At 42.2% G+C, this 130,815-nt stretch overlaps 3 protein-coding genes across 13 annotated transcripts; 1 reads left to right on the plus strand and 2 right to left on the minus strand.

Annotated features, from left to right (window-relative positions):
• Positions 1-8,272: 8,272 nt before the first annotated feature.
• CASP3 (caspase 3) lies at positions 8,273-30,079 on the minus strand. Of its 3 annotated transcripts, none has more exons than XM_063705674.1 (8): positions 29,954-30,036; positions 29,076-29,204; positions 18,952-19,019; positions 15,848-15,972; positions 12,825-12,953; positions 12,322-12,497; positions 11,598-11,718; positions 8,273-10,077 (listed from the first exon to the last, which is right to left on the minus strand). In XM_063705674.1, exons 3-8 carry the CDS (start codon positions 19,002-19,004, stop codon positions 9,848-9,850), a joined length of 834 nt encoding a protein of 277 aa, XP_063561744.1. In that variant the 5' UTR covers positions 19,005-19,019; positions 29,076-29,204; positions 29,954-30,036; the 3' UTR covers positions 8,273-9,847. The 3 variants fall into 3 exon arrangements, with proteins under 3 accessions (XP_063561744.1, XP_063561745.1, XP_004040734.2); XM_063705675.1 differs by having other exon boundaries at positions 29,037-29,204; XM_004040686.5 differs by lacking the exon at positions 29,076-29,204 and having other exon boundaries at positions 29,954-30,079.
• Positions 30,080-30,119: 40 nt separating this feature from the next.
• Positions 30,120-75,878, plus strand: PRIMPOL (primase and DNA directed polymerase). Of its 6 annotated transcripts, none has more exons than XM_004040690.4 (14): positions 30,120-30,467; positions 32,561-32,638; positions 37,516-37,754; positions 39,773-39,870; positions 42,206-42,335; positions 46,356-46,503; positions 52,619-52,906; positions 59,106-59,268; positions 63,128-63,216; positions 66,283-66,372; positions 66,450-66,558; positions 72,428-72,510; positions 72,595-72,641; positions 75,444-75,878. In XM_004040690.4, exons 3-14 carry the CDS (start codon positions 37,575-37,577, stop codon positions 75,699-75,701), a joined length of 1,683 nt encoding a protein of 560 aa, XP_004040738.4. In that variant the 5' UTR covers positions 30,120-30,467; positions 32,561-32,638; positions 37,516-37,574; the 3' UTR covers positions 75,702-75,878. The 6 variants fall into 6 exon arrangements, with proteins under 6 accessions (XP_004040738.4, XP_018881212.3, XP_063561743.1 ...); XM_019025667.3 differs by having other exon boundaries at positions 30,142-30,467; positions 37,519-37,754; XM_063705673.1 differs by having other exon boundaries at positions 30,216-30,467; positions 37,519-37,746.
• Positions 75,879-75,927: 49 nt separating this feature from the next.
• CENPU (centromere protein U) lies at positions 75,928-115,070 on the minus strand. Of its 4 annotated transcripts, none has more exons than XM_004040688.5 (13): positions 114,922-115,070; positions 111,821-111,869; positions 109,838-109,955; positions 105,882-105,987; positions 98,093-98,153; positions 97,354-97,590; positions 93,912-93,981; positions 91,025-91,133; positions 83,303-83,381; positions 83,028-83,075; positions 81,762-81,823; positions 78,578-78,734; positions 75,928-76,327 (listed from the first exon to the last, which is right to left on the minus strand). In XM_004040688.5, exons 1-13 carry the CDS (start codon positions 114,975-114,977, stop codon positions 76,214-76,216), a joined length of 1,266 nt encoding a protein of 421 aa, XP_004040736.3. In that variant the 5' UTR covers positions 114,978-115,070; the 3' UTR covers positions 75,928-76,213. The 4 variants fall into 4 exon arrangements, 2 of the variants coding, with proteins under 2 accessions (XP_004040736.3, XP_018881218.2); XM_019025673.4 differs by lacking the exon at positions 114,922-115,070 and adding an exon at positions 114,199-114,620; XR_002005687.4 differs by lacking the exon at positions 81,762-81,823 and having other exon boundaries at positions 76,118-76,327.
• Positions 115,071-130,815: the final 15,745 nt, after the last annotated feature.

Raw genomic sequence — 130,815 nt, forward strand, 5'->3', positions numbered from 1 at the left:
AAATTAAATTTCTGGGATGCTGGAGTTGGTGGATTGAGAAATGTATGCTCAACATGCAAAGAATGTATCACCTCCCGAAGAGCAGAGATAACCTATAAAGATCTTAGACGCTGCTTTTTGGGCCATTTGCTGCCAAGAATGGGCAAGTTTTGTAATGCAGGAAACCGTGCTGCTTCCCTTCAGGAATAATGCCGGGGACTGGCTGGGAGCTCCTTGCCTTTGATAATCTTTTCAAAACTATCCCATCATATTATGAGACTGAGTCTACCTTGATAGGCGAAGGAAGAAAATATGAGTTGCCAAGTCCAAGGCAAGATGCTCCTCTCGTTTGATCTGTGTAAGATAGGGGAAAATATCCCATTATACTTTTGAGAATAGTAGCAATAATAATAATAATAGCTTTCATTTATTAAGCACTTATAAGTCTACACTTTTTTTTTTTTTTTGAGACAGTTTCACTCTTGTTGCCCAGGCTGGAGTATAGTGGTGCGATCTCGGCTCACTGCAACTTCCGCCTACTGGGTTCAAGCGATTCTTTTGCCTTAGCCTCCCAAGTAGCTGGAATTACAGGTGCCCGCCACCATGCCCTGCTATTTTTTTGTATTTTTAGTAGGGACAGGGTTTTACCATGTTGGCCAGGCTAGTCTCAAACTCCTGACCTCAGGCAATCTGCCCACCTTGGCCTCCCAAAGTGCTGGGATTACAGGCATGAGCCACTGCGCCCAGCCACTGTCTACACTTTTTTTTTCTTGAGACGGAGTTTCACTGTTGTTGCCCAGGCTAGAGTGCAATGGTGTGATCTTGGCTCACTGCAACCTCTGCCTCCCGGGTTCAAGCAATTTTCCTGCCTCAGCCTCCTGAGTAGCTGAGATTACAGGAGCCCACCACCGTGGCTGGCTCATTTTTGTATCTTTTTAGTAGAGATGGGGTTTCACCATGTTGGCCAGGCTGGTCTTGAACTCCTGACCTCAGGTAATCCACCTGCCTCGGCCTCCCAAAGTGCTGGGATTACAGGTGTGAGCCACCGCGCCTGGCCGCCTTTTACTTTTATATACAATATTAGAGCTGAAAGGGCCTGAGTCTTCAAATGTAGACAACAGAAGTTGTAATTTGGCCAAGATCACTTGATCAGTGGCTTAACAGGCTGGAATCCAAATATCCTAGGCCACACACCCACATGCGTACTGCATTTGACTTGAACCTGTTATCTATTATTTTTTAATCGTCTATGCAATGGACGCACAGACTTTCACATGTGAACATTTACTTTTTCTTGCTCTGGATCAACTGAAATTCAGACAAATCTGAAAAGAAATGACTTAAATTGGAGTATTTATTTAATCTATGGAAAGTTCTGACATCTTACTGATAATGATGACATAATAAAGGGCACAACAAGCACGTTTTATTAAAAAGTTTCTAACAGTTCAGTGCCATTTCTAGTCACAGCTGCTTCTCACTGCCTGAGTCTCACCAAGGAGAGAAATTTTTTGAGTTCAAGTTTATTTCAAGTGTTAAGTGAAATTTTATTTTAGTGGATTGGAGTATTGCTTCCCGAATGCGGTTTCAACTTGCAAAATGTTAGATCCTGAGGAATGTGTGTGTGTGCATGTGTGACAAGCCTTTCCTTGGAAGTATTATCCTTTAATCTGGGATTATGTCCCTACTTATTTTGGGGTTGAGAGGGAAATGAGGAGGTGGGAGTTAAAATGTCTTTCTTGTTATGAATAATGGGTGATAGCTTTAAAAACTCTGGCAAAAATGAATGATGGATTTTTTTCAAATCCATAAAATCAAAAGTTTGTAAACACAACTAAGTTATGTCACATTATCTTTTTTTTTGAGACGGAGTCTCGCTCTGTCACCCAGGCTGGAGTGCAAAGGCATGGTCTTGGCTCACTGCAACCTCTATTTTCCGGGTTCAAGCAATTCTCCTGCCTCAGCCTCTCGAGTAGCTGTGATTACAGGTGCCCACCACCATGCCCAGCTAATTTTTGTATTTTTAGTGCAGATGTGTTTCACCATGTTGGCCAGGCTGGTCTCAAACTCTGACCTTGCTATCCGCCCGCCTCAGCCTCCCAAAGTGTTGGGATTACAGGTGTGAGCCACCACACCCAGCCACATTATTTTATTACTATGTTCCCACATAGTGAATCTCATTTTAGCATAAAGTCAATGTCCATACAGAAGAGCACACACCCAACATCCTCACCCTGAGTTCCACATCATTTCTATAATGGTCTCTTGCATGCCACTTCATTCTTCTTAGTCCCACCATTTTCATGACCAATTGCGTGCCCCTCCAATTCAACCTGTTCCTGACCACGGCCTCCATCACTGACCTGTTTCCGACCACAGCCTCCATCACTTACCTGTTTCCGACCACAGCCTCCATCACTGACCTGTTTCCGTCCACAGCCTCCATCACTGACCTGTTTCCGACCACAGCCTCCATCACTGACCTGTTTCCGTCCACAGCCTCCATCACTGACCTGTTTCCGTCCACAGCCCCCATCACTGACCTGTTTCCGACCACAGCCCCCATCACTGACCTGTTTCCGACCACAGCCCCCATCACTGACCTGTTTCCGACCACAGCCCCCATCACTGACCTGTTTCCGACCACAGCCCCCATCACTGACCTGTTTCCGACCACAGCCCCCATCACTGACCTGTTTCCGACCACAGCCCCCATCACTGACCTGTTTCCGACCACAGCCCCCATCACTGACCTGTTTCCGACCACAGCCCCCATCACTGACCTGTTTCCGACCACAGCCCCCATCACTGACCTGTTTCCGACCACAGCCCCCATCACTGACCTGTTTCCGACCACAGCCCCCATCACTGACCTGTTTCCGACCACAGCCCCCATCACTGACCTGTTTCCGACCACAGCCCCCATCACTGACCTGTTTCCGACCACAGCCCCCATCACTGACCTGTTTCCGACCACAGCCCCCATCACTGACCTGTTTCCGACCACAGCCCCCATCACTGACCTGTTTCCGACCACAGCCCCCATCACTGACCTGTTTCCGTCCACAGCCCCCATCACTGACCTGTTTCCGTCCACAGCCCCCATCACTGACCTGTTTCCGTCCACAGCCCCCATCACTGACCTGTTTCCGACCACAGCCCCCATCACTGACCTGTTTCCGACCACAGCCTCCATCACTGACCTGTTTCCGTCCACAGCCTCCATCACTGACCTGTTTCCGTCCACAGCCTCCATCACTGACCTGTTTCCGTCCACAGCCTCCATCACTGACCTGTTTCCGACCACAGCCTCCATCACTGACCTGTTTCCGACCACAGCCTCCATCACTGACCTGTTTCCGACCACAGCCTCCATCACTGACCTGTTTCCGTCCACAGCCTCCATCACTGACCTGTTTCCGACCACAGCCTCCATCACTGACCTGTTTCCGACCACAGCCTCCATCACTGACCTGTTTCCGACCACAGCCTCCATCACTGACCTGTTTCCGACCACAGCCTCCATCACTGACCTGTTTCCGTCCACAGCCTCCATCACTGACCTGTTTCCGACCACAGCCTCCATCACTGACCTGTTTCCGACCACAGCCTCCATCACTGACCTGTTTCCGACCACAGCCTCCATCACTGACCTGTTTCCGACCACAGCCTCCATCACTGACCTGTTTCCGACCACAGCCTCCATCACTGACCTGTTTCCGACCACAGCCTCCATCACTGACCTGTTTCCGTCCACAGCCTCCATCACTGACCTGTTTCCGTCCACAGCCTCCATCACTGACCTGTTTCCGACCACAGCCTCCATCACTGACCTGTTTCCGACCACAGCCTCCATCACTGACCTGTTTCCGACCACAGCCTCCATCACTTACCTGTTTCCGTCCACAGCCTCCATCACTGACCTGTTTCCGACCACAGCCTCCATCACTGACCTGTTTCCGACCACAGCCTCCATCACTGACCTGTTTCCGACCACAGCCCCCATCACTGACCTGTTTCCGACCACAGCCCCCATCACTGACCTGTTTCCGACCACAGCCTCCATCACTGACCTGTTTCCGACCACAGCCCCCATCACTGACCTGTTTCCGTCCACAGCCTCCATCACTGACCTGTTTCCGACCACAGCCCCCATCACTGACCTGTTTCCGACCACAGCCCCCATCACTGACCTGTTTCCGACCACAGCCTCCATCACTGACCTGTTTCCGACCACAGCCTCCATCACTGACCTGTTTCCGACCACAGCCCCCATCACTGACCTGTTTCCGACCACAGCCCCCATCACTGACCTGTTTCCGACCACAGCCCCCATCACTGACCTGTTTCCGTCCACAGCCTCCATCACTGACCTGTTTCCGACCACAGCCTCCATCACTGACCTGTTTCCGACCACAGCCTCCATCACTGACCTGTTTCCGACCACAGCCTCCATCACTGACCTGTTTCCGTCCACAGCCTCCATCACTGACCTGTTTCCGTCCACAGCCTCCATCACTGACCTGTTTCCGACCACAGCCTCCATCACTGACCTGTTTCCGACCACAGCCTCCATCACTGACCTGTTTCCGACCACAGCCTCCATCACTGACCTGTTTCCGTCCACAGCCTCCATCACTGACCTGTTTCCGACCACAGCCTCCATCACTGACCTGTTTCCGACCACAGCCTCCATCACTGACCTGTTTCCGACCACAGCCTCCATCACTGACCTGTTTCCGACCACAGCCTCCATCACTGACCTGTTTCCGACCACAGCCTCCATCACTGACCTGTTTCCGACCACAGCCTCCATCACTGACCTGTTTCCGTCCACAGCCCCCATCACTGACCTGTTTCCGTCCACAGCCTCCATCACTGACCTGTTTCCGACCACAGCCTCCATCACTGACCTGTTTCCGACCACAGCCTCCATCACTGACCTGTTTCCGACCACAGCCTCCATCACTGACCTGTTTCCGTCCACAGCCTCCATCACTGACCTGTTCCCGACCACAGCCTCCATCACTGACCTGTTTCCGACCACAGCCTCCATCACTGACCTGTTTCCGACCACAGCCTCCATCACTGACCTGTTTCCGACCACAGCCTCCATCACTGACCTGTTTCCGACCACAGCCTCCATCACTGACCTGTTTCCGACCACAGCCTCCATCACTGACCTGTTTCCGACCACAGCCTCCATCACTGACCTGTTTCCGACCACAGCCTCCATCACTGACCTGTTTCCGACCACAGCCTCCATCACTGACCTGTTTCCGACCACAGCCTCCATCACTGACCTGTTTCCGACCACAGCCTCCATCACTGACCTGTTTCCGACCACAGCCTCCATCATTTAGTGTTAGTGTTCCACTCCTCCCACAACAGTGGATCTTCACGTCCATCAGGGCCATCGGGCCATGGATCACACGTCTTATTCCCTATTAGTCCCTTCTTTTCATTTCTCTGTCTATCCAGCTTAGAGTCCATGGTTCATCAATTTGGAAAGTCATTTTGCAGTACTCCAAAATCTGTGGCTCCTCTGTCTTTATAAAATCAATGTGGGAAAAAGCCCAAAGCTGGACAAAGGCAACACATGCGCTATCCATGGCAGTACCCAAGCAGCCGAGGGTCATCAGGTAGATTCACACAGCCGCACGGCCTGGAACCACTGCACATTTGTAATCGCTGGTTTCAACTGGGCCCCTACACATGGCCCAGCAACCTTACTAATCTCTGGTCAACTCCCATTTGTGACAATGACTGTTTCAAGCCTGCCTTACTCTTCTAGCCCTCAATCTATCATCTCCCTAACTTTGAACAGAGTTCTTGTCTTCTGCTTCACAGAAAATATAGAAGTTACAGTAAGGGAACTTCCTGCCACAAAACTACAAATGTAGCTTCACACCCAGCCCATTAAAAAAAAAATAAAAAAGGTTCTTCGCTTCTTCACACCCCACCCCCAGCTAGGCTAGAATTTACTGCTTGGGTTCTTAGGAACTCTATACTGTCAGTTACCTTTCCCTCTAGTTAATTTTCAGTCTTTCTCTTAACTGGATCCCCACCATCAGCATTAAACCTATTCAAAGCTCTCTCACTTAAAAACAAAACCCCCAAATCTTCCAACTCACCTTCTTCTCCAGCTCCTTCCCTCTCTCCTGTGTGGAAGCTCCAGTGTATCTAACCTGTCTCCTTCACTATCAGGGGAAACCAGCCCCCGATATTTCACATAGGTTCTTTTCTATTTCTCTAAGTGTTGGCCGGTCTAGAAATAAAGGGAAAGAGTACAAGAGAGAAATTTTAAAGCTGGGTGTCCGGGGGAGACATCACATGTTGGCAGGTTCTGTGATGCCCCCTGAGCCGTAAAACCAGCAAGTTTTTATTAGCAATTTTCAAAGGGGAGGGAGTGTACAAATAAGGTGTGGGTCACAGAGATCACATGCTTCAAGGGTGACGAAAGATCACAAGGCAGAAGGTCAGGGTGAGATCACAAGGTCAGGGCAAAACTGGAATCACTAATGAACTTCTATGTCCCACTGTGCTCACATTGTCATTGATAAACATCTTAACAGGGTTCAAGAGCAGAGAACTGGTCCGACTAGAATTTGCCAGGCTGGAATTTCCTAATCCTAGCAAGCCTGGGGGCGTTGCAGGAGGCCAGGGTGTGTTTCATCCCTTATCTGCAACTGCATAAGGCAGACACCCCCAGAGCGGCCATTTCAGAGGCCCCCTCCCCTCCCCAGGAATGCATTCTTTTCCCAGGGCTGTTAATTATTAATATTCCTTACTGGGGAAAGAATTCAGCGATATTTCTCTTACCCATTTTTGGTAATAAGAGAAATATGGCTCTGTTCTGCCCGGCCCACAGGCAGCCAGACTTTAAGGCTATTTCCTTTGTTCCCTGAAAAATCGCTATTATCCTATTCTTAAGGTGCCCAGATTTCACACTGTTCAAACACACATGCCCTACGAACAATTTGTGCAGGTAACACAATCATCACAGGGTCCTGAGGCGACACACATCCTCAGCTTACGAAGATGACGGGACCAAGAGATCAAAGCAAAAACAGGCATAGGAAACCACAAGAGTATTGACTGGGGAAGTGATAAATGTTCATGAAATCTTCACAATTTATGTTCCTCTGTCAGAGCCTCAGCAGGTCCCTCCGTTCGGGGTCCCTGACTTCCCGGAACACTTCACAGCTGAGTTGCTGCCATTTTTTAACACCAAAACAACGTTGTGATGAAAAGCTCATATATAATTTTGTACACACACAGGTGTATGGGTAGGCTGGGTTCCAAGAAATGGGACTGCTACTTCAAAGAATAATTTGATAGGTATTGTCAGATTCCCCTCCACAGAGTATTTTACCATATCATACTCCCACCAACGGGAGAGTATACATTTCCCACATCTTGCCAACAGAATATGTTACCAAACTGGGGTTTTTGCTGGTCTGATAGATGACAGATACTTTAATGTGCATTTCTCTTATTATGATGCAGATCAAGCTGTTTATTGAATTTAAGGGACATTTGGGTTTTCTTTTTTCTGTGAACTGTTTGTCCATGTCCTTGGCTCATTTTCCTATTGGGTTGCTGGTCTTTTCCTTTGTATCTGAAACCTCTTTACTTAACAGGGAGACTAGAATAAGCCAGATTTTCCTCAACACTATAGAACCACCGCTTTCATATGGCCTTAAAGAACTCATTTATGCTACTCTCTACTCCTCAGAAACAGAAGTCTCCTTTTCCTAGTTAGGACAATTTATTTTGTTTCTGATTTAAAAGTAATATATTTTCATTATAGAAATATTGGAAGAAATTTAAAACCACCCACAACCCCACTTTCCTATATTCCTTTTCTAAGCATATGAAGTAAAAAGACAGCAAATCCCTCTGTCAAAATCCCAGCGCCCAGAGGAGGCCATCAGTAAACATCAACGGCTTGTTGTATATCCTCTTAGGTTGTTCTTCCCATTAGACACTTATCTTGTGGAAAAAGTTTCAAATTCACACATATGGTCATATTTAAGGCCTGAGATCTATGCAAACAAAGTATCTTCCTGGCATTGTGGTCATTTCAGGGTCAGGAACTTCTGCGAGGACTTGGGAAGCATAAGCGATCTGTCTGCCCTGATCTAACTGCCACCACCTCAAAAAACTAGGCTAGGGTTCTGGTGCTTCCTCTTTGACTCTTCCAAACCAAGCTTCTGATTAAAAACATTTTAACTTCCAATTAGTGGCACAACATCAAAAACAACAGCAACAAAAAACTCAAAGACATTGGTAATTTTAAGTTTGAATGTATATTTTGAAATAAAAATGGAAAATAACAAATTTGTACAAAATTGTCACATAGAAACACACTTTAAGATACCATTACATGCTATGTGTATTTACAAAAGTTACAGATCTAGTAAGAAAAAAGAAACTGTCATTGACAAATGCGAGCTCATTTTTTGAGCAACAAGAAATCTCCCGTGAAATGTCATACTGACAGCCAGTGAGACTTGGTGCAGTGACGGCTCCGCACCTGCTGAGGCCTGGAGCCTGCCTCCCGGGCTGGGTGCTCAGCTCTGGCCTCCGGCTGGATGCCATCTAGAGTCCTATGTGCTCATAGGTCTTTTTCTTTCAGTAAACAGTATAAAACATTACTATTTTCCTTTGATTGTAAACTTCAACAGAAAATAACATACTTAAGAATTTTGCTACAAAGAGTACTATGATTTTTATTGACTCACCACCTTTAGAACATTTCCACTTCACAAGTTTCTGATTTGCTTCACTTTCTTACTTGGCGATGGCGCCCTGGCAGCATCATCCACACACACCAGTGCGTATGGAGAAGCGGGCTGTAGGCCCTTCCTGCATGGTCCATGGCTCTGCCTTCACGGAACAGGCTGAGTCATGTCTCTGCTCAGGCTCAAACCATCTACTCTCAAGTTACAGGCAGCTCAGCCCATTCATTTATTGCTTTCCTTATATTCCACTGTTTATTATTTAAGTTGTATTTTCATATGTTCCTATAGAATTTATTCACATTACCTGGCTAATAATCAACAGTTTGGGGTTTTTATATAATAGCTCTTCAGATATATTGCTGGTATATGAAGCTCAACTGATATGCATAGGGACAAATCAGAAGATATTTATGCTGGTAGATCAGCTGCATTGTAGCACCTTACAGTTAAAACTCCACCCCTCTATGAATGTTAAGTTTTAGCCTTAAAAGTCAAGTTAGTTTGCTCACACTTTCTCTCACATAAAATATTAGTTTCTTTCTCAATATTAAACATTATTATTATTTTTTTACAACAAAAGTGTTCAAGACAAACATCACAAAACCATAATCCCAGATAAATGGTCTAAAAATGCAGTTAAGTCATCTGTGTATATCAATTCTAAAATAAAGGTTTGAGCCTTTGACCATGCCCACAGATGCCTAAGTTCTTCCACATCATCATTTCTATAGTTTGACAAAACTAGAATACACAGTCTTAAGTGGGGGGAATATCATAAAAATTCATTACTTCAATGTTTAACTTTTTCACAATTACTTGAAAATTCATAGCACAGCATCACTGTAACTTGCTAATCATGAAAGCTGTAAATTAACAATCATTGCCTCTCATAATGACTGCACCAGTATCCATTTTTATTTATTCCTAATTTAATTCAATTGCAACTACCTGACTGGAAGTTTGAGGTAGCTTCATAGTGGTTCTATTTGATGGAAGGAGTATGTCTTAAAGTACCCTCTGCAGCATGAGAGTAGGTCAAAATGAGAGGGAAATACAGTACCAAATATACCATCTTCTCACTTGGCATACAAACTAAAAAAAACCACCAACCCACCATTTCTTTAGTGATAAAAATAGAGTTCTTTTGTGAGCATGGAAACAATACATGGAATCTGTTTCTTTGCATGAAAAGTAGCGTCAAGGGAAAAGGACTCAAATTCTGTTGCCACCTTTCGGTTAACCCGGGTAAGAATGTGCATAAATTCAAGCTTGTCGGCATACTGTTTCAGCATGGCACAAAGCGACTGGATGAACCAGGAGCCATCCTTTGAATTTCGCCAAGAATAATAACCTAAAAGGCAAAATACAACCAAAATACCATGGATAGCTGATTTTAGTTGATTCTATAAATTATTATGTAGTCATAAAGGCAAAAATAAGCATAAACTTACATAAGTCTTATTAATCATACAAATAAAAAAAAAAAGACACCTTTGGTTTCAGAAGAAATGATGCTGAAGAAGGACGAATGTGTGCTATGCGTACACCCCTTGCTTTCAGCAAAGCTGGCCGGGGACCAGCTTCACGAACACTGAATTATTGAAAGTTTTACTTTCTGGACTCCCCTTTCAATAGGCAAGAACAGCAAACACACAGAAGGTAAGATGCAAAAGTAAAGATGTATAAAAAGGATCATTGTAAGTAGCCCAGTGTTCCAATCAGATTTCACCTTATTTTAATACTGACTTAGCCAAGAAACAAATTGCTTTGAGTGTCCTACCTGTCTACAGAGCATCTGAATAAAGTATAATAAACACACTACCAAGTATTGGTCCAAAAAGGGAAAATAGTATATTTATCATACTTTTTTTTCTAGGTTAACTATTAGACCCATTGCTTTTAACTTAGAGGTGCTTTGCTTGGAAAGATGCCTAGAGGATAAGATAAACCATATTGAGCATATTTTAAAATGCAACACTGCTTAAGAATACATTTACCTAAAGTTTCCAAACTCTCTGACACCCTTAGCTGTGTGAGTAAATGGTGGTATAATCCACAAATGTTTATTTAGATGATGACATGTGCAGCAGAACAGTAAAAACGTGGAGGTGAACGGCATATTCATGTATCGTTTTTTACCTTCTTTATTTTCTCCCACTCCACATCTATCCTCTGGTATACTAGTCACGTTTATCTTTTTTATTTACTACCTTTCAAATAACTCCTGAGAAACGTACCTCTCTTCTTCTCTAAGATGCAGGGGAAGCTCTGACTTGGCCTCTGTTGCCACGTAATATTCTACCTGATATTAAGTCCAATGAATGACATCGTGCTAGTCTACTCTACATATGCATATTTTCTTTTCTTTTTTTCCTCTGAGACGGAGTCTCACTCTGTCACCCAGGCTGAAGTGCAGTGGTGCGATCTTGGCTCACTGCAACCTTTGCTTCCCAGGTTCAAGCGATTCTCCTGCCTCAGCCTCCCCAGTAGCTGGGATTACAGGCGTGTGCCACCACGCCCAGCTAATTTTTCTGTATTTTTAGTAGAGACGAGGTTGGCCAGGCTGGTTTTGAACTCCTGACCTCAAGTGATCCACCTGCCTCGGCCTCCCAAAGCGCTAGGATTACAGGCGTGAGTCACCGTGCCTGGCTATATATGCATATTTTCTAGCCAAACTTTTGGCTAAAGACAACTTTTTGAGACTTCTCTTTGATGAAGGTTCCCTAAAATATAGACAAGTTTTGATATCTTTAGGGATATCAAAATCTTGACAGTCTCTGAAACACACTTTTCATTGTATAATTCTATAATCAGTCACAGTTAATTCATTTAAAATCCACGTGTAACATTCATTATGTGTAACATTCTCACCAGGTGCTGTGGAGTATGCATACAAGAAGTCGGCCTCCACTGGTATTTTATGACACGCCATGTCATCATCAACACCACTGTCTGTCTCAATGCCACAGTCCAGTTCTGTACCACGGCAGGCCTGGGTGTTAGAAAATAAATATTTATTTATAAAAATTTGTGTGTGAACATATAACTTATTTCTAAAAAATTGAAATGCTATGTAAAAATGGATGTTAATTGGCCGGGCGCGGTGGCTCACGCCTTTAATCCCAGCAATTTGGGAGGCCAAGGCGGGAAGATCACTTGAGGTCAGGAGATCGAGACCATCCTGGCTAACATGGTGAAACCCTGTCTCTATTAAAAAAAAATTTAAAAATTAGCTGGGCCTGGTGGCGGGCGCCTGTAGTCCCAGCTACTCAGGAGGCTGAGGCAGGAGAATGGCGTGAACCCAGGAGGCAGAGCTTGCAGTGAGCGGAGATCACGCCACTGTACTCCAGCCTGGGCGACAGAGCAAGGCTCTGCCTCAAAAAAAAAAAAAAAAAAAAAAGATGTTAATTATGCTGAGCTTTTTTGATATAAGTATAAAATTAAAATTTACTCTATATCTTTTAAGTGGTAAATAAATGAAAAGTAACAATAGTTCATTAGCTTCAGGAAAAAAATTATCCTTTGGATAATTTACAATTGAGAATAGTAACCCCTGCTTAATCGTCAATAACCAAATCACTCAGTCAGACATTACCTGAATAATGAAAAGTTTGGGTTTTCCAGTTAGACTTCTACAACGATCCCCTCTGAAAAAGTTTGTTATTTTTTTCAGGTCAACAGGTCCATTTGTTCCAAAAATTATTCCTTCTTCACCATGGCTCAGAAGCACACAAACAAAACTGCTCCTTTTGCTGTGATCTTCTTTAGAAACTGGAAAGACATTTGCAAATAAAAGGAAAAAACATCCATGACTTTATTCAACAACTTCAGATATACTGTATGGGAACATGATGAAGAAACTGAGACTAAAACTAAGAGATCATCTTAACCTAACCTGGGGCACGGCAACACATCTCAAACCATTTTAGGAAGTTGGCATAAATAACTTTTTTTAAACTTCTTACTAAAGTATGTAAGATTAGGGTTATGTACAGTATAATTCCACAATTCTCATATTTTATTATACATATAATTATTGCTAGACCATAGTATAAAATTAATTGTACAATGAAGTTCATTCTAATTGTTTCTTCTTACCATCACGCATCAATTGCACAATTTCTTCACGTGTAAGATCATTTTTATTCCTGACTTCATATTTCAAGTTTCTGAATGTTTCCCTGAGGTTTGCTGCATCGACATCTGTACCAGACCGAGATGTCATTCCTTGGAACAGAAAGAATTACTTTTAATTGTATGGAAAACAAAGAATAACTACTTTGAAATGAAATTAACTACTCAGCAATTCAGAAGTCCACAATAAATTCTTCCTTTTAAATGGTAAGAGAATTCTAACTGTTTTGAACATGGTGAACAAAATTTCTTCAATTTTGTAGCTTATAAGATACTTCATAATATAAGCTCATCAGTGTTATAGCCAAAATGATGTCTTTCACAGCTGTTTAGGTAGTGAAAAACACAAATGTCTAACAATAGGGGTTTGGTTAGACAAGCTATACTAACTTATATAATGGGATATACTATGTTGTCATTTTCACAGATAAAATGTTGCCATGGGAAAATCATCAGTTTAAAAAAATAAGACTAGAAAACAATACGATCCTATAATACATACACACATCTGTCACACTCAGAGGAAATGCGTTTCTCTGACTCTAACTTCCCAACAATTTTAAGATAGCATTACAACATTTATAGTGCCTTCAAGGAAAACCCCCAAACATTATTACTGTTCATCAGGTATTCTGCTATGGCTAATCTCTAATCCTTCCAATCACCATGAGAGTCATATTATTACTAGTTTCACTTGTGCAGATGTGGGACATGTAGCAGAGTTAACAAACCAGTCCAAAGTGACAAAGCTATGCTGGGCCTGTATCCAGGGCTCCTGGGCTTTCTACCACTCCTTTAGAGAACCTTCCACATTTAACGTACAGATTGACTGCATGATGCACTCAGATTTCAAAATGCTAAATCTTGGTGGGAAACATCCCTCAGAATTGAGTAAATTTGATGGGTATGAAGATTAAATACAGAAAGTCTACACATATCTCCAAAATGTTGTTGATTATCTCAGCTGTGTGCCAAGGTCACTGGCTTCTGGTGCTGATGTGTTGGCTGCCTTTTAATTTTTATTTATTTTTATTTTTTAGGCAGGATCTTGCTCTGTGGCCCAGGCTAGAGTACAGCAACCACAGCTCACTGCAGCCTCAACCTCCCAGATTCAAGCTATCTTCCCGCCTCAGCCTCCCGAGTAGCTGGGACTACAGGTGCGCACCACCACACCCTGCTACCTTTTTTCTGTTTTGTAGAGATGGGATTTCCCTGTGTTGCCCAGACTGATCTTGAACTTTGGTGCTCAAGGATCCTCCTGCCTTGGCCTCCCAAAGTGTTGGGATTACATGTGTGAGCCATGGCACCTGGCCCAACACCAGCCTGCCAGAGATCTCATGAGAACCTGACCTTTACATTGCAAAGTAGGAAAGGAGCTCACTGGGCAAAACCCAGACTGCTGGTCTAAATATGTGGGGGGAGGTGCTGGTGGTAGTGGAATGATATGCTTGTTTTTGGTTTTTGAAACAATAGAGCCAACAGTGCAAAATTCTATAGGAAGGAGGTATCCTAACTAGAAATGTGAGGCAGAATATCTAGAAGTAAATTTTCAAATATGCGTAAAGCAAAAGTAAACAAGGTGTTGTGTTTTTAAGTTAATGGTTGAAGGTGGCATCTCAACTTATAGCCAAAAGCAATAAAACTGATGCCATTTAGAGCTCCATTTTCAACTATTCTCTTCTCATTCCTTATAATTAATCTGACACAAACCCTGCTATCTTCCCAGTGTAATCTGGCTTCCTTCCATTTCCACCACCACTCTGATAGGTACTGGCCCACGTTAGATCTACTACAGCTTCTCTAATTAAAAATTAACTCTAATATGATTAATAGGCCAATTCAAAGAATTATCATAGCATCAATTTAAAACGGAAACAGCCATAATGTTCATTCATACAGTAAATTATTCAAATTAAGTGAATGGTAGTTTTGGGGATGCAGTATTATATAATCATTATAACAGATATGAAAATTATGCAGCAATATGAAAATGCTATTCCTTTAAGTGAAACAAGCAGAAGACAACATTGCTTATACATTATGAATAAAATCAAGCTTTAAAAAGAACTGCCAAGAAAAAATAACAATACACCAAATATTAATTAGCTTTTTTGGCACTGTGAAGGATTTTATTATCTATATTTCTAAAAAAAATTCTCAAATGTAGTACTACATTCAAGTTGTACATAGTACAGAAATCGAGGGGGATCTGGTGACAAGGCCATGGTAAATTTAAAGCAAGCAGTTTTAGTAGTAGAGACAGAAAATGGAAAAAGACTCAAGAAGGAATGGAAACAAATGAAGAGTACAAGCTTAAACTACATGTATTCAAAATTTAAGGAAGAAGGGAAGGAGACAAAATATCAAAGGAATGAAAAGGAACAGAGTAAAAGAAAGGTCTCTCTAAGATGGGGAGCTTCGTAGGGTAAGGGAAGACAGGCAACAGAGCACATGAAGATATAAGGAAGTGAAGCAGAACAGAAGATGGATTCAGAGCTTGGGCTTTGGAGCCACACAGACCTAGCTCTGCCGCCATACTGTGTGACTGTGCGAGGTCTTTAACCTTTCAGAATCTCATCGTTACTTTCCAGGTTGTCATAAATTAAAAAAGGCAATGCTTGTGATATGTCTTGCAGTTTCTGGGGAAAAAATAAATACTACCACTTAACTGTTTTTTTGAGAACCTTCCATTGGGATCAAAGAGGGAGCAGAAAGAAGAAAAAGAAGCAAGGGCTACAGGGAAGTCAGGGCAGAGGCAACCAAGCATACAGATAGGAGGCCAGCAAGAGGAGGCTGTGAAGTTGGGCAGAAGAGTGAAGCGTTCACAGTGTATCAGAGGACCTGTAGGTCCTGCCCAATCTCTACTTCACAGCTAGTCTGTGTCACAGTTTACTGTCTAATAGCTCAATAATACTGCTTTTAATATTATATCAAATGTAAATGGCACAAACATTTGAAAAGGATTAAAAATTATGTAAGACACATACCAGTGCTTTTATGAAAATTCTTATTATTAATTATTATACATAAACCCATCTCAGGATAATCCATTTTATAACTGTTGTCCAGGGATATTCCAGAGTCCATCGGTTCGCTTCCATGTATGATCTTTCTGTTTAGAAATCAAATAATAGCTTTACAAAGGTAGAAATGACCACGCCTTCTATTTATATTAGTGCAATTTTTATAACTCACAGTAACAGTTAACACTTGTTGAATGTTATAAACCAGGCTGTCTTCATTTCAATTTCACATCAACAGTTATACAGATGAGAAAATGACCTGACGTGAGGCTAAGTAATGTGCTAAAGGTTATGCAAATATTGTGTCACAGCCAAGAAGGAAGGAAAGCATCTGTTGGACTTCAGAGTTCAGGCTTTTAACTTCCATGTTTTACATTTTCCTCTAAATTCTTCAAAATTTCATCAAATACCTTTATAATTTAAAAATTACTTATTAACTTTGTGAAATATTTTATCCTTTGAGGTAAGAGTAAAAATCTTAAAAATTACCCTGAAATGATGGGAAATCAACAAAACGCAAATATAACTCAAAGCACAATATTTATCACAATTCATAAATTATTCTTTAAACCCCATGAGCTAAACAAATTAGTAATTTATTAATATATAAAAGCATTATTGTAAATAATTGAAAATATCTGTCTGGAAGTCACTTATCTAAAAAAACCTCTGCTATCTAGATTGGGGTCAGTAAACTTTTTTTTTAATGGGCTAAATATTAAGTGTTTTAGGCTTGTGGGCCATCTGGTTTCTGTTACAGCTACTCAATTCTATTCTTTTGAGACATGGTCTGGCTCTGTCACCCAAGCTGGAGTGCAGTGGTGCCATCATAGCTCACTGCAACTTTGAACTCTTGGGCTCCAGTGATACTCCTTCCTCAGCCTTCTGAGTAGCTAGGACTACAGACAGGCATGCCCCACCATGCCCAGCTAATTTCTGTATTTTCTTTTTTAGAGACAGGATCTCGCTATGTTGCCCAGGCTAGTCTTGAACTCCTGGCCTCAAGTGATCCTCCTGCCTTGGCCTCCAAAAGTGCTGGGATTACAGTTGTGAGCCACTGTGCCCAGCCATAGCTGCTCAATTATCCTGGTGAAACGGGCTTAGGACAATATGTAAGCGAATGGGTGTGCCTATATTCCAACGAAAGTTGATAAAAACAGGCCTTAAGCTTGATCCCTGATCTAGACCAAGAGTCAGGCAAAAACAGGTCTAGGAACTACCAAATACTAACACCTACAGTCCATATACTCATGCACTTAACCTTAAGAGCATCTCACATTATACACAATTCCAAAAATACTGTTGGAAAAAGATTAAATGTAGTAAATTAAAGGAGTCAAGGTGAGAAAACAGTTATGATTTTTAACCAGAGGTGAACAGCCTCACATTTACAGATTGAAGTTAAATCCTGAAAGCGTGACTTGACCTTTGAGTCCTACAGATGATGGATCATGGGACTTACGACTCCCAGCTCCCGACACCCCTTCCCCACGTGCTCTGGGTGCCTCCTAAGGAGGTAGGTACTTTGCAAGCATATGATAGCTAGTCCATGAGGGGATACTCCTAATAAAAGGCAGAGGCTGTGAAAGCCGGGACTGTGAGGGCAACTTACCAAAGGATCGAAACAACCCTAAACCTGTCTGGGGCTCCCGTGCAACTTGTTATTGAAGTGGTGTTCTGCATGACATGAAAAGGTAGGGCCAGGCAGGGTGGTTCACGCCTGTACTCCCAGCACTTTGGGAGGCCGAGGCAAGAGGATCCCTTGAGGCCAGGAATTGGACACCAGCCTGGGCAACACAGCAAGACCCCCATCTCTACAAAAATAAAAAACAAAAATAACCAGGCATGGTGGCACATGTCTGTAGTCCTAGCTACTCAGGAGGATTACTGGAGCCCAGGAGTGCAGTGAGCCATAATCACATCACTGCACTCCAGCCTGTCTCAAAAAAGAAAGAAAAAAAAAAGTAGTAGGAAAATGTGTAAATCACTTTCAAAGGATTTTTTTGAAGAGATGGGGTCTTACTTCACTGTAACCTCTGGCGTGTAGCTAGGACTGACTACAAGCACACAAGCACACACACCATGGTGGACTAATTGTTTTTTGTTTTTTTGTAGAGACAGGGTCTCGTTACGTTGCCCAGGCTGGTTTCAAACTCTCCACCTCAAGTGATCCTCCTGCCACAGCTCCCACGTAGCTGGTATTACAGGAGCAAGCCACTGCACTGGCTAAAATGATTTAAATGACAGCAACAACTCTCTAAAATGGGACTGCATTTTAAAAGTTTACTTTCTAGAAAAATCCCTTTGCTAAACAAAATTGTGAAATCTTTAGTGGTAACTTGTTAATAGTATTTCTGTAATCATATTGTTTAGTAATAAAATTAGTTTGTAATTTTCAGGGCAGCCGAGAATAACAATACTGAGTTTCAGAAATAAACTTTCAGAATTTAAAGTATTACGAGAGATCCCAAATAAATAATAACAGACAAGAATTAAAAAGTGAATTTGAGTTTTATCTTTTTCCTTTTTCCATCTGCTAGTTATTGGAAGCATTAATAAGCAGAATATTCCAAAAAGACACGGGGAAAAAAAGGGTAAAATTCATCCATAACTAGGCAGTTTGTCCCCGGACTGAAAACTGGCATTGCATTATAGTCGTAAAAACTCATAAACAAGAGGTCAAGAAACTCCTCCCAAACCTAAACCCTCTAATCCTATAGAGCGATTCGGGAGGGTAGAAAGCACCGGCGCTTGGGAGTCCTGCCTCTTCTGTGGTGTCCTTTTGGTTCCAGGACTAGGTTTCCAACTATGGGTCACACACCCTACTAGGCCTTTCCTTTCATCTTCCCTTCAGTTCTGTGAAAGTTTTAGCCCCATGTTAAAGACGAGGTTCAGAGAAGAAAAGTCAGTTTATGCAAAGCCACACAGCTGTCTGAGGTAGGAAGTCACTTGGTCTCTCTGGCCTGAAAGAGAGACCACTCTCTTTCCTCTTTCCCCACTCCTCGAGGTTTGCTTGTTACACATCCCCATCTTTCTCTGATTATAAAGAATTCAATTTAAATACTCACGGTTCCAAATTTTTAATGGATTTTGAATCCACTGAGTTTTCAGTGTTCTCCATGGATACCTTTATTAACTAGAATACAAAGAAAATAGAAGTTAATAAAAAATCAGCCATAAAACCACTGCATTATATTAATTATCCCAGTGATTATTTTTCCAAATTAATACCTTAGTTCCCCCTCTACTGTTAAAGCTGTATGTGAGTCAGTTCTGGGGATAATGATTTCTTTGCAATGGTACATACAATTTAGCCTCTCTCTCTCTTTTTAATTGAGCTATGAATTATATATAGTGAACTACATAAAGCATATAGAAAGTATACAGCTCGATTTTTTATATTTACATACCCTCATCAGATCAAGATACAGATTACAGTTTATTTCTTTTGTAAGACAACACGTCGGGTCATTTCTAAGAACTGCAACTCAACACAGTTAAAACAAAAATCAAAAACTTCCCACCACAATGGTATAACTCACATAACACAATTCTACAATGCTTAGATTCCCAAGATACAGTATCAAGATGTTCCAAATCTCCATTAATCTTTATTCTTTTTTTTTTTTCTTTGGAGGCAGGGTCTCACTCTGTCACCCAGGTTGGAGGGCAGCGGCGCAATCATGGCTCACTGCAGCTTCGATCTCCTGGACTCAAATTCTCCCGCCTCAGCCTCCCGAGTAGCTGGGATTACAGGCATGCACCACCATGTCTGGCTAATTTTTGTATTTTTTGTAGACATACGGTCTCGCTGTATTGCCCAGGCTGGTCTCAAACTCCTGAGTTCAAGTGATCTGCCCACCTAGGCCTCCTAAAGTGCTGGGATTACAGGCAAGAGCCACCGCACCCGGCCTAGTCTTTACTTTTAAACTGGGTTTTGGAAGCACAGCTTCTCATTTAGGGTAGTAAAATGGCCCAGGAAATGTAAAAGTAGAAACTAAAGTTTCTGCTTTCATTCTTCCATCACACGATTATATCTCACAAGGTGAACCAGTTCTTAGAATCAAAGCAACTATCACTTATTGAGCACTTAATATATACCAGGTACTTTGCAAGGCACTCATTTTTAATCTTTTCAAAATTCTAAAAGTCAGAAAACCCAACTTCTGGTGGTGAAGTGACTTTGTCGACAGTCACAAGCTAAGTGACAGGGCCCTCTTCCCACTCTGCTATGCTGCCTCTGAAGAAGCCAGCTCCTTACTACTTTTCTGGAGTTCTACCAGGCATTTTCTGGCTTTTCAAAGCAAAGGTACTTCCCATGGCAATCCACCTCCCTAAATAGAGGAAAACAAGAACAAAGGCAAAACAAAAAACAAAAACAAAAAATACTGAATGACCTTCTCCACACTCTAGAAACCCTGACAATGTCAAAAATTCCAGTCAAAATACAACTTTAACCTCACTCCTATGATACAATCAGAAATACCAAAATAATACACAAGCCTATAACAGAACTTGCTCACCCTCAAAAGTCCTTCTAGAAAGTCCTAGGTAACTTCCCCCACTTTTAAAAATTTTAATCTTTAAAACTGTGGTAAAATAGACATAAAATTTACCACTCTTAAGCGTCCAGCTCAGTGGCATTGAGTACAGTTACACTGTTGGAATCCGTCCCAGGACTTTTTTATCTTCCCAAACTGAAACCTTTACCAAGGTCCCCAATTTCAAGGTCTCTTGGAAAACATCATTTCTTCCCTTCTATTAAGACAAAGCTAAGCTCCTTCCTCCCCTCTCTCCCAGTTTTGTGTGCACCCCTGGTGAGGAAAGGTGCAGCAATAATATAGAAGACAGCCAGTGCCACCATCTCAACTTAACCACAGGAGAGGGTGATGTTTGACCTTCTCCAAGAGCCAGTCTATGCTCTGCATTTCTACGAAGACTTTGCTTTTCTACCATCTTACTTCCTGTAGGCTTTCTGGAAAACCAAGGGAAGATGTGAGTATAATTGGGATAAATCATCTTTTAGTTTGTCAGTAAACAAATACTTTGTGCCAGGTATCATCCTGGGAAATAGGACAGAGTGGAAGACAAGACAAAGTTCCTATCTTCCATTAGATCTTACTTTAGATAGAAGAATAATTATACAGTAGTATACCTGTGGGGCAGGGGCAGGGGGTACCTCCCAAGTCCCCCAGTAGATGCTTGAAACCAAATACAGTACTGAGCCTATATGCAGCATATTTTTTCCTATACGTACATACCTATGAAAAAGTTTAGTTTATAAATTGGGCGCAGAAAGGGATTAACAACAATAACTAATAAGGGTACCTGAACATAAGCACTGCCAAACCATGACAGTTGATCTGATAATCGAGACAGCTACTAAGTGACCTGCCATTAGTCACTCAGTACATATTACATATTAGTATGTCTTCACATATTAACATATTTATTAACAGTGGCTGTCTGGGTGATGGCATTACTGACAACTTATTTACTCCTTAACATTCCTCTATATCTTCTAATTTTTCTATAACATCTGCATTTTTTTAAAGTGAGAAAACAGTAACAAATATTATTCTATAAAACAATATCAACAAAGGTCAGGATTGTTCTAGCCAATTTCAACTCTTGGCCCTGTTTCAAGAGTGACAAAAATAGGGGTATTCTCCTATCACAGTAGCCACCCTTCCTTGCCTCTATCATGCTCAGTACCATGTTCCCGTCTATCTGCCTTTTTTTCTTTCATATGTACAATAAACATGTATTAGGTACCAGGAAATCTCGAACTTCCTTGAACCATGAATATCATAGAGACCAACTTGCCCCATGCACATCAATTCAAAGTGGACAGACCACAGACAAAATCATTAGCCACCTGTGGCTGAGAAACAAATTGTGGTTAACTTGATTAACTGAGAGAACAGTACAGGGTAGCTAACAAGTCTGGAAACGTAGGTGAACACATAATAGTTTACTGATATTGCATTATAATCCATGAGAAAATATCTTTGTTTCAAGACTTTATGGCCAATCTATAGAAAATCTAAAGTGAAAATCCAGTGGGCCTCCTCAAAGATACACAGACTGCAAATAATGGGAAATGCTAATTAAAGCAACAATGAGGTATCACTACACACCTAGCAGAATGGCCAAAATCCAGAACACCATCAACACCGAATGCTGGTGAGGATGTGGAGCAACAGGGATTCTCAATCACTGCTCGTGGAAATGCAAAATGGTACAGTCAACTCGAAAGACAGTTTGGCAGTTTCCTACAAAACTAAACATACTCTTACCATATGATCCAGCCATATGGTAAATACGCACTCTTTGGTATTTACCCAAAGGAGTTGAAAACTTATGTTCGCACAAAAGCCTGCACACAGATGTTTATAGCAGTTTTATTCATAACTGTCAAAACTAGAAGCAACTAAGATGTCCTTCAGTCGGTGAATGAATAAATAAACCGTGGTATATCCAGAGAACAGAATATTACTGAGCACTAAAAAGAAATGAGCTAGCAAGCCATGAACACTTTAAATGCATTATTACTAAGTGAAAGAAGCCAGTTTGAAAAGGCCATATATACCGCATGATTCCAACTATCTGACAATCTGGAAAAGGCAAAACTACGGAGACAGTAAAAAGATCAGTGGTTGCCAGTGGCTAGGAGGGAGGGAGACAGCACAGAATTTTTTTTTTTGTTCTTTTTTGTTTTGAGATGGAATTTCGCTCGTTGCTCAGGCTGGAGTGCAGTGGCGCGGTCTCGGCTCACTGCAACCTCCGCCTTTAGGTTTCAAGCGATTCTCCTGCCTCAGCCTCCTGAGTAGCTGGGATTACAGGCGCATGCCACCATGCCAGGCTAATTTTTGTATTTTTAGTAGAGACGGGGTTTCACCATGTTGGCCAGGCTGGTCTCGAACTCCTAACCTCGTGATCTGCCCGCCTTGGCCTCCCAAAGTGCTGGGATTACAGGCGTGAGACACCGCGCCCGGCCAGCACGGAGAATTTTTAAGGCAGTGAAACTACTCAGTGTGACAATATAATGGTGGATACAAGTCCTTGTAAATTTGTCCAAACCCATAGGATAAATAGCACCAAGAGTGAACTTGATGGTGAACGATGGCGTTTGGGTGATGATGACGTGTCAGTGTAGGTTCCTTTATAAGAATGTACCACTCTGGTGCAGGGTGTTGATAATGGGGGAGACTATGCACGTGTTGGGGGGCAGGTGGGATACAGGATGTCTCTGTACGTTCTTCTCAATTTTGGTTTGAACCTAAAACTGCTCTAAAAAATGAAGTCTAATTTAAAAACTGGGAAATAAGGCTTAATAACTTTGGAAGCTGAACCTGGAGCTCCTGGCAGTATCCTTTCTAGCCCCCAGTCTGCCTCAAATTGGCTCTCTGAATGCATGTGCCAAATGCAGGGTTCACAGTCTGTGCTCAGGAACCCCTAAATGCTGATCAGCTTCCACAGACAACCAAGGACCTAAAGATCTCTTTTGAACACTTCTGCAAACAGTCTAGTAACTCTTACACTGAAATACTGACTTTTAATAAACTTGTGTCTTTTGCCAGCAATAAAATTGTGGGATAAAATTATTCTCTCCTTGTGACTGGTAATGGAAACTTTAAATAGTGACCAGCTTTTCAGAGTACTATAATATACAAATACTATACAAATACTATAGTGGACTTCATTAACTTCATTATTAGTATCTGAACAACATACATTGCCTCAGTTATCAGTTTATTTTGATATACTTCTAAAAATTTATATGATGGCAGATGAAATCCTTACAGCATCAGACATGCGCACATTGGTTCTCTACTTGTCATCATCCGCTTTTTCCACATGAAAGCGCCAAATCCACACTCCTGGGAGCAGAGCTTTGGTTCCCGCAAAACTCACTGAAGTGCTGCTTAGCATGACATCACCTCCATTAGCTAGTGCCCAGCGGGGTACAAATTATTCTGAGGATGGTGATCTCATCTTAGAAGGATAAAAAAATCACATCCTAAGGGAAATAGTCACTGCCTTAAATGAAAACAGAAATTCTGCCTGTAATCCCAGCACTTTGGGAGGCCGAGGCGGGCGGATCACAAGTTCGGGAGATCAAGACCATCCTGGCTAACACGGTGAAACCCCGTCTCTACTAAAAATATAAAAAATTAGCCAGGCGTGGTGGCGGGTGCCTGTAGTCCCAGCTACTCAGGAGGCTGAGGCAGGAGAATGGCGTGAAGCTGGGAGGCGGAGCTTGCAGTGAGCCGAGACTGTGCCACTGCAATCCGGCCTGGGCTAAAGAGCGGGACTCCGTCTCAAAAACAAACAAACAAACAAAAAAAAAAAAACAGAAATTTTGGTTTTTAGAACATTCTTATTTGACAAAATATAAATAGGAAAAATAATTGGGATTTAAAAAATTTATCCTGGCATAGCAACGGACTTAACATGAATTGTTTCTTACTGGGCTGATGTGTGTGTAATTCTGTTCATCAATTCAGGATGCTGCTGCTAAGAAAGGAAATTTCTGAACACACATGTTTATGGCAAAGTTCTCAGTAGACCAACTGATATTACTTAGAAACCTGGAACTCAGGTCTCAGAATTACTTGTCTAGTTCCTGGATCCCTTAACACTTGCCACCAACGCTGTAACAGTCAGGTCTTCAAACACAAAAAAATATTGTCAGTATAAATTTACTTCACTCTAAAATAGATACTTAGACATTTCAAGCTGTGTTTTCCTACACAAGTAAAAAACTAGGATGTTCTCCCTGTTTACATGGTGGTTAGCCAACTACTCATTACAATACTGAAGTAAAGCAGACTATAACATCTATAGCATTAAGGCAGAGAAATAAAAATTAATTTCTAAAGTGAAATTTCTATATTAAGCTATAAAGTATTAACAATTTGAAACAACCTGTTATTGAAGAGTGAATGTGTGAAAGTGTGCCTGTGGTGGGGAATTCAAAAGGAGATGTTAAATTAGGATTGCCAGTCTCTAAAACTGAAAGAAAAAATAAATTATTTTACAATAGGATTTAAAATATTGTCTATTTGATAAAGATTTCTCAGGGACCAATACTACAGTGGACTTCATTAACTTCATTATTAGTATCTGAACAACATATATTTTCTCAGTTATCAGTTTATTTTGATATACTTTAAAAATTTATATGATGGTAAAGGAAATCCTTACAGCATCAGACATGCGCACATTTGCTCTCTACTTGTCATCATCTGCTTTTTCCACATGAAAGCACCAAATCCACAATCCTGGGAGCAGAGCTTTGGTTCCCGCAAAACTCACTGAAGTGCTGCTTAGCATGACATCACCTCCATTAGCTAGTGCCCAGCGGGGTACAAATTATTCTGAGGATGGTGATCTCATCTTAGAAGGATAAAAAATCATATCCTAAAGGAAACAGTCACTGCCTTAAATGAAAACATTTATGTGCCAGTCTCTAAAACTGGCAATCCTGATTTAAATTTTAAATCTCTAAAATTCTTAATCAGCTCATTAGGCTGTTGCTGGTTCCTGTCCTACAGGGAAACTCTGAGGTAAGAAATAAAATCTGGTCTCTGCCCTAAGGGTTTTTAAATCTCAAAGTGAGACCTAAAAAACAACTGTTAGCTTCTGAATCATGTCCATGAATGTAAATGCTTTTAAGAAACATTTACTAGTAAAGATTTACCAAAACAGTAGCCAAAGGAAGAACAGTGCTGCATGTGGCGTGAGAGCTGTGTGCAAAGCGCTGCGTGATGACTGTCCCTCTTAATGCTGGCTCATACAGGCCAGGTACTGAACTCAAAGTACAAGCGTATTTTTCGTGAGTCCTCCCAATGACACTCTGAGGCATAAGGATCCCCACTGCAGAGTTCAGGTGACTGAGGCTAAGAGAAGTTAATGAACTTTAAAGTGGCACAGCCAAGATTCAAACTAGGATCTTCCCAACTCAAGAGGGCAGACTCCCACTATTCTGTAGACAGCTTAGTACTATATAGGAGTGATAACACTTAACTTCAGGGAAGGAAACAAAAATCCATAATCTCAGAAGCTTTAAATAAGACAAAGAAAATAAATAACATGATAGAAAGTTACTGCAGAGATAACAAAATAACATAATGCACTGAATTCTAATGAATGAAAAAATGGCAAAAATGACTATGGCATTTCTGATGCGACTAGGTAGTTTACTTTTGTGTTTTCTTTCCTTTTTTAAAAAAATTTAACAAACTCCGCATGTGGCATTCAATTTACTTCTAAAGTGAAATAGGCCAGACACAGTGGCTCGCGCCTGTAATCCCAGCACTTTGGGAGGCCGAGGTGGGAGGACTGGTTGAGATCATGTGTTCAAGACCAGTCTGGGCAACACAGAGAGACCCCATCTCTATAACAAAGTAAAAACAAGTAGCCTGGCATGGTGGCACACACCTGTAGTCCCAGCTACTCAGGAGGCTGAGGCAAGAGGATTACTTGAGCATAGGAATTGGAGGCTGCAGTGAGCTATGATCGCACCACTGCACTTGAGCTTGGGTGACACAGCAAGGCTGTTTCTAAAAATAATAATAATAAAAATAAAATAACTGGTTTCATGTTCAGCGTTAGGTATATGTCATTAAAACATATTTCCTGTATCTCTGTGTTCCTCCAAAGGAAAAGTGAAGCCTGTCCAGCAGGACTTCTGGGGAGATTACGCTTCTGTCAAACAACTTGAAAAATATCAGGATTATATTTATTACCTGTCAGAGAGGACAAAGTCTCAAAAGCAGTCACGTTTCCAGGTTTAGCAAATGAAACAGAAAGAACATCTGTTTCACAATAGTTTGGACAAGAAAAGACTTCAGTTGTGATGCACCAGAGGTTTTATCAAAATCTTTTCCCATCTGGTCTCTGAATTCATTTGAGTACATATAAGAATTATCAAACTGGCTATTGTAACTGGGCCTGGTGAAGTCAATCTTTTAATATTTGTTATGTAATTAAGGTAAAAATATGAGAACAGGAATGTAAAATCAAATACAGAATACACTGAAATAAGTTCCATTGTACTATACAAACAAACCATCCTTTCCTTTCCTCTGGCAAGGGCCACGTGACCAGGAAGACAGTACAGAGCACTCCCCACTATTCAAAGCCTCTGAGTTTATGACACAAGTTAGAAAGAAGGGCACTTACTATGTGCAAACGATCTGTCTTCCCTGTGCCAGGTGAAGTCCTAGGATGGTGTTTTTGGAAGGACAAAAGGAGAAAATGGGAAAGCCTTCACAGATCTAAATGATTTGTATGATATAAGTGTAAAATGGAGGATCTCGATGCCTTTTTATAAAAATTACAGATGACTTTAAAGCCTCAGCACTCCCACCAAGGATGACTACTTTGCAGAATTAGATTCAAGTTTAAAACCGCTTGAAGAAATCCTGCTGTCAGGAAGACTGAAACTGCCAAAACTCAGATTCAGTAGCATTTATTCATTTGATATTTGCACCATAACAATTTACTGAACACCAACTGTGTGCAGAGTACTATACTAGACCCTGAGTGTATCAAGCAGTGGAAGAGACAAACCCTATCTCTATGCAGGGCTTATACCGATGCTCACTGGTATTCAAAAGTGGCTCAACAAGGCAGATGCCAGACGGTGTCCAATACATATCAGGTAGCTTGATTTCATTATTGTAATGCAAAGAAGCTCTACAGGCAACATGTGAAGGTAAGAACAAAACATGCAGAGAAAGAATATTATATAAATCTAAGAATTCTCCCATCTTTTTTTAGGCCCGAACACCAGTGCTTCCTATCTTTGGGGCAGAGCTTAACGATCTAATAGTAGGCACCAGAAGCAATGTAATATATCATTCATCAAAATAAAGACTGCTTTGTAGGGGGATGAAGCAGTAGGAGATTGTGTTAAACGAGGTTTGAAAACAAAACAGTAAAGAAGCATTATAATTGCCTATATCAGATGCCAGTCTCTTCAAATGGCAAGAGGCAAGGCCTTTATTCAGGATAGCAAAAGCAAATCTGATTTAACTAGGTACAATGTCTAATGTACTTTGAACAGGTTTTGTTGCCATACTCCAATAAACTGTTCGTCCATTCACTAAAATATTTTTCACTTTCAAAAACCTTCTTTTGCAAAAAGGCAAAGCAAAACCAAAGTCCAAGCATCGAGCTGTGATAGAGATGATTTAAGCTTTATATTTCATTTTTAGAGATCATGTAACCACAGCACGCACATTCACAGTGGCTGAGCCCATTTTGATACAGTCTGGTCTAACCACCTTGCCTGGCCCTCTTTCAGCTATCTTGCAGGTTTACATCGTTTCAGTGACTCCGTATGTCACCTCTACCATTTCTTTTCTAATTATTATTTCCTGAATAATCCTAAACCAGGTCTACTTTTTCTAGATAGGGCATAAAAGTAAAAATACAATGGATGGGCATTCACTGTGTTATGCCAGGCCCCGCATTTGGGGCAAGACACTAAGGATACCAAGATAAACCAAGTCCGTCCCTCCTGGAGTTCGCTTGCAAATCTAGCAGGGAAGATAGTAAACAAGCAACTGCAAAGGATATGACACATCTCTCTTAGGGAATGCTGGCTGCAGAAAGAACACAGCATAGGAAGATTTAACCTTAAACTGTTTAATGAAAACAGAAATTTAAGTAGCAGCTCTTCTAATCAAATGTGATGGCGGGAGAAAGGGAATGCAGAGGTGTTGCAGGCAGACACTAGGTATGAAGGTCAGCATTGCCGTGCAGAAATCGAATTGGTGCTAAAGATAAGGAGGGGTGGGGGCACTCAGGACCCAACACACGCAGGGGTTTGTTAGCCATATTAAGTGCTGGGTTTAACCTAAGGGCAAAGGACGAGCTTTCTAGACTTTCATTTCATAAAGATCCCTCTGCCTGTGCTGTAAAAAGTGGACTGCAAAGGAGCAGGCGGCTCTGGAAGTGGAGAGACCAGGGAAGAGGCTGCTGTGGTCAGACGGCTGAAATCAGAGATGGAGAGACGCGGACAGATCTGGCAGACATTTACAAGGTCGACAAGGCTTGGTGACTAAGCAGGAAAAGAAGTGGGTGGGCGAGAGGGGGCTGCGAACGATGTTTTCCGGTTTCCTGCTTGGGTGCCACTTACTGAGAATGGGGGAAAGAGGCAGGTGCAGGGCACACCCACCGAAAACCAGAGCGCCGAGTGTGAGCAGGGCTCGCTAACTCCTCACGGCCTGGGATTTCAAGGCGACGCCAACCAGCTGTGGCCACGGATACACAGCCACAGGTATGAGCTGCGAGCACTCACGAAACTCTGCAGGGCCGAAAAGGAATTGGAGTTTAAACCCTGCAACTACTCTCTGGAAGAGCTAAACCACATTGTCAACCCGGGATAATCCAGGCCCCAGGCATGGAAGGCAGCAGAGACGGAAGCCTCGTCCAAAATTGGAAAGATCAGCCCCCAGGGCGAGTATCTCACAGTGAGCACCCGGCCGCCCCAGCCCTCGCAGCACCGCTTCCCGGGGACACTCTTCCGCCGGCGGTAGCGCCGTCCGTTTCCCAGCTTGCCGCTGCCTTCCGCCGCCTGACCCGGCCTTCCGGCACTCGGCCGGCCGCCAGGTCCCCCGCCCTCGGAGCTCGGTGCCCCGTGCCCGACCTCCCGGCCCCGGGCTCGGTTCCCCTGGCCAGGCCTCCCGCTGCCTGGCCTCCCCGGCCCGGGGCTTGGTTCCCCCGGCCCGGCCTCCCCGGTCCCAGCCCAGCCTCCCGCCCCCGGGCCAGGTCTCCCCTCCGATGACCTGAGGCCTTTCCTTAGGTTACCCCCAGGTCCCTCTCCCTAAATCAAAAACCTTAACCCGCTGCCTGGCTTCCCCGGCCCCGGCCCAAGTCTCTCGCTCCGCGGGCTTCACTGCTCGCCCCCGCCCGGGTGAGGTGGCAAAACAAACACTCCGCCGCCCAGACCGGGCAGGTCCCCGGGCGGGCGCCGGGCCTGGGAGGACGCAGGGAGCGGGGGCAGGGCTGACGGCCCGGAGCGAGGGCGGCAGTCACAGCACAGCCTCCTCATACCTTCCACAACCGCCTCACAATAGCAGCCATCCGCTGGGACCCGCGTCTGCACTGCTTCCGCGGCCCGCCGCCGGGAGATGTGCTCCGGCGCCAGCCCCGCCTCCCGCCCGCCCCTGTCGGCCCCTCGCGCCCCCTCCGCTGGGGCCCGTCCCCTAGCTCCCGCCCGCCCGAGAACCCAGCCCCAGGCTGGGCCCCGGGAGGCGCCCGCCCACGGCAGCACGCCCCGCCCCCGCGCCCCGCGTCCTCACGCCCTGGTCCCGCCCTCGCGCCCCGCGCCCGTCCTCCCGCTTTGGTCCCGCCCTGAGGCTCGGCCCCCCTCCCGCGCCCCGGATTTGAAATCTAGCTCTTCCTGAGAGGCCGCGGGCTTCCGCTCCCAGCGCGGGATTCTGGAGGGAAATTGAGGGAGACTTGGAAACCGCGCCAGGCCCAGCGGGTACCTAGAAGGGAGACAGAGCCAGGCCTGCTGCCCAGTTTGAGCTCTGGGAAGAAGAGGAGCAGGCCGGGACGCCCACCGGTAATTTCTGTCTCCTCTGCGACGACCTGAGGCCTTTCTTTGGGTTACCCTCAGGTCTCTCTCCCTAAATCAAAAGCCTTAACCTCCCGTCACCAGGGTGCCAGGCTAGAAATAACCAGGTCCACGCATGCTGTGTTTTCCACCATGTCAGGCTGCTATGGACGCTCTTTCAATCACAAAAGCCACGAGCTGCGTGGAGTTCCCAAGGAGGCAATTCTCAGCACTTGCTGGTCACTGGGTAGTCAGAGCCTGGACACACAGGCTCAGGCCGCTCCACGCATCATAGTAGTGTACTTAATCCACATATAAATGTTACAAGTTAAGCATCCCACAACAAAGTAGCATTTAACATCATGAGGAAAAAGAGATGGGACAAAGAGATTAACGAACCAATCCAGAGGGAGTGAAGAAGAGGAAAAGAAGCCTGGTTTGGGCCGAGAGGTCCTTCTGCAAAGACGGCGTCAATTAAGCCGGCTGTTGGGAGCTGCCGAAGGCCTCATCTTTTATAGTCACAGAGTCCTGTGGTGAGAACTGGTAATGGAAGAGGGTGCTTGTTTGTGTCCTTACCTGGTTGGATGCGGACTATTTTTTTATTTGTTTATTAAAGTATAGTATCCTTGTTGGCAAATGCCTTATGAAATATAAAAATGGGGTCTTCTCCTAAGATGGAGTTATTAATGGTTACGTCAAGGCTGTGCTATACACTGCCCTACTGATCCCCTTCCTATTTTGGGTCATGAACTCATTTCAGACCCTGAAGCAAACTGCGAATCGTTTTCGCAGAAGAATTCACCAACACATGTGAGCACGACATTCTGCATCAGATTTCAAAAAGTTCTTGACATTCAGAAGTCAGATCAGGGATCCCATGGCAGAGCCTGTTTCTAACACTTGCGCCTATTCGACTATAGGGACTATATTCTGCACAGAAATATACTTAGTTTTATATATGGTTACCCCTTGCTGAGTTTATTGCATGCTTTTATATTTTCGTAATACATTTGTTTGTTTCATCCTTTCAACAATCCCTCGGGATAGGAATTCCAATTTAAAGAGGATAAGGTTTAAAGAGGTTAAGTCCCGGCGCGGTGGCTCATGCCTGTAATCCCAGGACTTTGGGAGGCCGAGGCAGGTGGATCACGAGGTCAGGAGTTCGAGACCAGCCTGGCCAAGATGGTGAAACCCTGTCTTTACTAAAAATACAAAAAAAAATTAGCCGGGTGCAGTGGTGGGCGCCTGTAATCCCAGCTACTTGAGAGGCTGAGGCAGGAGAATCGCTTGAACCCGGGAGGCAGAGGTTGCAGTGAGCCGAGATTGCGCCACTGCACTCTAGCCTGGGCAACAGAGCAAGACTCTGTCTCAAAAAAAAGAAAAAAAAGGGGTTAAGTAGTTTGCTCTTGCTAAAAAGACAGTCACAGGAGTTAAACTCAGATCCCACAAATAAGACTTAGGCCTTTCTTTATCCCTCCTGAATTGAGTGAACGCCAATGTTTGACAGTCCTTTTTCTGCCTCAATAAAACTGAGAAATAGGACCCACTCCCAACCTTAACAGTGGCTCTGCAGAGCAGTAATTTGCAAAGCGGGGACTAGTGTGGTTGAACTAGTCCTTATCCTATTGTGATGCCCAAACCCCTTCCTGTGCTAAACTTTCTTGCCAAATTAGCAAGCATTAGAAGCAGTTTTCTGGTTTCCTGTAAATCATACTAATTTACTTAGTCTATGAACTTTTTTTTTTGAGACGGAGTTTCACCCTTGTTGCCCAGGCTGGAGTGCAGTGGTGCAATCTCGGCTCACTGCAACCTCCGCCTCCCGGGTTCACATGATTCTCCTGCCTCAGCCTCCCAAGTAGCTGGGATTACAGGTGCCTACCACTAGGCTCAGCTAATTTTTGTATTTTTAGTAGAGATGGGGTTTCACCATGTTGGCCAGGCTGGTCTCGAACTCCTGACCTCAGGTGATCCACCCACCTCGGCCTCCCAAGTGCTGGGATTACAGGCGTGAGCCACCATGCCCAGCCAAACATTTTAATTATAGCCAAACAGTAGGCTGGAGGCAGTGTCTTCTGGCTGAAGCCAGTAATTTCTTTTTACAGAGGTATCCCAGAGGTGACAGAACTTGATCTGGGCCTGGAAGGGGAAGAATTTGGGAAAAGCAACGTGGGGCATTCCAGGTAAGAGAAATGTGTGCTGGGTGGGGGGGAGGTTTCTGGAGTGGCTCAGGAGAAAGGAGAGGTCATTATCAATTCATTTGGTGAGATGGTGGAAGAGTAAGAGATGAAATAGGTAAATGATTTAGGACCAGGTTCTGGAGGGGAGTTTAGACTTCGTGACGTTAGTTTACCTGTGTGAGTTGAATGTTGCTATGAATCATTATCCCTGTGAAAAGTGATGAAAATGGTTTTAAGGGTGATTGTTCTGGCAGAGTTATGCTGTTTGGATGGGAGATCCTGTGGGGAGGATAGAAAGGAGGAACTGGAAAAAAAAAAGCACAATATATCGCTGTGTGTTTTCTTACTCCTTAAAGAGGATTTGGGGAAATTTAAATATGAGTTACTTCTGCTCAAGCATAGAAAGGCAAAGTGACTGGAGTGGGAGAAAAAAAGAAAATCCAGTCACTTATACTTAATTTCTTAAGGTGTTATTCATCCAGAAAGTGAACTTATATAATAATTTTTTGTAAATGCTTTTGGATCACATACTTTATAATAAATACTTTAGCAGTGGGAGAAATAGTACGAATGCATTCCAAGAGGCTAGAAAAGGGATTATATTAAGAAAATATTGTCAAGTACCAGGATATTACCAAATCATAGAACTAGAGTGTTGGCAGAAAATGCAAAATACTGATGAATCTAATCTCAGGGTAGAGAGAGAATTTGGAGTTGGGGAATAGGAATTGACCAGTGATGAGAAAAAAAGAAAAAAGAAAAGGAGGGAGGAAGGAAGGAAAGAAGGGAAGGAAGGGAGGGAGGGAGGAAGGAAGGAAGGAAGAAGGGAAGGAAGGAGGGAAAGAAGGGAAAGAAGGGAAGGAAGGAGGGAAAGAAGGGAAGGAAGGAGGGAAAGAAGAAGGAAGGAAGGTAGGTAGGTGAGAAAGAAAGAAACTGAGAGAACTAGGCTAGGAAGAACCATGGTCAGGCTGGCTTCAGGTCCCCCCAGAAACTGGTAAATAGGAAGCATGTGCCCCCTCCTTCAGCTGCTCCTGGAATCCAGGCCATCAAGTGTCACAGCTGGGCAAGGCTGGGCATAAACGCAGGGAAGCTGGGGCTACTTAGGTCTGCGTCATCTCTCCCCTTCCATCCCTGCTGCCTCTTCTCCCACTATAGTTAATCGAAAAGAACTAACATAGCATTTTTTCTAGCTTGACCCCCTTTGGTTGAAAGATAAGTATCAACCATGCTTAAATAATCAAACATGGTTAAACAAACATTCTGTGCAATGTTAAGAATTAAATAATAGAAACTCTTTGAGCCCAATCTTTTATTTTATTTTTTAGTAGAGATGGGGTTTCACCATGTTGGCCAGGCTGGTCTCGAACTCCTGACCTTGTGATCCGCCCGCCTGGGCCTCCGAAAGTGCTGGGATTACAGGCGCGAGCCACCGCACCGGGCGGAGCCCAATCTTTTAAAATACAATAAAAGTTTTCCTTCGGAACTTGGAAACTATTACCAAGATAGTTATAGTCCCTAAGTGGAAAGGAGCTTTGATACACAATTATGTAAAAGAAAGACAACACTCTTTCACCACCGGGAATGAAAAGCATTTCTAATATGGTGACATATTCCCCCAGAGGGGAGGGATGAGGAATGTGATAGTCCCAAACCAGAATGCCAGATGCCTTACTGTTCTCCATTTCCTTTGCTTTTTGTAATTCAACCCTCCTGCTGGACTACACCAAGCCCCAGTTGTCTTCTGATGCTCACCCCAGCTGTTAAAATTTTCAAGCTGTGCAGATATGAAGGGGGCATGACATATACTGAACTTCTCTTTCTTCTTCTGTTGATGCTCATGGTTTCCCCAGTTCAGTGAGTCTTAAGCTGTGTTTTCATTGTGACTCCATGATGTTCCTGTATGACATACTCCCGTGGTCCTACCAAGATTTTTACAAAATCAAACAATTTTTCATGATAAAATTTCAGTGTCACGAAGTACAAATATCCACATAGTCATTTGTAGTCAGTTATTGGTAGATACTAGCTAGATTCAGATGTGATTGCATTCTGTATTTATTTTCTTCACTAATAATCAATGGACTTTGTCAAAAGTTAATAAACTTCATGATAGTCAGTTTCTCAATTAGGTTTATCTAAGTATAGCAGATTTTTAGCTGCATGTGAAGCAGATCAAAGTAACTGAATACTCAGAATCTAGCAATAAGGAGCCATATCACTTTGTATTGACAAGTTAAAGCAGTTTTTTTTTTTTTTTTTTTTTTTTTGGAGACAGAGTCTCGCTCCGTTGCCCAGGCTAGAGTGCAGTGGCACGATCTCGGCTCACTGCAAGCTCTGCCTCCCAGGTTCACGCCATTCTCCTGCCTCAGCCTCCTGAGTAGCTGGGACTACAGGCACCCGCCACCACGCCCAGCTAATTTGTTTTGTATTTTTAGTAGAGACAGGGTTTCACTGTGTTAGCCAGGATGGTCTCGATCTCCTGACCTTGTGATCCGCCTGCCTTGGCCTCCCAAAGTGCTGGGATTACAGGCGTGAGCCACCGCGCCCGGCTGAAGCAGTTTTTAAAAAAATTGCTTCATCTCCTCCATCCAGTGAATTGATATTTTCCCTAAGCATACCTGTTACGAAATTTATGTTAGTACCTTTAGAATTATATTTCTGTTTCCTAGTATATACTTTATATGTGGATTAGGTATAACTCTGAGAGAATAATCTTTCTTAGGTCTGTTACGATTGATGTCAAATTTGAAATCTGCGGATAATATGCCTTTGTTTTTTTTCTAACAAGGTCATGATGTACTACCCCCCTTTTTTTTTTCTTTTCTTTTGAGATGGAGTAGTCCCAGCTACTCAGGAGGCTAGAGTGCAGTGTCATAATTTCAGCTCACTGCAATCTCTGCCTCCTGGGTTCAAGCAATTTTCCTGTCTCGGCCTCCCAAGTATTTGGGACTACAGGTGCCCGCCACCACGCCTGGCTAATTTTTGTATTTTTAGTAGAGATGGGGTTTCACCATATTGGTCAGGCTGGTCTCGAACTCCTGACCTCAGGTAATCCGCCCTCCTCTGCCTCCCAAAGTGCTGGGATTACAGGCATGAGCCACGGCGCCTGGTCTACCCTCTCATAATCTTTTTTTTTTTTTTTTTTGAGATGGAGTCTTGCCCTGTCACCCAGGCTGGAGTGCAGTGGTGCGATCTCGGCTCACTGGCACCTCCACTCCTGGTTCAAACTATTCTCTTGCCTCAGCCTCCCGAGTAGCTGGGATTATAGGTGCCCACCACCATGCCCAGCTAATTTTTGTATTTTTAGTAGAGACGGGGTTTCGCCATCTTGGTCAGGCTGGTGTTGAACTCCTGACCTCATGATCCACCTGCCTCAGCCTCCCAAAGTGCTGGGAATACAGGCGGGAGCCACCACGCCTGGCCCCCTTTCTTAATCTTTTAGGGAGATTCTGGTTTTCCTTCCAGGAAATACTCATTTACCAATGAGTTTGTGTTGCTGCAAAGTTTTCTGCTAAAATTCAAGACAATGTTTATCAATTCAATAAGCACAAATGTGTTACCAAGGAAATAGGACTTTACTGTTAAATGATTTAGTACATATTATTTCACTTTTAAAAAGCCCCAATATATCTATTTTCCACATAGGTAAATTATGGCAGAGATGATATTAATGAAGAGAGGAACTCTATTAATTACCTATTTCTATGTCAAAGCCAGCCCCAAACTTACTGGCTTAAAAAAGACAAAACAACCAAATTTGTTTTTTTCTTATAGCTCTGTGGGTTGGCTGGGCAGTTTGGTAGGTCTCTCTGGGACTCAGGCTTACTAATGGGTTGAATTCAGATGACGGCTGGATGTCCGGAATGGCCCAACTCACATATCAGACTGCTTATGCTGGCTGTTGGCTGCAATTCCTTGGTTCTTTTCCATGTGGACTTTCATCCTCTATGAGGCTAGAGTTATGGCATAGCAATCTCAGGGCGGGACTCTAGGATAACCAAGTCTGCTGCAAAGGCACTTGTTAAACCTCTGCTTGCTTCGCTTTTGTCAATGTGATGTTGGCCCAAAACAAGTCATATGGCCAAGCTGAGAGTCAGTACGAGAGTGAGTTTAGGTGCCACCTCTTGATGGGAAAAATGGCAAGGGGTTTGTGGCTGATTTGGCTGTTTTTAATCTAGAGTGAAAGTTTTCCCACTGTTCTAAAAACCTATTCTTTTTCTTTTGTAAATGAATTATAATCCCAAATTGGAAAATTATTGCCTGGCCCCCTTACTCTGGCGTGGTTGACATGGAAGTATTATATAGAAAGAAAAATCATCCATTACTACAGACATCCAAAACTAGCCCAACTAAAAGTTGTGTTGAGAGAGAAGAGGAGACATGGACAGAAGCAGAGGAAAAGGGAACTAAGCTGTACATTGGTATCTAGAAATGAATTCTACACTGAGAAATAATAGCACAAGAATGGGTGGACAAGGTCATAGCACATGATACAATAAAATGGTTATAGTAAAAACCATAATGATACAAAAAGCACATATATTTACATGAGGCTTTGTAATTTAGAGATTGCTTATGTCTTATATTTATCTTCAAGCTAAGTATATAAAGTACTCAAGATGATATTGATTCCCATTTTTCAGTTGATTAAACTAAGATTCAGGGAGCTTCAGTAACCTGTCCAAGGTCATAATGCCATTAGATGAAGAACCAGGATCTAAGAATTTCTGATAACCAGCCTTGCTCTCCTTCTGTGGTAAAACTTCATGCAAAGAATAAACAAGAAAATAAGTGTCAGGAAGTGAGTTTTGAAACTTTATCAAACAAAATATATTCTAAACAAATAAATTAATGGCCTTTTTGTTTGTTGTTTGTTTCAGTAGTAATTGATAGAAATATTACGTGGGATAGGATTTATTCTCTCCACACTTCTGGACCAATGAATAGAAAATGGGAAGCAAAACTGAAGCAAATTGAAGAACGAGCATCTCATTATGAGAGGAAACCGTTGTCCTCAGTGTATAGACCAAGATTGTCCAAGCCAGAAGAACCACCCTCCATCTGGAGACTATTTCATCGACAAGCTCAAGCGTTTAATTTTGTTAAAAGCTGTAAAGAAGTAATTTCCTCCTCCTCCTCTTCTTCTTCCTCCTCTTCCACTTCCTCTTCTTCTTTCTTCTTCTTCTTCATTATAATTTCAGTTCTTTAAAAAAAAAAAAATCTATTATTTGTCTTCATTTCAGGCCATGTATTCTACCAAGAAAATTTAATGGCAATCTTAATGGCATGTGATTTAGGAAAAATATTCCTGTGAATCATTAACCATTTAATTTATATTAGTAATGAAAAAGAATGACACATCTAGTACCAATTAGTTTTTAAAAATTGTGATGATATTTAAATGAAGCTTTATGCTTAGAGGGAGGGGAACCATATTTATTTCAACACAGTAAGCAAGTAGGAGAAAGAAGTGTCAGCCTTTCAAAGAACACGGTGCTGAAAAATAAAAATCACTGGCCGGGCGAGGTGGCTCATGCCTGTAATCCCAGCACTTTGGGAGGCCGAGGCGGGTGGATCACCTGAGGTCCGGAGTTTGAGACCAGCCTCACCAACATGGAGAAACCCTGTCTCTACTATAAATACAAAATTAGCTGGGCGTGGTGGCGTATGCCTGTAATCCCAGCTACTCCCGAGGCTGAGGCAGGAGAATGGCTTGAACCCGGGAGGCGGAGTTTGCTGTGAGCTGAGATCGCGCCATTGCACTCCAGCCTGGGCAACAAGAGCGAAACTCCGTCTCAAAAAAAAAAAAAATTAAATAAATAAATAAATAAATAAAAATCACTAAATCAAGCGACAGATGTGTATTGCACATTCTTTTTTTTTTTGGGGGGCACTGTGGGGAATATAAAGAAATATGAAAGAAACGATAAGATGCTTATATGATAGCATAAGTGTGCTGTGAGTCTGATCACTGTTGCTGTATAAAATCTCCAAGTGCTGGAAGTTTTAGAAGGACCTCTCTTTCTCTAGTAAGGGTAGGCTTACTCAAATCTCGTGAGAATGGTTTAAGAAATACCTTTCTTAGGCATTTTGGGTAAACCTAATTCAAGCAGCAGAAATTAAAATACTGACAGATTCATTTGAACTTGAATTTTAAAAAGATATAGATGGGGTATGCTTGTTGGACTTGCTAATCACCAGTCTATAAAATTTATTTCAAAAAGATTTTTGTTAGGGTTAAGCAGCTGAGTCCTGTGATTTTTCACTCATGAAAAGAAAAATATGCTCACCAGCTACCTTTAGCTAAGAGGAAACAAAAGAACTTGTGGATGTTTTCCTCTATTAGAAGAACCCTTATGGCAGGAGGCATGAGCAATTATATTTAAACAACTACCGCAGTAATTAACCTTTAAAAAAATGGTTCCGGCTGGGTGTGGTGGCTTACGCCTGTAATCCCAGCACTTTAGGAGGCTGAGGCAGGCAGATCACTTTGAGGTCAGGAGTTCGAGACCAGTCTGGCCAGCATGGTGAAACCTCGTCTCTACTAAAAATACAAAAAATTAATCGGGCGTGGTGGTGGGCACCTGTAATCCCAGCTACTTGGGAGGCTGAGGCAGGAGAATCGCTTAAACCCGGGAGACAGAGGTTGCAGTGAGTCGAGATCACGCCACTGCACTCCAGCCTGGGCAACAGAGCAAGATTCTGTTTCAAAAAAAAAAAAAAATGGCTCCTACATACATTTTTATATGTACTAGGGAATTTACTAATCAATTTTAGCCCAAATCATTTATAATAATAAGTAGTTTTGAAAAATAAGTTTAATTTCATAAACTAAGAAATAAAACTATCATAGGAAGTCATACAAGTAATATTTTTAAGAGTGGTTTCCTTTTTTCTCTTTGGTCTGCATATTCTAATTGTTTTCACCTTTTGTATGAATGATTAAAAAATAGGTATAATTAGATTTTGAATGGCATAAACCTAGTGACTATTTGTCTTGTTTTTAATAATACAAATGTTCAAATTACAGTTTCTGAAAACTTGAATGAAAAATTCTTTATGAGCATTCAATAGCTACAGTTGAGTTTAGGTTTGCATTTTGTGAATTTTTCTGAATTCTTTTTTGATTTTATGCAGGACGTTCATGTATTTGCTTTGGAATGCAAAGTAGGAGATGGGCAACGTATTTACCTTGTGACAACCTATGCTGAATTTTGGTTTTACTATAAATCCAGGTAGGTAGCATGCAGCAGAACCACACATTAAGCTAGAGTTCCATTTCCTTTGCCTTGGAATTTTTGTGAAATTAGTTCAGGCTGAATTGGCTTCCACAGTTCGTGACCACACTATTAATTGCTCTTAGAATTGAATTCTGGAGTTTTCTTGTCATAGCAATGCTTAAGTATCTCACCAGGTGCTGGGAGAAAATAATCATGCACATACATGAATATGTGCATGTACTCAAAGGGAGTTTTGAAATTTCTCTTTTGCAAACAGGTATTAAATTATACTATTAATCACAAAGGAATATTTATGTTACTTACCTAGTAATGAAATATCTGCTTTATCTTGACTTTATTATTACTATTTTAAATTATTTGTTATTAGCTTTAGTTTTAATTTTTTAATTTTTTTGAGATGGAGTTTTACTCTTGTTGCCCAGACTGGTCTGCAGTGCCATGGTCTCGGCTCACTGCAGCCTCTGCCTCCCGAGTGCAAGTCGTTCTTCTGCCTCAAGCTCCCGAGTTGCTGGGATTACAGGTGCCCACCACCATGCCTGGCTCATTTTTATGTTTTTAGTAGAGACGGGGTTTCACCATGTTGACCAGGCTGATCTCAAACTCCTGACCTCAGGTAATCCACCCACCTTGGCCTCCCAAAGTGTTGGGATTACAGGTGTGAGCCACCGTACCTGGCTTATTAGCTTTATTTTGACTGAGTGATCTATTCAAGTATTTCTTTTTTTTTTCTTTCTTTTTTTTAATTTTTAAAATTTTTTTTGAGACAGTTTCACTCTTGTTGCCCAGGCTGGAGTGCAGTGGCACAATCTCAGCTCACTGCAACCTCCCTGAGTTCAAGCAATTCTCCTGTCTCAGTCTCCCAAGTAGCTGGGATTACAGGTGCCTGCCACCACGCCTGGCTAATTTTTGTATTTTTAGTAGAGACGGGATTTCATTATATTGGTCAGGCTGCTCTCGAGCTCCTGACCTCAGATGATCTGCCTGCCTCGGCCTCCCAAAGTGCTGGGATTACAGGCATGAGCCACCGCACCCAGCCGTATTCAAGTATTTCTCAGACTTGAGTAATGTGTGGAAAAGGAGAGTAAATTGTTAGCATGCCCTATATTGATTTAGAATACTTTTATTCAAATGTTGCTAAGTAGCTTCAAATATGAAACTGGATTTATTTATGTTTATATACATGCAACACCAGTTAGAGTTGAATGAAAATCATTAAGACAACGTGACAGATGTTTTGCTGAAACTCAGTCTCATCTTCCCATGTAAATATGGAACTGACTGCTACAGGGTGTGTATGTATGTATGTGTATGTGTGTGTTGAGTTCCTCCACTACCTGTACCACCTGATGATACAATTTTCACATAACTTTTCCCTCTTCAAATTACTAGAAGTCCTTAATTTGTATAGGATGCCATCTGAATATCACTTAGCCCAAATTATCATTTGCAAATTAAGTCAGCATCTCTCCCTATTTAACCCATGTCAAAGTCATTCCTCTTAATGCCAGAAAGAATGTAACTGCAAACATGAGCGTTGGGAGCTTATCAAAGTCAGGTGATTCAGAATTTTTTAAACAATTTTTAAAATATTATCTTCCAATGAAAATACAGAATTTAAAAATTCTCATGGAAAATTCATGGAATCCCAAGAATATGGAATCCTGAAAAGAAGATTTTTTTTCAAAGAAAATTTGTTTCATGGTGACACTAAAAACAAATATAGAGGTATTACACAATATCAAACTCATCTGTGAATAAATAACACTGTAAGATTGACTGTATTTTCTAGTTAAATAATGTTACAGGATATAATTGTTGCATTTTGCTTGATGGAAACCCTTGATAAGATGAGCCATAAACCTATGGTGAACAGTTCATTTTATCATGTTCTTATTTCATACTTGTATGTAGTGAAAGCACAGTTAACACAGTACTTGCAATGTAAGATAGACTGCCATGATTTAAAAGGTATAAGATAGAGGCTGGGCGTGGTGGCTCGTGTCTGTAATCCCAGCACTTTGGGAGGCTGAGGCGGGTGGATCACTTGAAGCCAGGAGTTCAAGATCAGCCTGGCCAACATGGCGTAAACCCTGTCTACTAAAAATGCAAAAATTAGCCAGGCGTGGTGGCGCGTGCCTGTAGTCCCAGCTACTCGGGAGGCTGAGGCAGGAGAATCGCTTGAACCCAGGAGGAGGAGGTTGCAGTGAACCGAGATCACACCACTGCAGTCCAGCCTGGGCAACAGAGCTGACTCAGTCTCAGTCAGTCAATCAATCAATCAATAAATGTATAATGTATCAATTTAACAACCTTGAATTATTCAATTTAGAAAAAATCTCTTACACTGCTATGAAGTTATTCCTGAAAATGCTGTGTGCAAGCTTTATTTTGATTTGGAATTTAACAAACCTGCCAACCCAGGAGCTGATGGGAAAAAGATGGTTGCGTTACTCATTGAGGTAAATGGCCAACTCAAGTTTTTCTTATTTCTATCTATTCATCTCTTCATTGGCTTACTCATTCAGTGAATTCAGCCTACATAATAGTAGGTTCTGTATCTCTTCTTTTTCTTGCTACTCTTCCTTTTGACTTTAGGATTTTTTAATATTACTTGTATGAGTAAACTGTGAAAAGGAAGGAAAGTTCAATTTGTGTTCATATAGTTTGCAATTTTACTGTCTGGTAAAAAAATGCTTTGAAAAATGTCAGTTTGAAAATTTTCTATATTTTAAAATTATATATTAATTCTCTGACTTCCATTACGAATAGCTGACTTTGGTAAAAGCCAGGCAAAATAATTTTTACTGTAAAAATTGGGTACTGAGATGAACCTCAAGAACACTGACTACAAATAGTATTAGAATTTTCGAGCTTGCAGGAATTTTGGAAATCATCTTATCTTGTCCCTTTCAAAATGAGGAAATTAAGGCCCAGACGAAACTAATTCCTATTCAAGGTCCTACAGCTAGTAATGGTAAAATCTTGTCTAAAAATATAGTTACTATTTTTAACTAAGAGAAAAAATATTGTAGTTCTTTATTTTTGATTTAGCTGTGTCAACCAGGAAGTTACTAATAAAAGGAATAGCATGGACTCGTGCAGCTAAGTTCTATTAGGATTATTTCAAAAAAAATTTTCAGATTGTATCACAGGAAGTTGTGTTAAAATTGTATTGACTATTATTCAGCCTAAGTGTAGGTACTGACACTTATTGACTAGCTATTTTTCTTTTAAATGTTAACTGAATAATAATGTTATAGATTACCCATTTTATAACTTTTAAAATATATCCAGATTAAAATGTTTTTGATAGAGAATATCTGCTAGTATTCTCTGTTGGACCTCTACATGCTTGATTTTAAATCTTTGTGAAAATGTATGTGAATGCTATTTAAAAAATACATAGAATGTTAGCTTTATCCTGGCTTTGAAGCAGAAGAAATATATATAAAGTCCCCCACCACCCCCCCAAAAAAACCCCAAATTATGTTTTTCTTCAAATAGCCATTGAACCCTTAAAAATAAATTTAGATGCTTATTTCATTGCAGCTGGTAAATTCTGTTTAATTTTAAACCTTTATTATTATTATTAGTAGTAGTAGTAGTATTATTATTATTATTGTTATTTCTGAGACAGAGTCTAGCTCTGTCGCCCAGACTGGAGTGCAGTGGTGTGATCTCAGCTCACTGCAATCTCCGCCTCCCAGGTTCAAGCAATTCTCCTGCCTCAGCCTCCCGAGTAGCTGGGATTACAGGTGTGTGCCACCATACCTGGCTAATTTTTGTATTTTTAGTAGAGATAGGGTTTTGCCATGTTGGCCAGGCTGGTCTTGAACTCCTGGCCTCAAGTGATATACCCATCTCCGCCTCCCAAAGTGCTGGGATTGTAGGCGTGAGCCATTGTGCCTGGCCTAATTATGTTTTTAGTAATTCATAAGTATTGACTTTCTTCTGCAGTCTAAAGTAAGATTTCTTGTGTAGTTTCTCCATGGGCTACAAGGAACCTCGATTCAGAGATTTTCACTGCCACTTAACACTGCATATTAGCAAAGAAGTACCACATTGCATTAGAAACTAGAAATATTTCTAATGAAATGAACACTGGAGCAAATTTCATTTGTAACACATATTAATAAACACTGGTATGGCAAAGACCATGTAGGTGTTTAGAATTTTTTTCTCCTTATTCTTTATACTACTTTATCCAAATGAGTCTTGAGCAGCTAATCTTCTGCATCAGCAAAACTGTTGGAAGAAACTGTAGAAATCGAAGTTCAAAATTATACAGCATTTTTATTTAACATGTTTACCATGTTGATAGAACAGTTCTCATTGGATTACTTTACTTAATTTAATGCTTTTTATAATGATTACATTGAAATTAATTTCATTTATTGGTTACTTTGTATGCAATAAGTTTATAATCCAGTAAGTACTTTTTCCTTTGAGTCTTACTGTGAGGAGGCATAATTAGGTTAGCTCTTATGTTAATTTAGCAGATGGTTAATGATAATTGGTGATAATGTAAAATACCCTTCGGTTCAGTGGCTAAACTGACACATTTCAATAAGCCCCTTCTCCCCAGTTAGAATGAATTCTGGTGCTAATGTATTTTATTAGGACCACGTTTCAGGGCAACATTATCCACTCATAGAAGTTTAACTTCTGGATTTTATAATTTAATTATTTAAGTAACTTAAAGTTTTAATTAAAGTTAATCTTGGGAAATAGAATTTAGGAGAATATGATTACTTGTCCTACCTAAAGCATCACTAAATTTATTCTCTGTAGCTCCGAAAGTACAGAAGTCGACTTCATTCATCAGTTTTTAGTCCCTACTAAGTGTCAGGCACTGTGCCCAGGCACTGGGATTACCAAGTGGTAAGCCAAAGAGACATAATTTCTGATGGCATACACTTTGTAGTCTAATGGAGGATAATACATTAGGATAGATTTAGCTGCCATAATAAAGACCCAAAATTAAACTGGCTTAAACAAGACAGAAACCTATTTCTCCCCCAAGTAATATCTAATGTGGCTCCGTACTATTAGGGACTAGGCTTGTTGCTTTGCTGTCCCTAAGATGTTGCCTTCTTCCATTGTCCAAGATGGCTCATACCACTGTGTCTGCATTCTAGTCAGTACAAATGGAGAAGGGGAGGGCATGCCCTTTGCCTGTTAGAGGATCACTTAGAAGTGGCATACTTTCCTTCTCACGTCCCATTGGCCAGACTTAGCAGCCACACCCTGCTGTAGAGGAGCCTGGGAAATGTAGTCTTTGTTCTGGATGGCCTCCAATCTAGCTAAAAAATTGGGATTCTGCTTCTACAGAGGCAGAGAACTAATATGGAGGAAGAGCCCCTGTAATACAGAGGAAACATGTCAAATTGATCACATAAATCAACCTAAAATTGTAAGTCTATAAAGAGAAAAAGAGTATATAGGGGGAATTTGATGTAGAGAGGGAAATCAAGGAAGCCCTCTCTGAGAAAGAATTTACAGAAGAGTAAAGCCAGAGGGCATGAGGGCAGTGTGGTGTTAGAAGAATGCCAAAATATCATTAAAAATACAATTTATTGCGTAACTTTTAGGTATCTAAACTGACGGCAGTTCATAAACATTTTTGCTCATGTCAAGATAATATTGCATGGTAGTTCTTAGTAGCTTCATTTTGCAAATGAGAAAATTGAAGCTTTAGGGACTTGTCCTAAGGCTGCACAACCAAGGCTTTTTTAAGCAGTTACATGTGCTAAAAATTTCATTTTCTTGTTTATTCCTTAAAGCAACTCCAAAAGGTAGCTGCTATTATTATTCCTGTTTAGCAGCTGGGAAATGTTAAGGTTTAGATTTGACCAAAGCCATAGAGCTGGCAGATGGCAAAGCCAAAACTGACACTGACCTGTCTCTGACTCCAGCCCCCGTGCTTGCTGCCTTTCTATTGTGCATGGCCTTCATGCCCAGCGCCTTGTAGTCTCAGAGGCTGTATTCTTAGAGCTGGAGTCAGGCTCAATATGAACTAGACACTTTCTGGTAATTAAAACCATTAAAAAAATGAATTAATGACTTTTTTTTTTTTTTTTTTTTGAGATGGAGTCTCACACTGTCACCCAGACTGGAGTGCAGTGGCACCATCTTGGCTGACTGCAACTTCCACCTCCTGGGTTCAGGTGATCTTCCTGCCTCAGCCTCCTGAGTAGCTGGGACTTATAGACACCTGCCACCACGCCTGGCTAATTTTTATGGTTTTAGTAGAGACTGGGTTTTACCATGTTGGCTAGGCTAGTCTCAAACTTCTGACTTCAAGTAATCTGCCCGCCTTGGCCTCCCAAAGTGCTGGGATTACAGGCATGAGCCACCGCGCCTGATCAGAAATTAATGACTTTTTAACTCATAGATGATATATAAAGAGATGCTTATTGCTTATAGAAAAATTTTAAAACAAAAAATATAAATTATTTGCATTTTACTTGTGTTTTTAGTATGTGTGTAAAGCACTTCAAGAGTTATACGGTGTTAATTGCTCAGCTGAAGATGTTTTGAACTTGGATTCTAGCACTGATGAAAAATTCAGCCGGCATTTAATATTTCAGCTCCATGATGTGGCATTTAAAGATAATATTCATGTTGGTAAGTACACGGCTTTTTAAAAATCATGGAGTTGTATTCAAAACTCATATGTTCTTATTCCTCTTAAAATTTTGTGTGTACTTATCAAGTTTTATGGTCATTAACTTATCCTAAAAAATGCGATGTAGGCTGAGTGCAGTGGCTCACACCTGCAATTCCAGCACTTGGGGAGGCCATGGTGGGCGACTTACTTGAGGCTAGGAGTTTGAGACCAGCCTGGCCAAGCTGGCGAAACCCTGTCTCTACTAATTAGCCGGGCATGGTGGTGCATGCCTGTAGTCCCAGCTACTCGGGATGCTGAGGCACAAGGATTGCTTGAACCCAGGAGGCAGAGGTTGCAGTAAGCCAAGATCACACCACTGCACTCCAGCCTAGGCAACAGAGTGAGACCCTGTCTCAAAAAAAAATAATGGCAATGTGTTTCTTCATGTTTTCAAGATGTTCCCTTAGCTTTGGACCTGTCTTTCTGTTCTAGACACATCAACCTATTCAGGACATCTTTGGCATTTGCATCTCTAATCCTAGATACTGTGATGGCCATCCATGTCCAGATAATGGTTTCTGCTCCAACATGATTTATTTCAGTTTCCTGGAAAGTGCATGAGAGGCCTTTCCATTTCAAGCCTTATCTGCAATCTCATTTCTGGATTTCTGACCTTTGCTTCGGCCTTGCTTTGGGGCTTCGGTCCCAGGTCGTATCAAAGATGGCTTGTTTATTGTTCCAGGCAGAGCTTCAGGGTTAGGATAATTCTAGATGTACGAGTCTGAAAGTGAAACCAGATTATTTATCTCAGGCCTGGGCCCAGGTGTAAAACAAAGTCAGTCCAAAGGAGAAACACATAGTTAGAATGGGAACACCATATGAAGGTCTGAATAAAAGCCAAATCCTGAGTGCTTATCAAAGCAGGGGTGGGGCAAGGGTCCAAACAGCAGATGATTGACTGAAGCTCAGGTAACAGGTAATTCAGTTCAGAGCTACTAGTGTCTTAGAGTTTCACGGCCACCTAGAGTAAAAGGCGTGGACATGGTCACTAAAGCACTGGCATGAAAGCCAGGAACCTGATTTCTGGATTAGGGGAAGGTGGCCACAGAGACCCAGCATGCTGTTTTCACAAGGCTCTCGTCACCTGCCTGTTTCCTGGTAGCTCAGCTGGACGTTCCTTCTCAGTCTGTCTCCCTCATCCTGTGAGAAACACAGTCACCCATCCAAATCCAAAGAATGGACTTAGAGGCATGGAGAACAGTGAAAGTGAGACTTTTTTTTTTGAGACAGAGTCTTGCTCTGTCGCCCAGGCTGGAGTGCAGTGGCACGTTCTTGGCTCACTGCAACCTCCGCCTCCCGGGTTCAAGCGATTCTCCTGCCTCAGCCTCCCGAGTAGCTGAGACTACAGGCGTGTGCCACCATGCCCGGCTAAGTTTTTGTATTTTTAGTAGAGGCGGAGTTTCACCAGGTTAGCCAGGATGGTCTTGATCCCCTGGCCTTGTGATCTGCCCACCTTGGCCTCCCAAAGTGCTGGGATTACAGGTGTGAGCCACCGTGCCTGGCCGAAAGTGAGACTTTTAATAACGGCCTTTCAAGATTGGGTGTCTGGTAGACAGGCACATTCAGGGCAGTTACAGCAGGTAATTTATCTCCTAGCACGCAAGTCCCTCCCCTAGTTCCTCATTGGCTGAGTACTATGGGGTTAACAATCTTTCCAGACATCGCCTAAGTTTCATTATCCCCCTTATAAGGTTATACCCCATCCCCTTCCCCACTTGAGTTTTGATTTTCCAATAACAAACTTTCTTCCTTTTTATGGGCTGACCCCTCCTCTACATTCTGTTCACTTATTAAGACTTTCTAGGTGCATGAGCCGTGTGGTTTGTTACATTTGCAGGCTGGCTGCCGGTACTTAGATTTATCATGGCTTGAAAATGAACCATTTAAAATGTTTTCTCACAATCCTTCAGATATTAGTAATGGTAGAGTCCATCTTTGACCCTCTTCCCACTCTATCCTCACCCTTGATGATCAGCCACCATCATGGCTTTGATATGCATCTATGTTGATGACTCTGAAATCTTTATCTTCAGCCCAGATTGTTCTAGACGTCAGACCCATCCAGCCAACTGCCTCTAAACACTCCCCACACAGATGGTTCCAACTTGGCATGTCCTGTGCTGAGCTCCTCATCCTTCCCCAGAGTCACATCTTCTCCGTGATGTGTGTATCAGTGAGTGGTGTCACCAGTTACCCAAGTAGACACGTTGGTATCATCCTTGCCCTCTCTGTGCCTCTCGCCCTACTTAGCCAGTCAGCTGGCTAGAGTGCGCTGATTCTGCCACCTGTGTGCCTCAAACCCTCCAGTGATTATTTGCTGCCTTCAGGCAAAAGCATGGATGCCTTAGCTTGCAAAGCGAGGCCCGCTGTGCTCCAGCCTCATCTTCTGCCACCCTGCCCTTTGCATTCAGCTCCTGTCCTGGGCCACATTTCCTCTAGTCCATGGGCCTTTGAACCTTTTGATGCTGCTGTCTAAACCGTTGTGCCTCCAGATTCACCTGGCCTGTTAGGATTCTGTAGACATCAAGCCATGTGAGAAGCTGTTTCTGTCATATCTCAAACCCTAAGCCTTACTTGGATTAGTGTTCCTCTGGGTTGCAGAGAACGTCCAGGGCTTATGGTGTCAAAGCATTTACCACTTCCTGAGGTCATTTCCTGTTTTCTTTGTCATGTTCTCTATTCTACTTAATGTTTCTCTAGGGCAGGGACTGTTTCTTACTTTTGTATTTCCAGAGCTTAGCCCATAATAAAAATATCATTATCAATAATATTACTAATAATATTATTAATTACTAATATTATTAATTATTAAAAGCGATTATAAATACAAGTCGGCAGCCTCATCTCCCGCCACCCTGCCCTTTTCATTCAGCTCCTATCATGGGCCACATTTTCTGTAGCGCTTGGGCCTTTGCACTTGCTGATGCTGCTGTCTGACACGATGTGGTCTGTTCACCTGGTCCTCCTTACCATTCGTGCATTCATTCAGAAGGCATTAATAAATACCTTTAGGGACTTGTCCTAAGGCTGCACAACAAAGGCTTTTTAAGCAGTTACACGTGCCAGGCACTGTGCTAAGTCCTTAGTTTCATTTTCTTGTTTACTCCTTACAGCAACTCCAAAAGGTAGGTGCTGTTGTTACTCCTGTTAAGCAGCTGGGGAATGTTAAGGTTTAGATTTGACCAAAGTCACAGAGCTGGCAGATGGCAAAGCCAAAACAGACACTGAGCTGTCTCTGACTCCAGCCCCTGTGCTCGCTGCCTTTCTGCAGTGTGTGGCCTTCATGCCCAGTGGTATCTGAATAAATCCCTTCCAAATGAATGCGTGAATAGTGAGGAGGGACTGCCGTCAGAGTGTGGAGGCAGAGTGCCAAACAGGCTGTTTCTTTGCTTGCCGTTTACTGGTCATCGTCTGCTCCATGGCTACTAGCCACAGGCCGAAAGCTGAGAATCTCTTGCTCAGGAAGAAGGAGAGAATAGAAATTTGTGAGGTACCAGCAGTTTCTGCTACAGGTATCTTCTGAAAGCAGATGGCATTCATCTGGGCTTTCAGTAAGATTTCATTGTATAGTCAAAGGTAAGAAAGCCTTTACAGTCAGAACAACATAAGCAAAACTATAGAGATAAGAGTGCCTGGCTAATTTGGGGACAGTGAATGGTCTAGTGTGGCTAGAGAGATGCGATCAGGCCTTGTCCTGGGCTGTCAGCTCAGCCCCTTTCCCCTAGAATTAGGAGCTGCCAGAGCCAGAGGTGCAGAGAATATGAAGTAATTCAGAATTTTTCCTTGTTTCTTCCCTTAATGTGTCTTTTGATGACATTTCTAGTTGCTGTTGTCAGCCTTTCAGAAAAGAGAATTCAGTTAAATGTAAGAGATCATAGATCTTGATCTGCCTAAAAATACTCTTCTGCCAGTTTGCTGTCATACCTGAAATTTCTATGACTGACTAGTCTTTTGAGTTATTTCCAGAAAATTAGATAGTTCCTGTCCTCATGAGGGTTGGGGGCAATAAGATCCTGGAAGGGAAGTAGACAGCAGTGTGGTTTGCTGGACCAGTGTGTTAGCGTTGATGCTGGTGACAGTCATCAGTCATGGTCCTGGCCATGGTCGCTCCATGCCAGGGTTCCAAGACCTGTGGCCTCCCCAGCACTGCCATTGCCACCATTTCTGCAACCATGCATTCTCTTCTCTTATTGTCTGGGGTCAAGTAGCTGCAATGTTAAGTTTTCAGGAAAATTAGCTTTATCAGTTTAGGTTTATATTGCTTTGTTGTCCTTTGATGTGTTGTGATTTCTTTTCACTTGGTGTTTACTTTCTCTCCCTCATTCCAGAAGTAATCCATCCTGTACCAGCATATCATTGCAAGGACCAAATGCTTTTGCTTTGACTTTGACATTTAGTGCTTTATAAGAAATTGGATTTGTTTCTTTGAGTAGGGAAGTAATTTTTTTTTTTTTGTGAGACAAGAGTCTCACTCTGTCACCTAGGCTGGAGTGCAGTGGCATGATCTTGGCTCACTGCAACCTCCACCTCCCAAGTTCAAGCAATTCTCTTGCCTCAGCCTCCAAGTAGCTGGGATTGCAGGTGCCCAGCACCACGCCTGGCTGATTTTTGTATTTTTAGTAGAGACGCGGTTTCACCATGTTGGCCAGGCTGGTCTCAAACTCCTGACCTCAAGTGATCTGCCCACCTCAGCCTCCCAAAATGCTTGGGATTACAGGCGTGAGCCACCACACCTGGCTGAGTAGGCAAGTAATTAAATCTAATGTGAAGAAATAAAAATTTGAATTTAGAGTATGCATTTGTTATAATGTAAGGGCCCAAGCCTTTCTGGTAAATAAAGTGAAGAATGAATCTAAACAATAACAGTTCTACAGATTAAAATTAAATTTTTCTTACAGTATTGCATTTCTTGAGTATTGTTACACATGAAGCAACTTAATAGCCAAATTATTTGATTTCGTGGTGTAAATAATATGTCTGAGTTTGAAGAAGTTCTGGATTTTCTTACCAACTTTTCATGGTACAGATAGTACTGCTGTTACTCCGAGTTCTTAGAATAAATGTTGAAGTGCAGTAAATGTATCGAATTTCTTTTGTTGTGGATGTTAGCTCCGAGGCCGTAGTCCATTGTGTGCCCCGTTTGAGGCAGAGGTAGGAGCAGCAGCCTAGGGGCTGACGGCTGTGAGAGCCAGGGTTTGCAGGGCGTGTCGTGGCAGGTAAAGGAGAGCAAATAAGCTCTTGAGAAATTTGCCAGCGCCCTAACTCCCCGAGATTTCCTCAGTGCTTCTGTCTGTTAGCTGAGAAGCAGTTTCTTCATATAAACCTTCATTCTTCGTTATTATTATTATTATTATTTTTATGATCTCTTAAGGGCACGAGAGCCCTTCATTCTGTAATCATTGAATGTGAAGATGAGTCCTCCCAGTATGTATTAATAAGCAGTGTTTTCTTGATGACAGCCTCTTAGGCTCAGGCCCTACCAGCAGCATTGACGCATCTTCTCAAATGAACTTTCCCTTCTAAGATAATTTGTTTACATCTCACACCAGGTTCCCAAGTCAATGGAATTGAAAAGGTAAAAGATTTCACAAAAGGAAGTCACAGGAGTGGCATATAACAATTTATAGCAAGTCGGTTTTTTTTTTTTTTTTTGGTAAGATGGAGTCTCGCTCTGTCACCCAGGCTGGAGTGCAGTGGCGTGATCTTGGCTCACTGCAAGCTCCGCTTCCTGGGTTCATGCCATTCGCCTGCCTCAGCCTCCCGAGTAGCTGGGACTACAGGCACCCACCACCGCTCCCGGCTAATTTTTTGTATTTTTAGTAGAGACGGGGTTTCACCGTGTTAGCCAGGATGGTCTCGATCTCCTGACCTTGTGATCCACCCGCCTCGGCCTCCCAAAGTGCTGGGATTACAGGCGTGAGCCACTGTGCCCAGCAGCAACTCAGTTTTGAAACCAGAAATCAAAAAATGGTTTTCTGTGTAAAACTGTCATATGCGGATTCCTGGGTAGGCCTTAAGATGCGATGTGTGGAGAAGAAGATCCAGGTGAATGATAATAGCTTTTCTCCTTAGGTAATTTTTTGAGAAAAATTTTGCAGCCTGCTCTTGACTTGCTTGGCAGTGAAGATGATGATAGCGCTCCAGAGACAACAGGCCACAGATTTCCCCATTTTTCAGAAGCACCTGCAAGACAAGGATTTTCTTTCAATAAAATGTTCACAGAAAAGGCTACAGAGGAAAGCTGGACATCGAATTCAAAGAAACTGGAGAGGCTGGGGTCAGCTGAGCAAAGCAGTCCTGACCTTTCATTTCTAGTTGTGAAGAATAACATGGGAGAGAAGCATCTTTTTGTAGATCTCGGTAAGTAAGATTGACAGCTTTCTCCATCAGACCGCCCTGGTGCTTTCGTGAGAGACGGGTTGGTGCCCGCTCGTCACCATGATCTGGATTCTCGCTTCCTCCACTGCCCAAGTCGCCAGCAGGATGCAACCAGCGAGTTCAGGTGCTAGGAATCTGTGAGGTTTTTCTCCAGAGATCTTAGAGGGGTCCCGGCCGGCCTGAGCTCCAGCAGAGGATGGCTGTGGCTGGCTTCTGCTCTGCATGTCCAGAGGATTCCTGCTGAGGGAGTTTTACAGGGGACAGTTGGACCAGCTTCCTCCAGGACTGCTGAGAGGTTAAGTCAGAGTACAGAAATTTAAAAAACAGACTCGGTATAAAAGCAGTATTCGTGTGGCGCGGTGAGCCTGGGTGTTCTCCTCACCAAAGATCTCAGTGGTAGTGGCAGGGCCCATTTCATCAGCTTTCTTGCTGTGTTCAAACCAGTGATTTCTTAACCCAGTGTGGTTTGCTAGGCCCTGGTCTCAGAGCCTGAGGATGTCAGAAGCCCTGGGCTGACAGGACTTGAGCATGATTCAACAACAGGCCAATCGAGACCCTAACACAACAGCTCCCATTGGTGAACTGCACCTCATTTTTGTACTGAGGCTCTAGCTTGTGATTTCAAAAGCCATGACAGCAGCAGGTTTTTTCTTTTCCTTTTTTTTGAGACGGAGTCCCGCTCTTTAGCCCAGGCCGGATTGCAGTGGCACAATCTCGGCTCACTGCAAGCTCCGCCTCCCGGGTTCACGCCATTCTCCTGCCTCAGCCTCCCGAGTAGCTGGGACTACAGGCGCCCGCCACCGCTCCCGGCTAATTTTTTTGTATTTTTAATAGAGACGGGGTTTCACCGTGTTAGCCAGGATGGTCTCGATCTCCTGACCTTGTGATCCGCCCGCCTCGGCCTCCCAAAGTGCTGGGATTACAGGCGTGAGCCACCGCGCCCGGCCTCTTTTTTTTTTTTTTTTAAGATGGAGTCTCGCTCTGTCACCAGGCTGGAGTGTAGTGGCACCATCTTGGCTCACTGCAACCTCCGCCTCCCGGGTTCAAACGATTCTCCTCCCTCAGCCTCCTGAGTAGCTGGGATTACAGGCGTGCACCACCACACCCGGCTAATTTTTGTATTTTTAGTACAGACGGGGTTTCACCATGTTGGCCAGGCTAGTCTCAAACTCCTGACCTCGTGATCCGCCCGCCTCAGCCTCCCAAAGTGCTGGGATTACAGGTGTGAGCCACTGCGCCCGCCAGACAGCAGCATTTTTGCTGTTGGCTGTGAACACCTTGGAGAGCTTCAGTGTGTAAAGGTTGAGGGAAAGTAGGTTTAAATTATAGGTCAGATTCCCAGGCCAACAGTGGTACTGAGATGAGGGACGTGTTTCTGCTGGATTGCATGTTTTTCTAGCACCTCTGGCAATCAAGCACCAGAACTTGGAAAGACAGAGGAGTGCGAGGTCGAGCAGCCACACGGGCAGAGGCACCTTCTTCCAAGCCTGACAGGTTTTGCTTTATTAGCAGAATATCATCTCCGGGTGGGACTAGCCTGCAGTCAGTGAGGGAGAGTGCGTAACAGGAAGTTGATCCAGGGAGAGCGGCAGTGGCCAGTACCTGTCTCTACTTCTATCCCAGTAGAACACAGTACCCCAGGTCACAGCACACCTAACCTTGAAAGTCAGGCTACCGGACTAGCAAGGAAACCTCCCTGGTACTCTTGATACATATGCCTGGATTTACTTACATATCCAGAGAGGATGGGGAAATCATTTCTTAAACCATCCTTGGAAAAGTTCAGAGATTTCATAATATATGCTGAAATAAGAAACTTTTTTTGTTGAAGTATGTAACATTTATACAGAAACATATATAATTAATTACAGAATGAACACCCCTTGTCACCACACCACCCAAGACAAGAAATAGATTACCATTACCCCCAACTTCCTCCATCCTCCTTCCAGTCAGGACCCCTCCCTCTGTCCCAGGGGTAACAACTGTTCTGTCCTCTAACACTGTGGGTTAGTTTTGCCTGTATTTTTACTGTGTAATTGGAATCATATACAGTTGACTCTTCAACAATGCAGGGCTTAGGGGAACCAACTTCTCTATGCAGATAAAAATCGGTGTATAACTTTTGACTTCCCAAAAACTTAATTACTGATAGCCTACTCTTCACCGGAAGCCTCATTGATAACATAAACAGTTGATTAACCATGTTTTGTATACGTATTATATACTGGATTCTTACAGTGAAGTAAGCTAAAGAAAAGAAAATGTTAAGAAAATCGTAAGGAAGAGGGAACATATTTACAGTACTGTACTGTATTTATCGATACTGTAATTTAGGTCATCTGTTTACACGATGAATCATTCATCTGAAACGGCGACAACAGCAGCTGAAACCTCAGTCTATGTACATGTCAAGCAATTCAGCCTTTTCCTGTAAGGTCATGACATTTCTCTGTGTGGGAGCACCTCCAGCATCACGAGTGACACTTCGTATGGTCCCATGGTGTTACTCGAGGTTTACAGTATCGCACTAAACACAATGAAAAATATGTGAGAACTGCAAGGATCACTTTTGACTGTGAAACGCAATTGATTGGTGCGATGACCTGCTCACGTGGGTGATTGGCATCACACTGTGTTGTAAGCAGATACCCGAGCTCACCGCAATAGCAAGAGGAGGCGGCTAAGAAATTATTATGGCAGTGTAGTATGTACTATGGTTAATCTTATGCAGTTATGATTTAATACTCTATCTTTAAAACATTTGTTTAGATTTTTCCCAACTGCAAATGGCATCATGTACAGTCAGCAAGGGTGTGTGTATGTTTGGATAAATTTTAACTTTTTATAATAGATTTATGTACATTTTATGACAGTAAATGATAACTTAGACTAGCCATCTCCATATATTTTATGCATTCATGACACACTTAACTTTTTCTAATTATTTTTAATTATTTTCTAACATTTTCCAATATTTTAGGCTATACGGTTCATCTGTGAGTTTTCTCAAATTGTTGTAAGTCCCCCCAAAATTTTCCAATATCCTTATTGAAAAAAATTTGGCTCACGCCTGTAATCCCAACACTTTAGGAGGCCAAGGCAGGTGGATAGCTTGAGGTCAGGAGTTCAAGACCAGCCTGACCAACGTGATGAAACCCCATCTCTACTAAAAAGACAAAAATTAGCCAGGCATGGTGGTGCATGCCTGTAATCCCAGCTACTCGGGAGGCTGAGACATGAGAATCACTTGAATCCGGGAGGCAGAGGTTGCAGTGAGCCGAGATCATACCACTGCACTCCAGCCTGGGCAACAGAGTAAGACTCAGTATCAAAAACAAACAAACAAACAAAGAAACAAAAAACTCACATATAAGTGGTGCCATTTAGCTCAAACCCTTGTTGTTCAAGGGTAAACTGTAGTGTGTGTTTATTGTTGCCTTTGCACCCTTAGTTGTGTGTTTGAGGAACATAAGTCATTAAATAATAGTAGTAGTCTGATTTTATCAGTATTTTCCTCTGTGGTCAGTGTTTCTTGCATCTTGTTAAAGAAACGTGGCCTATCCCAAAGTCATTCTTTTGCTTTTCTTCCTTATCTTCTAAAAACTTATTGTTTTGCCTTTTATGTTTATGTTTAATTTATTATTTTTTAGAGACAAGGTCTCATTCTGTTGCCCAGGCTGAAGTGCAGTGGTGCGATCCTGCCGCCTTAAACTCCTGGGCTCAAGCAATCCTCCTGCCTCAGCCTCCCCAGTAGCTAGAACTACAAGTGCATACGACCACACTTTTAAATCAATCTTTCTTCCCTCCCCTCCCCTCCCTTCCCCTCCCTTCCCCTCCCTTCCCTTTCCTTCCCTTCCCTTCCTTTCTCCTTTTCCTTCCCTTCTCCTTTCCCTTCCCTTCCCTTCCTTTCCCTTCCCTTCCCCCTTCCCTTCTCCCTTCCCTTCCCCCTTACCTTTCCTTATCCCTTCCCTTCTCCCTTCCCCCATCCCTTCCCTTCCCCCTTCCCTTTCCTCTCCCTTCCCTTCTCCCTTCCCTTCTCTTCTCCCTTCCCTTCTCCCTTCCCTACCCCCTTCCCTACCCCCTTCCCTTCCCTTCCCCCTTCCCTTCTCTTCTCCCTTCCCTTCCCCCTTCCCTTTCCTCTCCCTTCCCTTCTCCCTTCCCTTCCCCCTTCCCTTCTCTTCTCCCTTCCCTTCTCTTCTCCCTTCCCTTCTCCCTTCCCTACCCCCTTCCCTACCCCCTTCCCTTCCCTTCCCCCTTCCCTTCTCTTCTCCCTTCCCTTCCCCCTTCCCTTTCCTTCTCCCCTCCCTTCCCCTCTCCTTCCCCCTTCCCTTCTCCCTTCCCTTCCCCCTCTTTCCCTTCCCTTCCCCCTTCCCTTTCTCCTTCCTTCCCTTTCCTTCCCCCTTCCCTTCCCTTCCCTTTCCTTCCCCCTTCCCTTCCCTTTCCTTCCCCCTTCCCTTCCCTTTCTTTCCCCCTTCCCTTCCCCCTTCCCTTCCCTTTCTTTCCCCCTTCCCTTCCCTTTCCTTCCCCCTTTCCTTCCCTTCATTTTCCCCTTCCCTTCCCCCTTCCCTTCTCTTTCCTTCCCCCTTCCCTTCCCCTTCCTTCCCCCTTCCTTTCCCTTCCCCCTTCCCTTCCCTTTCCTTTCCTTCCCCCTTTCCTTCCCTTTCCTTCCCCCTTCCCTTCCCTTCCCCCTTCCCTTCCCTTCCCTCTTCCCTTCCCTTCCCCCTTCCCTTCCCTTCCTTTCCCCTTCCCTTCCCCCTTCCCTTTCCTTTTCCCTTCCCTTCCCCCTTTCCTACCCCATTCTTTTCCCTTCTCTTCCCCCTTCCCTTCCCTTCTCCTCCCCCTTCCCCTCTCTTCCCCCTTCCCCCTTCCCCCTTCTCCCTTCTCCCTTCTCCCTTCTCCCTTCCCCCTTCCCCCTCCCCCCTTCTCCCTTCTCCCTTCCCTTCCTCTTTCCCCCTTCCCTTCCCTTCTACCTTCCCCCTTCCCTTCCCTTCTCCCCTCCCCTTCCCCTTTCCCTTTCCTTTCTGTTTCCACCTCTCTCTCTGTCTCTTTCTCTCTCTTTCTTTCTAAGTATCATAGAGCAACACAATTTTCTTATTTGTTTATTTTTTGTAGAGACAGGATCTGCTATGTTGCCCAGGCCTCAAGTGATCCTCCTGTCGTGGCCTCCCATAATGCTGGGATTACAGGCACAAGCCACTGCACCTGGCATGGCTTTTATGTTTAGATCTACAGTCCACTTGGAAAGGATTTGCTTATTGGGTGAGGAGGAGTCAAGATTCACTTTTTCGTATGTGGATTTCCGGTTGGCTCAGCACTGTTTGTTGAAATGACTGTCCTTAACCTACTGCTCAGCAGTGCTACCTTTGCCATGAATCAGTGGCTATATATATTTTGATCTGTTTCTAGACCCTGTTCTGCTTCATTGTTCTATTGATCTATTCCTGTCTAATATAGTTTTATATATTAGATAGGCACCACACTGTCTAATATAGTTTTGTTATAAGTCTTTATATCTAGGAAAAACAATTCCTCCAAATTTGTTCTTTGAAATTTCTTGGTGGTTATTGACCTTTTGCACTTCCATTTAAATTTTAGAGTCAGTTTGCTGGTTTACACAAACAAATCCTGCTAGAATTTTTATTTGGATTGCCTTGAATCTATAGAGCAACTTGGGGAGAATTGACATTTTTATAATATTGAGTCTTCCAATCTATGCACATGGTAGGCCCATCTGTTTACTTACGTATTCTCTAATGTTTCTCTATAATGTTGTATAATGTACTGAATAGAAATCTTATCCATATTTGTTATATTTATTCTAGATATTTGTTGGTTTTGCTCCTTCCCTTTTCTCTGGAATTTAGCACTGCACAGCTTCACTGTCTTGGAAGCTCTCTGGTTGTCTCAAACTTTCTAGTACCTGCGTCCAGCTTTTCTATTTGTTTCAGTTGCAGAATTGCTGCAGAATAATTGAGTTTGCTGTTTCAGAATGTGGCATTCCTCCATGCTGACTGCAATTTGTTTTAATTTATATAGTGTTTTAATTTTATTTTGTTTACAGCTGTATTTAGAAAATAATTATTTTTTATTAATGCTATATAAAAATTTAATATTTGCTGACTATGAAACTAATAACAGAAAACATGCTTTCATATTGTTTTATCAATTTTTGACGTAGGAGTTTATACAAGAAATAGAAACTTTCGGCTATATAAATCATCAAAAATAGGAAAGCGTGTGGCTTTGGAGGTTACTGAAGATAACAAATTTTTTCCTATACAGTCAAAAGATGTTTCTGACGAATATCAATATTTTCTCTCTTCTTTGGTCAGCAATGTCAGGTATGTAGTAGCAACATCAAACCATTTTGTATTCATGAATATTTATTAAACAGTGAATGGCATTGTATATTACTAAAATGTAAATCATCTAAATTCATTCTACCTTAAGAAAATGTCAGTTCTTACAGCTCTTTTTTTTTTTTTTTTTTTTTTTTTTTTTGATAGAGTCTCCCTCTGTCACCCAGACTGGAGTGCAGTGGCGCTATCTCGGCTCAGTGCAAGCTCTGCCTCCCAGGTTCATGCCATTCTCCTGCCTCAGTCTCCCAAGTAGCTGGGACTACAGGCGCCTGCCACCACACCCGTCTAATTTTTGTATTTTTAGTAGAGATGGGGTTTCACCACGTTAGCCAGGCTTGTCTCGAACTCCTGACCTCAGGTGATCCCCCGACCTCAGCCTCCCAAAGTGCTGGGATTACAGGCGTGAGCCACCGCGCCCAGCCAGTTCTTACAGTTCTAAGTTAACTTTTCTCTTTTCTCCATTAACTAAAAGATAATAGTAAAACGTATATTTGGACACTTAATTTTCTCTATATATCTTTTTAGGATTATATTTAGTATATTTTCCAATTTTTCTAAAATGATTATCACTTCTGTAAAGAAGAAAACAATACTACTGGTATTGCATTTGGAAATATTTTACTATTAAAATGTCTCATTTTCTTTTCATGTATGCACATATAATTTGTATAGCTCCTTTAATCAAAAAATATTCTGAGATTATTATTTAAATGATTGTCATTTGTTTTCTCTACTTGATTTTATGAATATTTGTTAAGAATTTGCCAACAATTAATTGTAAATAAAACTTCTAATGCCTATGTAAATTTCCATTATATTGACACTCTGGAATTTATTGTGAGTTCTATTGTTGAGCCTTTAGGTTCCCATGTTTTGATCATTTTTTAAAAGTGTTAATGTTGGCTAGGCACAGTAGCACGTGCCTGTAGTCCCAGCTACCCAGGAGGCTGAGGTAGGAGGATCACTTGAGCCCAGGAGTTCAAAGCTGCAGTGAGCTATGAATGCACCACTGCACTCCAGCCTGGGTGACAGGGTGAGACCCCATTGCTAAAAACTAAAATAAATAAATAAATAAATAAAAATAAAATCTGTGAAAGTCATCTTTCAACAGAAATACTATAGTAAGTCTTCATTTGATGTTGATAAGTTATTGGAAACTGAACTTTAAACAAAGTAATGTATGATGAATCCAGTTGTTTTTCTCATCCATGTTAGAAGGCAGTGGTCCCTGAGTCACAGACCAGTGGTCTGTGGTGGGAACTGGACCCCACAGCAGGAGGTGAGCAGTAGGCGAGCGAGCGAGCAATACCACCTTCCCACCTCAGCTCTGCCTCCTGCCAGATCTGCAGTGGCATTAGATTCTTATAGAAGTGCAAACCCTGCTGTGAACGGCACATGGGAGGGATCTAGGTTGCACACTCCTTATGAGAATCTAATGCCTGATGATCTGAGGTGGAACAGTTTCAGCCTGAAATCAGCCCACCTTGCCCCTGTCCCACCCATGGAAAGATTGTCTTCCAGGAAACCGGTTCCTGGTGCCAGAAAGGTTGGGGACTGCCGTGATAAGGAAATGATGTTGAACAAAACAACATTATTCAAAGACCTGCTAGATGTCATTTCTCTTAGAGTTGCAGTTTCCAAGAATCTATCCATGGCCTTAAGTGAGGACTTACTGTATTTGCCTTCATTCCCCGTTTTTCTAGGCTGGCAACTTTTTCAGCCCAAAACATGGTTAAGGTTCAGACTAAATTACCATCAACTTGCCATAATTCTTTTCCTTTTGCCTTTCTAAATATAATTTTTTCTTTTGAGACAGTCTTGCTCTGTGGCCCAGGCTGGAGTGCAGTGGTGCAATCTCAGCTTACTGCAACCTCTGCCTCACAGGTTCAAGCGATTCTCCTGCCTCAGCCTCCCAAGTAGCTGGGACTACAGGTGTGTGCCACCACGCCCAGATAATTTTTGTATTTTTAGTAGAGACAGGGTTTCCCCATGTTGAGGAGGCTGGTCTCGAACTCCTGACCTCATGTGATCTGCCCACCTTGGCCTCCCAAAGTGCTGGGATTACAGGGTGAGCCACCGTGCCCGGCCACTTAAATATAATTTTAAGGAAAGATTCTCTAGAAATTAATTTTAGTAATTGTCTAAAATATATTGCTGTAGGTATCAGGTTATACAGTTAACAGCCGTTACCCAGGAGGGTGGAAGATGGATTGTTTTTCTTCATGTATATATATATATATATTTGTACTCTTTGAGTTCTTTAATAACATGTCTGAGAAGTGAGGTCTGAGTTTCCTACTTTTAAGTGGAAGTGATACTAACACCTATCTTACGGAGTTGTCGAGAGGATTTAAAAAGTTAAAACTGCACATAAAACATTTACAGCTGTGCCCAGCCCATGACATCTGCTCAGTGAATGTTGTTGGTAGCAGTAGTAGTATCCGAGATTCTGAAGTGCAAAGTGCCATAGCAGGAGTGTAAAAATTGTGTAATTCCTGCCACCCCCTGTTGGCACCAGAATAAGGTCACATTCTTACTGCCACGTATGGAGAAGTGCGAAAAGCAACATTGTTAGTTCTAGCTCATACGGGAAAAGCAACTACAGCCCGAAGTGCAGGTAATCTCCCGATTACCCAATCTCGTTTCTTTCGCAGTTTAAATATGAATCTTACAGAGGTGGAGGGTTCTTCTACGGAATACAGTTACCTTGTCTTTTGTGTATTCCAAGTAAATACCAGGTATTTTACTTCTTGAAATAAAGGCTAAATCCTTTATGGTTATGAATGTACCTTTTCTTTCCGTTAATTTTAATCTGTTTTTCCCCTTTGCTCTCACCCCTCCTTCTTTCTTCATTTCTTCCTGTAAGTCACACCTCTAAAACTGTTGTAACAAAAAATTCAAAGGCTCTTTATGTTTGGTGAATAGAGTTATATAGTCGTCTCCTGGTGTCTGTGGGTGATTATTATTCCAAGATCCCTGTGGATACAAAAATCTGCAGATATAAAAGGATGTACTATTTTCACATAACCCACACGCATCCTCCCTATATAATACTGTAAATCCTTCTAGATTACCTATACCTAATATAGTGCACATGCTATATAGTTGTTATACTATATTGTTTTTAATTTGTATTATTTTTATTGTTTTTTTATTTTTATTTTCACTTATTTACTTATTTTTTTGAGATGGAATCTCACTCTGTCTCCCAGGCTGGAGTGCAGTGGTGCAATCTCAGCTCACTGCAACCTCTGCCTTCTGGGTTCAAGCAGTTCTTCTGCCTTAGCCTCCCATGTAGCTGGAATTACAGGCGCTTGCCACCATGCCCAGCTAATTTTTGTACTTTTAGTAGACGGGGGTTTCACTATGTTGGCCAGGCTGGTCTCAAACTCCTGACCTCAAGTGATCGGCCCATCTCAGCCTCCCAAAGTCCTGGGATTATAGGCGTGAGCCACTGCATCTGGCCTATTTTTATTGTTTTTTTAAAAAACATACTTTTGATCTGCGGTTGGTTGAATCCGCAGATATGAAACCATGGACACAGGGCTTCAGCAGTCCTAGAGTCCCCTGATCCATTCTGTAATTAAGGATAGTATTATAAGTAATCACCAACCTACTCTTTTAAAAAAATTATTTTCTTTAATTGACAAATCATATTTTTTTATATGTGTAGGGTTTGTGGTTTTGTGGGCAAATGTGGCATAAATGTCCTAGAACAATTATCTGCTGAACAAAGGATTTTAATGAGGAACTATTAGGAATTCAGTGTCCTTTCTGTAGCCAGGGCCTTGTTAGTTCCAGTGTAATGGTGCTTTGTTTCTTTTACCTATTTCTTCTTCAGGTTCTCAGATACTTTACGAATTCTTACATGTGAGCCATCTCAGAATAAACAAAAAGGAGTTGGATATTTTAACAGTATCGGCACTTCAGGTAAATTTTTTGATGTTTGTTTTTCTTTTTGAGGCAGCATCTCTCATTGTCACCCAGGCTGGAGTGCAGTGGTGCGATCTCGGCTCACTGCAGCCTCCTCCTCCCAGGCTCAAGCCATCTCCTGCCTCAGCCTCCGGAGTAGTTGGGTTTACAGGTGTGCACCATCACGCCCAGATAATTTTTGCGTTTTTAGTAGAGATGAGATTTCACCATGTTGCCCAGGCTGGTCTCGAACTCCTGGGCTCAAATGATCTGTCTGCCTCAGCCTCCCAAAATGCTGGGGTTACAGGTGCAAGCCACTGCACCCAGCTACTTCAGGTAATTTTTAAAAAATAATTTCCTATCAAAATGTAAGGGTACAGAATCTGTGTTGCTTTTAAAATCTTCAGTGTTAAGTGTTCATAATCACTGACCTTTCAAAAACTACCTCTAGCCAAGCACAGGGGCTCACACCTGTAATTCCAGCACTTTGGGAGGCTGAGGCGGGAGGATCACTTGAGCCCAGGAGTTAGAGACAATCCTGAGCAACTTAGCAAAACCCTATCTCTACAAAAAATCCAAAAATTAGCCAGGAATTGTGGTGCATGCCTGTAGTCCCAGCCACTCAGGAGGCTAAGGCAGGAGGATCTCTTGAGGCCAGGAGGTTGAAGCTACAGTGAGTCTTGTTGGTGCCATTGCACTCCAGCCTGGACAGCAGAATCAGACCCTGTCTCAACCAATCAATTAATCAATTAATCAATCAGTAATCTACTTCAGGTTTTCTATCTCAAATAGGAAAAGTACGAGAAAGCTGTTTATTAAGAAGTATTATTCACTGGGCGTGGTGGCTCATACCTCTAATCCCAGCACTTTGGGAGGCCGAGTCGGGCAGATAACCTGAGTTCAGGAGTTTGAGAACAGCCTGGCCAACATGGTGAAACCACTAAAAATATAAAAATTAGCAGGGCATGGTTGCGGGTGCCTGTAATCCCAGCTACTCAGGAGACTGAGGAGGAGAATCACTTGAACCTGGGAGGCGGAGGTTGCAGTGAGCTGAGATTGTGCCATTGCACTCCAGCATGGGCAACAAGAGTGAGACTCCATCTCAAAAAAAAAAAAAAAAGTATTATTCACTAATTTTCATTTTATGGTGTTTTTCAAAAAACTACAAAAATAATGTAGGTTAACAAAATGAAAACGTAAAGTTCTTTTTCACTCTTCTGTCCATGATCAAAGGCGGGTAACCACTGCAATCATTTGCTATTTAACCTAGAAGAGCGTTTCCTATATTTCCTATATATAGAGAGAGATCTTCCTAAGTCTTTTAATGGTTGTATAGTTTTTCATGGTATAGCTCTGTCATAACTTACCCATTCCTCTACTGAAGAACATAGAGTGTTTTTTTCAAAGATTTCTTACATAAACCCTCCAGTAAACATTTTTATACACATATTTTCGTATATTGTTATTTATAGTAGCAAAAAACTGACAGCAATCTAAATGTACAACAAAATTGAATTGGTTATATACTATGAAATCCTCTAGCTGTTAAATTTAAATTTGTGAAGCCTGTATAATGTGGAAAACACCCATTTGTGATGTTAAAAGAAAAACTAGTCTCTAAAATTATGTGTATGGTATGATTACAAGCTTTAAAATATGGATAAATTTTCTTATGTTTATTTTCTTCTGTCTTATATGTATTCATAGACATTGATTTAGAGTCTGCTTCTCACATTTCCACATTAATATATTTTTCAATATTTCTCCAATTATATATATTATTTTAGTAAGTGAAACATAAACTTCATTTAAAGCAAACTAGATTCTTGTCCTTAAAAATTAAATGATACTGGCTGGGTACGGTGGCTCACGCCTGTAATCCCAGCACTTTGGGAGGCCAAGGCAGGCGGATCATGAGGTCAGGAGTTCAAGACCAGCCTGACCAACGCAGTGAAACCCCGTCTCTACTAAAAATACAAAAATTAGCAAGGTGTGGTGTTGCATCCCTGTAATCCCAGCTACTCAGGAGGCTGAGGCGGGAGAATCGCTTGAACCCAGAAGGCCGAGCTTGCAGTGAGCCGAGATCACGCCACTGCACTCCAGCCTGGGCGACAGAGCAAGACTCTGTCTCAAGAAAAAAAAAAAATTAAATGATATTTAAAATAGGTCATTCTAAATTACTACAGTAGCTTTTTAGATAGAAGATATAATTGGATTGTCAGTACCTTCCAGCTAAAGGTCTCAGGGCACACACCTGTAGCAGGTCAGCTGAGTGTATTGCCAGGAAAGCAATGGTGAGCACACACCATGGGAAACTTCAGTAAAGTGGGGCATCTTGGGAAGAGGGGGTTGGAAAGGACCGGGAGGATTGGATTTGGGCTTGGAATGGGTGGCTTGGGGGAGTATACCAGGAAGTTTGGGGTTTGTTCTGAGTTGGGTGTTGTCAGGGACAATTCTAGGACTGGTTTTCTTAGTAAAGCTTAACTGAAAGGAAATCAGAATAGAAATTAACACTGTAATTTGTTAAAAAAACAAACAAAAAAACCAGCAGTTGCTTCTGTTAGCTGGGATCGGGGGTGTTGGTCATGTTTGTGGTTTGGAAGATGTTCCTGTTTTGCCTGTGTTGGGACATGATTACAGAGTGGTTATCTTTGTGCCTTGAGTCCTCATGACCACAGGGGCCTTATCTGTTGTTGAAGTTCTGTGAGATTGCCTGTGTTCACAGGAGAATGCCCGGGCTGAGGTAGGCGTGCCAGGCTAGTGCATGGCAACACCAAGACCTGGCTGATGGAGCTAGGCCTGTTCTGGACGTGAGGGACTGCCTTTCTCTTTGCCAAAATGAAGACAGCAGTTGAAATTATTTCAAACGCTTTTTATGAAATTAGTTAACATTTGACCTAATTGAGAGGTTTGAATTTTACCTGCTTCCTTGTAGTGTCACAAACATGAATTGACTGAAATTGCAAAGAGTGAGGGAAGGCTGAGAGATTGCAAAACCTGTAATTGTGCTCAACAACGTTTAATCAAAATTTAACTTCTCAATTTTCAGCTATTGTAATTTATAAACCATTCTCTCTATTGCAGTAGATACCATTGAAGGTTTTCAGTGTTCTCCCTATCCTGAAGTTGATCATTTTGTTCTTTCTTTGGTGAATAAAGATGGCATTAACGGAGGTAAAGTTAATCTCATCCTTTGTTAACTGTTATATGATAGAGTGATAGTAGCTTTAGAAACATTATTTGCATTTTAGGAATTCGGCATTGGAACTACTTTTTCCCAGAAGAATTACTGGTTTATGATATTTGTAAATATCGGTGGTGTGAAAACATTGGAAGAGCCCATAAGAGTAATAATATAATGTAAGTAATATTAATGATTTGTGTGTATTTAACCAATATTATATTTTAAATATTTATAACTTTTAAATAAAGTTGCGAATATGAAAACTATTTTGTTTTAAAAATAAATTTAGTTGTATTAAATTTCTTTTTTTTTTTCCAAGATGAAATCTTGCTCTGTCGCCCAGGCTGGAGTGCAGTGGTGCGATCACGGCTCAGTGCAACCTCCGCCTCCCGGGTTCTAGCAATTCTCCTGCCTCAGCCTCCTAAGTAGCTGGGATTACAGGCGCCTGCCACTACACCCAGCTAATTTTTGTATTTTTAGTAGAGACAAGGTTTCACCATGTTGGCCAGGCTGGTCTCGAACTCCTGACCTTGTGATCCACCCACCTCAGCCTCCCAAAGTCCTGGGATTACAGGTGTGAGCCACTGCACTCGGCTGTTGTATTAAATTTCTATTTGTTGTATATGGTTAGCATTACATAATATTTAATTTAAATGTTGTGATTATTGCGTTGCTTCTAGCATGTCAGCTTTATGTGTACTTTCTTTGCTAAGATAACCCCTTAGTATATGTGGAGAGGACAAAGGTGGGGTTGAGCAGGGCTGGGAGAACGCTGTGGGCAGGGAGCAGTGAGGATGGGAAGCATGCCTGTCCTTCCTGTTGCCATTGGCCCTTGCCACCTTATGGACTCTACGTCGAAAGTGCGCAGGTTTGGGCAAGAAGGGATCTCCTCAGTTAGTGTTAAGAGCTGGAGCTAGGACTGTGTTAACTCGTTCAAGACACAGCGTGGTATTGAGGGAACTAGTATTTATTGAATGCTTGCTGTATATGCCAGGCCCTGTTTTAGAGATTTTCTTTAAAATGCCCATGGGAAGAGGAGGGAAAGTAAAGGATGAAGTAAAGCCAGAAATAGAACTTTAAAATATAAAAGGATGTGATTAGAGATAAATAGATACCCAGTAGTTATCAGTTATGAGGTGAGAAATTTTGCTGTTTTTTATTTCATGTCAAAGCAACTCCCGTATCCTCAAGCATATGCGGCCTGTGTGCTGGACATGGGGAATGATCGGGAAGCTCTTGCTGGGAAGCTGGAAACACATTGGGTAGCATGGTTCAGTGCCATACTTGATATACTTAGATTAATTCAGTTTAAAAAAAGCTTGCAAAAACTATATGCTCAATACACAAAGCTATAACGTAGAAAACACGAAGGAGATAACAGTGCCACAGCCGGGGCATAACTGCAGCTATCAGTTGACGTTTCTTCTGTTCTTTTTTCTATGCGTATTAACTTACCAAAAAATCATTATCACATGGTGATCATAACACCTTGTATTATGTCTCCATAATCTATTCTGTTTTTTAACCGTGGAATATATCATACATACGAAAGTATAGATAACACACTTTTTTTTATTTTCTGAGACGGAATCTCACTCCATTGCCCAGGCTGGAGTGCAGTGGCATGATCTCAGCTCACTGCAACCTCCGCTTCCTTGATTCAAGTGATTCTCCTGCCTTAGCCGCTCAAGTAGCTGGGATTACAAGTGTGTACTACCATGCCCGGTTAATTTTTGTAATTTTAGTAGAGACGAAGTTTCACCGTGTTGGCTGGGCTGGTCTCAAACTCCTGACCTCAAGTGATCTGCCCGCCTTGGCCTCCCAAAGTGCTGGGATTACAGGTGTGAGCCACCGCACCCAGCCGATAACACACTTGTATACGCACATTTTAAAGACTAAAGTGACCACCTGTCGTATCTGCCGCCCACCTTAACAACCAGAAGCTGATCAAACCTCAGAAGCACCTGTGGGCCCAACCCCAATTTCCTTCTCTCCCTGGCCCTCAGAGATGGTAGCCAGTATCCCGATTTTGTGTTCATCTTTTCCTCGCTTTTATGATTTCTCCCATATACGTTCATATCTCTAAACAATATACTGTTTTCTTTTTCTTTTCTTTTGTTTTTTTGAGACAGAGTTTCGCTCTTGTCGCCCAGGCTGGGGTGCAATCGCACGATCTCGGCTCACTGCAACCTCTGTCTCCCGGGTTCAAGCAATTCTCCGGCCTCAGCCTCCCGAGTAGCTGGGATTACAGGCATGCACCACCATGCTCAGCTAATTTTTTGTATTTTTAGTAGAGACGGGGTTTCTGCATGTTGGTCTGGCTGGTCTCAAACTCCCGACCTCAGGTGATCCGCCTGCCTTGGCTTCCCAAAGTGCTGGGATTACAGGCATGAGCCACAGTGCCCGACCATAAACAATATAGTGTTTTCTTTTGCTTGTTTTCAAATCGCATCCTTTCCCTTGCCTTGCGGTCACATATCTGTGATTTTCACCCATGTTGCAGCATGTAGCTGTTGCTTATTTGTGTCACTATTGTGCAGCGTGCCATGTCTATAAATATAAATATGCCACAGTTTATCTGTTTTCCCACAGTGGACATTTGGGTTGCTATTATAAACCATGAAGGTGGGAACTGTCTTGTACATATCACCTAGTATACATGTGCTAGAGTTTCTCAAAGTGGACTTGCTGTGTCATGGAATATGCACATAATTAATTTTACTAGATCATAAATTGTTTTCCCAAATGGGTGTGCCAGTTTATAGTCCTGCCAGCAGTGTTTTGAGATTTTTCTACTGTTCCATATTCTCACCAACACTTTAGTATTGTTAGGATTAAAAAATTGGTTTTGCTCACCTGGCAGATGTAAAACAATATTGTAGTTTTCTTGGGAATTTCCCTGATTACTAATGAAGTTGAGGATGGATAATCAAATTACATCCACACAGATCAGAAATCTTGCCCAGTGTCAAGCTTTACTAATAATGTAGGAATACAAGGAATGAAAAGGCACAAATGGGGCAGAGTGAGGCCCGGGGCATCTGGCCCGGCTCCCCTGGCCCTTCCTGCTCTTTCTGACTCAGGAGGAAACCCGAGGCAGGCGTGAGCAATCCATGCACACAGCAGGAAGCACCGAGGTTGTGAATCACCTGCATTTTACACTCAAGTTGCATAGCTGGGTGACATTTCTGGAAAGCATGCCTCATAATGCATTGATTCTAGACTTTTTACCAAATGCAGTTCTAAAGTCAGAAACGTCCTACGAAGAGCATTCTGTAGGTAAGGACTGAACTCCTAGCGTTTGGTCCAGACGTTCCCCGATTTTCTTGGTTCGTGGTTCCACTGGTGTCTTTGTTTCTTCACATTTTCTCTGAGGCCGACAGAAATACCCGAGCTCTGGTAATGAATTTCAAACAACTTGGTAAGTGTTCATGTCCGAACAATTTAGTAGCAGTTTGAATAATAGTATCCATAAACTAAAAAAAACTCCACTTTTATTTCATTCTTAAATACGATTACTTATTAATGGGATGTATACTCTCCATTTTTTCATTTTTTTGAGACAGGGTCTCGCCCTGTCACCCAGGCTTGAGTGCAGTGTGATGGCCCAGGCTTGAGTGCAGTGTGATGGCCCAGGCTTGAGTGCAGTGGCATGGCCCAGGCTTGAGGACAGAGTGCAGCAGCTCACTGCAGCCTTGATCTCCTGGGCTTGAGTGATCTTCCTGCTTCAGCCTCTCACGTAGTTTAGACTACAGGTGTGCCACCATGGCTGGTTAATTTTTAAATTTTTTGTAGATGGGATCTCCCTCTCTTGCCCAGGTTGGCCTTGAACTCCAGCCTTCAAGCTATCCTCCCACCTCAGCCTCCCAAAATGCTGGGATTACAGGTGTGAACCACCTCACCAGGCCTATGTATGCACTCTTAAACCCTGGAATCAGATTAGACCCCACCCTCCCCAACTCATACCTTGTTCTCCATTGATGTTAATGGTGTTTTTTTTTTTTTTTTTTTTTTTTTTTTTTTTTTTTTTTGAGATGGAGTCTTGCTCTGTCACCCAGGCTGAAGTGCAGTGGTGCAATCTCGGCTCACTGCAACCTCTGCCTCCTAGCTTCAAGCAATTCTCCTGCCTCAGTCCCCCAAGTAGCTGGGATTACAGGTGCCCGCCACCACGCCTGGCTAATTTTTTTTGTATTTTTATTAGAGATGTGGTTTCACCATGTTGGCCAGGCTGGTCTCGAACTCCTGACCTTGTGATCCACCCACCTTGGCCTCCCAAAGTGCTGGGATTACAGGCATGAGCCACCGTGCCTGGCCTGATGTTAATGGTGCTTTTTATTACAACCACACCCCAAAGCCCAGCTCTACAAAGATGGAGCATGAATGAGAGGATTGAAGTACCACGTGAACTGCAAGCAAGGAGTTTTCGGATTGCTCAAGAAATGTCAAGTATCACTGTGTTTTCTAGGAGTATTTCAATATCCTGCAGTGCCCGGGGCACTTTCCTGTACAGTTTGGGAGCCACAGCATTATTAGCCCATTAATTGGGAGGCCTGTTACTAGAATGTTTAAGGGAAGATTAGACTAAGTCACCTGCCTTTTTTTGCTCCTGGGTGCAGGTCCCTTACCACCTCCCCATCCCACACCTCACCTACTGCCATGGGGAGTGTTAACCATCTTATTTCCTTTTCTGTAAAATGTGGGAACATTTTCAACTATTTAATCAAATCTTTAAGAATTTTAGTGATTATAGGATTGTTTAGGTTTTCTGTTGCTTTTTAAGTTTGTTTAGTTTATTTTTATATAGTACTTTATTTTACAAAAATTTTCAGTTACTGGCAAAAGTTGTTCACAATATTGTTTTCTTAAAAACATATGATGCATTTAATTTCTAATAACATTTGTGTCTTTGCCTTATTTTTAAATCAATTTTACCCTAATTTCATTTTCTTCAAATGTAGGCCTCGTTGATTCTTTTTACTTTTGTCTCTTTATGACTTCCTGCCTTTTATTTATTTATTTATTTATTTATTTAGAGACAGAGTCTCACACTGTCACCCGGGCTGGAGAGCAGTGGCACCAGCTTGGCTCACTGCAACCTCCACCTCCCAGGTTCAAGTGATTCTCCTGCCTCAGCCTCCCAAGTAGCTGGGATTACAGGTGCCGCCCCCACCACGCCCAGCTAATTTTTGTATTTTCAGTATAGACGGGGTTTCACTATGTTGGCCAGGCTGGTCTCTTTATTCAGTTCGTTGTTTTCCACGTTACTTAATCCATGTATCTTTAGCTATTCTTCTTTCATAACACAAGATTTTAAGACTATAAATTACCCTCTAAAGGTGACTTTAGCTGCATTTCACATATTTTAATATGTACACTTCCAGTCCACTCAGGTCTAAGCATTTTCTAATTTCCACTATTTTTCCTTGAACCATTGGTTGTTTCAAGTTGTTCTTAATTTCCAAATTATGGATTTCTATTTTATTTCTAAAATTTGCTTTATGCTCAGATAATGTGTTCTGTATGAAGTGATTTTAAATTTGATAAAATTCACTTTATAGCTAGCATGGAATTGGTTTTATAAAGAGCTGCTTCATATTTACCTATTAGATCAAACTTCTTAATTGCTTTTTGTCATTGATTTTTTCTGTATCCTTATTGGACCTTTTTTGTGGTTATTTGATCTATAAATTACTGAGAGTATGTTTTTTAAAAACCTTGATTTATGGTAGATTTGTTTATCATTGTGGTCCTGTCCATTTTTGCTCACATATTTTGCAGCTGTATTATTTGGTGAGTACAGGTTGAGAATTGTTGTATCTTCCTGGGGGAACTTTCATCAGTATCTACTTTTTGCCCTGCAGTTCATTTTGTGTGATTTTTGGCAACCACCGTTTTGGTTGGTATATATCTATCCTTATCCTTTTACTTTTTAATTTTTCTCCATCTTTAAGTCTTAGGCATATTTCTTGGAACACCATGCAGCTGGATTTTGTTTTCTACCCAGTCTTGGTATTAATACTACTTTTTTTTTTTTTAAACATAAAGGATTCTCGTTGATCTGAAAAATGAAGTTTGGTATCAAAAATGTCATGACCCTGTATGTAAAGCAGAAAACTTCAAATCTGACTGTAAGTTACTAATTTTTACATTTACCACAAAGTAAAAATTAGATAGCTGTAATATGTAATAGTTTTGCTATCTTTCTGATTCAGGTTTCCCATTACCTGCTGAAGTATGTCTCCTGTTTCTTTTCAAAGAGGTAAGTACAGATTTTAGTGTCTTTCTCCTTACCAGGGAGTTCTTGGTACAATAGTATACCTGAGCCATGAGTAGTGTCCAAATAGCTTTGAAACCCATTTGGTACCTTGTTTTCACTTATGACTGTATTATAGGAACATATTGTAGTGATTTTCCCATTTCAGCACATATCTGATAATACAAACCTTTTTTTTTTACTGCTGCTTGAGGTGTACAGTTTAATCAGTCCCAGACATTTAAGAAGTTTCCCATATTTTGCTTTTCAAAGTAACAAAATACCCATCTTTGTATTTCTTTGAACATCTGTAGCTGTAGGATGAATTTCTAGAAGTAGAATTGTGTCAAAGGGCATATTCAGTTTTATTTTTGGTAGGTATTACCAGGTTGTCAAACCAACATTTTTCTCTTAAAGATTTTTTATTTACCCAAATAATTAACGTGCATTGTAGAATGAATTGAAAATACATAAAATTAGGTCAGGCACAGTGGCTCAGGCCTGTAATCCCAGCACTTTGAGAGGCCGAGGAAGGCAGATCACTTGAGGTCATGAGTTTGAGACCAGCCTGGCCAACATGGAGAAACCCCATCTCTACTAAAAATACAAAAATTAGCCAGGTGTGGTGGCCTATGCCTATAATCCCAGCTACTCAGGAGGCTGAGGCAGGAGAATCCCTTGAACCTGGGAGGTGGAGGTTGCAGTGAGCTGATATCACGCCATTACACTCCAGCCTGGGAGACAGAGCGACTCTGCCTCAAAAAAAAAAAAAAAAGAAAGAAAATACATAAAATCAGGAAATACACAAGAAGCAAAAGAGGAAAGAATCTTCCTTACTCATTTGACCAGAAATAAACGATACACGTTTTGGCACGTACCTTCGAGAATTTATGTATGCTCATTTTTTTTTGAAGTGATAGCACACATACTATTTCAGTTTTTTTTCCTAAAGTATCACAAATGTTTTTAGTACCTATTATCAAATTGCTCTCCATAAAAAGTATAGGATATTTATTAGACCTCCACAGATAATTTATGAGAGCACCTATTACCTCACACTTTGCCAGCAGTGCTTGTTTGTTTACCTTGAATCACTACCAATCTGGTAGGCAAAATGCAGTACCTCAGTTGTTTTAGTTTGCATTTCTGTAATGAACTTTTTTCAGATTCACTATTAGTATTTCTATAATGAAGTGCCTGTACCTGTCCTCTGTCCATTTTTCTGTAACTTTTTTGCAGTAATTAGGTACCGTTTTTGACGTATTTCACTTTTAAATTGTAGTTTGTGTTTTTTGTCACATCTGTCAGCTTTCTCCTCTATAGTGTTAATAGAATAAAAGAAGTTACCTGCTACAAGCAGAACAGGTGACTGGGTTTATATTCTAGAAAACTCAGTCTTAACACGTCTCTCGAAAAAACTCCATACGTTTGAAATGGTGGAAATTCCATTCTTGGTCTATAAGAGCTGGACATAAAATAACTGATAGCCAGATTCTCTGGCAAAATACCAGGTTAAAATGTGTTTTGAAATAACCAAGAACAAAGTAAATTTTTAAAAATAAACTGTCTCCAAGAGGAGGAGGATTGCATTGCCCTTGTTGGTCTGGATTGTGATTTAGATATTCGTGGTTGCAGTGGATTTTTAAGCTACTTTTTCCGCTTATCTAGTAACAACTCAAAAATGCCAAGTTGAAAGTACCATTGGTCAGTATTACCACTACTTGGACATAACTTTTTAAAGTAAGATATATAGTGAACACCCATGTAGCTGTCACTTAGTTTTCAGTTAACATTTTGCCTCTCCTGCTTCATCTTGCTTTTTAAAACAAATATTTTAAATTACCAGTTAGTGTTATTTATACCTGCTTTTCTATTGCACTGATATCTTATTTCATTGGTCACCTGATTTTAAATTTACTATAAAGGTCTAGCCTACAGAAATGTACAAGAATAAGGAACTCTGCTGTCTGTCCTCCATTGAGATCTGCCATTTGTTAACACTTGGCCACATTGGTTTTCTCCCTCTACTGTATACATACATTCTTATTTTTGATGACTCTCTTAAACTGCAGACATCAAAACCCTTCATCTAATATTTAAGCATGTAGCGGAAAGAATAAGACATTCTGTAGCTTTTTTAATGACAGGGGGTAACATGTTGCCTGGGCTGGTCTCAAACTCCTGGCCTCAAGCAGTCCTCCCGTCTCAGCCTCCCCAGTAGCTGGGATTACAGGCACGTGCCACTGCACTGAATAAGGACATTCTTTACATAAATAATGTATTGGGCGGATCAACTAAATGTCTATACTGAAGACATTCTATGGTAAAATAATTGATACAATACTATCATGTAATATACAATCCAGTCATATTTTGGCAACTGTTTTTAATCTTTTTTCAATCCATGTTTACGATTTGCTAAATACTTTAAAATTTAAAGCATGGGTACTAAGTCCATTGTCAAGGTAGCAGATTTATCTTCTGATTTGTCTTCAGCTGGACTGTCCACTTGTTAAAAAATTAAATCCACCCTTGCTCTTCCATCGGGGAATATTGAAAAGTATGTGCACAGAACTGTAGGTAATTTCAAATTTGGAGTTTCAAGTGTGTCTGAGCTTCAGTGCAGCAACGTTTGAATCAGTGCACTCATTCCCACGGTGAGATATCGGAGACAGCATTCCTCCTGCATATTCACTTTAGTATCTGTCACTTAATACCTTACTTCAACATAGAGTATAAGGTTAAATCACATATCCTGAGTAAATATTTTCCTATCCCACTCTCTATCCCTTCACCACTGAAATAAAGGAAGAAGAGTTTACAACAGATGAAGCAGATGAAACTAGGAGCAATGAAACCCAGAATCCTCATGAACCATCACCTAGCAGGCTGTCAACAGGTGCATCTGCTGATGCTGTCTGGGATAATGGCATTGATGATGCTTATTTTTTAGAAGCTACTGAAGATGCTGAATTAGCTGAAGCTGCAGAGAACAGTCTTCTCAGTTATAACAGTGAAGTGGATGAAATTCCTGATGAACTAATTATAGAAGTATTACAAGAGTAACTAATTCACTATGGACACTTTTGTCACCAGGCTATAATTTGCCTGATGTCTGTGAGATTTGATAAATATATCATTCAACCTGTTTATATAAACTAAGTTTTATCACTTTGCTTTCCAATTTTTGTTTTTTACTTCTGTAAACCAATTTCATTAAAAATTAGCTTTGGTGTACTTAAATCCAGGAGAAATCGCCTTATTAATTAATCAAAATTATGTTCACATCAACTTAATTTTACAAGTTTATTACAGCTCATACCTGGGACCGATTAAGGTGTCAACATTTTAAAACTACTCAAGATATTAACCAGAAAAGATGATTATGGCCTTTAAAACTATTGGACAAACTGATGCTATTTAACATTGTTCACAGCCATTTAATCTGAATAACAAATTTTAGATTCTAAGTAGGCCATAACTTCTTTGCAAAACAATTGATTTATAAAGGTACAGTTTCAGAAGGTAACAGCATGAGACTAGTCTTCCTATAGGCACATTTTAGTAGACTGCTCTTCTCATCCCTGGTCAAGGAGCTTCTCTAACTGATGGTTGATATTTCGCAGATGGCTTTCGGCTCCCAGAAGTGTTCTTGCTTTAAATAACAGAGCTGGAAGGCTGGATGAATCATACTGTTGAAAGAAAATTATATAATTAGCAATATCAAAAACTCGTAACCTTGTCCTTAGATAGCCCAATCTTATGACCAATGCAAATTTTGATTGAGCTTTCCATTAACTACTCCTCCTCTCATTTTTAACTAGGACCATTAAGACAATTGGTTTTAATCCATTTCCCTTAGAACATAATTGATCACAAAGTTGCTAGGGAGCTGATCTGCAAAGCTTGAACTGATCTTCTTATCCCAGAAGACCAGCTAATTCAAAGAACTGTATCATCTCTATTATTGAAGACAGGAAATCACATCTGGGACACGTCAAGGCTTGGTTTGGGCAGGTCTGCTTGTGCTGTGAAGAATCTGCTTGATATCATGTCTATTTTAAAACACAGAAAACTGTAAGACAGGTTTTACTTTAACTGAAAGAACTAATGGAATGAGAACACCAGATCCATAAAAGTTCTTAAGGAAAAAAGAAAACCCAAATCTATCATCTCAAGAAATTATTTATTGGGAGAATCAATTAAATGTCTCAAAGGCTGCCAATCCAAATGTTCTTAATGATTCATGTTAAAATTAGAATACAAACCCAACATAAAATACAATATCCAACTCATGATTTTGAAATAATTAACAAAGTCAAACTTCCAGTTGCAAATTGTATCTAAGGGTGCATGATTAAATTCCTCTTACAGAATTTTGTCATACTTTGATAGTTTGCTGTTTAATAGCATGTTTTCAAGATGACAGCAGAAAAGGTGTCATGCTGTGACTACCACACACATGATAATGGAATTTTATACAAATATTTGACAAACTAATGTGTTCAAGCTCCCATGGGCACCTGCTCTAGGGAGGAATAAAGGGGAAGAAGTCACATTTGTCACTGAATGTTTAGAGTAAGACATATGCCCAAATATCTACACTTAATAAGGCAAAAGGGACAGTTACTACAAGAGGAGTGCAAGAAGGCATTGAGCTCACTCCAAGAACAGGACGCTCATCCAGTGGTGTGTTCCAAACAAGGCAGAGACACTAAACCTCGCTTTTAACCAAAGTATTATGTTCAAGCTGAATCAATGCTACAGATAACTTCCCCAAATTTAGTAACCAAACTCCAAATCATAAGCTTTGGACTACTTAGGTAATTAAAAAAATACCTTTAAAAGCATTTTATTTCCGGATCTCTAATATATAAACAAACCTTAGGCTCAGGAAAATTAACTTAGATCAGTGTCAAAACCTTAACATTGAATTTAGAAGTGAATACAAATCTGATCATAAAATATGTATACATTACATATAATTATATATATATTATATAAAATTATATTAGGGCATACAAATACAAATTTCTTTCCTAGAACTTAAACATTTCTATTAATCTGAGGCAGATGGCGTAACAGTAGCAAAGTCTGCAGTAAAAATCCAGAAGCAACTACAAAATGTATTAAAACAATAAATTTGTTTTCCCATTATATTCCTTTTTAATGTTCCTTAACTTTTTTTTTTTTTGAGGCAAAGTCTTGCTCTGTCACCCAGGCTGGAGTGCAGTAGTGCGATCACAGCTCAGTGCAGCCTGGACCTCCAGGGCTCAAGCGATCTTGCCACCTCAGCCTCCTGAGTAGCTGGGACTACAGGCATACACCACCACACCTGGCTAGTTTTTGTATTTTTAGTAGAGATGGGGTTTCACCATATCGCCCAAGGCTGGTCTTGAACTCCTGGGCTCAAGGGATCTACTTGCCTCAGCCTCCCGAAGTGCTATGATTACAGGTGAGAGCTATCACACCCGGCCTGTTTCTTAACTTCTAAAATCCTACCTACCACTTATATGGGAAAATAGCTTGTTTTTCATAGGCAAAAGATGCTGTGAACATGGGCTAGACAAAACAGAAGAGGCTGGTCTTTCGAACATGGCTGAGTGGTCTTATATGAATGAAAACTGTAATACAGCAGAGTGTGATTTTTCAATTGAGATTTATACACAGAATAAAAACTTCCCTTGATGAAATTCAGTTGTCCGAGTGAAAATACCTTACACAATCAGCAATTCTAGACATTACTCCTCCAGCCTTCATTAAGTAGCTAAGAAAAGTGCTGATATAATGAAGTTTCACTGGCTTATAGTGATACTATTTTAGGTGGACTCTGTAATTCTGTATCTGCATTTGTCTTTCCCCAAAGCTTCTGATACTCTAGCATGAAAATGCCCTCCCGCAATCATCATCTGAAGCATGGTAAAAAGTAAAATTGGAGTTACCGTTTCCTTTATGTTTGGTTCTTGAGCTTGAACATCTGAATAATCTTGATAAAGCTGTTTTAAATTAGATAAGAAATATGCTGCATTCCTAAGGGAAGACTTTCTCTCTTTAAGTTCATCATATTTTGTTTGTAGTTGTTTCAGCTGTGGCTCTAACCTAAAACAAAAATAAGTGACAAATAATAAAATGTACCAGCCTACCATGGTGAAACTGAGGTTGTAAGTACGCTGAGCGAGTGTGAAGAACCGGGGCTGGCCAACTAGATGACTTGCTTTGGCTCTGAAACTACGAATGTGTAAAAGATTCTGGGTTTTAGTTTAAAATGTAGGAAAAAAAATCTCTGAAATACAATGCACAATGAGTAATTAGCAGTGACATCCACAGAAGAATATTCCTTATAAATGCTGAAATTCATCAAGCCGTTCAAGTCTTGGGAACTACTGGATCAAATGTATGCCTGGTTGACATTCAGAGGCTCACGCCAGCGGAGCCAGGCACTACAGTCTAACACAGAAACCATGGAGAAAAAGCCTTCCCAGTGCTCCTTCCTCTTATCAAATCTTGTCCACTTTCCAAAGTCTAATAAAACCAGTGGAAGACTGTCAGTGCCTGGATGAAAATGTGTGACTTGGGGCAAACTGTTTCATCTCTCAGTGGCTGAGTTTCTTCATCTATAAAATAAAAAGGGATAACTTGGGTTTTATGGACCAATAAAAAAATGAGAGGCAAAGACGGCAAATTTTGTATTTTGCCAAATAAAGATATAAAACACGATTCTCTAATATAATTTCATAAAAACGTCTTTTTCGTTTGTTTTTTTGAGACAGAGTCTTGCTCTGTCACCCAGGCTGGGAGTGCAGTGGCATGATCTCAGCTCACTGCAACCTCCGCCTCCCAGGTTCAAGTGATTCTCCTGCCTCAGCCTCTCGAGTAGCTGGGATTACAGGCGCCCACCACCACGCCCAGCTAAGTTTTGTATTTTTAGTAGAGACGGGGTTTCACCATGTTGGCCAGGCTGGTCTCGAACTCCTGACCTCAGTGATCCACCCGCCCCAGCCTCCCAAAGTGCTGGGATTACAGGCATGAGCCAGGAAAAGTCTTCTTTAACGATTCTTTACACTGAACAAATGCAGCGCTGGGGAAAACTCACTACTGAACTGGCAGCCGTGGTCAGGAGTGCTGGATTTGGAGTCAGTCAGCTGACAGTGAATCCTGGCTCCCTGACTTCCTAGGGCTGCACCTGTGGGCAAGTTACCTCCCTGTGCCTTAGGTTTTCATATGGCAAGTTAAAATAATGATATACCATAGTTTTTCTTATTATGCCTTTTCAAAATACACTTCTCAATTTCTAAATTAATATCTAGAAAAGAAACAAAAGTCAGTTTTTAAAACATCTCAGGCCGGGTGCGGTGGCTCACACCTGTAATCCCAGCACTTTGGGAGGCCGAGGCGGGCGAATCACGAGGTCAGGAGATCCAGAGCATCCTGACTAACATGGTGAAACCCTGTCTCTACTAAAAATCCAAAAAAAAATCAGCCGGGCGCAGTGGCAGGCGCCTGTAGTCCCAGCTATTCGGGAGGCTGAGGCAGGAGAATAGCGCGAACCCGGGAGGTGGAGCTTGCAGTGAGCCAAGATAGCGCCACCGCACTCCAGCCTGGGCGACAGAGCCAGACTCCGTCTCAAAAATAAATAAATAAATAAATAAATAAAATAAATAAACTTGTTTCAGTAGTCTCGCACTGAAGACAAGTGTAACCAGGCACGGCCTGACTGTAGCTATAACCACTCATGTCATAGGACTGTGATGATGATGAGTTAGCATAGAAAGCGTTTAGGAAAGTGCCCTGCCACACAGGAAGCTTGTAAATGTTAGCTTTCCTTATTATATTTACCTTTAGTTTTCTTATTTTGGCCTGGGTCAGTGAAAACCTTACCATAGGCCAGCACCTGTCCAGAGACTCAATTTAGAAACCAACAGATTAGACAACTGCTTTCTCCCACTTAAACTCCTGTGGCAGTCTCTCTTTTTTTTTTTGAGACACAGTTTCACTCTGTCACCCAGGCTGGAGTGCACTGGCACAATTTCGGCTCCCTGCAACCTCCGCCTCCCAGGTTCAAGCGATTCTCGTGCCTCAACCTCCCAAGTAGCTTGGATTACAGGTATGCGCCACCACACCCGGCTAATTTTTGTATTTTTGAGATGGGGTTTCACTATGTTGGCCAAGCTGGTCTTGAACTCCTGACCTCAAGTGATCTGCCCACCTCGGCCTCCCAAAGTGCTGGGATTACAGGCGTGAGCCACCGTGCCCGGCCTAGCAGCCTCTTTTTTAAAACTTAGTTTTGACTGAGTTTTTAAAAAAAGTTTCAACTTTTTATTATACACATTCTTTTCTGATAATATCACTGTCTTTCTCAAGCTATATTTAAGCTCAGGAGCAGACAGCACATCTAGCACTGTTTTACTACCAAGCCTCTAGCTCTCACAACAGCCCTGGCCTCAAAACACACTTGGGGGCTGATAGCTGATGTGCACTCCAGTCTTTCTAACCAGAAACTGGGGGCAGCCCTGGCCTGCAGGGCCTGGTAAGTTCACCTGGCCCACACTTGGGAGTGGATTCACATGCATGTCACTCCAAGGCATACCCTTCGACAATAACAACATAAACAATTGTCAACACTTACACAGCACTTACTGTGTGCGTCTGTCCCTGTGAAGCACTTTCTATATATGTACTCGTTTAATTTCCACAACACTCTGTGAAGTATAGGTATGATTATTATTATGCCTATATACAAAAGAGGGAACTGAGACACTGGGACATTAAATAACTTGGTCAAGGTTGCGCAGCCAGTAAGTGGCAGAGCTTGGGTTCAACCCAAGCAGTTCAAGCAGTTTAATGCGTAGATTCTAGAATTCAACCCAGGCAGCTGAATTCTAGAATCCAGGCATTATATCTCTTAAGGCCAGAGCTGAGAAATCTGTGGAGATAGATCAGTGTGGAATTCTCCTTTGCCAAAAGGTGGGGCAACTAAGCAGCATACCCTGCCTTCACTGAGTATTGGAGCTTGAAGATAACCTGGGGCTTTAATACATCACAGCAGCAAGTGTCACTCCCCTAAATGACACACCATCATTACATCCTTTTAGGTAAGTGCTCAAACAGGATTTGACAGTATCTTACCGAAGCAGTTCATCCTGGACTTCAATCATACGCTGCCTTTTCTTTTCGATATCTGAAATCATCTAAGTAACACAATCATTTGTGTTAAAATTAATTTGTAACTGTTTGAGCACTGCCACATACGCTGCCAGGTAATGAAGTGCAGTGGAAAACAAGACAGACCCAATTCTTACCATCACAGACTTTGGTCTAATGGGGAAGACAAACATTACATAGAAACAGTATGTATTTACAACTTGTGATATGTAGGAAAAGAAGAGAGAACTCTGGAAAAGAAAAGCAGGGGTATCTACTTCAGAATGACCAGAGGAAGGAAAGCAGGGGCCAGGTCTTTACTGGACCCTGTGACCTGTAAAGTGAGATTTTATCTAGGCACACTAGGAAACTATCAAAGCAGGGGAGTGCTGTGATCCACTCTGTATTTTAAAAGAAATATTTCATATTTTATTATCTCGGCCATTCAGTCACTTTTAGTGACTACCTAATTCTCCATTGTTAGACATTCATAATGTTCCCACTCTGTAATAAGCAATGCAGAAATGACCAATAAGAGATTAAAACTGAAAAACAAAAACATCCCAGAGCTTGCAATCACTGGAAGGAAAACGTATGTATTTCAAGTCCACTTCTACTTTAAATGTAGAGGTGGACTTCCACTCCTGGATTCACCTCTGATGCTCAGAGGTCATTTGGTCCAACCATTTCCAAGTAAGCAAAGGAGACTCTCATGCTGGCTGGCTTGTCACCCACTGCAGACCCAGTGGTATACAGCTTATAGGTGGTATAGCAATGAAGCAGCAGAGCCAGGACTAGACATGAGGTCTCCTGACCCTTAACCCAGTATTATTCCCAGGCTGTCCTACCTGGGACAGTTCTTTATTCTAAAAGGTTGTGCTTTTCGACATCCACAAAAGCAATAAATATATATTAATATTTATCCATGTAAGTGGTCATTTTGGACTGGGTAGTTTTTTTAAAGCTAACTTTGTGACATTAATAAAAGGCTTAAATTTCTGTCTTTAATTATAAAAACAATTATTTTGACACTCGTGCAGCCTTAGGAAACAAAAGTGACTAGGATCCCCATTCCTTACCTTGCATTAATAATACCAACCGTATCAACCACAAGATCAACCAAATAAAAGCCTGACAAGATTATGAAATCTACTCACACTCTAAAGGCTGTAAACCCAGAGTCAAGTCTTCGCATAACTCTACATTAGTATTGTGTTTGACTCTACGACTCTAATCACATAAATAATTTACCTTAGCATTCTTCCTTTTCAGATTTGTCAACATCTGGCTTTCTTCAAGCTACACAAAACAAAAAATACATATGTACATTATTTTCCAAAAGTAAATGTTAATTAGTTTCACATGTGTCACATTTAGTTTAAAAACAGTTATGTGGAATATGAATAGTTCTAATGAGTTTATTACCATACTGCCAGCAAATGCAAGCTTTTCTAAGACAACAATATGCTGCTACAGGATTAGTGAAAAAAACCTTAGACCAACAAATGTTATGTCAGTGAACTTACCATTTTGATGAATTGTTCTTTAACATTAACATAAAATGTGGCGATGGCTGCCTTACAAACTTTAGATTCTATTCTTTGTCTGTAGAGGAATTAAAAAAAAGTCTAAGTACCATGATGGATTTTGAAAGGTGTTTCATTTGCTTAGCATACAAACAAACATACACATACAATTTGGCATATACCTTTTTTTATTTTAAAAATCTTTAATCTCTTATTTTTAATAATCTCCATTTTTTAGATTAAGGGGTTTGTTATATGAGCATACTGCACGACACTGAAGTTTGGGGTACAACTGACCCCATCACTCAGGTAGCGAGCATAGTAGCCAACAGGTTGTTTTTCAGTCCTTGAATCCCTCTGTCTCTCTTCCCTCTAGGAGTCCCCAGTGTCTATTGTTGCCATCTTTATGTCCATGTGTACCCAATGTTTAGCTCCCACTTATAAGCAAGAACACGCGGTATTTGGCTTTCTGTTCCTGCAATAATTCACTTGGGATAATGACCTCCAGCTGCATCCATATTGCTGCAAAGGACATGATTTTGTTCTTTTTTATAGCTGTGTAGTATTCCATGGTCTATATGTACCATATTTTCTTTATCCAACCCACAGTTGATGGGCACTTAGGTTGATTCCGTCTTTACTATCATGGATAATGCTGCAATGAACATATGAGAGCACCATTTTAAATAACTAAGATGGCAATGTTCAGCCTGAAAAAAATACTGGAAACATGTATCAGCAAAAGAAAAAGAACAAAGATATTTTTCCCTAAGCCCTCTGGTACGGGGTCATCTTAATTCCCTGATACTGACCAACCTCACAGGTGATACCAAGTAAGGTAGAAATGCTTATGGATAGTCCCAGTCTTTTCCTACTACCTGATAGACCCAGCAGACTTTATTCCTTCCCTCTTTGCCTGTTAGCAAAAGGAGGAGCAACTGTGTAACACATCTGGACTAGCCAAAAAGTAGCCATAAATCAGGTGTTAGTTCTTCAGAAACTATAAAGCTGACTCAAAGAAACTGCCTCAGGTCTCTGTCACTGGGGAGAAGAGATCTGGCAGCCAGGCTCTGATTCTCCTGGCTTGGCTCACTCACCCAGTAAGATGGCTATTATTTAAAAAAAACAGAAAACAACAAGTGTTGGTGAGAAAGTACAGAAATAGGAACCCTTGTGTTGCTGGTGGAAATGTAAAATGATATAGTCACTGTGGAAAACAGTATTGGCAGTTCCAAAAAAATAAATTAATTAAATTAATTAAACACAGAATTACCACATGATCCAGCAATTCCTCTTCTAGGTACATACACAAAAGAATTGAAAGCATGGACTTGAATATCAGTTGTACACCAATGTTTGCAGCAGCATTATTCACAATAGCCAAAAGGTGGGAACAACTCAAGTGTCCACTGATAGATGAATGGATAAAGGAAATGTGTTAAAATCATCACCACATAACAATGTCTCAGTCAACGATGGATGGCACATACAGTGGTAGACCCTTAAGACAATAATGGAGCTAAAAATTTCTAATCACCTAGTGACACTGTTGCCATCATAATGTCATAGCACAATGCATTATGCACATGCTTGTGGCGATGCTGGTGTAAACAAACCTATAGTGTCGCCTAGCTGTGTAAAAGTATAGCACATATAGTTAGGTATACTACATAATACTAGGTAATAAATTACTAAGTGCCCCAAACAGGAGTAACATACTTCATCTTTTTTTTTTTTTTTTTTTTGAGATAAGGTCTCACTCTGTCACCCAAGCTGGACTGAGTAGTGTGATCATGGCTCACTGCAGCCTCAAACTCCTTGACTCCAGTGATCCTCCTGCCTCAGCCTCCCGTGTAGCTGGGACTACAGGTATATGCCACCACGCCTAATTTTTAACTTTTTTGTAGAAAACGGGTCTCATTGTGTTGCCCAGGCTCATTTTTTATCTTTTATACTGTATTTTTACTGTACCTTTTCTATGTTTAGATACACAACTTACCATCATGCTACAATTACCTACAGTATTCAATACAGTAACATGCTGCCCAAGTGTGTATCCTGCGAGGAATAGGCAACACATCATATAGCCACGGCATGTACTAGGCTTACACCTAAGCCTAGTACATGCCATCTAAGTTGGTTTAAGTACACTGTTAACACAATGACAAAACTGTCTAAGGATGCAGTTCTCAGAACACATCCCCGTTGTTAAGTGACATGAATGTGTATACATATGACTGAATATGATTCCACCTGAAAAAGTAAATTCTGACACACGCTATGACATGGGTGAGCCTTGAGGACATTATGCTGAGTGAAATAAGACAGTCACAAAAGGACAAATATTGTATGATTCCACTCATATGAGGTACCCAGAACAGTTAGATTTATAGAGACAAAGTAGAATGGTGATTGCTGGGGGAGGGAGGAATGAGGAGTCATTGCTCAAATGGGTACAAAGCTACCGTTTCATAAGGCTTTAGTTCTAGAGATTGGTTGCTTAACAAGTTGCACACAGTTAACACACAATAAAAAGAAAATATTTCTACACTTCACACCTATCACAATGGCTAAAATAAAAATTAGTGACAACACCAAATGCTGGCAAGGATGTAGAGAATCTGGATCATAAATAAGATCATACACCGTGGAAAACAGTCTCAGTCCCTTACAAAACTAAACATGCAATTACCATATAACCCAACAATTGCACTCTTGGGCATTTATCCCAGCGAAATGGAAGCTCAGGTTCAAACAAAAAAAAATGTATCCAAATGTTTACAGCACTGTGTGTGTTAACAGCCCCAAACTGGAAACAACCCAAATTCCTTCAATGGGTGAATGTCAAACAAACCATGGTATATCCATACCATGGAATGTTACCTAGCAATGAAGTGGAATGGAATCATACAACAGCTTGGATGAATCTCCAAGGCATTATGCTGAGTGGAAAAAAGCTAATCCCAAAAGGTTGCACACTATAGAGTTTCATTTATATAACATTCTTGAAATGATGAAATGATAGAAATGGGGAACAGGTTAGTGGTTTCCAGGGCTTGGGGCTGTGGGTGTAGTCATAAAAGGGCAACATGAAGACAGAGGGGGCACGAGAACACAAGGATCCTGGAGGTGATGCAATACACAAACCTATGCATATGATAAAATCCCTATATTATTCCTTACAACTGCACGTGATTCTACAATTATCTCAAAAGAAGACATTTAATTAAAAAAATAAAGTTGTAACTTGTTATTACACATTGAACTAAACAAAAAAATTCATGAATAATGAGGTATTTCTATACATCCATGTTCACAGCAACATTATTCACAACAGCCAACAGGTGGAAGCAACCCAAGTGTCCACTGATGAATGAATGGATAAACAATGAATGGAGGAATGGTTATCTGTATATACACAATACACAGCCTTAACAAAGAAGGAAATTCTGATGCAAGCTATCACACAGATGAGCCTTGAGGACATGCTAAGTGAAATAAGCCAGTCACAAAAAGACAAATACTGGATGGTTTCATTTCCGTGAAGTATTCGTAGTCAACTTCATAGAAACAGAAAGTAGAAGGGTGGTTGCCAAGCACTGGAGATGGGGTGGAGAATAGAAAATTGTGATTTAACGGGTACAGAATGTCAGCTGGGCAAGATAAAGAAGTTCTGGAGACTGGTAGCACAACAACGTGAATATACTTAACACTGTTGACCTGTGTTCTTAAAAACGCGTACTGGCAAATTTTATGTTATATTTTAGCACAATTAAAAATTTACATAAGCCCCACTTTAAAAAAAAGAATTTCTAATGTAATATAATATCAAATCATTATTTTCAGATGTTAAAATATTTTTAAAATATAGCCAGTCATGGTGGCACACGCCTGTAATCTCAACTACTCTGGAGGCTGAGATGGGAGGGTCCCCTAAACCCAGGAGTTGGAGACCAGCCTGGGGAACACAGTGAGACCCTCCTTCTAAAGAAAGTTTTGTTTTGTTTTGTTTTTTAAATAAGAAAAACTGGTCAGGCCTCTCTGCATATGGCTTGTAATGATAAATCAATGGATTCCTTCAACCACAAAGGTGATGGTCTACACAAGACAGCTCTTCCAAATTCTAGCAACTTAAACATCTGGCAAAATTCAATTAATTGAATCAGCTATAGAATATTCTAAGAGTTTGTAATGTTGCATTTCATGGCATACTTCCCTACTTATACATAAACTGCTTATCATCCGTTTATACTGACATAACAGTGAAGCTATTCAGGTGTGAGTGCTAGGTACAGGATATTACAAACAGACCCTTAAATAGTTGTTGACTTAATTTTGAAAGAGTGAAGTGTTTCACGTGGCTGAGAACACCATATTGTCAAGGAAACAAAATGAGATCAGTGATTCACCAGAATTCTTATTTGGTATGACAAAAACACAAGGTTGTACTGCAATAAGTCTAAGAAAAAATACTATGCCTCTTCTAAATCATTTCTTATATCAAGAACTTACTACCCACTGCAGCAACTCAGACCTCTGTCCCTGTGTCCTTACTACCCACTGGGTGGTAAGTTCTTGATATAAGAAATGATTTAGAAGGGGACAATGCCATTTTCCCTAAAACATCAGAAGTCTATAATAAGCTTCCTATAAGAGATTTGTGAATAGGTAAAGGACAACACAAGCAAGATGGTCTTGGGTGTGTTAACAGAACTGTCCTAGTTTTAACAGGAAACTGGCTCTGGAATATAAAGAAGAGTAAAACAGGCACTTCTCACAATGATAATGATGAGTTGGCATGACAGGCTGGCTCCTTCCCCCAAGCTCACCCAGAACTACAGAGGGAATACCAAGAAAATGGAGAAAGCTGTGAAAACCCTGAGGGGAAGGTCATGTAGAGAGGATGACTGCTGTGAGGAGTGGCGCTGTGGCCAGGGCAGGAATAGAGAGCTGCAGGAAACTGACTCCTGCCTCTTCCCATCACCGATCTCATCAATAGTGTGCCTGCTCACCCCCGCTCCCCTGCCCCCTGCAGCAACTGAGACCTCTGTCCCTGTGTCCTCAAGACTGAAACTGGGGTTGGATTTGTGGGGCCTAGAGAAAAACATGGGAGGCTGACCGACTTTGGGCAGCTGTTTCCTCACCCTTCCCCAGCCAAACCCCCATGCTGGAGAATGATGACCCAGAGTCCATCTTTTCTTCCTGCTGCTCCTCTCTGGAGGGCGAGGAGTGAAGTGCTGACCTGACAGGCTGTTTTGTGAGAGGAGTCGCTGAGGCTGCCCATCCTAGGGCTTACCCCACCCCCTGCACTCACGGGCACTAACAGGGACTGGGGTTTGGCCTTCTTCTATACATACTGTCTGACAGAAGCTGACAGGCCCAGGGGAAAATAAGCTCAGAGGCTGGAATAACAAGATGCTGGAGGAATCCAACTATTTCAAACGGAAAACACATATTATATCCGAAACCTTACCAGAAACAGGTATTTTAGAATAGCTGATCCAGTAATTTGAAATTAGCCCAACAGATATTCTAAGGAAGATATTAGCAGCATAAAACATGAATACAAGACACAAAGCAAGCAGCAGAAATAGCTGGGCGTGGTGGCTCACACCTGAAATCCCAGCACTTTGGGAGGCCAAAGTGGGTGGATCACTTGAGATCAGGAGTTTGAGAGCAGACTGGCCGACATGGTGAAACCCCATCTCTACTAAAAATACAAAAAATTAGCTGGGCGTGGGGGCGCATGCTTGTAATCCCAGCTATTTGGGAGGCTGAGGCAGGTGAATCGCTTGAACCTGGGAGGTGGAAGTTGCAGGGACTGAGATCGCGCTACGGCACTCTAGCCTGGGTGACAGAGTGAGACTCCATCTCAAAAAAAAAAAAAAAAAAAAAAAAGCAGAAATATTAATATAAAAGCTAAGTTAAATAAAGAACTCAACAGATGGGACAAATGGCAGAATGGATATTTCTAAGAATAAATTAGCAAATCTAATTTCTTAGATTGAGGAAATCTCCCAGTGAATGAAGCAAAGGATAAGAGAACAAAAAAGAAAATCAGGATAAAAATATTTTAAATTCTTAGAATTAAAAAAATTTGTTCAGCAGCAATAGAATAAAAAAATTAAAAATTAAAAAACCTTGGAATGAAAAGGTCAGACTCAATATAGTGAAATTTAAGAATATCAAAGAAAAAAATAACAGTTTAGAGAGCTAAAGAACAGATCACATTCAAAGAAATAAGAATTAGATAGACATCAAATTTTCCAAAAGCAACACTTGATGTAAAAGAATACAAAGTTTCCAAAGTATTTAAGAAAATAATTTAGAACCTAAAGTATTATATCCAGCTAAGCTGTCATTCAAATTCAAGGGTATAATCAAAATAATCAGGTTTAGAAGTTTTGCAACATAAAGAGTCACACTGAGGTGTTGGATGAAATGCTTAAATAAGAGAAAATACTTATCTACAGGATACTGCAAGAAAATATATGAGATAAAAGTGATCAAATACCTAAGTAAATTTTGTTGTTGTCTTAAAAACAGAGACAAACACACACAACAGAAGGGGAAATTCTATCTACCTTAATTTAGAATTAAAGGTGGGGAGTTATAAATTTTTTTAAGTTAAAAAAAATTCAGAACATCAAAAAGTAGAATAAAAAAGTTAAAGAAGTAACAATATATCAACATATTGTTCAAGATATATCGATATTACAATAAATGTTAATGGACTAAACAGTTGAAATTCAAAGACTGATACACTGTATTTAAAAAGATTAATAAGGAAATTAAAATTTAAGGGCGCAAAAAGGTTGGAAGTAAAAGAAATTAAAAAGAATGTAAAATCTGGCCGGGTGCAGTGGCTCACGTCTATAATCCCAGCACTTTGGGAGGCTGAGGTGGGCATATCACGAGGTCAGGAGATCGAGACCATCCTGGCCAACATGGTGAAACCCTGTCTCTACTAAAAATGCAAAAATTAGCTGGGCGGGGTGGCACATGCCTGTAGTCCCAGCTACTTGGGAGGCTGAGGCAGGAGAATTGCTTGAACCCGGGAGGTGGAGGTTTCAGTGAGCCAAGATCTCTCCACTCTACTCCAGCCTGGAGACTGAGAGAGACTCCATCTCAAAAAAAAAAAAAAAAAAAAATCTGGCAAATGCTAGCAAAAGAAAACTATGATGCATATTAGTATCAGGTAAAATAAATTTTAAGACAAAGTATGTTTAGGAATAGAGTGGGTGACCAACTAAAATGTTCAATTTGCAAGACAGAGCAATTTTAAACATGATTTTCCTAATAGTCTCTAAATATATACAGCACAAATGAATAGAAGTACCAAGAAAAACTGAACATAGATCCAATAATTAGAGATTCTATCTAGATCCAATGATTAGAAATTCCACACAGATCATGTACCAGGTCATGAAGAAAGCCTCAAAATTAAAAAAAAAAAAAGGTATCACTGGACCATGATCTTTGACCACAACATATTTAAGATAGAAGGTTAATACAAAAATATAAATTTAAAAGTCTACATATTTGGGACAAATAAAAACATATGAATTCTTCAAAGAATTAAAGAAAAAATTATAATAAAATGTAAAAATATCTAAAACAATGACAATGAAAATAGTACATAACAAAAACTGTAGGATGAGCAAAAATGGTGCTTCAAGGGAAATTTATTAGGTAAATATACCACAACATCAAAAGACTTACTGATGCTCTAGGTGGGTTTTCTCAAATTCAGGCAAAACAATATTCAACTCCTTGATGTCACTGGTTTTCATTCCTTCTGGACACCAAATGTGCACAATGTCAGAAGTATCTAGAATATTAAGATAAGTTAACATGCTGGTTATTCATATTTTGGCTGTAGGTCCAGGGTTCTGAAAGCCTGACACAAAAATAGTCTCACCAAATTGTAAAAGATAGCTACAGCTGAACAATTAGAGAGGAGGCGCCGTACTCACTTCTTACCCCTGTGCACAGTCTCGCAAACCCCTACATACACTTTCACTCTAACTGCTGTCTCGCTGGTTCTCCTATTTCTGCTAAAGCAACCAAAAGCATTGCTGCCTTTTAATCACCTTACTGCATCTTTATTTAGTATTGTGCTGTTATTTAACATTACTGGGGATAAGCTCTTCATTGTTAGCTGTATTTTCTGAATGTTAATCTATCTGATAGGCCACTTGTAGGATACAGCAAGATTACTCAGTGTATTAATTTAAATAATTGTAGTAATATACAGTAATATACCAGACAGGTATCTGAAGACCTTGGTTCTAGTTTGAGCTTCTTTCTTACTAGTCATAAGATCTCAGGCAAGCCATTTAACCTTCCAGAGGCTGTTTCCTCAATGATAAATGGAATAAAACAATGCTCTCCCTTTTATTGAGACTCAAGCAAGAAAATATCTGTGAATGCATTTACAAAAACTATAAATTACTATACATCTGTAAGGTGTTATCAATTTGCAAAGCATACCCCAATTTGTTTTCTTAAAAAAAATTTTTTTTGAGACAGGGTCTCACTCTGTTGCCCAAGCTGCAGTGCAGTAGCACGCTCACCACTCATTACAGCCTCAAAGTCCTAGGCTCAAGTGATCCTCCCACCTCAGCCTCCCAAGCAGCTGGGACTACAAGTGTACGCCACTATGCCTGGCTAGTTTTGAAAATTTTTTGTAAATTTTCAACATAGTGGGGTCCCACTATGTTGCCCAGGCTGGTCTTGAACTCCTGGGCTCAAGCAATCTCTCACCTCAGCCTCCCAAAGTGCTGGGATTACGGTTGCACCCACGATGCCCGGCCCCCAATTTTCTGTATGTTAACATAAGCCATTGGCAGGATAGTCTACTCTTCTTTCGTAATTAATTCCTTCTTTAATATCTCCTTTTCCTCTATTTTAGGGGGGTGGGTGGATTCACTTTTTAAATTTTATTTTTAATTGACACATAGTAATTGTACATATTTATGGGTACGGTGTGATGTTTCAATACATGTATGTATTGTGTAAAAAAATCAAATTAGGGTATTCAGCATATCCATCACCTCATACATTTATCATTTGTTTGTGGTAAGAAGACTAAAAATCCTCTTTTAGCTGTTTTGAAATGTGTAATATAAACCATAATCACCCTACTGTGCAACAGAACACCTGAACTTATACCTCCTATCTAATTCTAACTTTGTACCTGCTGACCAGCCTCTCCCTCTCCCCTGCTCCCCACTAGCCTCCCCTAACTATTTTAAATTTATTCACATGAAGTTGTTCATTATATTCTTAGTAACATTTAAACTGTGCACTTAAACATTTAAACTTCTGGTAGGAGTATAAAACTATATTATACAACCACTTTGGGAATGCAGTTTGCAAAGTTTGGCAGTTTCTTGTAAAATTTAACATATGCCTACCCTATGACTCAGCAATTTCACTCCTTTTCATTTACCCAAGAGAAATGAAAACATATGTTCGCAAAAAAATGTGTATAAAAATGTTCACTGGCTGGGTGCGGTGGCTCACACCTGTAATCCCAGCACTTTGGGAGGCCAAGGCAGGCGGATCATGAGGTCAGGAGATTGAGATCATCCTGGCCAATACGGTAAAACCCCGTCTCTGCTAAAATACAAAAAATTAGCCGGGCATGGTGGCGTGGGCCTATAGTCTCAGCTACTCAGGAGGCTGAGGCAGGCGATTCGCTTGAACCTGGGAGGCAGAAGTTGCAGTGAGCCGAGATCAAGCCACTGCACTCCAGCCTGGCAACAGAGCAAGACTCAGTCTCAAAAAAAAAAAAAAAAGTTCACAGCAGCTTTATTCAAATAGCCAAAACCTGAAAACAACTCAGTTGTCCATCAATAAGAGACTGGATCAACTGTGGTGTAATCACACAATGGAATAAGCTCAGTAATAAAAATGACACCAAACAACATAGATGGATTGCAAAAAAACTATGCTGAGTGAAAGAAGCCTTACACAAAAGAGTACACACTACGTGATTCCATTTATACAAAATCCCAGAACAGGCAAAACTAATCCATGGGCAGAAAAAGCGTCCCTGAAGCCACTGCCTCTGGAGATAATGGGGTGGGGACTGACATGAAAGAGGCATGGGGGAACTTTCTGGAGTAAAGACTTTACATGTTGACAGTGACTTGAGTTACACATTGTACTGTATGTACATTTTACATTCAAAGAAAAAACTGTAAACACACACTGAACTCCAGTTAATCATGTGCATACTTAAGTATTCCAGAGGAAGTACTGATGTCTACATTATTTTAAAATGCCTTAAAAACTGGATTAATGGATTAATACTTGCTTTACTACCTATCTAATAAAGTAAATAATAAAATGTTAACTGTAAAATCTAAGTAGTGGGTATATGAATATATACTATAAATTTTTTTTCACCTTAGTTGCATGTTGAAAATTTTCATGACAAAACGTTAGAAAAAAATGTTACTCCAAAGTCACATATTCCTAATTTTTAAAAGTGGCAATTTTATGTACTTACAATTTACTACTATAACAAATTAAGAATAGGGTCTTATTTCTCTTATGAAATTCCTGAATGAGTGACAAAGTATAAAACATCATTCTCTACCTGAGCCTACGGCTTTACTTCTTGATTTCTTCCTTTTGTCATGAGACATCTTCCCTTTTTTCTGAGTTTTCTACAAAAAAAAAAAAGCATTAAGTTTTTAAGAAAAGTTTTCTTTCTCTTGAAACATTAGGATTAAGACTGTCACCAAACTGTCATTCAATATTTTAGCTGGGCACAGTGGCTCATGCCTGTAATCCCAGCACTTAGGGAGGCTGAGGTGGGCAGATCACTTGAGGTCAGGAGTTCCAGACCAGCCTGGCCAACATGGTGAAACCCCATCTCTACTAAAAATACAAAAATTGGCAGGGTGTGGTGGCGCGTGCCTATAGTCCCAGCTACTGGGGAGGCTGAGGCAGGAGAATTGCTTGAACCTGGCGGGAGTCAGAGGTTGCAGTGAGCTGAGATTGTGCCACTGCACTCCAGCCTGGGCAACAGAGCGAGACTCCGTCTCAAGAAGAAAAAAAACTTTAGCTACAATTCTCATTTAGTTCTAAAACAGATTAGTTATATAAATTATCTACAGTAATACAACGAAGCATTGCAAACAAAACTATCACAAAATAAGAGAAAATAAAACTTTCAGTTGACTTTTAACAATTGTTGCCTTGATGGAAAAGCTGAACTTTTATTACTTAAGATAACAACATGTGGAATCAGCTCAAATTTCTGTTCCAGCTATGGTGAAGTAACAGCTTCCAAACTAGCTCTCTTGCCATAAACAACCGTAAAATGGGGGAATACGGGTGGCAATTTTATTCAAAAACTGGACAGTAGGCAACACAAGACTGAGTTCCTGGAGAAAGGGGAAACTTGGAAGGTGAACCCCATGACTACCACCCCCACTCCACACACATACAATTTCTAGATGGGGTATAGTGAGCTGAAGTCTAAGCAGGGCATGACAATCCTACCCAGCTGAGAAGCACTTGGAATAAGCTGCTCAGGAGAGCACAGGTGCCTGTGGGGGGTGTCCTAAGAGTCCTTGTCTGAGTACTGCCCATGTGCCAGGTTGAGACCACATAAAGCCTACCAGAAGCGCTATCGTGGGGATAACAACATAATCGATAACAAAGGACAAGCAGCATTGGGGGCACAGGACAAGGTAAAGGTACATGGGAAAGAGACAACTCACGGCTCATCAGAAACCATGGCGACCAGAAGACAACAGAATGGTATAAAGAGCTGGGAAATAAATCTGTCAACTCAGAATTCCACGGCCAGTGAAATATCCTTCAAAAACAGAGTTGAAATAAAAACACTTCCAGAGAAACAAAATCTGAGAGAATTTGTCACCAGCAGACCTGCCACGTAAGAAATGCTAGAAGATATTCTGTAGGCTGATGGAAAAAGATAACAAATGGAAACTAGTATCTACAGGCAGGCAATCAGTGAACTGGAGAGAGGAACAGGTAAAAGACTATAGAGCTGCTGCTTCTCATACTTTTCTTAAAAAAACAACTCTTTCAAGCAGAAATGACAATACTGTAAGGTTAGACTTGTAACACAGAAGTAAAACATATGACAAAACAGCACAGAGGATGGGGATGGATAAATAGAATTATACATAATATTGTTATGTAATTACATGTATGTAGTGGAAGGTAGTTAATTGTTAAGTAGAATGTATGAAGTGATAACACACTGATTCTAAAGAGACTTTGCTAATTTAAGGATGTATATTTTTAACCCAGGAGCAACCACTGAAAAAAATTTAAAAAGGTACAGCTAAGAAGCCAATAGAGAAAATAAAATGGAATACAAAAACAACATTCAACTAATGCAAAATGAGCTCTGAGAGAGAGAAAATAGGAGCAAATGGAAAACACAGTATGGTAGATGTAAACCTCACCATATTTAAAATTACATCAAAAGTCAATGGACTTTTAGCAGAAGTTAAAAAAATACCTCCTCTATGTAACTGATAGATCAAGCAGACCATGCCCCATCACCAAAAACAAAACAGTAAGGAGACCAAATCTCTGAACTACACTCTCAATCAACTTGACCTCAACTGACATTTACAGAACACAAGTGCACATGGGATGTTCACCAAGACAGATCAACAACAGAGATCACAGTTTGCTTCAATTTTTGTAAAGACAGGAAATAAAAATAAAAAAAAATTCATATTTGTTTACATGTACAAAAGGAAATTTGAAGGATATACAAGAAACTATAAGGTTACCTGTGTGTATGTTTAGCAGGTGGAAAGGTGAAGAAGACAGGGTGGCAAGGACAACTTATTATACTTCAAAAAGTTTTCAAACATTAGCATAAATTATTTATTCAATTAAGCCCAAATGAATTAATCACATATTAAGAACTTGACCAAAAGATATTATATGTCAAGAATTTTAGGACCAATAAGACCCAGAATTCTTTGTTTTTTGAGACAGAGTCTCACTCTGTTGCCCAGTACAGTGGCACGGTCTCAGCTGACTCCAACCTCCGCCTCCCGGGTTCAAGTTGATTCTCCTGCTACAACCTTCTGAGTAGCTGGGATTACAGGCACGCGCCACCACATCCAGCTAATTTTTGTATTTTCAGTAGAGATGGGGTTTTGCCATGTTGGCCAGGCTGGTCTCAAACTCCTGACTTCAGGTGATCTGCCTGCCTTGGCCTCCCAAACTGGTAGGATTACAGGCATGAGCCACCGTGCCCGCCTAAGACCCAGAATTCTTATCAGCAGTTTTTTTCTAAGGAAATGATCTAAGGAATGCACAAATATTTAGCTACAACAAAATTCATCAAAGCACTTATAATTTTTTAAATAGCAATTCTTCATTAGTAAGAGATTAACTATGGCATATCCATGAATGGAATGTTATGCATTGTTGAATATTTAATAATAAGTATATGATCTCACTTAGGGTAATTAAAGCTCACTGAAAGGACTCAACAGCATAGACCAAAAAACATGGTGGTTATTTTGGGTTATGGAATTATAGATGATTTTATCTTCTTTTCCATACCTTCTAGTTTTTTTTTTTTTTTTTAAGACGGAGTCTTGCTCTGTCACCCAGGCTGGAGTGCAATGGCACAATCTCAGCTCACTGCAACCTCCACCTCCCGGGCTCAAGCAATTCTCCTGCCTCAGCCTCCTGAGTAGCTGGGATTAAAGGCATGCACCACTCCATCCAGCTAATTTTTGTACTTTATTAGTAGAAACAGGTTTTCGCCATATTGCCCAGGCTGGTCTTGAACTTCTGACCTCAAGTGATCCCCCTGCCTCGGTCTCCCAAAGTGCTGGGATTACAGGCATGAGCCACTGCACCCGGCTATACCATCTAGATTTTCTAAAACAAACATTTTTATTACATTAAGGAAAATATAAAATTTATCTTTGAAAAGATCTGAAGGAAAGAGAAAATGCTTCATTTTCTTCCCCAAAATTTTTCAATAAACTTTTTTTGCTCTCCTAGGGGATGGCAGACATTCTTACCGATTGACTTTCTATTGACAAGTTCTCTTTTTCAACAGAGGGCTTGGCACTAAGGGGTCCTGTCTTTTTAGAAGTGACCGACTCAGCTGGTTTCTCTGAAAGTTCTGAAGACGCTGTGGTTCGAATAACCTCATGACGTTGTGTACTTATTTTCTCTGCTGATTTAACTTTTCTCCTTGTATCACTTTCTTCAGTGCTTTCAGAGTCATCACTAATGGGCCTGAGCTTTCTTCCTGGCTGTGTGAAAGAAAAAACAGCAGTACTTATGTAGAAAATAGAAATGCTTATAATTCTTACTGTAATAGTAGAAAACCATATATATAGTCCACATTTCTCACTTCTAAACTTCAAAATTGAACATAATAGGAAGACGGCAACTTAATTAGTGGATAGGACAGGAAACCTAAATCAAAGGTTACAATAATCACTCCCAACAATGCACTCTGCCTTTTAAAATCACAACCTAACCACAGTACAAGAATGCTATGAAAATTGACAAAGTACATAGAGATGTGAGACCTCTTTAATGAAAAACACTTCAGTTACAAAAATATTTTGGTTTTTGCTATAAAAGTATATTCTAAAAATAGAACTTTATGAAAAATGGTGCTACGGAATGTTTTCTCTATTTGCATCCAATCTAAAGAGGAAATGAAATATTTTACACAACATTTTCTGTATTTGCATCCAATCAAACTATATTACAAATTAAAGTAGAAGAGTGAATACTCCTACATACCTTTTTTGCACTAATTTTTACAGATTCGATTTCACTTGCTTCATTTCCAGAAGTGTCTGAACTGTAAAAAGTACAAGCCATCAATATCTTATACACATTCCATTTATATTCACATGTCTTCTCTAACTTGCTCATTCAACATGAAAACACACTCAATTTAATGAGGAAATATCCTATTTGTCACATACAAGCCTGCCACCTTCCCGGGTTTACTGCTGCCTCCCACATCTTCCCATACCCAGGCCACATGAGTTTATCCCAGGCAAGCAAGTAACCTGTTCCATTACTGCAGCACCTGTGGTGATGTCTGAGAACTGCACTTTTCTCCAAGTTACCAGTCCCAGGAATACGGGCCATCATTTGTACTAAAAGCTAATCCACTAGGCCCATCCTTAGGTGACAGAAAAGGGAACACCTTCTTTTATCCTTTAAAAAGGAAAAAAATAGCCCTAACTTCTGATGGGAGATGAAAACTCATCTTTTCATTCTGTTCAATACAACAAATTTATTTAACACCAACCTCAAAATGCAAAGCACAGTGAATAAAATTACTTTAAAATTGAGAGGCTTTCCTTCAAAGGGTTCATTGTCTAGTGGGAAGGCCAAAGATAGTGCAGAGTGATGACCTGGCAAGCATCTGACAGAGAAGATGATGTGGAGACACGGCTGGGGTATTAGGAAAATCATCACAGTTATGACACTTGGCGCTGACTGGTAAAAAACCTTTTTCAGGAAAACAAGTGTGAAGAAGGACATTTAAAGCAGATGGAAAAGTTAATGTAAAAGCATGGTGGTGTAAAACAGCCCAGCATGTTCAAGAAACGTGCAACAGAGCACAGATAGAATGTATTTTCTAAGAGAAGATAACGAACGCTAGGGAAGAGTCAAAGGCTATGACTGACGGGCTGCAGGGCACCCACATAGGCATGCTGCATGGATCTCCTATGGTCAGTGCCAGCCTCCAGCTGCAGCACCTTCTGCACCCACTGCAGCGCCTTCTGGATCCACTGCAGCAGCTGGGCAGAGGCCACAGCTGTGGGCAGTCTCTAGCCAACAAGTAAGCACAGCAAGGGTCTGGGGCCTCGACGTTTCTGCCCAATACAGGCCAGGCCTCCTTTTAACAGCCCTCATTCCTCCAGAGCTCCACAGTGGGTTGTTCAGAACCGTAGGCACTGCAGTGCAGTTTGAGGCCATCTCTGCCCAATCCTGCTTCTTCCAACTTTACCCTTCACAGATAACACTAATAAACCCCTTCCATTCCTAACTGCCTCAGTGTCTACTCACCAAGGATCCAAACTGGCACAGGGGCCCTCTGTGCCATGCATACAGGCAAAGGGGAGCCCTACCAGGAGGTGGACGTAGGAGTGAGATGAGACTGGGGTTTCAAAAGATCACTCTGGAAGGTGTATGGGAGGGTAGGCCAGAGAGAGCTGGCACAAGAGACAAGGAGACCAGACAGGAAACTACTGCAGGAATGCTGGTAAGAGTGAAGTCCCCAAACCATGGCAGCCACAGGGAGGTGGCAGGGGTGTGGAGAGGAAAAATGGATTTTCAAGGCAGTCACAGGCCAGAAAAATAGGACTGGCCAGACAGAACATACCAGGACTGATTCCCCAGATTGCTGGATTGCAGGGGAGTGGGTGAATGGCAAGACTATTAACCTAGAGAATACCAAACAAGTTCACTGACACTAGATGAGAAGGAAAAGAATGGAGCTCAGTTTTGCCTTTGTTGAGTGAGGTGCCTGTGGGCATCTAGAGAAATACGGCCAATGTGCAAGACATCCGGGAACTCAGAAGAGGGGCTGGACAAGAAACTTGAGAAACGGTGGCACACAGGTAGTTAAAACCATGAGCGTGAACTGGGGTTGGATGGAGAAGAGAGGGCTGACAGCAGAATCACCTACACATAAAGAAAAAAACAGGAGAGGAAACAGCCAGGAGCAAGATGGCTGAACAGAGGGCTCCACTGATTGTCCCCTGCAGGAACACCAAGTTTAACAACTATCTACACAAAGGGAACACCTTCACAGGAAACCAAAGTCAGCTGAGTACTCACAGTGCCTGGTTTTGACTTCCTACTGCTGAAAGAGGCACTGAAGAGGTAGGAAAGAGTCTACAATCGCTGATACCACCCCTTCCCCATCTCCCAACAGTGGCTGCATGGCACAGAGAATCTGTGCTCTTGGGAGGAGAGCGCCGTGATTTTGAAGCTTTGCTTTGAATTCAGTGCTGTCCTGTAACAGTGGAAAGCAGAACCAGGCTGAACTAAACTGATGCCCACACACAGAGGGAGCATTTGGACTAGTCCTGGTGTGAGGGGAATCGCCCATCTTAGCAGTAGGAGCTTGAGCTCTGACAAGCCTTGCCACTATGGGCTAAAGTGCTCTGGGGCCCTAGGTGAGCCTGAGGGGCAGTCTAGGCCACAAGGATGGCAACTCCTAGTGCTGAGCTGGGCTTGGAGCCAGCGGACTGTGGGGGCATGCGACCTACTGAGACACCAACCGGTGTGGCTAAGGGTGTACTGGCATCACCCCTCCCCCAGGCCCAGGCAGCACACACAGCCCATGGCTCCAAAAGAGACCCCCTTCTTCTGTGAGAGGACAGGAGAGGGAAGAGTGGAGAGGACTTTGTTTTCCATCTTGGATACGAGCTCAGCCACAGTAGCATAGGGCACCAGTCAGGGTCATGAGACCCCCTAATGCAGATCACAACACCTAAGTCCTTTCAAGTATCTGGAAAGCCTTCCCACAAATGATGGATCCAAACAAGCCCAGACTCCAATGACTACAATAAATACCTGACTCTTCAATGTCTAGACACTGATAAACATCCATAAACATCAAGACCACCCAGTAAAACATGACCTCATCAAATGAACTAAATAAGGCACCAGGGACCAATCCTGGAGAAACAGGAGATACATGACCTTCTAGACAGAGAATTCAAAATAGCTGTTTTGAGGAAACTCAAAGAAATTCAAGATAACACAGAGAAGGAATTCAGAATTCTATCAGATAACTTTAACAAAGAATTGAAATAATTTTATAAATCAAGCAGAAATTCAGTAGTTGAAAAATGTAATGGACATACTAAAGAATACATCAGAGTCTCTTAATAGCAGAATCTATCAAGCAGAAGAAAGAATTAGTGAGCTTGAAGACAGGCTATTTGAAAATACAGTCAGAGGAAAGAAAAGAAAAAAGAAAAAACAATCGTGAAGCATGCCTACAGGGTCTAGAAAAAAGCTTCAAAAGGGCAAATCGAAGAGTTATTGGCCTTAAAGAAAGGTAGAGAAAAGGGGGTAGAAAGTTTATTCAAAAACGTAGTAACAGAGAACTTCCTAAACCAGAGAAAGGTATCAATATCCAAGTACAAGAAGGTTATACAACCAACACCAAGCAGCTTTAACCCAAAGAAGACTCCCTCAAGGCATTTAATAATCAAACACCCAAAGGTCAAAGACAAAGAATCTAAAAGCAGCAAGAGAAAAGAAATAAATAACTTACAATGGAGCTCCAATATGTCTGGCAGCAGACTTTTCAGTGGACACCTTACAGGCCAGGAGAGAGGGGCATGACATATTTAAAGTGTTGAAGGAAAAAAACTTTTACCCTAGAATAATATATCTGGTGAAAATACCCTTCAAACATGAAAAAGAAATAAAGACTTTCCCAAACAAAAGCTGAGAAATTTTATCAACTCCAGACCTGTCCCAAAAGAAATGCTAAAGGGAGTAATTCAAGCAGAAAGAAAAGGACATTAATGAGCAGTATAAATCATCTGAAGGTATAAAACTCACTGGTAATATGAAGTACACGGAAAAAGATAACACTGTAGCTGATGCGTGTAAACTACTCTCATTGTAAGTAGAAAGACTAAAAGATGAACCAATCAAAAATAACTTTTCAAAACATAAACAGTACAATAAAAATAAAAACAAAAAGTTAAAAAGTGGGGGAGCAAAGTAAAAGTGCAGTTTTTATTAGTTTTATTTTTGCTTGTTTATGCAAGCAGGGTTAAGTTGTTAATGGCATAAAATAATGGGTTATATGGCAGTACCTGCTAGCCTCATGGTAACCTCAAATAATAAATACAACAAATACATAAAAAGAGCAAGAAATCACACTGCCAGAGAAAATCACCTTTACTAAAAGGAAGACAGGAAGGAAGAAAAGGAAGAGAGGGCCACAAAACAATCAGAAAACAAATAGTAAAATGGCATGAGTAAGTCCCTGCTTAGCAATAACACTGAATGTAAATGGACTAAATTCTCCAATCAAAAGACATAGAGTGGCTGATTGAAAAAAAAAAAAAGACCCAATGATTTGTTGCCTACAAGAAACACATTTCATCTATAAAGATACACACAGACTGAAAATAAAAGTATGGAAAAAGATATTCCATTGTCAATGGAAACCAAAAAGAGCAGAGTAGCTATACTTATTTCAGACGAACTAGATTTTAAGACAGAAACTGTAAGAAGAGACAAAGAAGGTCACTACATAATGACAAAGGGGTCAATTCAGCAAGAGGATATAACAATTTTAAATATACATGCACCCAACACTGGAACACCCAGATAGATGAAGCTAATATTAGAGCTAAAGGGAGAGACAGACCCCAATACATTAGCTGGAGACTTCAACACCCCACTTTCAGCACTGGAGAGATCTTCCAGACAGACAATCAATAAAGAAACAGCAGACTTAATCTGCACTGTAGACCAAATGGACCTAACAGATATTTACAGAACATTTCATCCAACAGCTGCAGAATATGCATTCTTTTCCTCAGCACATGGATCACTCTCAAGTACAGACCACGTGATAGGTCACAAAACAAGTCTTAAAACATTTTTTAAAAACCGAAATATCAAGTATCTTCTCTATGGAGTAAAACTAGAAATCAATAACAGGAGGAATTTTGGAAGTTATACAAACACAGAGAGATAAAACAACACGTTAATGAAGGACCAGTGGGTCAATTAAGAGATTAAGAAGGAAGCTGAAAATTTTCTTGAGACAAATGATAATGGAAACACAACATACCAAAACCTATGGGATACCACAAAAGCAGTACTAAGAGGGAAGTTTACAGCTATAAGCGCCTACATCAAAAAAAGAAAAACTTTAAATAAATAACCTAATGATGCATCTTGAAGAACTAGAAAAGCAAGAACAAACCAAATCCAAAACTAATAAAGATCAGCTTTTATAAATAGATGTATAAATTTACCTCAACCCAATAAAGATAGCAACTTTGCTTTTAACAAGTAGCTCTTAAAAGTCATTATTAAAAATAATGAGAAAAGCTGCATTTATATATAGAAAAGATCAAGGATTTTAATACAAATCATACAAGTTCTAAAAGAAAACACAAAGGGAGATGTCTTCCTAACTATGACTCAAAATCCCTAAATGCTAAGAGTGATAAATATATCGCTGCATCTAAATAAAACTAAACATTTTCTATGTTGAAAAAAAAAACCACCATTAGGTGTTTTGTCAAAAGAGAGATGAACCAGTAAAAAAACAAAACAAAACAAAACAAAAAAAAACTGTAACATACGGCTAACCTCACTAATGTTTAAATGAAGTCATGAAGAAAATGACCAACATCAACTAGAAAATAGGAAAAAGGATATAAACAGTTTGCAGAAAGAGAAATTCAAGAGCTTTTAAATGATTGCTGCTCAATCATTCCTAAGAATACAAATTAGAACTAGGCTGGGATAGCATTTTTGACCTATCACATTGGCAAAAATCCAAGTTTGATCTCACTTAGGTGGCAATGTGGCAATAACTATAAATATGACAAACACATTTCATTTGACTCAGAATTTAACTTTTATGACTATATCCTATAGATACACAGGCACAAGTGTGAAATGGCACTCCCAGTGGCACTGGGAGTGACAGCACAGACTGGAAACAGCCTGACTGCCCATCCATACAGAACTGGATAATCACACTAAGGAACACCCATGCTGTGGAAAGGGTAGAAGAATGAGAAAGCTCCGTGTGTATTGATATGTAAAGATCTCTAAGATGTAGTAAGTGAAAAAACCTAGGTAGCAACCTATGCTGCCTTTTGTACACAAAAAAGGGTTAAAATGTGTATTCATATTTACTTTTATATGCACCAAGAAATTCTGGAAGGACATATGAGAAATTAATAATAAGGGAGAGGGAAGAAGCGGGTTCTAGGAGCTAGATGGATAGTAGACATGATATGAAGACTTACTATACACCTTTTTATATTTTTAAACCATGTGAAGGTGTTACCTACTCAAAATATTCCTGTTTAAAAATTACATTCACCACTGTTTAAAGTAGAGCACATGTTTTCCAAATGTATTACTTTTACTGATTTTCAGTAACATATAAAACTGGAGTCAGCCAGGCACGGTGGCTAACGCCTGTAATCCTAGCACTTTGGGAGGCCAAGGCGGGCGGATCATGAGGTCAAGAGATCAAGACCATCCTGGCCAACATGGTGAAACTCAATCTCTACTAAAAAATACAAAAATTAGCTGGGCATGGTGGCACGTGCCTGTAGTCCAAGCTACTCGGGAGGGTGAGGCAGGAGAATTCCTTCAACCTGGGAGGCGGAGGTTGCAGTGAGCCAAGATTGCGCCACTGCACTCCAGCCTGGTGACAGAGCGAGACTCCATCTCAAAAAAAAAAAAAACAAAAAGGTGGAGTCTCCAAAATAACCAAGTACTATAAAACTTCCCTAGTGTAGACAATCTCAAAATGACTTCTCAGATTTCTGCCCAGCTGGGATATTTGTTTTAAAACTGCAGTTTTGGCCGGGTGCAGTGGCTGACACCTGTAATCCCAGCACTTTGGGAGGCCAAGGTGGGCGGATCACGAGGTCAGGAGATCGAGACCAGCCTGGGTAACACAGTGAAACCCCGTCTCTACTAAAAATACAAAAAAAAATTAGCTGGGCATGGTGGCGGGCGCCTGTAGTCCCAGCCACTCGGGAGGCTGAGGCAGGAGAATGGTGTGAACCCGGGAGGTGGAGCTTGCAGTGAGCCCAGATTGAGCCACTGCACTCCAGCGTGGGCAACAGAGCAAGACTCCATCTCAAAAAAACAAACAACCAACCAACCAAACAAAAAAACACTGCACTTTTGATACTTGCTAAATACATTTAGTAACTAGAACTGACCTGTTACCCAACAGAGGTCCCTAAGTCAAAGAGCTGCTCTAGATAATAATTTAAAATGAGTACTGCAGTTATTGAAGAGTTCTGCATTATATAACTTGCTCCCAAGTTTTCTCTATGAAATCATTCTTATAGAGATTTTCTGGACCTAGAACTTCACATAAATCTGAAAGACTCAAACCAATGCGCTTCAGGGACAGTGCATCTGAAACAGGCTTTTTATTGCTTTGTAATTATCATGTACCATATACAAGGAAACATCTCATTTGTGATAATTATAGAGAATTTGTAAATGAAAGAGACCTCCCAAAAATCACCTAACATTCTATGCTTGTAAAATCTTTCCCTCCTTTCTTATTTGACTCAAAGCTAAACTATCTTCCCAGGCATGAGTTCTAGGATAATCAGGTGTGAATTCAGTCAGTTATCACAGCTATTATAATTATCGTGTCAATTATTAATAAAGTTTTTATGCCTCAGTTCTCTTGAGAAAAAGCATAACAAGTTGGCTCAAAGGATCTTGAAATGCTTTTCTTTTATTAGCTTCTATCTTAAAGAGTTTCTCAGAAATCCCATTAACCATGAATAAACAATTGCTTGAAATACACCAGTACCTTCTTTTTGCTTCTTTTCCTGGAGGAGTTGAAGAGATAGACAGTCCACAGTGTTTGGAGAATTCTTCTTCATCAGCATATATAGCTGTGCTATGTAAAGGAGGATCTTTCAAAAGACAAAAAAGAAGCACAACTTTAAAAGTCTGGCTATTCGGGCAGTACTGTAGTTTATTCCCTTACAATGGAGTACAAAACAATCTTTGTTCAACTAACAAAATCAAAATCAATTACACAGGCCACTTCCCAAATGTTTTTGATCTCACACCTCAACAATAAAAATTGTAAACCCTATCACCGATAAATACATGAATATTTATGAATAATAAACCTTTATTACTGCACTTACATGGAATTATTTTTGGTTTTTGAAATAGGGCCTCACTCTGCCGCCCAGGCTGGAGTGCAGTAGTGCGATCTCAGCTCACTGCAGCCTGAAGCACCTGGGCTCAAGCGATCCTCCTGCCTCAGCCTCCCAAATAGCTGGGACTACAGGCACATGCCACCATGCCCAGCTAATTTTTTAATTATTTGTAGAGACAGGGTCTCACTATGTTGCCCAGGTTGGGGAAATTTTAATGAAATAAAAATATAAATCGGAAGTCCAACATTTGCTTTCCTCACTCCTGTCAGGCGTTATACACTGCATGAGAGACCACTGCATTAAACAATAAACTCAACAGGCCTAGAGAGGTCACCTCACAAAGTACCCTGCATATAGTGGGCCCTCAGTATTTTTGAATGAAAAGCCCTTTGGGGAGATTCCAGGCCTCCCTTACTTCCTCTCTGCTTTACTCTGGGATGCCAGAGCCTTTAGATAACATAAAAAGATACCTTGAATGAGGAAGAAGATAAAAGAGAAGGAGAGCAAATGAACTTGGTGGAAAGGCACAGAAAGGAGATGCAAAGAGGAGAAAGATGCTCCTAGCGGGTGCTCAGGAAAAAGGAGTAACAGGAGAGACCCAGGACTTAACGCAGGGGTAGAGAGCTTGGAGAAGAAGAGGTGGCCAGTGGTGACAGAGCTGAACTGCTGTAAGGGGGCCTGGTAAGAGCCAAGCAACCATTTCTTCATGCTCAAAGTTTAGCATGACAGTGCAAACTTCAACATTTTTTCAACTAAACAGCTGCTTAAATAATGAACATATCAACTGCACAATTTTTAAGTTAGTAGTATACTTTGTATTGCCCTCAACGAGGCAAGGGGATTTATTTACTCTATTGCTGTGAATAACAAGGGGGGAAAAAAGAAATAGAACAATCCCAAATGTCCACAGATAACCACTCATATAAACTGGATTCTTACAACTTCATAATAAAAAGACAAATAATCCAATGTAAAAACGGGCAAAGGGTGAACAGAAACTTCTTCAAAGAATATACAAATGGCCAATAATCATACATAAGAAGGTCAAAGGGAAAAAAAAAGCAAATGGTCAGCCATAAGTACACTGAAAAGGTGCTGAACACCATTAGTAATTAGGGAAATACAAATCAAAACCACAGTGAGATAGTACTTCACACCCAAACAAACACCCAGAAAATAGCAAGTGTAGACAAGGATGTGGAGAAACTGAAACCCTTGGGCCCTGCTGGTGGGAACACAGGCACTGAGGAAATGGTGATTCCTGAAAATATAAAATATATATGATCCAGCAATTCCATTTCTGGGTAAATGTCCAAAAGAGGAGAAAGCAGGGACTCAAACAGATATTGATACACTCATGTTAGTATTAATAGCAGCATTATTCACAGTCAAAAAGCAGAAGTAACCCTAGGGTCCATTAACAGATGAATAGATAAATAAAATGTGGTACATACAGACTGTTCTTCAGCTTAAAAAGGAAATTCTGGCTGGGCGCAGTGGCTCACGTCTGTAATCCCAGCACTTTGGGAGGCCGAGGCAGGTGGACCACCTGAGGTCAGGGGTTCAACACCAGCCTGGCCAATATGGCAAAGCCCCATCGCTACTGAAAAATACAAAAATTAGCCAGGCGTGGTGGTGGTGGTCCTGGGAGGTGGGGGGGCGCCTGGAATCCCAGCCACTCGGGAGGCTGAGGCAGGGAGAATTGCTTGAACCCGGGAGGTGGAGGTTGCAGTGAGCCGAGATCGCGCCACTGCACTTCAGCCTAGGTGACAGAGAAGACTTCGTCTCCAAAAAAAAAAAAAAAAAAAATTTCTGACTCAGGCTACAACACGGATAAACCTTGAAGACATTATGCTAAATGAAATAAGCCAGTTACCAAAGAACCAACTAACTATTCTATGTTTCCTTTCACATCAGATTCCTAGAAAACAGAATGATGGTTGCCAGGAGTTGAGGGTAGGGGAGAATGGGAAGTTGTTTAATAGGTGGAACATTTCAGTTAGGAAAGATGAAAAAGTTCTGGAGATGGATGGTGATGATGGTTGCACAACAACGTGAATGTATTTATCTGCTACAGAGTTAATACACTTAAAAAAGGTTAACATGGTAAACTATATTTTACCATCCACACCCCCCACACACACTCACACCCACAATGAGGTGCTGGGATGGCTAGAATAAAAAACTCAGTAAGTTTTGGTGAAGGTGTGCAGAAACGGGAACTCTCATATACTGCCATGGAATTGTAAAGTGGTGCAGCCACTTTGTAAAACAGTTCCTCAAAAAGTTAAAAATAGAATTACCATAGGACTCAGCAATTCTGCTCCCACTATATGCCCAAGAGAAGTGAAAAAAGTCCACACAAAAACTCGTACACAAATGTTCACAGCAGCATTATTCATAGTGGCCAAAAAGTAGAAACCACCCAAATGTAACTGATAAATGGGTAACAAGCTGCGGTATATCCAAACAATGGAGTATCACGGAGCTATAAAAACTTGTAGGAATGAGGTAGATACACGCTACAACATGGACAAACCCTGAAAACTAAGTAAAAGAAGCCAGTCACAAAGGACCAGAGTCTAGGATTCCACTGATATGTCCAGAAATGGCAAATCTGTAGAGACAGGAAGGAGATTCATGGCTGCCAGGGGCTTGAAGGAAGGGGGAAGAGGGAGTGACCACTCATGGGTACAGGGTTCTCTACAGGAGAACAATTTTCTGGAATTAGATAATGCAGACAGTTGTAAAACCTTGTGAATAAATTAAAAACCAATGACATGTACACCTTAAAAGCGTGAATTTTATGGTATGTGAATTCATTTCCATTTTTAAAATTATGGGGTTTTAGGTTCAGATCTTTTAGATTTAGATTGTAGACAAATAGGACATTTTTATCAAGTCATAATAAAAGACATTATTCTGGTGAATACATTTCACCTTATAAAATGTATAATATTTTCTTTTAACAAAAAATTAAACCAAAGCCTTCAAAATTCTCTTAAAACTTATTCCAGCAAAAATGCCTGACTACTGCAGTTCTAGATGTGGGGGCACATGGCATTTTCTCTGTCATTTCTGGCTTCTGGAGTGCCCAGTGACACAAGCAGCCCACACTGACAACTCACACACTCCTGGCCAGCCTGGTACTGGCCTTTTACCTCACACTCCAAGGAACACAGGTGAAGCTCTCCCACTGGCTCTCCCGAAGCATCCCCTGCCTCCATGAGTTTAGGACAAAGGAAAATTACCCATACTCTTCTCCTCCCTAAATTAATGGCTCTATCAAATGGTAGAGTGAAGTGAGAAATGTATGCTATGTTCCCCTTGTTACAGAGTACTATAGTAAGTGTCCTCATGTGACCAGATTGTTAACGAATACTACTAGAAGAGTGCCGCTTTGATAATGTTCTTAGTTTCAATGTACCCATAAGTGAGAAAAATTAATTCAAATTATCAGGTACTCCCCAGAGAACATTATATTTACATGCAGGCAACTAATTTTTATATTTGAAGATACTTCTATTTTTTATTATACCTGGCCTAAATGTTGTTGCTTTAGAGTTACGTTAGGATAAAGATTTAAAGTACTAACCAAAGGTCTCATAAGTTTCTTCATCTTTCTCATTTTCACCCAGCCTGCCAATGCTTGAGACATCAGAATTATCAGGAAAGTCGAACACGTCAATAGGCTTGCACTTTTGACCAGCTTTCTAAAAGTGAATAAAGTTGAGTCATTGAGTTGGCTCTCACAAAGAACAATAGGTTGATTTATAGAGCAAGAATATTCTTGTAATCACTGCTGCCTAAGGAAGCAATCCTTATGCACGGGGTGATGGATTCACTACCTACCCTGATTGGGTCATTATACAACATAGACATGTATGGCAAGATCAAATCAGACCCCACAAATGTGTACAATTACAATGTTTCAGTTAAAATAAAAAGAAAGAAGCAAGCTAACACTTTTCGGGGACATAGAATCTTTTGATAACCTAAGGCATGGATTGGCAAACTTTTTCTATAAAGGACGAGAAAGTAAATTCTTTTAGGCTTTGCAGGCCATAGGTTTCTGTTTTGACTACTAACTCAGTCACTGTCACATGAATGCAGACAGTAACCACACAGAAAAGAATGAGCATGGCTGTGTTCCAATACAATTTGACTTTTGAACACTGCAATTTGAATTTCATATCATGTTCACATATTATGACATAGTCTTTTTATTTTATTTCAACCATTAAAAAAGGTAAAAACCATTCTTAGCTTGCAGGGATATACAAAAACAGGTGGCAGGCTAGATTTGGCCCATGGGCCAGTTTGCCTAAACCTCTGACCTAGGGAAAGTGATGGGTCCTGTCTCCGGAAATATGCCCATATACCCAAAAGTTCATGAACAGTTTTAAGGGTACACATGGGTAAAAACTCCTGACTAAAGGACACCAGGGTTTAGAGTTCAATATACTGATACACCCATGAAGTCTGCTACCCCAAATCTAATGAAACATGAAAACATATATAAAATGAGAAAAACTTTCATGGTAGTTCCAGAAAATGTGGAAAGGTACTATTAACAGATACAAAAATAAGAAAATTCTGGAAGGCATAAAGGAGGTCAAATAAAAACTTGACCATTCAGATGCCCCCAGTGAAAGAATCATTCCTGGAGTGCCTGGGGGTGGAATGTGGAGAGAGCTGGCAGGTCTTCCAGCCCCTCCCAAGGCATAGGGGGCCTCCACCAGAGACTGCCTTGCAGAGGGAAGGACAGGAAAGCTGAATCCATTCCAGGCACTCTGGGCTTCCAGCTAAGGCTGGAGCTTAGAGAAATCCCTCCAAGGCACACTGTACTTTGGCTACCAATGGCAGGGGCAAGGCAGGACAGCTGAGAGAAATCCACCCAAAGAACCCGTGAAGTAATGCTGGGGTGGGAGCAGAGCACTGAGCAAAACCCTGCAGGGGGATCCCAGGGTTTCCCAGAGGGGAAGAGAGCTATCGTCTGCAGGCTGGGGTTAAGGACTATGCACGACAGAGAAAGCCCAGGGCAGAACAAGCAGAAGGAACTCCTTCCGGGGTGCCTGGCACTGTCATACACTGTTAATGTGAGATTACGATGTCAATCACACAAGCCACTGGAAAAAAAAAATTGGAATTAGCTGTCAAGAACGTTAAAGAAATGCACATGCCTTTAACATACATTTATTCTAAGACTCTAAAGAAAAGTAAACCTGTAATGTGAACTAAGTGGAGTATCATGAAATCATAAACAATTCTTGAAAAGTACAATGAGGAGAAATGGCTTTAAGTGAAAAAAGCTTACAGCACTGTACAATTTTTACATGAAGTCAATTATCTAAATGAAAATAAAACCAAACTCGGCTCAGAAATAAAGGAAATTCTAAAACATTAACAAAAGTCATTTTATCCACTATACCGGAAAAAGTGTGAGGAAAATGAACACACTTTTTCACTACAACAAACATTAAACTTGCCAAGTGAAGTCTACAAAACTGAGGTACCCAAAAAATGTTATTTTGTACTGTCAATTTTGAGAAAACCACAACACAAAAAGGTAACTTACATCTTTCATGGAATGTGTTCTTTCTAAAGTGTTCTTTGAACATCTTGCGCTATTAAACAGCAAAAAAAACACAAGAGTTAGGAAATAGTTAAAATAACTGAGGAAACACCATAGTTATGACCCTTTCCACGCATTTTTACCAAAAAAAAAAAAAAAGAACCCATATTCCACAAATTTATTTTTTATAGGTCAAATCCTATCACCAATGTATAAAATAACATACCTCTCCCCCTCAGGGACATGGAAAAGTTGGAATCCTGCTGTTAACTTTTTCCCTGAGGCCTTAATCAATTAATCAGCAGTGATTGACTTTCTCTGCAGAGCTCAACAAAGGGGAGGTAGGCTAACGCTAAGCCCCGACACCTGCTCCATCCTGTGCCTGGCTCTCCTACGTCCTTTTCTCATTTAATTCTAACAGTCCTATAAGGTAGAAGTGAATCCCATGTTACAGATGTATGCTTGCCCACAGCAACACGGAGCCAGGAGGGAGACAAGCCTGCATTAAAATTTACATCAGTTCAAATCCAGGGCCTGCCCTCGACCTCCCTTGACACTCTCTCAGTTGGACCACAGCTTCAAATGATAAAGTTGTATATATATCTTCAACAAGCTTCAAGAAAACAAATGTAACAATGGTGACTAGAATAAAAATGGGAAATAACAGTGGCAGGATTATATATTATTATTACTAATAATAGTGCCAGGAGTCAGTGAATATGTACAGACTATCCTCCACCAACCAGGCATCGTACAAGGGTACGGGGGGGATACTCTGGGATAATACAGTACATAATTAGACTTTAAAATATGCCATGCAGATTGCAGCCATATTTTTCTCATTTGTAGATAGCAAAATCAGCTTAGTGTAAACCAAAGTTTTAGTATCCTTTTATCTGATATAATTTCAAGCTCACAGAAAAGTTGCAAACATAGTACAAGGACCTTCTGTATGCCCTTTACTCATGTGCTGTGTGTGGCTGTGTGTGTGTGTGTGTGTCTGGAGATACTGTGCACTTACACCCCTAAATACTACAATATGTCTTTCCTAAGAGGGCATTATACTGCATATTCATGGTACGATTTCTAAAATCAAGAAATTTAACACTGATACCATAATCTAATCTACAGTCCATACCCAAATCACATCAATTGTCCTGTAATGTCTTTTAAGATTGCCAGGCCAGCATTTTTAAAAAAACAAACAATAAAAAAGGAAAATATAAAATGAAACATTGCACTGGATATACTATGTTCACAAGCCTTTTGTTTTATGTGTGGATGTGTGCACACGTGTACTAAGTGTGATGTAAAACATCATTACTGTGAATCACAGTTAAAAAAAAAAGTGAGAAAACTGTTCAGAGCTGTGGTTCCCAGACTTGAGTGTCATCAAAATTCTCAAGAGGGCTTGTTAAAACAGGTTGCTTGGCACCACCCCAGGAGTGTCTGATTCAGTCCCTCTGGGGTGAGGTCTGGGATTCTAACAAGTTCATGATTTATTTATTTAATTCATGAAACCTAAGGAAGCAGGTAAGACAAGTATTGGTTTTATGGCAATTTTATAAATGATGATTCCGGGATTCAGAAAATTTAAGTGACTTATCAAGGGTCACATAGCCAAGTAACAGAAACACAGCTACACACTAGACCACATAAACTTCTTAACCTAAACTCTTTGAGCTTTCTTGTCCTTTCTTGGGGGGGAAAAAAGTCAAGGTTCCTCCTTGCCTTAGGCTGGAGTCAAGGTGGGGCTTCTGAGAGACAGAAACCTCTGTGACAACCCACAGGTAAAATTTCTGGGCCCGGCGCGGTGGCTCATGCCTGTAATCTCAGCGCTTTAGGAACCCGAGGAGGGCGGATCACGAGGTGAGGAAATCAAGACCATCCTGGCCAACATGGTGAAATCCCGTCTTTACTAAAAATACAAAAATTAGCTGGACGTGGGGGCGAGCGCCTGTAATCCCAGCTCCTCTGGAGTCTGAGGCAGGAAAATCGCTTGAACCTGGGAGGCGGAGATTGCGCCACTGCACTCCAGCCTGGGCCACAGAGTGAGACTCCGTCTCAAAAAAAAAAAAAAAAAAAAAAAATTCTGTTGTATGTGCATAAGTGTGTTTTGGGAGGAGGCATGAACAGATTTCATGAGTCTCAAACCCAAAAAAGCTAAAAAATAAAAATAAAAAAAGACAACAAAAACCGCTAGCCTTTCAGATAAACTCTTTTCAGCTGACATTGAAGGCTGACATTCTTTTCTAATCCTTTTTTGCACTGGGGGAGTCTTCATTCTCCTCCACTGGCCACAGGAGTCTGGTCTCGGTTTCCCCACCCACCTGCGGTGTCCTGCTCCAGCTTTCCCACCCTAACCCCGCATCTACCAGCACCTCCTTCTCCAGGCAGCCTTCCCAGGCCCGGGGGAACTCCTGTTCTCTTCAGATCGTCTTGGCGTATGGCTTTGTGCACCGTCTGCAGCAAGCCGAGACCCTTCCCGCCAGATCCAGGCCGGGCCTTGGATGGCCATTCGCCAACGAATCAGCGACCAGCATTCTAGAGCGCGTTTTGCAACCGACCAAACGCTCGCTTTCTTTGGTAAACAAAAACTGCTCGACCCATCCTGGAGAACCGCAAGCGGCAGCGTGGTCCCCCAGCCGGATTTATGCTCCAGTTTACGGTCTGTGGTTTGCAGTAAGAAAACACCAGGGTCTTCAAAATAAGAAAACTGATTCCCAGTCAGAGAGTAAACTCCACTAACAAAGTCTGGCAAACCGTAGGCAATACGTATTTGCTGAATATTTTGCTTTCAAGCTAGCACTTTGAGACTCACTACTTTTTGGACGGCACTCCCCCCCCCCCCCGACAAAACGACACGACACTGGCTAACGTCTCTCCCACCCGCCAGGCAGTGTTAGGCCCCGACAGGCCCGTGCGGGTGGGATCACTGTTATCCCCACTAGACTGAGGAGGAAGCCGGGGACCCGGGCGATTGGCCACTCGGGCGACTTCCACAGTGGAGCACCAACAGCGCCGGGAGGCGCAAACCACGGCAGGCGAGGAAGCAGTTCAAGCTGGTCTCCGGCCCCGCGCTCCCGAGGGTCGGCAGCACTTACCCCTCAGACCTGTGAGGCCGCGCCCGCCGCCGCCGCCGCCGCCCCCGCGGGGCCATGGTGCCGCTCTCCGCTCCGGAGCGACTGGAAGCTCCCGCCAAGCTCCTCGCCGCTCCGAGCAGCCAATCCGGGCCGAGCACGCGCGCGTGCGCAGGACTTTCTGAGCGGCCCCCGGGCTCCTCCCTGGCCTGGAGCGTGAGGGAAAACTGGGCCTGGTTATTCCAGCGCAACGGAGCTGGAGTCCATGCCGCACAACCAGTTACCTACGGTCCAAAACATGCCAAAGTTTTCCGGGCTTTCGCGCCCACCCGCATCGCCAGTTTTCCAGCGCCGGAAAGCCCGGGAGCCACGTGGGACGGCCCGTTGTGGGGTGGGGAAAGGGGCGGAGCTAGTGTCCCTGAGTCGTGGGCAGGTAAGAGGGTGGGTGCAGACCCGTGTTCGCAGCTGTTGTCGCTGAGGCCGCAGTCGTCTTTCCAGGCCTACAGGATTTGGCTTCCAGCCCCTGCTGCCTTTATCAGCAGTCTGAGCTTAGCATGTTACTTTACCGCTATCCCAATACCTTCATTTGTAAATGGACAGGGTTCCTTTTGTTCTTTTGTTTGTGTTTAAAAATGTGTAATGCAGAAGAATGAAATTGAACCCTTACCTTACACCGCGTATAAAAATTAACGCAAAATGGATCAAAGACCTAACTATAAAGGCTAAAATTAAAATTAAAACTCTTAGAAGAAAACAGAGCAAAAACTTCATAACATTGGACTTGGTATGATTTCTTGGATATGATACCAAAAGCAGTTTGGGATGATGAAAACGTTCTGGAAATAGTGGTGGATGGATGCACAAGGTGAAGGTACTTAATGCCACAATACTGTAAAGTTAAAAACGGTTAAAATGCTAAATTTTGTTATGTATATTTTACTACGACAAAAATATTACGTTTCATGCATATAAAAGAATATAACGAGTAATGTAAAGATAAAAACAAACATCCGTGTAACCAGCACTAGATGGGGATATGGATCATTTTTATATATAACTCTTGGGTACCCCTCTGAATGGCATCCTCCTCCTCCAAAGAATAACCACTCTTCTGATTTTATGTGTATCATTCCTGTGGTTTTCTACCTTGATATAGCCCCAAATAATGTATTGATTATTGTATGTTTCTAAACTTTATATGATATTTGGTAGGTATGCTGCAAGTGCCCTTTCTTACTAAAGCTATTGCTTTTATTTTTTATTTATTTTTCCATAAATTATTGGGGTGCAGGTGCTATTTGGTTACATGAGTAAGTCCTTTTTTTTTTTTTTTTTTGAGATGGAGTCTTGCTCTGTCGACCAGGCTGGAGTGCAGTGGCCTGATTTTGGCTCACTGCAAGCTCTGCCTCCCGGGTTCATGCCATTCTCCTGCCTCAACCTCCGAAGTAGCTGGGACTACAGGGGCCCGCCACCACGCCCGGCTAATTTTTTTCTATTTTTAGTAGAGACGGGGTTTCACCGTGTTAGTCAGGAAGGTCTCGATCTCCTGACCTCGTGATCTGCCCACCTCAGCCTCCCAAAGTGCTGGGATTACAGGCGTGAGCCACCGCGCCCGGCCTATTTATTTTTATTTTTTATTTTAATTTCTTTTTTTTTTTTCAAGATGGAGTCTTGCTCTGTCGCCCAGGCTGGAGTGCAATGGCACAATCTCGGTGGGGGGGACTATCTTTTCTGGAATTTTAGGATCCCTCCTCAGACAAGCAGGCCTAACAAAAGCTATTCCTGAAGGTATGCTATGAGGAGCCTCAGAAATTGTATCCTTCCTATTCATGTAAGTGAAGACAAAAGGTGTCACTCTTCCAACCTTGGACATCCCTTCCCTCCCTCAGGGTATGGCCCTCCACTTCATTTTTGGGGCATAACATCTTTATAGGACAGGGATAAAGTCCCAATACTAACAGGAGAATGCCTAGGACTCTTAACAGTTTTTCGAGAATGTGTTGGTAAGGGCCACTAAATCCGACCTTCTTCGGTTCTCCATGTGGTCTGGGAGGAAAACTAGTGTTTCTGCTGCTGCGTCAGTGAGTGCAACTATTCCGATCAGCAGGGTCCAGGGACCATTGTGGGTTCTTGGGCAGGGGGACAAGCAAAACAAACCAAAACCGCGGGTGGTTTTGTCTTTCAGATGGGAAACACTCAGGCATCAACAGGCTCACCCTTGAAATACATCCTAAGCCATTGGCACCAATTTGACCCACAAACCCTGTAAAAGAGGTGGTGTCTGCACTATAGCTTGGCCCCAATATTCTCTCTCTGATGGGGAAAAATGGCCACCTGAGGGAAGTACAAATTATAATAGTATCCTGCAGCTTGACCTTTTCTGTAAGAGGGAAGGCAAATGGAGTGAAATACCTTATGTCCAAGCTTTCTTTTCATTGAGGGAAAATACACAACTATGCAAAGCTTACAATTTACATCCCACAAGAGGACCTCTCAGCTTACTCCCATATCCTAGCCTCCCTATAGCTCCCCTTCCTATTAATGATAATTCTCTCTAATCTCCCCTACCCAGAAGGAAATAAGCAAAGAAATCTCCAAAGGACCAGAAAAACCCCCAGGTTATCAGTTATGTCCCCTTCAAGCTGTAGGGGGAGGGGAATTTGGCCCAACCCGGGTACATGTCCCCTTCTCCTTCTCTGATTTAAAGCAGATCAAGGCAGACCTGGGGAAGTTTTCAGATGATCCTGATAGGTACATAGATGTCCTACAGGGTCTAGGGCAAACCTTCGACCTCGCTTGGAGAGATGTCATGCTACTGTTAGATCAAACCCTGGCCTTTAATGAAAAGAATACGGCTTTAGCTGCAGCCCGAGAGTTTGGCGATACCTGGTATCTTAGTCAAGTAAATGATAGAATGGCAGCCGAAGAAAGGGACAAATTCCCTACCAGTCAGCAAGCCATCCCCAGTATGGATCCCCACTGGGACCTTGACTCAGATCATGGGGACTGGAGTCGTAAACATCTGTTGACCTATGTTTTAGAAGGACTAAGGAGAATTAGAAAAATGCCCATGAATTATTCAATGATGTCCACCATAACTCAGGGAAAGGAAGAAAATCTTTCCGCCTTCCTTGAGTGGCTACGGGAGGCCTTACGAAAATACGCTCCCATGTCACCTGAATCACTCGAGGGCCAATTGATTCTAAAAGATAAGTTTATGACCCAATCAGTTGCAGATATCAGGAGAAAGCTCCAAAAGCAAGCCCTGGGCCCTGAACAAAATCTAGAGGCATTATTAAACCTGGCAACCTCGGTGTTCTATAATAGGGACCAAGAGGAACAGGCCCAAAAGGAAAAGCGAGATCAGAGAAAGGCTGCAGCCTTAGTCATGGCCCTCAGACAAACAAACCTTGGTGGTTCAGAGAGGACAGAAAATGGAGCAGGCCAATCACCTGGTAGGGCTTGTTATCAGTGTGGTTTACTAGGACACTTTAAAAAAGATTGTCCAGTGAGAAATAAGCTGCCCCCTCGTCCATGTCCGCTATGCCGAGGCAATCACTGGAAGGTGCACTGCCCCAGAGGACAAAGTTTCCCTGCGTCAGAAGCCCCTAACCAGATGATCCAACAACAGGACTGAGGGTGCCCAGGGCAAGCACCAGCACATGTCATCACCCTTACTGAGCCCTGGGTACGTTTAACTATTGAGGGCCAGGAAATTGACTTCCTCCTGGACACTGGCGCCGCCTTCTCAGTGTTAATCTTCTGTCCTGGATGACTGTCCTCAAGGTCTGTTACCATCTGAGGAATCCTGGGACAGCCTGTAACCAGGTATTTCTCCCACCTCTTCAGTTGTAATTGGGAGACTTTGCTCTTTTCACATGCCTTTCTTGTTATGCCTGAAAGTCCCACACCCTTATTAGGGAGGGATATATTAGCCAAGGCTGGAGCTATTATCTACATGAATATGGGGAACAAGTTACCCATTTGTTGTCCCCTACTTGAGGAGAGAAGCAACCCTGAAGTCTGGGCATTGGAAGGACAATTTGGAAGGGCAAAAAAATGCCCACCCAGCCCAAATCAGGTTAAAAGATCCCACCACTTTTCCTTAACAAAGGCAATATCCCTTAAGGCCTGAAGCTAATAAAAGATTACAGAATATTGTTAAATATTTAAAAGCTCAAGGTTTAGTAAGGAAATGCAGCAGTCCCTGCAACACCCCAATTCTAGGAGTATAAAAACTGAATGGTCAGTGGAGACTAGTGCAAGATCTTAGACTCCTCAATGAGGCAGTAATTCCTCTATATCCAGTTGTACCCAACCCCTACACTGTGCTCTCTCAAATACCAGAGGAAGCAGAATGGTTCACGGTTCTGGAGCTCAAGGATGCCTGCTTCTGTATTCCCCTGCACTCTGACTCCCAGTTTCTCTTTGCCTTTGAGGAGCCCACAGACCACACGTCCCGACTTACATGGACGGTCTTGCCCCAAGGGTTTGGGGATAGACCTCATCTGTTTGGTCAGGCACTGGCCCAAGATCTATGCCACTTCTCAAGTCCAGGCACTCTGGTCCTTCAGTATGTGGATGATTTACTTTTGGCTACCAGTTCGGAAGCCTCATGCCAGCAGGCTACTCTAGAGCTCTTGAACTTTCTAGCTAATCAAGGGTACAAGGTATCTAGGTCGAAGGCCCAGCCTTGCCTACAACAGGTCAAGTATCTAGGCCTAATCTTAGCCAGAGGGACCAGGGCCCTCAGCAAGGAACGAATACAGCCTATACTGGCTTATCCTCACCTTAAGACATTAAAACAGTTGCAGGGGTTCCTTGGAATCACCGGATTTTGCTGACTATGGATCCCCGGATACAGTGAGATAGCCAGGCCCCTCTATACTCTAATTAAGGAGACCCAGAGGGCAAATACTCATCTAGTAGAATGGGAACCAGAGGCAGAAACAGCCTTCAAAACCCTAAAGCAGGCCCTAGTACAAGCTCCAGCTTTAAGCCTTCCCACAGGACAAAACTTCTCTTTATATGTCACAGAGATAGCTGGGATAGCTCTTGGAGTCCATACTCAGACTCGTTGAACAACCCCACAACCAGTGGCATACCTAAGTAAGGAATTGATGTAGTAGCAAAAGGCTGGCCTCACTGTTTAAGAGTAGTTACAGCTGTGGCCATCTTAGTGTCAGAGGCTATCAAAATAATACCAGGAAAGGATCTCACTGTCTGGACTACTCATGATGTAAATGGCATACTAGGTGCCAAAGGAAGTTTATGGCTATCAGACAACCGCCTACTTAGATACCAGGCGCTACTCCTTGAGGGACTGGTGCTTCAAATACGCACGTGCGTGGCCCTCAACCCTGCCACTTTTCTCCCAGAGGATGGGGAACCAATCGAGCATGACTGCCAACAAATTATAGTCCAGACTTATGCCACCCGAGATGATCTCTTAGAAGTCCCCTTAGCTAATCCTGACCTTAACCTACATACCGATGGAAGTTCATTTGTGGAGAATGGGATATGAAAGGCAGGTTACGCCATAGTGATGTAACCATACTTGAAAGTAAGCCTCTTCCCCAAGGGACCAGTTCCCAGTTAGTAGAACTAGTGGCACTTACCCGAGCCTTAGAACTGAGAAAAGAAAAAAGAATAAATGTGTATACAGATAGCAAGTATGCTTATCTAATCCTACATGCCCATGCTGCAATATGGAAAGAAAGGGAGTTCCTAACCTCTGGGGGAACCCCCATTAAATACCACAAGGAAATTATAGAGTTATTGCACGCAGTGCAGGAACCCAAGGAGGTGGCAGTCTTACACTGCCAAAGCCATCAAAAAGGGGAAGAAGAGGGGAGAACAGCAGCATAAGCAGCTGGCAGAGGCAGGGAAAGACCAGTAGAAAGGAAAGAGACAGAAAGTCAGAGAGAGAGGAAGAAAAAGAGAGACAAAGAGAAGGAGTCAAAGGAAAGAGAGAAGAGACAGGAAGTCAGAGAGAGAGAGAGAGGAAGAAACAGAGACAAAAAAGGAAAGAGAGGAAGAGACAAAGGGGGAGTCAGAGAGAAAGAGAGAGACAAAGAAGAAGTCAGAGAAAGAGAGAGATAGAAATAGTAAAGAAAAAACAGAGTACCCTATTCCTTTAAAAGCGAGGGTAAAGTTCTGTCTACCCAGCCAAGGCATATTCTTCCTATGTGGAACATCGACCTACATCTGCTTCCCCACTAACTGGACCAGCACCTGCATCTTAGTCTTTCTAAGTCCCAACATTAACATTGCCCCAGGAAATCAGACTCTATCAATACCCCTCAAAGTTCAAGTCCATCAGTGCAGAGCCATACAACTAATACCCCTACTTATAGGGTTAGGAATGGCTACTGCTACAACAACTGGAATAGCTGGTTTATCTACTTCAGTGTCCTACTACCACACACTCTCAAAGGATTTCTCAGATAGTTTGCAAGAAATAACGGATCTGTTCTTACTCTACAATCCCAAATAGACTCTTTGGCAGCGCAGACTCTCCAAAACCGCTGAGGCCTAGACCTCCTCACTGCTGAGAAAGGAGGACTCTGCATCTTCTTAGGGGAAGAGTGTTGTTTTTACACTAACCAGTCAAGGATAGTACAAGATGCCGCCCAGCGTTTACAGGAAAAGGCTTCTGAAATCAGGCAATGCTTTTCAAATTCTTATACCAACCTCTGGAGTTGGGCAATGGGGCTTCTCCCCTTTCTAGGTCCCGTGGCAGCCATCTTGCTGTTACTCGCCTTTGGACCCTGTATTTTTAACCTTGTCAAATTTGTTTCCTCTAGAATTGAGGCCGTCAAGCTACAGATGGTCTTACAAATGGAACCCCAAATGAGTTCAACTAACAACTTCTACCGAGGACCCCTGGACCAATCCACTGGCACTTTCACTGGCCTAGAGAGCTCCCCTCTGGAGGACACTACAACTGCAGGGCCCCTTCATCGCCCCTATCCAGCAGGAAGTAGCTAGAGTGGTCATCGGCCAAATTCCCAACATCAGTTGGGGTGTCCTGTTTAGAGGGGGGATTGAGAGGTGACAGCGTGCCGGCAGCCCTTGCTCACTCTCAGTGCCTCCTCAGCCTCAGCGCCCACTCTGGCCATGCTTGAGGAGCCCTTCAGCCCACCGCTGCACTATGGGAGCCCCTCTCTGGGCTGGCCAGGGTTGAAGCCGGCTCCCTCTGCTGGCAGGGAGATGTGGAGGGAGAGGCGCGGGCAGGAACTGGGGCTGTGCGGCGCTCGCGGGCCAGTGTGTGTTCCGGGTGGGCGTAGGCTCGGTGGGCTCCACGCTCGGAGTGGCCGGCTGGTGACACCGGCCCCGGGCAGTGAGGGGCTTAGCACCCGGGCCAGCAGCTGTGGAGGGTGCACTGGGCCCCCCAGCAGCGCCAGCCTGCCAGCACTGCCCTTGAATTCTCATTGGGCCTCAGCTGCCTCCCCGCAGGGCAGGGCTCGGGACCTGCAGCCCGCCATGCCCAAGCCTCCCCCCAACCGTGGGCTCCTGTGCGGCTAAGCCTCCCCGACAAGCGCCACCCCCTTCTCCGTGGTGCCCAGTCCCATCGACCACCCAAGGGCTGAGGAGTGCGGGCACATGGTGCGGGACTGGCGGGCAGCTCCGCCTGCAGCCCTGGTGTGGGATCCACTAGGTGAAGCCAGCTGGGCTCCTGAGTCTAGTGGGGACTTGGAGAATCTTTATGTCTAGCTAAGGGATTGTAGATACACCAATCAGCACTCTGTGTCTAGCTCAAGGTTTGTAAATGCACCCATCAGCACTCTGTGTCTAGCTCAGGTTTGTGAATGCACCAATCAGCACTCTGTATCTGGCTCATCTGGTGGGGACTTGCAGAACCTTTATGTCTAGCTAAGGGATTGTAGATACACCAATCAACACTCTGTGTCTAGCTCAAGGTTTGTAAATACACCAATCAGCACCCTGTGTCCAGCTCAAGGTTTGTAAATGCACCAATCAGTGCTCTGTGTCTAGCTAATCTAGTGGGGACTTGGAGAATCTTTATGTCTAGCTAAGGGATTTTAATACACCAGTCAGCACTCTGTGTCTAGCTCAAGGTTTGTAAATACACCAATCAGCACCCTGTGTCTAGCTCAAGGTTTATAAATGCACCTATCAGTGCTCTGTGTCTAACTAATCTAGTGGGGACTTGGAGAACTTTTGTGTCTAGCTCAGGGATTGTAAATGCACTAATCAGCACCCTGTCAAAATGGACCAATCAGCTCTCTGTAAAATGCACCAATCAGCAGGATGTGGGTGGGGCCAGATAAAGGATTAAAAGCAGGCTGCCAGAGCCGCAGTGGCAACCTGCTTGGGTCCCCTTCAACACTGTGGAAGCTTTGTTCTTTCGCTCTTTTCAATAAATCTTGCTGCTGCTCACTCTTTGGGTCCTCACTGCCTTTATGAGCTGTAACACTCACCACGAATGTCTGCAGCTTCACTTCTGAGCCAGCGAGACCATGAACCCACCAGAAGGAAGAAACTCCAAACACATCCGAACATCAGAAGGAACAAACTCCGCACACGCCTCCTTTAAGAACTGTAACAGTTACAGTTACAGTGGCTTCATTCTTGAAGTCAGTGAGACCAAGAACCCACCAACTGCAGACACACTGGGAGCCTGGTCCAGAGCTTGAAACCCGGCAGCCATTCCATGTCTGTCTGAATTCTACCATTCAGGGAAAGAGACTCCGTATCTCCCAGCCTTCCCAGAAAAAGGGCTGCCACACCTACCTGCATTTGGGCTCTCCAGAAAAGCAGAACCAATGTACATATGGGGACAGCGGGCAGAGATTTTAAGAACTGGCTCATGCGAATGTGGAGGCTGGCAAGTCTGCAATCTCTAGGAACAGGCCCACAGGCTGGAAATTCAGGTAAGAGTTGACGTTGCTATCAGGAGTCCAAAATCCACAAAGCAGGCCCAACAGCCTGGAAACTCAGGCAGAGTGTCTGTGTTGCAGGATTGAGGAGAATTCCTTCTTCAGGAAACCTCAGTCTTAAGGCCTTCAACAGATTGCGTGAGGCCCACCCACATTATGGAGGGTAATGTGCTTCAGTGAAAGCCTACTGATTTAAATAGTAATCACACCTAAAAAATGCCTTCCTGGCAATACCTAGACAGTGTTTGACCAAACAACTGGGCATCATAGCATAGCCAAGTTGACACCTAACATTAACCATCACACTGTCCCTGAACCAATCCCTGTGGCCAGGGAAATGGAATACACTCATTAGCTTCCTAGGACCACTTGATTCCTGCTGGAACTGGAGTAGCGAGTAGGGGGCTATAAATTGGGAAAGGGGGAAATGCATGCTGCAGAAACATAAATCCATGACAGAAACTCACCCAGGGTTGTAGAGCTATTCATAGGGAAGCTAGATTCCAACCCACTCCTGCCTTTGTTCCATGCTGCTTCCGCAGTTAGACTGTCAGCTTAGAGCAATGATTCTCAGCTTGGGTGAGGGGAGGGCAGAGGGAAGAGGGAAAGGGGTCTACCAGGATGGCGGGGTAACCTGATAAAGCCAGTGGATGCTATCACAGGAAGGAGACTCCTGGGGTGCTCTGGGCAGAGGTTGTGTGAGAGCCCTACCTACGATTCTGACCCAGAAGGGCCATCTCAGAGTTTCTGTAGTGATTTGTGTTGTTGAGGATGGAAACCACAGCATCTCTGCGCGCTTGTAGATATGGAAAGCCAGGTGGGGAGCCTGGTTTGGGTGGCAGGAAGAGAACACAGAGGCTCATTATAAGCCCTTGATAAAAATGTGGGGGCTGGAGGCTGGCCATAGGGGAGAAGGGTCTGTAGAGGGGAGAGGAGGTGCCCAGCAGATTCCAACCAATCAGAAAAGAAACTCCCCATGCCCGGCAGATTCCAACCAATCAGAAAAGAAACTCCCCGCAAGGAGAACGATAGGTTACTTTTTAGGGAAGCCATGGCCAATATTTTCCATTTTAAGATGGTGCCTGTGTTGTGCTGGTCTCTTTCCACCAGTTAACCGTTAGTAAAGTTTGCTAAACTCCACAGCCTTGTGTGTCTAAGGGGCGGTGAGGAAGGAAGGATCCTTACAGTAGGTAGTCAGGCAGACGTGAGCAGGGCAGGAGAGGGCCCCTACAACCAGGAATGTCAGGCAGCCATCAGGGGATGGTCAGGCGGCTGTTAAACTGTTTATTTTAGACCAATAATAATCGGTCACAGCCAGCACGAGGGAAAGGCAATTTCCCAATAGAAAATATCTGAAGCTGGTGATTAGCAGCTTCCGGATAGGATTTGGGTGAGTGAGCTCAAGCATACACAGTAAGAGGCAAAATGATGGTGTTTAATTGGTAGATGGGAGAACGCCTCAACTGCGCATGTACACAACTTCAGTAAACACATTGCGTTTCTGGCTCCTCCCACGTGCTGGCAGGCCACTGCGCATCAGGACAGCCCACCCCAAGGGAACAATCCAGGGAGAGGCAACACCGCTCCCTCCCTCAAAGCATGCTAGCGTATAAGACCCCAAGTCAAAGGCCACACAGCACTTGAATCTCTCATGTCCCCGCTTGGCCCTCTTCCAAGTGTACTTTACTTCCATTTGTTCCTGCTCTAAAACTTTTAAATAAACTTTCACTCGGCTCTAAAAGTTGCCTCTGTCTCTCACTCTGCCTTATGCCCCTTGGTCAAATTCTTTCCTCTGAGGAAGCAAGAACTGAGGTTGCTGCAGACCTGTGTGGATTCGCTGCTGTTGAGATACTGTTCAGGGTGGGGTGAAGCATGCTCGTTGGAAGGGATGGGCTGAAAACGCAGGAGTGGAGGCAGCGGGGTCAGGAGTCCTAAAGGTGACCTGGAGCAATGTGAGCAACTGCAAGGAACTTCAGGGACACCAGAGGACCAGAGGCTTCAGGACACTGGAGGACACCTAGGTGGTGGGTCCTTAGTTATATGCTTTCATATTTGGGAAATGGAAAAAAAAAAAAACTATTGCTTTGATTATACCAACTATAGAAAATAATGACAAGACTTTAGGGAGGCTTGGGATAAACTGAGTGCTTGGGCCTGGACACTTCCATGTGGAAATATATCTTCCCTGTGATGGAGGTTGATGTATATATGAGTTCCATGTTTTGGAATTGTTAGTTTGATTTTGATTGATTGATTGGACTGAGACAAGGTCTCACTCTGTTGTCCAGGCTGGAGTGCTGTGACGACTTCATAGCTCACTACAATCTCAAATTCCTGGGCTCAAGCAATCCTCCTGCCTCAGTCTCCCGAGTAGCTGGGATTACAGGCACATGCCACCAGGCCTGGCTAATTTTTGTATTTTTCACAGAGACAGGGTTTCGCCATGTTGTCCAGGCTGGTCTCAAACTCCTGGGCTCCAGATCCACCCACCTTGGCCTCCCAAAGTGCTGGGATGACAGGTGTCCGCCACCTCGCCTGGCCTCATTAGCTTGATTTTAAGTGAGAATATTATTTGCTATCTTACAGGATTCTCATGAAGATAAGAGAAGAATGTAGAGGCCCCTCGATACACAGAAGGGGTGCCATTTCTTACTGGACTCAGCTTTTCTCCAGGGAGCTTTTCTGTTGAATTTTCTTTTCAGCACTGGGTCCACCAGGGGGCAGATGAAGAAAGGGCCTGGAGATTCGACGATGTCATTGGAGCACAGAGCTCCTCACTTTCAGACGTTGTAAATACTGCTTCAAAGTCAGTTCAATAAGATGAATAAGGCTAGACATTTTAGTTGCCCTTGCTTAACCCTTTTCCTCTTTCACATAAATGATATTCTTCCACAATTTATCCAATCCATTCCTGTCAATTTCCCATAAGGCAGAGTATGATTCTCTATGACGGAGAGGAAAAGAACTGATGTCTCAAATTTTCCCACTTTCTTATATAACTTCCTACAGTAGTTACTAATTATTGAGTACACAGGAATATCTCACTCAACTTGGCAGTTTAATGAAGTTGTCTGTTTTAAGCAGACCCATCGTTCAACCTCTGTAACTATGACACTGCAAAACAGACTTAACACATCCCAGGAGGGCAGGCATGGGGGAGCAGAGGAGGATACTTTCTCTCGGATGTTCCCTTTAAGAAAAAGAGGAAATAAAATCCAGAAAGGAAGTACTCCTCGCCTTTTACAGTTAAAGGGCAGAAAGATTTTTTGTAGCAAACGACGACATTAGATCTCTTATGTCACATGCTTTTCAACATTTCCTGGGTGCTGTTACCCGGCTGCTAAACTTATTTGCTGTGTAACTAATGTTGTTTTACTTTTTCCAGACCTAACTGGCACTGCTCCTACCCAAGCTGCAATCACATGGCTAAACAGGTCTGGTCAGTACATCATGACCATGCAATGTCTCATGCTTCAGATTCCATTCTCAGCTCCCCAAAGGGCCAGGAGAGTCTGGTGCTGGGATCCTGGCAGGAGCATGCTAGCAAAATTCAGGACTTCTTTAGCCAAGGAATGGCAGACTTCCAACCTGCATAAGCAGTAATTTTATAACTGGAACAGATGTAAAAAACCGAGTGCATAACCTGAGAAAGAGAAAATGGAAGGACATCCCAGAGAAAAGGTGGTTTTTTTTTTAAGGAAATAAGGACAGAAAAATAAGAAGTAAAATGTCTACAGCAGAGTCTTGTGTCTATAACTCTCCCTCAAGCTGTGGTTGGAAAAGAACTTTCTTAAAAAGGTTTTCACAACTCTGTAATGAACTTGCTCACTCTTGACAGCACTTTTGGTTGACCTGAGAATACACACAGCTGTGAGGCTGACCTTGTTTGGCCAGTGTCCTGACCTCAGGAGCCCTTACTGCTCAGGCAGGAATGGACTCAGCAGATGGCACCTGGCAGACGCGCCTCCCAGGTGACGCAGCAACTTTCTTCATAGAACCTGCTGTAGAACGAAACCTCTAGCTGCTGCCCTGCACCTCATAGGCCAGCTCTCTCACCCCTTGTCACTGAGCATAAAGATCATTCTCACCCAGGCCACAAACATGCTCTTTGTTTCCTGGGCTTAGAGAATCAGGGAAGGCTTCTAAGGGAAGTGCCATCTCCAATCCTGTAGGAGCAGCCAGGCCAGGGTGAGAGTGCTCTGGGGAGGGAGGCCAGCCTGTCCAAAGGCTTTGCAGTGAGCAAAAGCAGGATGCACTTTGGGAGCTGGAATAACTGAGGCATGGCTGGAACAGAGTTGGGGAAGTGTCAAGAAATGAGGCCAAGGGAGGCAAGCAGGGGCCCTTCAGTCCCCTACTCCTCAAAGTGTAGCACAAAGACTGGCAGCACTGGTGTTCCCGGGAAGCTTGTTAGAAATGCAGAATTGCAGATTTATTGAATCAGAATCTTCATGTTAAGATCCCCAGGTGGCTGGGCAAGGTGGCTCATGCCTGTAACCCTAGCACTTTAGGGGGCTGAGGCTGGAGACTCGCTTGAGCTCAGGAGTTTGAGACCAGCCTGGGCAACGTGGTGAGAAACAAAAAAATCAACAAATTAGCCAGGCTTGGTGGTGCACGCCTGTGGACCCAGCTACTTGGGAGGCTGAGGCAGGAGAATCCTTAAGCCTGGGAGGTCAAGGCTGCAGTGAGCTGTGATCATACCACATACTCCAGCCTAGGCAACAGAGCAAGACCCTGTCTGAAAAAAAAAAAAAAAAAAATTCTGAGGTGACTGGATGCACAATCAATTTCGAGAAGCCCCTCTCACTCCATTAAGCAGTTCAGACTGGGGAACAATAGGAAGCCTCTGGACAATGAAGCAGGAGAATCACATGGTAAGACTTGTGATTTAGAAAAATCTTGCTTGCTGCAGAATGGGTAAAGTAGCAGGGACCAATATAGGCAGCAAGGGGGCCAACTAAGAGGCTGGTGCAATGGTCCTGGCAAGACGTGGCCTCCACCCTAAGGAGTGGGAATGGGGCATGGTGAGAGGTGGCCAGATTTGGTAGCCAATAGGAGACAGCAGCAACAGGAACTGGTGGCTGAGGCTGCCTGGAGCAGCCCTGGAACTTTTCCCAAATGTGTGGCCCACTGACAGCTGGGCCCGGGTGAGGCCCAGGCGCTGGCAGCAGCACAGCAGGGTGGGGAATGCAGTATCAGTGGGTGTGGGACTCCAAAACCAGAGTCCTTCTGTGTCTGCACACGTCGCCCGGTGCAGAATGTGAGCAAACTGGTTTTCACATATGCTCAGTGTGTGTCCCATTCACTGCACGGTGCTTCGCTGTCCCTGCAGCTGGGCTCCGGGGTTGGTACTTCTGTTGCTCACTCTCCAATTGGAACAAGCCACATGCAAAGCAGGAAGCCTGCCTGGAGTTCTTGGGGAGAAACACTGCAGCGTTAGTTAGTATCGAGCAAGGACAATTTCGGCCAGAGAAATTTGACAGTCAAACCCACTCCCCTTAGCCGATAAAAGTCTCAATAAAAAAGTGACTAAGAACTTATACGCAAAATATGTTTATGAAAAAGAAATCCTGTTGTAGGCCAAGAACAGAATCCCTCTGCACCTGAAGAACACTGCTTAGAAGCAAAATTCCTTTAGCAAGACTTCTACCTTTGAAGCAAGTCAACCAAGCAAAGGAGTTGACTGAGTCCAAAGGAAAACTCTAGATCGCTGTTTATGCCAAATACATGAATAATAAGATGGGAAAATTTCCCTAATTACTCTTGCTGAGTAAAGAAGTGAGTTTGATCTGAACCAACACATAGCGAGGCATCTACTGCAGAGTACAGTGGTGAAGAGTCAGCCAGGGCAGGGCACTGGGTCGGGGGTCCCTTTGGCAGGCTCCAGACTAAGCTGGAGTGGAGGTTTGTCAGCACTGGGCACCAACACCGCTCTGCTGACAAGAGTTGGAAGGATTGTCTCTATGCTGGGAGCCTAAGGAGAGTTCCCTCCAGTCAGATTCTGGGCTGCAAAACCATTTTCATAATAAAATAAGAGGGGGCTGGAGGCTGAGGAAGGGGAGGGATGCTGTGGGCCTGACCACTCGAACTGACCCATGGCCCTTGCCTGTTCTGGCCCTACTGGGACCTTCTGCTCTTTATCCACCTGTTGTGCACCGATGGGGGTCAGTGGCAGGTTTCTCTTCTGCCTAGGCTGCTGTGAAATGAAACAGCAAGTGGAAATATGAAAACATAAAAAGGAACTTCCAGAGTCCCTGGCATTTATCTTCCTTCACCTTATGGCATGACTAACATAGAACTGCAAACAGGTATAATTACAATGGAAAGTTTAGCTGCACCTGATTGGCTGCTTAAGAGAACTTACTCAACAATGATTGGGTGCTCAGGGTGCTCAAGGCATTGGGCTTTGCATCAGAGGGGAAGCAACAGCAAAAAGGTGATCCAGGCGCTCAGAGGCCTTGGAGTCAGAAAATCCAGCTCAGCCACTTACTAGGCATCTGAACTTGGACAAAATAGCTGATCCCTCCAAGTCGTTTCTCATCTGTAACAAGGAGGTAATACTTAAACAAACAAACAAAAACAAAAAACAGAAGTACCGGCCAGGCGCAGTGGCTCATGCCTGTAATCCCAGCACTTTGGGAGGCCGAGGCAAGCGGATCACAAGGTCGTGAGTACGAGACCAGCCTGGCCAATATGGTGAAACCCCATCTCTACTAAAAATACAAAAATTAGCCGGGCGTGGTGGTGGACACCTGTAGTCCCAGCTATTCAGGAGGCTGAGGAAGGAGAATTGCTTGAACCCGGGAGGTGGAGGGTGCAGTGAGCCGAGATCGGGCCACTGCACCCCAGCCTGGGCGGCAGAGCGAGACTCTGTCTCAAAGAAAACAAACAAACAAACAAACAAACAAAGACACAGAAATATTCAGATAGCTCCCTAATCTTTCCACCCCAATCACCATGGGTCTACGTGACATCTAACCCACATTGCCAAGTCTTCTCTTGTTGTAATGGAAGAGTC

This window comes from Gorilla gorilla, chromosome 3 (genome assembly GCF_029281585.2).
Source record: "Gorilla gorilla gorilla isolate KB3781 chromosome 3, NHGRI_mGorGor1-v2.1_pri, whole genome shotgun sequence".
Lineage (NCBI taxonomy): Eukaryota > Metazoa > Chordata > Mammalia > Primates > Hominidae > Gorilla > Gorilla gorilla.

Excerpts from the sequence above, each read along its gene's own strand:
- PRIMPOL (XM_004040690.4), top strand. The coding sequence starts at position 37,575 with ATGAATAGAAAATGGGAAGCAAAACTGAAGCAAATTGAAGAACGAGCA. Across the intron at positions 46,504-52,618 it reads TAAAGATAATATTCATGTTG|GTAATTTTTTGAGAAAAATT; the intron begins GTAAGTACACGG and ends TTTTCTCCTTAG. Across the intron at positions 66,373-66,449 it reads TAAAGATGGCATTAACGGAG|GAATTCGGCATTGGAACTAC; the intron begins GTAAAGTTAATC and ends TTTGCATTTTAG.
- CASP3 (XM_004040686.5), bottom strand. The coding sequence starts at position 29,983 with ATGGCTGCTATTGTGAGGCGGTTGTGGAAG. Across the intron at positions 15,973-18,951 it reads TCCATTAAAAATTTGGAACC|AAAGATCATACATGGAAGCG; the intron begins GTGAGTATTTAA and ends ATTTCTAAACAG. Across the intron at positions 11,719-12,321 it reads CCAAACTTTTCATTATTCAG|GCCTGCCGTGGTACAGAACT; the intron begins GTAATGTCTGAC and ends TCTAACACCCAG.
- CENPU (XM_019025673.4), bottom strand. The coding sequence starts at position 114,335 with ATGGCCATCCAAGGCCCGGCCTGGATCTGGCGGGAAGGGTCTCGGCTT. Across the intron at positions 91,134-93,911 it reads AAGTAAAGCCGTAGGCTCAG|ATACTTCTGACATTGTGCAC; the intron begins GTAGAGAATGAT and ends TTAATATTCTAG. Across the intron at positions 78,735-81,761 it reads GTCCAGGATGAACTGCTTCG|GTTAGAGCCACAGCTGAAAC; the intron begins GTAAGATACTGT and ends TTTTTGTTTTAG.